This window comes from Schistocerca americana, chromosome 3, assembly GCF_021461395.2.
Source record: "Schistocerca americana isolate TAMUIC-IGC-003095 chromosome 3, iqSchAmer2.1, whole genome shotgun sequence".
In the NCBI taxonomy this organism is placed as follows: Eukaryota; Metazoa; Arthropoda; class Insecta; order Orthoptera; family Acrididae; genus Schistocerca; species Schistocerca americana.
The window spans coordinates 144,734,327-144,878,505 of NC_060121.1; positions in this window are offsets into that span (position 1 = coordinate 144,734,327).

Genomic DNA, 144,179 nt, shown 5'->3' on the forward strand with positions numbered 1-144,179 from the left:
TTTACCACTGCCCCACCTCCACTGGTGGGAATACACTGTCGGAGGGACCACGAGAGATTCACCTTAGCGCCAGAGAAAACCGCCAGAGTTCATGTAATTGGGTGCTGAGATCAAGACGTGTGGTGTGGTCCAGAGAGCAGGATGCCAAAGAAAGGTTGGCACTTCGCAACGAAACTACAGAAAACTACAATTGCTGCATGCCGCATCAAGATGACATCATCAGTTTATGTAGGCCACGACTCTATTAAATGTTTAGGCAGAACTTGATGCGAAAATTATGTCAGTTATTCTTCAAGTGAAAACTCTTGTAAAATTGTCTGCATCAAATGGTACTTAAATATTTCGAGACAGTTGTAAATATTCAGGACATTCCTGTAGGAATAGATTGTACGAAGTTAAATAAATCTTCATGTGTATATTGTTATAAAGTGAACCAATATTTTACGTGTTACCGTTCCGCTCAGTCTCCTCCCGGAGCAAAACAAAGAACCCACCAGTGTGTCAGCGAGTGTCTTTTCAAACGACAAACAAGCTCCTTTGTTAGATTTCGGTTCTTTTCAAACCCCGACCAACTGGAAGCACAGCAACGGGAGTTCCCAACCAGGATTTCTTTTAGTGGCAATAGCGGTTCCGGCGCGTACCTTAAAACCAATGGAAACCTCTCGAAAACCTCGCTTTATAGTACCGTTCGACTCGCGTCACCCATTTCATCGTAACACGTATTGTTCTTCGGCGCTCCCGTGCCGTTATTCGGCGAAACGTACGGTGTCTTTTGACTATTAAGCCCACCATTGCTGCATGTCGACTATTTTAGACATGTTTAGTCTACTATTCAGCTATATACAATCGATACAATAACAGCCACGACGAGATGCCAAAACGAGTAGTTCTGCACCATTGGGCTCTCGCCACTGGTTTTCGGTGTTACTAAATTTTGAGCGCATTCTAGCGCGGCAGTCGAGTGCTGTGGTCAAACGGAACGACAGCGAAATTGAACACTTGTCTTTACAATCGCATTTACTGCGGAATGATTTTGTCGAGTGCCATTAATAATGCCTAATAGTATTTCGGAAACAGAGAGTATCGTCTGTGGAACATTCATGAAAGTTATATTTAAGTTTCAGTTCATCAGAGGAGCTCAGCTGATGAAGGGTTTGGCATTTGACCTCGAACGTAAGTAAACGTAGCGTATTACTGGGGAAGAGGTCGAACACTGCTCGATTACGCTGTTGATAGAAAAAATGGTTCAAATGGCCCTAAGCATTATGGGACTTAACATCTGAGGTCATCAGTCCCGTAAACTTAAAACTACTTAAACCTGACTAACCTAAGGACATGACACCCATCCATGTCCGAGGCAGGATCGAACCTGCGACCGTAGCAGCAGCGCGGTTCCGGACTGAAGCGCCTAAAACAGCTCGGCCACAGCAGCCGGTTGTTGATAGAAAACCACTGCAAATATTAACAACCGTAAACGGCTTGGGACAAACCATCCGGAATAACGCACGGTGGAATGACCACATAAAGTAACTCCATGAAAAAGCTCGTCGCTGTGCGGAGAATATGTCTCGAATTGTCGATTTATTGCTTTTTATGATGTGTAACCTTGAAACTTTCGTTGCCCCAAAATTACCCAGTCTTCGATTATCTGAATAGGTTGAAAGTCAGATTTTATCTGACTTACATTTATCTCCATGTATGAATACCTACGTTACTGTAAATTAGCTTTTTTATTGTTCTTGAGCTTCTTGGGCATTTCTTCCGCCTGTAACAACCACCCACGCTATTTTCTACCTGTATTTAGTGCTAATTACGTTCAGTTATTTATGTTGATGAGAAGATGAATTGGCAGTCGCATGCTATTGGTGTTCTACTTCTTCTGCAACTTTTGGGTTACGGGTAACAGCAGACTTATAAATGACATTTTTAAAAAGTTGTTTTAATTTTCCTGTTTTCATTCCTTAATCTTCTATGGCATCATGTCCTAGGGTAACACTTAACACTGTAAGAAAGTGTTGCATACAAGGATGTGAAATGATAATATTTGTTGTCCATTCTAGAACGTTTCCAGGCAGTTCTTTAAGCAGCTGAGAATATGAACAAGTGCCTGACAATTTATTTAGTCCCACAGCAAATTTGTTGTCAATAATCAGTCGTAGTTCCAGAACAATAGTAACAATAAGTACTGTACAATACTAGATGGGAAGCGACTTATACTATTTACCACTGACCGTTATCGTGGCGCAGATAGGAGCGAGGTATTTCAGCCAAATGAATTTTTACCTAGTGATGTAAATTTTATTATTAACATTGCGTGTGTGTGTGTGTGTGTGTGTGTGTGTGTGTGTGTGTGTGTGTGTGTGTGGTGAGAGAGAGAGAGAGACATACAGACAGACAGAGATTGCACATAGAGTTAACTATAAACTAGCATACGTGAGAAATTGTAGCTTAAGATAAACGTGAAATTCAAACACACAAATGCTCAGTGTGTTACGTTATTTTTCACTGAGAAATAGGTTACATTTGGAAACTGACTCGTTCGACATCATCGCTAGAAACTGGAATTATGACCCATGGAACACACAAACAACTTAGTAACTGGCGAATATGCCTTTAGTGTAGCCCCAAGCATTAGTTCCCCTAAGGATGAAAAATCGTGTGCGCTAATTCTCTGTGAGTAATGTAAACGTCCGTCCCCCCGTATCTGTTTACACAGAGTGAATCACCTAAGACTTGCACCCCAGATATTTCAATAACGGAAGGCGCCATTTACACGCGCATTTCACAGACTGGATGGCTAGGCAGGGGCCCGCCTTTGCAGCCCAAACACTGAGTGTTACGAGTTTCAATTGTGTATTTATTTACAAAAGGTACAAATATTTAAATGGAAAAATGCCTACTGACAGTATCACAATCAAAGTAGACGAAACCGGAACGTCGATGGTGATCGTTGCAGGAGTCTAGCACAAATAGTTCACGATATATCGCAGTTTAAACATCGTTAACACCGACTGTTGCTGGCTACATGTTGTCGCCCGTGGAAGCCCTACACAGATGTTAATACGTCTCCACAGAGGTTGTGTTGCTAATCGGGACATTGCCTAGGAGAAATTAAAGACAAACAAAGGTGAATACATTACCTCTGTGGTGTCTGACACGTATAGAATCAATGCATCCTGAAAGCCTGTGCACAAAATGACAATCACCAGCGTCAACACAAGCTTGCAGTCTGCCACGCAACGATTGCTGCGCATGTTCTAGCATTTCAGTGGAAATTGCAGCGTAGCGCCGTTTCATATCAACTTTGATTGTTTGAACAGGTTGATGTCTATTGGGATATCTTTCGGGGTGCACGATAAACAATGAGCATGTTCGACTTTTTCGCACTGGGAAGTACCATTTTCGAAGCACGTCCTACAACGTCCGCTATCACACAGTAAGTGACAGGTCCCCACGATGCATTCGCAGTGTACACACAACGCAATGTAAACAAACATAACGTCGTTGCCTAGCGTCTAAGCACTAGAATGGAACAAACAGCTGTCGGCATTTACAATGTTGACAATACGATAACTCGTAAACTACTTATACTAGCTTCCTGCAACAAACACCACTGACATTCTCATTTACGCTATTTTCAGGAGTTTGCTGTCAATAGGAATTGTCCGAATTAAAAATTTGTAACTGTTGTAAAAACACTACACTTCCTTCAACGCCAGATAATCTGTGTATTGGCTTCTAATACGCGCCCTTGTCTAAAAATCAGTCTTTTGAAAACCGCATATCAACAGTGCATTCCATGTCCGAAACATCTGCAGTGCACGTGTGTGTGATGCGCAAACATCTGAAGTGTCTTCTCAAGCCCAGGGTGTTAAACAGACATTCTAGATAAATATGGAGCTAGCCCTGTAATAGAGAAAATGTTAGGCGCGATTAGAAATGCTGCTGTCACGTAACTAGAATGCATAAATTAAAAAAAAGTGAAAGGTTGTGATCTGTCCTAGAAAGATAAAACAGCTATTCCCCTTTTTGTTCTACATATTATCACTGTGCTTTCAGGAGTCAAGTGATACACAACAACCATGGTCAGTTACTTCCAACACTCAATCACAAAATATTTAGCTATTGGACTTATTGAATTGGCAATTATTAAGTTCTTTATCGCTATACATGACAATTTTTTTCACAGGCAAGATTGATTAAAAATCTTCATCAGCTAACTTACATCTACGAAGGTGTAGCTGGTCAATGCACTGAATTGGTGGAGAATAATTTTACTTTTTAAATCAATGAAAACCTATCATGTACTCAGTGTGAGGGTAGCTATTGATATTCAATGGTCAAAGCATACACAAACTGGACTGAGCAAAATCTTGACTGAACATTTACTGTGGCCTAATGCGTGATAGTACTTTACCAAACTGGATCTGCGACGGCGTTATCTCTGTTAAGGATCTGAAACGCTAATTTCCTACTCTGGCCTTGACTGAATTCACTCAGTCTCAACTTTCCTACATTCCGTAGATCTTTAATTTTTCTCTAGTCGAAATAATGGCTATTGCACACTTGCTAAGGGTTGGAGTGACGTGCACAATTTCTTTGCCCGCAAAAATTCCCGCAGGAATAATTATCTGCCTCTTTGCTATCTCTTACCATGATACGTGAAGCATATCGTCCACACTTCTCAATGCCCTCGCTATTTTCCACCCACTTGTGCGGTCCGCCGCGAGATGAGAGAGATTCTAGAAATTTTAGTTCTCAAAATGCTTTTATATAATGGGGATCTCCCCACCGTGTCGCCCAGTATAGCTTCAGCCAATCGCCGTCTCGTTAGAGGTGAATTTTATTTTTCTTGCTGGGTAGCCGCCTTGCCCTGTTAAATCCATCCAGCCACTTACCCTCGGTCCCGGCCGTATTTACGTTGAAAGGAATAACGTATTGTTCTGTCCTTATCCCTTTCTGTGCTGAAGCTCGCTGTTAACATGTTAAGTGGGGTTTTCCAAAGCCACTAACCACCTGCTCGGTTCATCTCCAAAATGCGTTTCACTTTAATTTGTTTATGGATGCCCCTGTCCATATATTTTTAGATATTCTTTTGTTAGTTTTCAGTACATGAGATTACTGCAGTTGCTTTTTGTTGATATAATATACTTATTATTTTCTGAGGATGTAATACTCTATTGTACTGTCATTCTGGATCAGGCTCATGTAAGATACGTAAAATCAGGATGCCTTACAAGTGTTCGGTGATTCACCTTGTATATGAAACTATGTACTTCGTTTCCGAGGCAGAAATGGGTATCTCACCCCCATGTTCAGGCAGACGAGTGTGGAAAACCGCCTAAAACCCCACTGGTGTGTGTACAAGACCTACTGCTCGGCCCGCCTCACCTGTAGCGTAGACAGATTCCAACAAGCTGCGGCGTAGACAGGTTCCACTGCCATATTTGATACCATATTTGGTATCGATGCCAACACCAAAACTTGTATCGGTGCCTCCATCATATCTAACAATAGTATCGAAACCGACAATATCACAAGACCCTCATTGCTTACGTATTTTTAAGCTTTTCTAGAAATATGTAAATTACGTTGTGTTTTCATGAACCAACTTGAGTATAAAATGGCGTATAGGGAGTGTAGAAGAGGACACGCAGATTTATATGCTATGTAAACGGAAATAAAATGTACTGCATACGGTCAATGTTCACTAGCCAGCCTACTGCTTGTGTGCTAATAAGGCAGCCCTCCGCCAAATGTGAGACAAACTTTATAAACATTTAACAAATAACACACTTATTTATTATAACCCGCCAGGTTAGCCGAGAGCGCTAATGCGCTGCTTCTTGGACTCGGGTAGGCGCGCCGGCCCCGGATCGAATCCGCCCGCCGGATTAACGACGAGGGCCAGCCGGGATGTGGTTTTTAGGCGGTTTTCCACATACCTCGAGGTGAATACGGGACTGGTCCCCACGTCCCGCATCAGTTACACGACTCAACAGACATTTGAAACACATCCGCACTTTTCCATGATTTACACTGGACGCAGACAGATGGGGTACTCTGATTCTGTCCCGAGGGGTACGGGGTGGCGGCAGGAAGAGCATCCTGTCACCCTTTCACATTAACATGCCAAATCCGATTTAACCACGCCAAACCCGCGCACAATGCGAGACAACGGCGCAAGCGATAGAATGGACACTTGTTTATTATAAGAACAAAGCATAACCAATACACACACACACAGGTCAGGACTGCACAGTATTACAGTGCAATGTGTCTTGAGAAGCAGGATTGCGGATCCTTGACACAGAACACAGGGATTTTCCAAAATTACCCTCTCTGGCAACCAATGGCATTAAGCAATGCTCACAATTGTTTCCCCGTTGTTGTTGGATGAGATTAAAACCGCAACAGGCCCCCTGTCCACCAGGCAAGGCAGCGTGCTTAGGGAGTCGGTTTCCAAGCCGCAACTCCCCACTGCCCGAGCAGCAAGCAAACAGCCGCTTCCAACAACGTGGCCACTCCTTAATGGTCAACACGACTGCCTCGATACTCCATGTGGACCCAGGTGCCGAAGCCAATCCCTCGGTCGTTTTACGGAGTCATCAACAGAATGTCGCCCACACATTTCAGTATTGTTGTGGAAGCACAACCAAGAACCTCACTGGTGTAGCTCAAGCTCGAGCATTTATCATCGCGAAGCAATTACACTACTGGCCATTAAAATTGCTACACCAAGAAGAAATACAGATGATAAACGGGTATTCATTCGACAAATATATTATACTAGAACTGACATGTGATTACATTTTCACGCAATTTGGGTGCATAGATCCTGAGAAATCAGTACCCAGAACAACCACCTCTGGCCGAAATAACGGCCTTGATACGCCTGGGAATTGAGTCAAACAGAGCTGCCCATGCAGTTTCCACGCGATACCACAGTTCATCAAGAGTAGTGACTGGCGTATTGTGACCATTGACCAGACGTTTTCAGTTGGTGAGAGATCTGGAGCACGTGCTGGCCAGGGCAGCAGTCGAACATTTTCTGTATCCAGAAATGCCCGTACATGACCTGGAACATGCGGTCGTGCATTATCCTGGTGAAATGTAGGGCTCCGCAGGGATTGAATGAAGGGTACAGCCACGGGTCGTAACACATGTGAAATATAACGTCCGCTGTTCAAAGTGCCGTCAGTCCGAACAAGAGGTGACCGAGACGTGTAATCAGTGGCACCCCATACCATCACGGCGGGCGATACGCCAGTATGGCGATGACGAATACACGCTTCCAATGTGCGTTGACTGCGATGTCGCCAAACACGGATGCGACCACCATGATGCTGTAAACAGAACCTGGTTTCACCCGAAAAAAATGATGTTTTGCCATTCGTGTACCCAGGTTCGTCGTTGAGTACACCATCGCAGGCGCTCCTGTCTGCGATGCAGCGTCAAGGGTAACCGCAGTCACGGTCTCCGAGCTGATATTCCATGCTGCTGCAAATCTGTTCGTGCAGATGGTTGTTGTCTCGCAAACGTTCCCGTCTGTTGACTCAGGATCGAGACGTGGCTGCATGAACCGTTACAGCCATGTGGATAAGATGCCTGTCATCTCGACTGCTAGTGATACGGGGCCTTTGGGATCCAGTACGACGTTCCGTATTACCCTCCTGAACCCATCAATTCCATATTCTGCTAACAGTCATTGGATCTCGACTAACGCGAGCAGCAATGTCGCAATACGATAAACCGCAATCGCGATAGGCTACAATCCGATCTTTATCAAAGTCGGAAACGTGATGTTACGCATTTCTCCTCCTTACACGAGGCATCACAACAACGTTTCACCAGGCATCGCTGGTCAACTGCTGTTTGTGTATGAGAAATCGGCTGGAAACTTTCCTCATGTCAGCACGTTGTAGGTGTCGCCACTGGCGCCAACCTTGTATGAATGCTGTGAAAAGCTAATCATTTGCATATCACAGCATCTTCTTCCTGTCGGTTAAATTTCGCGTCTGTAGCACGTCATCTTCGTGGTGTAGCAATTTTAATGGCCAGTAGTGTATGTCACTGACCTCTGTCAGGATGCCCGAGCTGCAGTTACCGGCAACGGACCAAAGATGTTGCGCTGGAGAGGCAGGTACCGATAAAGCCTCTCACACGGCTCAGTGTCCGGACATCTCTATGTAACGTGGGATTCACTACTAGATCACGAATGGTGGTACGCCAGTATGAAAGGAAGTGGGGAGTACTGTGTTGTCAGGAGAGAAGCAGTGACTTCAGAATGGGTCCATCAGGAGAACCCACTGACCACTCATTGCCGGCCGAAGTGGCCGTGCGGTTCTAGGCGCTACAGTCTGGAACCGCGTGACCGCTACGGTCGCAGGTTCGAATCCTGTCTTGGGCATGGAAGCGTGTGATGTCCGTAGGTTAGTTAGGTTTAAGTAGTTCTAAGTTCTAGGGGACTAATGACCGCAGCAGTTAAGTCCCATAGTGCTCAGAGCCATTTGAACCTTTTTTTTTTTTTTTTTTTTTTTTGACCACTCATTGCATGTCAGATCCATCAGGAACATTCTATCCCGTCTAAAGCCGCTTAAGTCTACTGTTGGTGGGGTGATAGTGAAGTGGAAACGAGACGGATCGATCACAAACCCAGACTGGTCTCACGTACTGAAGGACAGTGACCACTGAGAATCTTGGAGGATGGTTGCAAAAATTGTTGAGGAGTCAGTGGAAGGGATCGCTCGTGAGTTCGAAACCCCTGTCAGCAGTACAATTGGCACTATGAGTGTGCGTAGGAAGTCGAAAAGAATGGTCTACAATGGTTAAGCAGCTTTTTATAAGCCACACATTCCCGTAACCAGCTTTGAGCAACGTTTGAGGCGGCGCGCTGGACAGCAAAGGACCGGAAGCGATTTATTTGGAGCAATGAATCACGCCGTACCCTGCGGCATTTCGATGGGACGCTTTGGGTTTGACGAATGTCTGGAGAAGGTACCTGCCATCATGTATTCGCAATGTATGAAAACACAACACTTGGCACAACACGCTCTGAGAGAACTGACACGGGACACGCAACAGAATGCACACACACTCACAAGAATCACTCCCTCATCATACAAAGAGACATGAATAAGAAGTCCTCAGAACTCCCGATACAATTTTCACAGCCTTTGTGAGTAGGCTGTTTAGGTTTTTATGTTGGTAATGCCACGTAGTGCTCTGTGTGAAAATCGCTGACTGGGCTGTGTGCAGTCTGTGGCTGGTTGGACTCACTGTTGGACTATTCGCTAGTGTAGCATTGAGCTGTTGGATGTGAGCCGCCAGCAGTGGTGGATGTGGGGAGAGAGATGCCACAGAGTTTTGAGAGATTAGCCGCGGGGGTTTAGCCGAGCGGTCTCAGGCGCTGCAGTCATGGACTGTGCGGCTGATCCCGGCCGAGGTTCGAGTCCTCCATCGGGCATGGGTGTGTGTGTTTATCCTTAGGATACTTTAGGTTAAGTAGTGTGTAGGGACTCATGACCTTAGCAGTTAAGTCCCGTAAGATTTTACACGCACTTGTTTTTCTTGAGAGGTTGCTATGAGCGGACAATCTGGAAGTGTGTCCGTCAGAAAAAGGTAATTTTTAAAACTGGATGTCACGAACTGATATCTCTATATAATGGATTTTAAACACTATTAAGCTGGCAAAATTGGCGCTCGTTGTATTGCAGTAGTTCGAGTGACGAAGATTTTTGTGAAGTAAGTGATTCATGAAACGTATAAGTTATTGTCAGTCAGGGCTATTCTTTTGTAGGGATTATTGAAAGTCAGATTGCGTTGCGCCAAAATATTGTGCGTCAGTTAAGCAGAATAAGTAAAGATGAAACAGTCGCAGTACGTGCAGTTTTGCTCAGCTGTTTGAAAATCAAATAACGTAAGAGTTTTCCAGCACTGTCATTATTTACATACAAAAGGGAAGTTTCACCTTCTCGCAACGTGCGATACATTTCTCGCGACACGTACGAACAGCAACATGGTGTAATGTTTTGGATTATGAACGAAGTGCGAAAGTTATGTTTTTCTCAGTATAAAAGTAGTTGCAAGCCGCCCAACGAACGTGAGTACACAGCAATCTAATAGCCTAGTACACTCGAAAACTATATCTACAACATTACCGCAATCCAAATTCTATGACGCTGACATATTTAAATTCACTTTTTTGTATGTTTTTACTAAGAGCCGTTCACACAGTTGCAGATGACATGATGTATGCCGAGAAAAACGGCAATAGAAACGCACAGAAAATATGCCGCATACAGCGACAACAGTCTTAAAACCATGCTGTAACGTATAACAAATGAGATATTATGAAAGCATTCACAGAAAGCAATACTTAAAAAACAGTACAAATGTAATAATGTTTTACGGCGTTTTATAACTATGCTATTCCTCTTTTAGATTTAAACAACCCTCTGATGATGGCGATATTTGTTGTTGAAACTAGTTTGGGGAATAAATAAATAACAAAAGTGTTTTACATCACGGCAGCCTCACAATTCCCATATTGTTGTTTTTGCACCAAACACGGACCAAATGGAAGAGATCCAAGATAAAATGATTATGTATAGTGCCAATAGTGAAGTACGGAGCAGGTGCTGTTTTCCGTGGTTACGGTGTGCTCCCCTTACTGCTCTTTAGTAAACACTACATGCGGCAGGATACGAACACATTTTATAACTTTATGTACTGCACATAGTCGAGCAAAGCTTCTGGTACGATGATTGTATGTCCATGACAGTACACCTTGCCACTTGTGAGGCCATGGTTTATTGACAATGACATTCCTGACATAGACTGGCCTCTCCACAATACCGACCTGCATCCAATAGAAAAACATCTGGATGAGAAGAACGTCTTCTTCGCTCCAGGCTCTTCTCTGGTTTGGGCTCTCCGGCAGAGATCAAGCCGTGGTAAAGGCGGCGTGTGGAGACACTGCATATTAACGTCTACTAACAGGTGTCCACATACTCTTGATCAATGTATTAACTGTACACTGTGCGTGATACACTCTCTTACTATCGCCCTTGCATTTCCTTTACACTAATTAAGCATACAAATGGTTCAAATGGCTCTGAGCACTATGGGACTTAACTTCTGAGGTCATCAGTCCCCTAGAACTTAGAATTACTTAAACCTAACTAACCTAAGGACATCACGCACATCCATGCCCGAGGCAGGATTCGAACCTGCGACCGTAGCGGTCGCTCGGTTCCAGACTGTAGCGCCTAGAACCGCTCGGTCAATTAAGCATACATTTTAATCCTCATTAAACTAGCAGCGAGATATTTGAGGTTGAATTGCCAACAAATATGAAATTGTTCTAACAACATGTGTCGGAAGAATCCATTAACATGACTAACAGTGAAAGGTGGTTGCATCTTCAAAGTCACTCGATATCACCGATAACAATACTGTCATATATCTTACGATAGTATTAAATTATTCAGTACTTGCTATCGATGCCGATATCTTAGGTAACGAAACAACACTACCAATATTTACTTGTATCAGTTATACCGCAGGCCGGCCAGAGTGGCCGAGCGGTTAAAGGCGCTACAGTCTGGAACCGCACGACCGCTACGGTCGCAGGTTCGAATCCTGCCTCGGGCATGGATGTGTGTAATGTCCTTAGGTTAGTTAGGTTAAAGTAGTTCTAAGTTCTAGGGGACTTATGACCACAGCAGTTGAGTCCCATAGTGCTCAGAGCCATTTGAGTTATACCGCAACGTCCTTAGTTGGGCATTAAGTTACACGAGCAATATCGAAAGGAACTGCCTTTTCATAATAAAACCAAACACAAATGGTCCGTGTCAGTGTCGTTCTCCGCAACATAACTTTTTAAGTTATTCTGACAACTATCTGTAAGTAACATAATTGTGAACCAGTAGCTGAAGAGCCCTGTACTAGTATGAACCCAGCAGACGATGGGGGTGAAAATCAGTAGGATTATAAGAATATTAAATCTACCGCCACTGGTGACATTCTTCAAGGAGAACGAGCGCCGGATGCAACACAAATCGGGTTTTTTCCTCGCATTCGCTCAAAGCTGTGCAGCTATCGCGAAAGAATCGCTAAACAATGGAAAAATAACACCCATTGCCGGTTCGAGTTGTTGTCTTAGCGCTTTTCTTCCAAAGTTCAATATTTGTTTTAATTAATTCGCTGGCTTTCATTTGCATTCAGATAGAAGACGAAAGAGAAATGTGTCTGTCCTTCAATACACGCAGCTATACTGAAATTAATTTCACTTCCCTCTTTGTGTAAAGACACCCATTTAAGTCTTGTAAGAATAAATTTATGTATGATTTTATTTCATTTAACGTTCCGTGATGCAGTGAATCAGACAAAGACTACTCACGGTTTTCGGTATTTTTAGTGTAAAAGCTCAATTTGACATTATATAAATATCGAAAATGCGATAAGAATTAAAAAGGATTAATCGTATGCTGTTTATGAAGCTATTTTGTATGGTGCAAGAATTAGAAGCAAAGAAAGCAGCAATTTGACGTTATTACATCTTACACGGGGCCGTCGTAACAGTGTCATCTCGAAGCAAAGTTCGCCATGTTTTCTAGATTTTATAGTCAGCGGATTGTGAAGTCGCTGCGAAAAATAGCAATCAATTTGAAGCTACACTCACGACGTGTGGCAGTCTGTGAACGAATTACTGAGTTCTTTGTGACACAAATGGAAGACACGATAATATTGTAGTGCATTAACATCTGAATATCTTATTTACAGCACTGAATTTCAGAGAACGAAAAAAATTAAATATTCATTCTATAAGTTAAACACCTTTTTCGTGCTGCAGTCTTCATTTATTTATGTTCCATGAACGTTTCGCCTCTTACTTTGTCATCTTCAGTGGATCTGATATGAGACAATACAGTCTTGTTTCTATATGCGAAACTTATTGATCAGAAAAGAGTTCAAGCCCTTCTTTTTTACGCTAGTAAAATATTACTGACGGTTATTCGTTACTCTGGCCGGAATCTGCGTTTCATCTGTTCACAGGTCAGAGGTTGCACTGTCATTCACTTATACAACACCGACTTATTTTCGAATCACTATCTTTTTGTTTTGTAGTCTTCATATTTCGTTCGCTAACAGGTGTGGAACAGTACTACTGATCTGGCAAAAGTTGCAGAACTGTGTGCGATTCCTGTTGTAACACTACCCATTTGGTGCCTCTTCTTATTATGTCTTTACGTAAATGTTGCCTCTCTTACCACTGTTCATTTCTGTTCTCTCTATGGTCTTCCTCGCGTCTGTGACTAATAGGTCCATGTACAGAAACACCTTTAATACAAAAATAATGAGCGTTAAATGGCTAACTGTCAAGAAACGGTCGCACAATAAAGAACTGTGTGCGTTGCCTATCTTAAGAATAATAATGAAATTATAAAATGTAAGACGGGCCGAACTTATAGAGTTGTTAGTGTACTTTCTTAATATACCCACACAATAAGTAGTGTAATTCAGACTGTGTGTATTTGCCGTGTCTTTCGAGTAATTACATATTCTATAAATCACTTACCAGTGGTGTTTCTACAGACTGAATCAACTGAGAACGTCGACAGCTCGTTGCGGTAGTAATAAAAGAAACGACGCCACGCGGCACAGTGTTTCCGAAACGTACGGTTTGGGCATAAGCTAGGGCTTCCGTTGAGTTCATCATCTGATCACGGCCATCGCGATTCGTAAACTCATTTCGGAAGTTTCACGTAATGAGCCACGTTTAAGTGAAGACGCATTATATTTAGGAGTCTTAGCAGTGTCAGAAAGCAGGGATATCTGTTGTCCCACGCAAGGCTCGCTCCGTACGGGTCGTGACGACATTAAAAACTCAAACATCCGCCGAAAATTGGGAGGTCGGGCAACGTGTTCTCCTCGGTTACGCCCTCTCTTTCATATCCTCCGACTCTTATTACTGCAGCCTGGTTCCAGTAAGAGTGCCAGGTATTCTCTCGTTCCCTACATTTTGTCCGTTGTAACTTGGCTGTGTGGTAAAGTGCTAGATTACCTACGAAGGTCTCGTGTTCGACTCTCCGAAATTCACTGAGTTTTACCTGTCACGGTTGCATTCACCTCTGTCAATGTTTGGTAACGTGAAAAGTGAGTTGCGCCGTGGTTCGAAGTCTTCGTCACACTGTAGGCCCCCTATAACTGGCTGAGTAATAGGGATGGCGGTTATTGATGAAACAACCTGTTTTCGCTTACATCGGTTTTTCCACACCAGTTTAAATCGACTGGTAAAACCGCTCAAAATACTGGTTTCTGTTATAATCGGTTCTATTTCGTTCTGTAAACTTGAAAATCGAACAAAGATTGAAAAATTTTGACCCACTCAATTTCAAGATAGATAGAATCAAAATATTAAATTAAATGGGCAAATAAAAGAAAACTTAGTCTATCAACCGTTCGCTGCTTTTTCCGAAAAGTGATAAATGGTTGAGTACTGCAAACATTCACCAGTATTCTCCTACTGATTTTCAATTTTTTGGAACTCTCCTCAAAAATTGTTTTGTAATCGAGAATCATGGCGTATTTCGGCATTACGAATAGTCGGTGCTAAATGGGGAAAACTGTGATTGAAAAACTTTTTCGTTTTAGTTTGTCCGTTTTCAAGGGCTGCAGGCAGATAAAGGCGTGTTATATAAACAAAGACAGCAGATAAGATACTTTCTGTTGTTATTATATACTATGAACGAAATGTTAAATTTTCAATATGTTACTCTTACCATAATTTCCTTCCCCTTTCATTATCTCATAGAAATGACAGAAAAGTTTTTAATCTTTTAAAACAGATACACTATTTATTGCATTGCTTTGTCACTTTGCAAAAATATTTGGTGCCATTCTGCAATATAACGGATGTCCGGAGGCGACAGAGAGAAACCACAGTGCAGACAAGCTGCTGGCTAGTCTTGCATACTGCAGTACATTAAACTATGACACACAGCGACATGAGCATTATTCCCTCAGGAACGCTGAATCAGTTCTTATCCCATGTGTTGGTTGCCTGTTTCTGTCAGCACTGTTATTAAAACAGCATTGATAACTTTTCCCATTTACTGTAGAAAAGCAATATTTCAGTCTACATCTACATCTACATTTATACTCCCCAAGCCACCCAACGGTGTGTGGTGGAGGGCACTTTGCGTCCCACTGTCATTACCTCCCTTTCCTGTTCCAGTCGCGTATGGTTCGCGGGAAGAACGACTGCCGGAAAGCCTCCGTACGCGCTCGAATCTCTCTAATTTTACATTCGTGATCTCCTCGGGAGGTGTAAGTAGGTAGAAGCAATATATTCGATACCTCATCCAGAAAGGCACCCTCTCGAAACCTGGGCAGCAAGCTACACCGCGATGCAGAGCGCCTCTCTTGCAGACTCTGCCACCTGAGTTTGCTAAACATCTCCGTAACGCTATCACGCTTACCAAATAACCCTGTGACGAAACGCGCCGCTCTTCTTTGGATCTTCTCTATCTCCTCTGTCAACCCGCCCTGGTACGGATCCCACACTGATGAACAATACTCACGAACAGGTCGAACGAGTGTTTTGTAAGCCACCTCCTTTGTTGATGGACTACATCTTCTAAGAACTCTCCCACTGAATCTGAACCTGGCACCCACCTTACCAACAATTACTTTTATATGATCATTCTACTTCAAATCGTTCCGTATGCATACTCCCAGATATTCTGCAGAAGTAACTGCTAGCAGTGTTTGTTCCGCTATCATATAATCATACAATAAAGGATCCTTCTTTCTATGTATTCGCAATACATTTGTCTGTGTTAAGGGTCAGTTGCCACTCCCTGCACCAAGTGCCTATCCGCTGCAGATCTTCCTGCATTTCACTGCAATTTTCTAATGCTGCAACTTCCCTGTGTACTACAGCTTCATCCGCGAAAAGCCGCATGGAACTTTCGACACTATCTACTAGGTCATATACAGGGTGAGTCACCTAACATTACCGCTGGTTATATTTCGTAAACCACATCAAATACTGACGAACCGATTCCACAGACCGAACGTGTGGGCTAGTGTAATTGTTTAATGCAAACCATACAAACATGAACGGAAGTATGTTTTTTAACACAAACCTACGTTTTTTTTAAATGGAACCACGTTAGTTTTATTAGCACATCTGAACATATAAACAAATACGTAATCAGTGCCGTTTGTTGCATTGTCAAATGTTAATTACATCCGGAGATATTGTAACCTAAAGTTGACGCTTGAAACCTCCGACGCTCAGTTGCGTGTTGTAACAAACACGGGCCACGGTCGGCGAGCAGCATCTGCAGGGACATGTTTACGATGAAGACCGTGGTTACGAGTGTGGCTGTAGTGCACTGTTGTGGTTTGGTCTAGCTGTCGCAGTGTCCGCATGTAGCGCTTGCTGCTATTGTTATTCTGCATTCGTCTCCGCACGCAGACCAACTGTAGTACACCGTGTTACCAGACGTCTGTGATAGTGTAGTGTTGTAGGAAGTGTGACCATGGTGTATTCGAACTCTGAAAAGGCGGAGATGATACTCATCTATGGCGAGTGTCGACGAAATGCAGCTGAAGCCTGCAGGGTGTATGCAGAACGGTACCCGGACAGAGAGCATCCAACGTGCCGCACATTGCGAAACATCTACCGCCAACTGTATGCAACAGGTATGGTCGTAGCACGCAAACGGGTCCGTAACAGGCCCGTCACAGGAGAAGCGGGTGCAGTTGGTGTGTTAGCTGCTGTTGCCATGAACCCACACATGAGTACACGGGACATTACGAGAGCCGGTGGACTGAGTCAAAGTAGTGTCATGCGCATACTGCATCGTCACCGCTTTCACCCGTTTCATGTGTCGCTACATCAGCAATTACATGGTGATGACTTTAATCATCGAGTGCAATTCTGTCAATGGGCATTAACAGAGAATGCGTTGCAGTTCTACCTGTTTACCGATGAAGCGGGTTTCACAAACCACGGGGCAGTGAATCTACGGAACATGCATTACTGGTCCGTGGACAATCCTCGCTGGCTCAGACAGGTAGAGCGACAGCGACCGTGGACTGTAAATGTATGGTGCGGAATCATTGGCGACCACCTCATTGGTCCTCACTTCATTGCAGGGGCCCAAACAGCTGCAACATACATCGCGTTTCTACAGATTGATCTGCCAACGTTGCTCGAAAATGTCCCACTGGAAACGCGTCGACGTATGTGGTATCAGCATGATGGTGCACCTGCTCATTCCGCAATTAACACTTGGCTGACCCTTGACAGTATGTTCGACGGTCGTTTCATAGGACGTGGAGGACGCATAAATTGGCCAGCCCGTCCTCCTGATCTTACACCTCTGGACTTCTTTCTGTAGGGTACGTTAAAGGAGAATGTGTACCGTGATGTGCCTACAACCCCAGAGGATATGAAACAACGTATTGTGGCAGCCTGCGGCGACATTACACCAGATGTACTGCGGCGTGTACGACATTCATTACGCCAGAGATTGCAATTGTGTGCAGCAAATGATGGCCACCACATTGAACATCTATTGGCCTGACATGTCGTGACATACTCTATTCCACTCCGTAATTGAAAACGGAAACCACGCGTGTACGTGTACCTCACCCCTCATGGTAATGTACATGTGCCTCAGTGAAAAAGACCAATAAAAAGGTGTTAGCATGTGGACGTAATGTGCTGTTCCAGTCTCTTCTGTACCTAAGGTCCATCACCGTTCCCTTCGGATCCCTACGTAATTCGGTGCTCTCCGATACACACGATCGAACAGCGGAGGAGTGGTACTCAAGCGTCAACTTAAGGTTACAATATCTCCGGATGTAATTAACATTTTACAATGCAACAAACGGCACTGATTACGTATTTGTTTATATGTTCAGATGTGCTAACAAAAATAACGGGGTTCCATTTAAAAAAACGTAGTTTTGTGTTAAAACACATACTTCCGTGCATTTTTTTACGGTTTGTACTAACCAATTACACTAGCCCCTCTCCTCACGTTCGGTCTGTGGAATCGATTCGTCGGTATTTGATGTGGTTTACGAAATACATCCAGCGGTAATGTTAGGTGACTCACCCTGTATATATTGTGAAAAGCATAGGTCCCATAACACTTCCCTGTGGCACGCCAGAGGTTACTTTAACGTCTGTAGACGTCTGTCCGTTGAGAACAGCATGCTGTGTTCTGTTTGCTAAAAACTCTTCAATCCAGCCATACAGCTGGTCTGATATTCCGTAGGCTCTTACTTTGTTTATCAGGTGACAGTGCGGAACTGTATCGAACGCAAATTTTACGAATAAAAGAGACTCCTTTTTTAAAAAAAGGTTAACTTAAAAGCGAAAAAATTTAGCACTGCTGCTATCGTTAACTGACCTATCGGTTTTTGTACTGGTTACTAGTAAAAAGTTAAAAACACTTTTTACCACCGAAACCAGAAAAAAAACGAAAAAATAGTTGTCATTCCGAACTAAAATAACGGTTTCGGTTTTAACAGGTCGGTTTTCCCCATCGCTGCTGAGTAACTCAGCTCGAAGCTCGGGCAGAGGCAACGGCATACAATCTTCAATAGCACCACGCCTAGAAAAGTACTGTGGTGCTCAAATCGGCCTCCGCGTTGATGACAGCTTTACGCTTTTAACTTGAGGATTTCAAAGAATGCTTTTCAGTCAGCATACAAAGCTCGAAACCTTAAAGCGTCGAGAACGCCGGCAGATGGGAAAGCTAGTAGTGGCGCCTGCACGTGGAAGCGTCCCCGCGCGCGCGTGGCCGGGCTTATTGCGCTGTTCCGCGGCGCCCTTGAGGCGACGCGCCCTTCGCCCTTCGCCCTTCGCGGTGCGCCCTGAGTGGCCGCCCTGCCACTCACTTGTCGCGCCGACGCCACGTGGAGGGCGACAAACAAGACCGCCGGCCCTTCCCCAGCCCGAATACCGCACCGCCACCACTTCTCTGTCAAGCCCCGTGTTACCCTCTAGGGCTCATTCTCGCCGCTCTTGCCTTCCTTTCCTTCACGTGTTAATCAGCTTCCGTCTGTTACTCTTATTATTTTCATTAATTCTTTCACTCTTTCACATATTTTTCTTTCATTTTCATCATGTGCAGAAGCTGGAAAGCAGACATGCGGTTACTAAGTCGACAGGGTTAGCTCCAATTATTGTCACTATTAATCTATTATTTAGATTAAATTTCCTTTATGTCTATGGTCACAATTTTGTTTTTTGTCATCTGACTACAGGTTTCGGTCTTTAATGACCATCTTCATATCTGTTTTATAAAAACATGTCCTAATATACTAGAGCATAGTGTTATCTTCAAATGGTACACATAAAATCAGCACCAGCAATGTGTTTAACATTTGACAATACCACTATGGCTCCAGTATATTAGGACATGTTTTTATAAAACAAATCTGAAGACGGTCATTATAGACCAAAACCGGTAGTCTGATGACAAAAAAAAAATTGTGACCGTAGACGTAAAGTAAAGGAAATTTATTCAATAATCAGGTCACTGTTTTAATCGCGACCTTGACTCAGCTTCTGGTATTATTTACACTACTGGCCATTAAAATTGCTACAGAAGTGGAAATGCGGATGATAAACGGGCATTCATTGGACAAATATATTATACTAGAACTGGCATGTGATAACATTTGCACGCAATTTGAGTGCATAGATCCTGACAAATGTGCCCAGAACAACCACCTTTGGCTGTAATAACGGCCTTGATACGCCTGGACATTCAGTCAAACAGAGCTTGCATGGCGTGTACTGATACAGCTGCCGCTGCACCTTCAACACGATACCACATTTCATCAAGAGTAGTGACTGGCGTATTGTGACGAGCCAGTTGCTCGGCCACCATAGACCAGACGTTTTCAGTTGGTGAGAGATCTGGAGAATGTGCTGGCCAGGGCAGCAGTCGAACATTTTCTGTATCCAGAAAGGCCCATAAAGGTCCTGCAACATGCGGTCGTGCATTATCTTGCTGAAATGTAGGGTTTCGCAGGGATCTAATGAAGGGTAGAGCCACGGGTCGTAACACATCTGAAATGTAACGTCCGCTGCTCAAAGTGTCGCCAGTGCGAACAAGAGGTGACCGAGATGCGTAACCAATGGCACAGTACACCATCACGCCGGGTGATACGCCAGTCGGGCGATGACGAATACACGCTTCCAATGTGCGTTCACCGCGATGTCGCCAAAGACGGATGCGACCATCATGACGCTGATAACAGAACCTGGATGCATCCGAAGAAATGACGTTTTGACATTCGTGTACCCAGGTTCGTCGTTGAGTACACCATCGCAGGCGCTCCTCTCTGTGATGTAGCGTCAAAAGTAACCGCAGCCATGGTCTCCGAACTGATAGTCCATGCTGCTGCAGACGTCGTCGAACTTTTCGTGCAGATGGTTGTTGTCTTGCAGACGTCCCCATCTGTTGACTCAGGGATCGAGACGTGGCTGCACGATCCGTTACAGCCATGCGGATAAGATGCGTGTTATCTCGACTGCTAGTGATACGAGGCCGTTGGGATCCAGCACGGCGTTCCCCATTACCCTCCTGAACCCATCGATTCCATATTCTGCTAACAGTCATTGGATCTCGACCAACGTGAGCAGCGATGTCGCGATACGATAAACCGCAATCGCAACAGGCTACAATCCGACGTTTATCAAAGTCGGAAACATGATGTAGGCATTTCTCCTCCTTACACGAGGCATCACAACAACGTTTCATCAGGCAACGCCGTTCAACTGCTGTTTGTGTATAAGAAATCGGTTGGACACTTTCCTCATGTCAGCACGTTGTAGGTGTCGCCACCGGCCCGGCGCCAACCTTGTCTAAATGTACTGAAAAGCTAATCATTTGCATATCACAGCATCTTCTTCCCGTCGGTTAAATTTCGCCTCTCTAGGACGTCATCTTCTTGGTGTAGCAATTTTAACGGCTAGTAATGTAGATAATGGATGTTCATAACATCATTCGCACGTTTCTTTGCTTAACGCTGTAGATGCCCTATTTCCGCTCTGCTTTTCTACGCCTACATTTACATTCCGAATTCCATCTTATGATGTGCGATGGAGGATAATTCTGGGAGTAGTATCTACTCCTCCGTTCTCCGTCCTATTCACGGATAGTTCAAATGGTTGAAATGGCTCTGAGCACTATGGGACTTAACTTCTATGGTCATCAGTCCCCTAGAAGTTAGAACTACTTAAACCTAACTAACCTAAAGACATCACACACATCCATGCCCGAGGCAGGATTCGAACCTGCGACCGTAGCAGTCCCGCGGTTCCGGACTGAAGCGCCTAGAACCACTAGACCACCGCGGCCGGCTCACGGATAGTGCACGGGAAGAATGAATGACGGTAAATCTCTGGTTTAGCTCTAATTTCTCGAATTCCCTCGTTCTGATATTTCGCAGGACATATGTGGGAGGAAGTAGTACGTCCCGGAACGAAGTCCCTTGGAATTTGCATGGTAAACCTTACAGCGATACGCAACGCCTCTCTTGTACCGTCTGCCACTGGAGTTTGTTAAGCATCTACATTATCTTGTCTATGTCTTCTATCAGCCCAACTTGGTAGGGGTCCCTCACTGATGAGAAATACTAAAGAATCGGTCGAACAAGTGCTTTGTAAAGCACTTGTTTCGCAAATTAATTGCATTTCCTTAAGGTTGTTCTTATTAATCTCAGCCTGACACCTGATTTTCCTACATTTTGTTTTATGTGCTCTTTCCACTTAAGGGTGCTCCGTATGGCTACTCCTAGGTCTTTTATGGTAGTTACTGTTTCCAGTGATCTGTCACCAGTCGTACAGTAGTCGATTTCGTAACTTATTTTTCTTTCGCTATCTACTGTCATTAAATCACTGTTGAAATCTGCTTTTCTTTGCCATCTGGTATCACGCACTTTCAGAATGTCTATTTCGTTCTTGTTAATAATAATTTTGAGGTCGCTCGTAGTTTTTTTCTCAGTGGATATGTTCAGTTTATGACTCTCGGCTTTGCCACCCGATCACTGTTTGTGTGTCCCACAATATTTCGTCTAGGCAGCATTGTCAATTGGTGGCTGCTGGTGGCAAGTAGCAACTCTCAGAAGTTGCCTCGAGGACATATTACGGGATACACAAAAGATGACCCAGCAGGGCAGTCTAGAGCCAAATATTAAATAATTCTGAACTTTTGTGTCGTCTCGTTGTCAATGTAGGCTTTGTATCACGAGAAGCAAGGAGAGGATGTTGCTTGGTGACCGGTATCCTCTTTGTGTAACATAACTGCACGCATGTATTAACTGGGTTCTTTATTAACATAAACAAGGAGCTACTTAACTCGAGCTTCCATGTGCTGTCGCACAAGCTCTTCCTTAATAGTCGGCCGGCCGAAGTGGCCGTGCGGTTAAAGGCGCTGCAGTGTGGAACCGCAAGACCGCTACGGTCGCAGGTTCGAGTCCTGCCTCGGGCATGGATGTGTGTGATGTCCTTAGGTTAGTTAGGTTTAACTAGTTCTAAGTTCTAGGGGACTAATGACCTCAGCAGTTGTCCCATAGTGCTCAGAGCCATTTGAACCATTTGAACCTTAATAGTCCACATGAGCCTCACAGCTGGTGAAGTAAAAGTCCCGCTATGTACACTACTCTGGTCACTACGCACTGACTGACTCTGAGCTAGAAGCTGAGAGCTAACTGCGACTGCGATTCCCACTGGGCTGGGACTCATGGGTCCTCCGGTCTGCGGCGGCGATCTAAATACTGGAGGTCGGGAGGGCGTTGGCGGTGCGTTTCTTGCGAGTTTGTTCAATTCAAATCTATTGGCTCTGAGCACTATCGGACTTAACATCTATGGTCAGCAGTCCCCTAGAACTTAGAACTACTTAAACCTAACTAAGGACTTATTGATTGGCGACTCCATGCAGTGTTCTGTGCACCACGACCAGATAATGGATATAATTGGAAGGAGAAACAGCATTGGTCGCCACTAAGTGACCTAAAATCGATTTTGCGGAAAATAAAACAAAAAAATACGACCAATGCTGTTTCTCCTTCCAATTATAACCTAAGGACATCACACAACACCCAGTCATCACGAGGCAGAGAAAATCCCTGACCCCGCCGGGAATCGAATGCGAGTTTGTCTTTGGCCTCTCTCCTGACAGGCTCGCTCGCTCCGATGCGTATTATCGATCTTCTTGCAGACTCTTCGCTGACTGGTGTGCTGGCGACAGCTCATGCCAGCACATGATCTCTTACAATTTACCTGCTTTTTATTCTATCCTTCTTAGTTTCTTCGATTTCTTCACAGAGTGAAGCTTTCACTGGATATCGACCAGTTACACTACTGGTCATTAAAATTGCAACACCAAGAAGAAATGCAGATGATAAACGGGTGTTCATTGGACAAATATATTATACTAGAACTGACATGTGATTACATTTTCACGCAGTTTGGGTGCATAGATCCTGAGGAATCAGTACCCAGAACAACCACCTCTGGCCGTAATACCGGCCTTGATGCGCCTGGGCATTCAGTCAAACAGAGCTTGGATGGCGTGTACAGGTACAGCTGGCCATGCAGCTGCAACACGATACCACAGTTCATCAAGAGTAGTGACTGGCGTATTGTGACGAGCCAGTTGCTCACCCGCCATTGACAATACGTTTTCAATTGGTGAGACATCTGGAGAATGTGCTGGCCAGGGTAGCAGTCGAACATTTTCTGTATCCAGAAAGGCCCGTACAGGACCTGCAACATGTGGCCGTGCATTATCCTGCTGAAATGTAGGGTTTCACAGGGATCGAATGAAGGGTAGAGCCACGAGTCCAAACACATCTGAAATGTAACGCCCACTGTTCAAAGTGCGGTCACAAGACGTGACCGAGACGTGTAACCAATGGGGATGGCACACCATACCATCACGCCGGGTGATACGCAAGTATGGCGATGACGAATGTGCGTCCACCGCGATGATGCCAAAGACGGATGCGACCATCATGATGCTGTAAACAGAACCTGGATTCATCCGAAAAAATGACGTTTTGCCATTCGTGCACCCAGGTTGGTCGCTGAGTACACTATCGCAGGCGCTCCTGTCTGTGATGCAGCGTCAAGGGTAACCGCAGCCGTGGTCTCCGAGGTGATAGTCCATGCTGCTGCAAACGTCGTCGAACTGTTCGTGCAGGTGGTTGTTGGGATCCAGCACGGCGTTCCGTATTACCCTCCTGAACCCACCGATTCCATATTCTGCTAACAGTCATTGGATCTCGACCAACGCGAGCAGCAATGTCGCGATACGATAAACCGAAATCGCAATAGGCTACAATCTGACCTTATCAAAGTCGGAAACGTGATGGTTCGCAATTTTCCTCCTTACACGAGGCATCACAGCAACGTTTCACCAGGCAACGCCGGTCAACTGCTGTTTGTTTATGAGAAATCGGTTGGAAACTTTCCTCATGTCAGCACGTTGTAGGTGTCGCCACCGGCGCCAACCTTGTGTGAATGCTCTGAAAAGCTAATCATTTGCATATCACATAGTCTTCTTCCTGTAGGTTAAATTTCACGTCTGTAGCACGTAATCTTCGTGGTGTAGCAATTTTAATGGCCAGTAGTGTATGTACCAGTTCCGGATCTTAGCTTACGACTCCCACGATCATTAAAGTGAAAATTAATTACTGTAGTTTTCATGGTTGCTTTACTTAGGAGGTACTGCGGTGGTGTCCTGTTACCTTTAAAATTGTAGAGTTACTTCCATCCACACTGCCCTGACCACACCAGTAAATACTGCCACAATCTACATTAACAGTCTGTGTCTTTTGCATTTTGCTTACTGACAACGATTTCTCATCATCAAGACAAAAGACCCCTCCTCCTTGTATGCCGTTGGAATTATCCACCATTGAAGTCTTTCTCTTATAATCCATCAAGGAAAGTGGGACAGCAACCGGATATGAAGTACTTGAATCATGATGACAAAATTAACAGTCTTATTGGAATAAACGAGGTTAGATCCCAACGCAGCTGTTGGCGTTGTTGCCATTATTCAATTCTTCATCTGCAGGCCTCGACAGGTCCCTTTACGAGCTACCATCATGTGGAGGCAGATGATCCCTGATTTTGTATCAGTGTGTTACTCCTCCTTTTCCAGCCTGACATATAGCTGTGGTATATGCAGGGCAGTGCCCCTGCGTATACAGCCATCACACTCACAGATACGGCCCTTTCCTCGCCTCGGAGATTGTTTCTCAACGGAAAAGTCACTGAGTGGTTTACCACCAATTCCTCCTGCAGCGGCCACAGACCGAGCGAGTTGGCGCAGTGATTAGACACTGGACTCGCATTCGGAAGGACGACGGTTCAATCCCGCGTCCGGCCATCCTGATTTAGGTTTTCCGTGATTTCCCTAAATCACTCCAGGCAAATGCCGGGATGGTTCCTCTGAAAGGGCACGGCCGACTTCCTTCCCCATCCTTCCCTATTCCGATGAGACCGATGACCACGCTGTCTGGTCTCCTTCCCCAAACCAACCAACCAGCGGCCACAGGGACTGTCGGCGCAAGCCGCGTCTATATGCGGAGTGCAGGTCTCGGTAAACAGCGCTGCAGTCCCAGGCACCTGTTTGCATCCTATCGATCACGTGTCGATGTAAAGCCGCGCCTATAGTTTTCCACGGACGAATACTTAGGTTGCCGCTCAGAACCTCGAGAGCCAATTGCGCTCTGGGGTCCAAACCGACTGTGGCATCCTCGACTCTCCGCTATGGACCCAACGCCTGCCTTAGTTGCTGTCCGTCAGGCAGCGCCACCTATCACTTTCCATGAGACACTCCCGAGGCCTCCATTTCGCTGGACCTGCATCTGGACTGTCCACGAGCATCAGTCTCAACCGACCATGTCGCTATGGCAGTTGGCTGCTCGTCAGTTGACTGTCCACAAGCTCATAGCCTCGTGGAACTGTGTCGCTACTCTTTGAGCCATGCGTGGCTCATGTTCCCGCCATCATGTATTAAACACCCTGTTTTTAACGTACCTACACCTCACTACGTTAATTTAAATTACTACTGTCACTGAGTTGCCGCTTCCCCTGACCGTGAGTGGCGTTAGCAGCGCGTATCGGTGTAACCCATCTTGTAGTGTCTTTGCTCGACTGCTATTGCTTCCCGGTCGTTGTCTGTCGTAAGCCGAGTTCGGGTTGCGAGTTCGGGCTGCCAGTGAGTTGGAACGCGTCTGGAACACAGTCCGGACCTGCCTGTCGGGGAGTTGCCATGCGGCACTAGTGCAGTCGGGTTGGAGCAGCAGTGAGGTCTGCGTCGACATGGCTCGCCCGACCGTTGCCGCCACGCTTCACTTGAGCCGGGCCACGGTCTTCGTGGATCGGCGGTCGGTCGTCCTACCAGACGACGCATTTTGGCTCGCCTATCGTTCAAGAGTCGGCTGTGTGTGCGTGCATCGACTCCCGGTTCGTCTTTGTGCGTGCTTAGTTACTGTTGGGTATCGTTCAGGTCTTCGTGCAAGCGGCGGAGGTTCGAGTCCTCCCTCGGGCATGTGTGTGTGTGTGTGTGTGTGTGTGTGTGTGTGTGTGTGTGTGTGTGTGTGACCTTAGGATAATTTAGGTTGAGTAGTGTGTAAGCTTAGGGACTGATGACCTTAGCAGTTAAGTCCCATAAGATTTCACACACATTTGAAAATTTGATTTTCTTTGTGCAAGTGTTTGTCAGGTTGTGTGTGTAGTTGGCGTTATTTCCACTGACGACTATTTTAGATGTTGTCGGCATTCTGAGAGGAGTCGGTCGGTTGCTGCGGACCAGATAAGTTATCTCCTCGTGGTGCAGTCGGCTTGGTCCGCTGGCGGTCCCTGCGCATTGTCGGAGCGTGTGTGGAGCTGTCCGATCGTTAAGAGCTTCGTGGTTCAGCGACCCAGGACGTCAAAGTGGAGTAGTGGTTTCAAGTACCCAAGCCACGTCCATCCATGTTGTGTAGTTCGTTTCGGTGGTTCGCTGTTGGGGAGGTTTTCCTGTAAGCAACACCGAGTGTTTATATTGCTGAAATTTAGCCGACATGCGGTGGAATTAACTATATTGGTTGATTACAATTCAAGTGCACCAGCGGAATTTTCTGCCTTCTGGCCGTTAGTGTTTTGGATACCTGCCCTAGCCACTAACGTAATTTTAGGCAGTGTCCTTTCCTCACCTGTAGTCACTGTCCAACACGGTTTGTAGTTTTGACAGCTTAATACATATAATTATATGATTGTTGATAATCACGCCCGTAACATTTTGTGTTTGAATTCTCATGTACCAATTGGTGGCAAGCAAGTCGTTTATCGGTCGGTCCGTGGCTGTCCCTTGGTTGGATTCCGACGGATCAAGTGTAGTTGGGCTCACCACCTGTCTCACCTAAGTGAACGAGGGCAGACCGACCTCCCTGGAGGCTTCTGAGTGCCGTTGTCTTTATTGTCTTTCCCACCGGTGTTAATTGTCTGTTTATAATCTATCATAGCCAATGGTAAAAGAAAAATTCTTGGTTTTACTGTGTTTTATGTAAGTAAGTTTGAATTCCGGCAAGTGGATATTTGCTGAAAGGTTATTGCCATTGTGTTGTCTTTTTTTTAAAGTCCAGTTTCAGCTACTTAAAACTTGAGGCTTATTGTTATATATTTTTTTAAATTTTGGAAAATTAATTGTGGGCCTTGCGGCTTGGAACCTTATTCTTAAAATTACCTTTCAAGCTTAAACATCGCGGCCTTCTGCCTTTGAAAGGTTATGGTAATTTATTTTAAAATCTTGAAAATTTTATTGTGGGCCTTCAGCCGTTTGTATTGCATCTTTTTTGTGTTTGTCCATCCACCCTTGCCTTGAGGCTTATTAGTAATTGTAACTACCTGTTTTCAGTCACATGAAATTTACCGTTTTAAGATTTCTTGTTTCTTGGCCTTCAGCTGTGAAAGATTTGGAGTTTGAAACTCGTAGCTGTAAAAGTTCGGATATGTGCCGCTTTGGTTGTAAATGTGTTATTAAATTACAATAAATTACAATTTTAGGGTGAAACTGACCCCAGTCTTATTTGCCCATTTCCACAATCCTAATCATCTGTTCTGCCCAGCGGGTTTAGCGGGCGTTCCACTCTTGCATGGCACCCGCTGCTCCTCGGCACTCCAGGTTCACGTACTTCGTCACAGTGAGCACCTGTTAGGCGTCTTTAAGGGTCGACATTTCGGTTGTAATCAAGTTGTGTGGACACCCGTCCTCAGAAGCTGTACTGAGTTTAGCGCTTGGTTAATAAATGAACTGTTGTTAATGTGCACGTTTACTTCAGTTCTGTCTGTTGAAAATCATGCAGCAAACAATAGAACATCACTGTGGCAGTGTGACGAGGTAGAGCCTCCAGACGTTGATGCAGAAGACGCAAAGGTAAAATAAACAGGATATAAACTAGAGTTTTAGAAAATGACGTTATGTGTCATGAATCTGGGAAAATATTTCCAGCTTAGTGGTTGTCACTTCCAGAAAATAAGCGCACATGAGAATATAAAAGGCGATAATAACTTTTATTATTGCGAAAGAGATGATTCATTGGTAATTGTACCAGAGGCGTCGTATACATTGCTGTATATATGTTATAATCACTCTGTTCTAATCGCTTTTGACATTTATACACAGAATGTGCACTGTCTACATAATATCTATCTACTGCAATCGCATTTTTGGAAAACGAAAGTTAAGTTATTGAATATTAAAAATACCATACTGTTCACGATTATGCTGAAGCATATGACACGCTGTATAATGTCTTGTGAGAAAGAAGAGGGGTAGAGGAAACGAAGCGCCGGCCGCGGTAGCCGTGCGGTTCTGGCGCTGCAGTCCGGAACCGCGGGACTGCTACGGTCGCAGGTTCGAATCCTGCCTCGGGCATGGGTGTGTGTGATGTCCTTAGGTTGGTTAAGTTTAAGCAGTTCTAAGTTCTAGGGGACTTATGACCTAAGATGTTGCCGGCCGAAGTGGCCGTGCGGTTAAAGGCGCTGCAGTCTGGAACCGCAAGACCGCAAGACCGCTACGGTCGCAGGTTCGAATCCTGCCTCGGGCATGGATGTTTGTGATTAGTTAGGTTTAACTAGTTCTAAGTTCTAGGGGACTAATGACCTCAGCAGTTGAGTCCCATAGTGCTCAGAGCCATTTGAACCATTTTGAACCTAAGATGTTGAGTCCCATAGTGCTCAGAGCCATTTGGACCAGTTTTTTGAAGAAACTCAGTTTGTAACAAATCAAAACTGAAAACTGTTGAAAGATTGTGATTGTTGGTCATCAAACATACCATTGTTAACTACCTTATAATAGATACCTACTATCTACAATGTGCTTCACTCAGACAGTAGAGTTTGCATGAGATTTGTACAAAATATTTTCTGCGAAGCCGATAACTTTCAGGCAAATGTGAATACCGTATTTTCCAGTCACATTTTAGTACTCTTCGAGACTGTTTGGTAACACAAGAAAACACATTGCGTACAGAAGTTACAGCACTGCTTAAAACCTCTAGAATGCAGAGCCGCCTGGCATTTTCGGTTGCAGGGAAGGGACTGAGAAAGATTGGAGTTTAAATTCTCGTTGACAGTGAGGTTATTGGAGACGGATCACAAGCTCGGAATACGAAACGGTGTGGATGGAAATCGGTAGTAGCCTTACAAAGGAACCATCCCACCATTTCCTGCACCGATGTAGGAACATCACGTAAAACCTAACACTGGATGACCGGACGGGAATTTGAACCGTCGTCCTCCCGAATGCGAATGCAGTTGCAACGGAAACAGCGGCGAAGGGAGAAATAGTTTTGAGGTTTCACGACGAAAGGCACTGGGTACACTTACTTCTTGTGGGTTTCGTCAATTTTCCATACCCCACTGGATGAATAACGGACTAGTACACGAGTCCCGCCCCAGTTACATGACACCCAAGTATGAAGCAAACTTTCGCTCATTTTCGCTGACTAACATTATATGCAGACAATTCGGGTACTCACAGCGCGTCCCGACGAGTAACGACTGGATACACCAAAGGCGTCCGGCCGCCCCTTCAATTAATCCTGCCACATCCGTTGACAACCACGCCGATCCTGCGCCGATTCGGGACGAAGGCACGAGAAAAGGGAGCAGAAGAAGAAGATAAAGAATAAGTGTTGGGTTTCGTCAGTGATACGTCTGTCTGCATGGCGAGGCAGCATGCGAGATGAATTTTCGAAAATTGTAATTTTTTTCGTCTTGGGAGAGGAGGCTAGGTTATCTTGCCTCCTGTTGGGTACAGTCTTGACACTGCATGCATTAGTAAAAAGCTTTTGTACGTGTAGCAAGCGAATGGGCAGGTGAGCTATTGTTGTTGGTCTGCGCGATTGCCTGACCTCGGCAGCAACTGACAATTGCGAGAGGGCCCGTGGTGCGCCTGCGTGATGCGCGGTCGTAGTCGGGTAAATAGAATACAATCAGCGAGCTTAACAACCAGGATCGTTACGGCAACACTGGTGGAGAAGTACCGAGTTTAGATTCTGCTGCAATAAATTTGGGCGAAGATACCCCCGGATACGAAACGCCGCGGTGGCATACGCACTGGGAACTGCGGCCGTTAACTGTTCGTTGTCCCTGTAATGTCTGCACCGCTCCATTTAACGTTCTTAAACGAATTTCAGTACACTCCATTTGAAACTCAAAGGGCTTTTAGGGAAGTTTCAAAGTCACTGTCCTCCCCATGTTTACTGGTCTGCTTACGTAAAAGAAGCATAACAAATTCAGGCACTCACTGAGTATCGTAGTCTTTTACGCAAAATTATATTTTACTGCGATGTAAAGAGGTTGCCTTGTGTTTGCGTGCGGATATGATACACGCTAACACGAGGTTATTACCACGCGGTCCGACCCACCCACTTGATTTGACCCACCACTGCAGACAACTAAATATGAACTTCAACTACCAATACAAACCGCAAAAGCTCAAAAATACTGCTCCAGCATCAACTTTGATACCCACACAAAGAAAATTACGAACGCAAATAAGCACACTACACTTCTTCCAATAAAGCTAAAAAATACATAAAAACGAACGTGGCACCCAAAGTTAGCTAAAAAATAGATCTGGACTGACACAACACACACACACACACACATGCATACAAAATTAACGGTACTGTAACCCACTGAAAACGCCACTACAAAAAGTCTTCTCTGGTTTCAGAAGCAGAGACTTTGCTTAACCTCATAAATTTAAAGCACTGCTGACACTTCACGCACACTGCCACGTGGCCAGATACCTGGTGAAAGACAACTCTAGACGCCACATCGTCGCCCGTACCAGCAAACGACGAACGACTAGTAAATTGCGTTGCAAGATCTATCATAGCACTATACGAAATATCCAAAAAAAACTTTCAAACCATGAACAACACGGCGAACTAACAATTTCAAAACCGAAAATAAATCAGTACCCAATAACTAACGATATTAAAATAATTCACCAACAAGACAACTAAAATGAACTACCGAAACACCGACTAACACATGAAGGGCTTATTTCAATAGTGATACAAGTCCATTACCTCCACTTTTCTGCCTATAATGGTTCTGAAATTAATGATCCAAACAAACAGAAAGAAAAGTTCATCTCTAGCAAGAAGCCATATGCTTGAATATTTCTGGTATCTCAACAGCAGATTTTTCAGCGCTCATTTAACTAGGTCTCTGTATCTCAATATGAAAAAAAATGGACTTGTACCACTTTGAAATAAGCCCTTCACATAGCATTAACTCTAATGACGCGCTAACATCACTCACAACTAATTTAGAAACATAAACATCCCACACTAGAATGCGCCACCGCTTACTACAACACGCCCTCTACAAACAATTCATTCCAAACGCTCCGCGCCTCTATGACGTCACAAACGCAACACAATTACGTCACGGGTCAAAAACGACGAATGTGGGCCAGAGTGAACGGTAAAACCTGGATTAGTTTCCTTCCATGTTCTGATTTCTCCTGCTACGAGACGGAACCGACGTTGTTGTGAATCTGCGTTCCCGATTAATCTTTCCCACATTTACATGATGTTGGCGATGCTATTTTCACTTGTATGAAATGCTAATAAAATCAGTGCGTGTTTATGTGTATTACTTTGTGAGAATTCTATTTTCTTACTTACGTCAGGGCATACCGTCATACTGTTTATACCCTATACTGCCAATAGCAACCTCAATGGTGAAGGCAGAGGGGGGCGGTCTCTTGCAACCCTCCCTGCCCTGAAATCTGAAGTACAGAGTCCTTATTCATATACTGAGTGGCCAACTATCAGTTCTCTGGGACAGAATAAGTTTTTAGGGTCATATATAAAATTTGGTCGGTGTGGCCGAGCAGTACTAGGCGCTTCAGTCTGGAACCGCGCGACCGCCACGGTCGCAGGTTCGAATCCTGCCTTGGGCATGGCTGTGTGTGATGTCCTTAGGTTAGTTAGGTTTAAGTACTTCTAAGTTCTAGGGGACTAAGATCTCAGATGTTTGTCCCATAGTGCTCAGAGCCATTTGAACCATTTTTTTTAATTTGGTTCTTGTGGCACGCCATGTTTCGAAACTCGCCAATTCATTTATGAACTTTCAGCACGCTAGAGTAATTGCAGGGCATTAACTTGTGTTAACAGTGCAATAGAAAAATAGCCAAAATTGCAAATTTCACTTTTGTTTATTCGATCTCTAGTTTCGTGTCGGGGCCCATTTTCAAATAGTCCCAACAGGCAAAAATGGTATTTCCCAAAGCATAAGAACCACGCCAACACAACTGTATGCTCTGTCACTGTCCATTTGCACTTTCTTATACAAACACGTTTGTTATCTTGGCATGGTTCTTAGATATTCTTCTTGTATATTTTAGAAAATACCATTTTGAGTATCTGGATTATTTGAAAGTGGGTCCTGACCCAAAGCTAGTCATCAACAGCCAGCGTGTGTATGTATATATATTTTCCTCTGGCAAATAATTTCTAAATTCAGTCATTAAAGCGTATATCTGCAAAGCAGTGTAAAGACATGCAGACACATTAGTGAGGAGAATGGTCCTCGATAGGCCGACCTTATTAAGAGGGGCGTTAGTAAATCGGTACACGTTATCATTATAGTTATTTTAAACCTTTCATTCTCGTCTTGTGTATCGGACTTTGGAAATAATTTTTATCTGTCAAATTACAGTCGTTCCGTTTTTATCGGTCAAATTACAGTCGTTCCGTTACACGCGGACATGGCTGGTCTGGTATCTACAGAATCACGTGACACTGTGACATTACGTGTACAGGACACACACAAGGTACATGCAACTGCAAATCGCTACCGCGAATACCAAGGGCGGATCTGGATATTACAGGCAAGCAAACCTGCTGTGATACAGAAGTGACACGCAGAGCTGTAAACAATGGACTACAGCACGATCGACATCCTTCCCCATCCTTCCCTAATCCGATGGGACCGATGACCTCTTTGTTTGGTCCTTTCCGCCCCAACCGACCAACCGATCGACTACAGCTAAACGAAGCTTCTGGTACAAAGTGTTCACTATTTGTAGTGCCGTGTAACAGAAGCAACTGACATTACATTTGTACACAGTCAAACGTGTGAAGTATCAAGAACAGAATAACCTCCCCCATGCCTCTAGAAGTCTTTATTGTCTTTCTAAAGCATTTAAATCAGAACCACGTCAACGCCTGTTAACAAAAGTTTGACTATGTGGGACGTAAGACATTTTGCGACTGGACTGAGAATTTCTTGACAGGCAAGACACAGAATGTTATCTTAGATGGGGAATCACCGACAGAAGTAGAAGTAATCTCAGTCGTGCTCCAGGAAAGCGTGTTACAAAGCATGCTCTTAGCGTTGTATATTTATGTCGTGGCAGAGAGTTTTGAAGACAATCTCAGTATTTTTCTTTGTGATACATTTATCTACAACGATGCGCTATGTGGGAAAACAGCCGAATAAATATCCCGTCAGATCTTCGTAAGGTTTCAAAGTGGTTCAAAATCGGCAACTTGTTTTAACTATCAGAAAAGTAAAACTGAGCTGTGCACAAAATGCTCCAATGTACTATTCTATGACTACAACTTCAAAGACCTATATTTGTAAAGAGTCAGTTCATTCAGATAACTGGATGTAACAATTAGTGACGATAAAAATGGAAATGGTAAAAAAAACATCGCATCCCAGTTGTTGATGATGTAGTATTCTTAGCAGATTCTGAAAAGATCGGGAACTGAATGTCAAAAATTTTATATGACGCCTTGGGCAAACACAAACTGAAAACAAAATACAAGACTAAAATAACGGCGATAGATAAATCCGATACACAAGTAAGGGCAAACATTAAGATAGAAAATATAATTCTAATGCAAGTAAATTAAATTTGCTACTTGAGGAGTGCAATAACAGATGACAACAGAAGTATAGTGGATGTTAAAAGAAAAACTGAAATGAATAAACAAACACCAGAAATAAGAGTAACTTATTAGCAAACAACCACCTTCATTGAGAAAGAGGAATGAAATTGATCAAAATATTTATTTGGAGCATTTTGAACTATGATTATGAATGGTGGTTTCTGAGGAATCGAAAAATGAAAAAAATTAGATCAGTAGAGATGTGAATATGGAGAGGTCCCACAAAAACATTCTCGATCGGAGGGAAATCTAACGAACAATTATTGAAAGAAATGAGAGAGAAGAAGACATTGATTAACATGATGTAGGGCAGAATACTAAATTAATTGGGCACATAATTTGGCATAAGAGGTTCATGAGAAACATCTTGGAAGGAAAAATATCGGGAAAAAATCAACAGTTAGACCAAGGACATCCACACTGGTATTCCAAAGCGTCGTCAATGGAATGAAATGCAGTAACTGCAACCAGATGGTACGGACGGTAAGGGAAAGAGGCGGATTGCTACATCAACAAGGCGCTGCTTTTAGCGTCTCGCGATGATAAAATGAAAAGGTAACCTATGGTGAGCCATAGGTAAAACATCCGACAGACTTCCGTTCATTGGTACGATACTGGGAAAATGTGGTCAGTCTATAAGGGAAGTTACTTACATATCCATCCTAGGATAACCATTAATGCGTGGAACCAATACCATATAGTTCTAAGAGGGGATATTGAACGTGGACAAAGAAGGACAGCAAGAATGGGCATTGGATTTCTGTTTAGTTACGGTAGAATGCCATAGAAATGCTGAAAATCCTGAAGTGGCAGATTCTTGAAGAGTCACGGCAATTACCCCGCAAAAGCCTACTCACAAAGTTCCAGTAACTACTGTATTACGAAAAAACTAGAAATATAATCCTGCCTCGTATGTATAGCTCTTGTAGGAACCAGGAAGACACGACTAGTTGAATTACCGCGCTCCTTGGGTGAATGGGAGAGAAAGATATTCTAGTACATTATACAATGGGAAGTATCCTTTGCCACGCACTTGGCAGTGGTTTGGGAAGTATGGATGTAGGTGTAGAGACGCCGCTACTTCGAATTCTAGTTTAACAAAACCAGGAAACCCGATTTTACAACAATTAAAAGTCGCAACGGATACCCATTAACATCATTTTCACTGCTGCGTTCACCTGATACCTTTGGGGTCAAATATAAAAGCTTCAGGGAGAGAATCACCTAGCACACAAAGTAGCTGCTGTTACTGCGGTGGCTTGCTCGCACCCAGTCTTGCCACAGTGCCTCATAAGATTAGGCAAACTACGGCATAAATGGTGCCGACACAGATCAGCAACAATTTACAGCAATTTATTAAATGAAAGTGTGCATTACGTAACTTGAGTGTGAAGAGGATAGGTGGCAATGTAACTAAATGTCCATTTGCACTGACCAATCTTTGAACACTGGTCTCGTCCTGAAGCCAGGTAATGAATATAACTTGTAGAATACCCGGTTGCGCTCATCTGGACGGCGACTATAGGTGCTGTCTGGACGGCGACTATAGGTGCTGTTTTGAGGTACAGTTGGCACTTATCTTTTTTTTTTTTTTTTTTTTTTTTTTTTTTTTTTTTTTTTTTTTTTTAAATAGTGTGACGAGGGCCTCCCGTCGGGTAGACCGCTCGCCTGGTGCAAGTCTTTCGATTTGACGCCACTTCGGCGACTTGCGCGTCGATGGGGATGAAATGATGATGATTATGACAACACAACACCCAGCCCCCGAGCGGAGAAAATCTCCGACCCAGCCGGGAATCGAACCCGGGCCATTAGGACTGACAGTCTGTCGCGCTGTCCACTCAGCTACCAGGAGCGGACACTGTGAAATGAACTCTCTGGAGGCTGCCCATGCCGTGTGGCGCACTTTCTGAGTATGGCTGTTTTTCGCATCTCTGGCAGGCACGGCTAACAAATTTCTGATACGAGCGAAGCACCAAGCAATCCGCTGTTCATCGAATACTCCCTTGTGCGTGAAAATCCGACGGACGCCAGGTACGCCTCAGAACCGTGGAACGAACTTCTGCTGAACCGACGCTGGAGGCAAGCGTGTCTGTGGGGCGCCTGAGGGTAGCAATATGTAGACCAATATAAGCGCCCCTTGCTCAGTCAGTTCGACAGTGGTCGTGATAAAAGCAACGTGGTCCTTTGCCCTCACTGGGCACCCCAATCAGATTCTGCACTTGTGAGCTCATCTGAATTATTGTCAGAGGGCAAAAGTAACTTGGGACCTAATACAGAATTTTTTAACTTAAGTTCAGTCTAGATCCCAACACTTATGTCTCAATAATGTAGGTGACCGGTTTCGGTTACATTTATGTAACTATCTTCAGACCTGTGAATTAATTTTAGAAAATACTAGAGACCAGTCTTAAAATAAAATGAAAAATGTCTAATGATGACAAAATTTTAACAAGATAAAATAAAACTTATTATACCCATGGCTTCCTTGGAGGATGGTAGGCGGAGCTCTCCTCAGCTGCTACGAAGTCAACTGATGGTTATGAGTGCTGAGCATGAGCTTAAATATGCAGAGGCTCCGCCTACTTCCTCTCACACTACTTCACAACTGCCAATCAGCGTTCATAATATGACGCTATCGTCAAAGTATAAAAGTTCAAAATACACTAATAACATAAACTTGATTCATTTAAAATGTCTGGTTAACAGATAGTTAGTATGTGTAAGACATTTATATTTTAGATAAAAACGGTAAACTACGATGTGTAATAGCTGTGCCCCCTATGGGCAACCTTAATACTACTACAGTGTCAGTTAAATCAAAGATGTAAAAGTCCTTGGAGTTGTGGTATATATCGATTATACCGAGTCGCCTACGTCACAATTGCATCTTCAATGGATGTTGCAGAATCGTCTTACTATAACTGTAGTTTTCATAGTGACATTCTTTACAACTGTAGGGTAGCAGCCAAGAGTACGTTTCGCATTATGTATGTCTGAATAACTGATGAGACCGCTGATTAAATATTTAGAACTCATCGATCTAATAGTTTTAATAATAATCAATCTCAATTTAATAAAAATTGTATATGTTGTATAGCATATTTTTCATACATAGCTTTTGTCATGGGTATAACTAATCTTATATTTTAAAACAAATAGTAGGTGCATCTTCTTTATAAAATTTCGTCAAAAAGGTCGTAAAAATATTTTTCGCGAAAATCTAATTGTTCATTGAGCAGCATTGATGATTTGGCTTTCGAATGAGCATATATCTCGATTTCTTCTAAGATATTCATAAGTAAGCCTTTATTTGCATAATGAAGAACTTGTAGATTCTACTCTACTGTCCCCTCAGCATGGTTATTAATTGTTATGTGATGGCCGAATACAGACTTTGTTAGTGAGGTACCCGACGTAGGCGACTCTGTATAATCGATGTATACCACAACTCCAAGGACATTTACATTTTTTATTTAACTGACACTGTATTAAGGTTGCCCATTGAGGGCACAGCTATTACACATCGTAGTTTACTGTTTTTATCTGAAATATAAATAAGTTTTACACATACTAACTATCTGTTAATCAGACATTTTAAATGAATCAATTTTATGTTATTAATGTATTTCGAACGTTTATACTTTGACGACAGCGTCATATTACGAACGCTGATTGGCAGTTGTGAAGTAGTGTGAGAGGAAGTAGGTGGAGCCTCTGCATATTTAAGCTCACGCTCAGCACTCATTACCATCAGCTGACTTCGTATCAGCTGAGGAGAGCGCCGCCTACCATCCTCCAAGAAAGCCATGGGTATAATTAGTTTTATTTTATCTTGTTAAAATTTGTCATCATTAGACATTTTTCATTTTATTTTAAGATTGGTCTCTAGTATTTTCTAAAATTAATTCGCACGTCTGAAGATGGTTATATAAATATAACCGAAACCGGTCACCTATGTTACCGAGACTTGTGATCAAGACTGACTCTATTGATCACTCTTTCCGAAGATGTTTACCAAAATTGTACCTAATGTAGAGCCTTGGGGTACATCATAGCTAATCATGACAAGGCGTGTCACGCTTGTGTCAGGTTGACAATGACGCCTTTGGTTTCGTCATTCAGAAAGGCCTCTGTGAGCCCAGCTGAGCCAGTGGCAGTGGCAGGCAGCAGCTTCGCCGGCATTCTGGTCACGGCGGCCGCGACAAACTGTGCCTCTCTGGCGGAAGGGCCCGGCAGGGGATCAATATCGGCGCGTCACACGCCGCCCGTCCGTCCTAACATTTCCGCTGGCCCTCGCCGTAGCCCCAGGCCTCCCTAAAACCCACCCCCGCCGCCTACCCCCCCCCCCCCCCCCTCTCTCTCTCTCTCTCCCCCACCTATAGCGGAGACATCGATCCGGATTTTAACCTTCGCGACCGCCGCCCCTTCTCTCACAGGGTGTCCTGGCAGCTGGACCACCGCAGCCTACCGGCTGGCTGCTATGGTCGGCCAGTAGACTGAACATCGAGCAAGAGAGGTCCACTTCTTTGCACCGAACTACGGCGCAAACTACAACTGCAAGCAGTTTCTCAAAAACATGTGCCGGCCGGAGTGGCCGAGCGGTTCCAGGCGCTACAGTCTGGAACCGCGCGACCGCTACGGCCGCAGGTTCGAATCCTCCCTCGGGCATGGATGTGTGTGATGTCCTTAGGTTAGTTAGGTTTAAGTAGTTCTAAGTTCTAGGGGACTGATGACCTCAGATGTTGAGTCCCATAGTACTCAGAGCCATTTGAACCATTTTTTTTCAAAAACATGTGAATCATCCCGCAGCGTGCCATTTAAATCATCCGCGTTCAGGGAATGTCTGTGTGTCTCTAAATGTGGTAACACTGCTTGGAGTACTGAATGGCATTTCCTTTCTTCAAATTATAGCATTATAAAGTTCGTACATACGGAGATCATAAGACTTAAAAATTTTATGTTAATACCTATGGCTCTGCTGCGTAAAAAGTGGCCCAAAGCTTAAATTCGAAGTGGTCTGTATTAACACCCTTACAAAGGCGATGCCGCTGAACTGGTGTACAGACTACCGCCCGCAACGTGTCTAGTTGGATATCTACAGAAAAATGCTAGATCCATTGTCGATGTTCATCCAGTGTCTACATCTACGTGATTACTCTGCTATTCACAATAAAGTGCCCGGCAAAGGATTCAATGAACCACCTTCAATCTGTCTCTCTACCGTTCCACTCTCGAACGGCACGCGGGAAAAACGAGCACTTAATTTTTTCTGTGCGAGCCCTGATTTCTCTCATTTTATCGTGATGACAATTTCTCCTTATGTAGGTAGGTGCCAACAGGATGTTTTCAAAATCGGAGGAGAAAACTAGTGATTGAAATTTCATGAGAAGATCCCGTCGCAACGAAAAACGCCTTTGTTTTAATGATTGTCACTCTAATTCATGTGTTATGTCTGTGACACTACCTCCCCTATTTCGCGATAATACAAAACGAGCTGCCCTTTGCACTTTTTCGATGTCATCCGTCGGTCCCACCTGATTCAGATCCCACACCGCACAGCAGTACTCCAGAATAGGGCTGACAATCGCGGTGTAAGCAGTCTCTTTAGTAGACCTGTTGCACCTTAAGTGTTCTGGCAATGAATCGCAGTCTTTGGTTTGCTCTACCCGCAATATTATCTATATGAACGTTTCAATTTAGATTATTTGCAATTGTAATCCCTATGTATTTGGTTGAATTTACAGCCTTCAGATTTGTGTGACTTATCGCCTAATCGAAATTTAGCTGATTTCTTTTAGTACTCATGTGAATAACTTCACGTTTTTCCTTATTCAGGGTCAATTGCCACTTTTCGCACCATACAAATATCTTATCTAAATCGTTTTGCAATTCGTTTTGATCATCCGATGACTTTACAAGACGGTAAATGACAGCATCATCTGCAAACAATCTAAGACGGCTACTCAGATTGTCTCCTGTGTCGTTAATATAGATCAGGAACAATAGAGGGCCTGCAACACTTCCTTGGGGAACGCTGGATATTACTTCTGTTTTGTTCGATGTCTTTCCGCCTATTACTACGAACTGTGACCTTTCTGACAGGAAATCACGAATCCAGTCGCACAACTGAGGCGATACTCCGTAGGCACGCAGTTTGGTTAGAAGACGCTTGTGAGGAACTGTCTCGAAAGCCTTCTGGAAATCTAAAAATATGGAACCAATTGACATCCCCTGTCGATAGCACTTATTACTTCATGTGTTTCACTAGAACGATATTTTCTAAAACTGTGCTATGTGTCAATAAATCGTTTTCATAATGTTCGAATACAGTATATGTTCCAAAACCCTACTGCAAATCGACGTCAGTGATATGTGCCCGTAATTTAACGGATTACTCCTACTTCTCTTTTTGGGTATTGGTGTGACTTGAGCAATTTTCCAATCTTTAGGTACGTATCATTCTGTGAGCGAGCGGTTGTATATAATTGCTAAATATGGAGCTATTGTATCAACATACTCAGACAGGAACCTGACTGGTAGACGATGTGATTTAAACTGCTTCGTTACTCCGAGGATATCTACTTCTGTGTTTCTCATCTGGGCAGTTCTTGATTGGAATTCAGGAATATTTACTTCGTCCTCTTTGGTGAAAGAGTTTCGGAAAACCGTGTTTAATAACTCTGCTTTAGTGGTAGTGTCATCAGTGACTTCACCGTTGTTATCGCGCAGTGAAGGTATTGATTGCGTCTTGCCACTGGTGTGCTTTATGTATGACCAGAATCTCTCTGGGTTTTGTGCCAGATTTCGAGTCAGAGTTTCGCTGTGGAAATTATTAAAAGCATCTCGCGTTGAAGTAAAGGCCATATTTCGAACTTTTGTAAAACTTTGCCAATCTTGGGAATTTTGCGTTATTTTAAATTTGGCATGCTTTTTTCGTTGCTTCTGCAACAACGATCTGACCCGTTTTGTGTACCATGGGGGTATCAGTACGATCACTTATTAATTTATGTGGTATATATCTCCCAATTGCTGTTGATACTCTCTCTTTGAAAAAATTCCACAACTTCTCAACGCTTACATGATCAGATCGGAAGGAGTGAAGAGTGTCTCTTAAAAAGGCGTTAAGAGCATTTTTATCGTCTTTTTTAAATAGATATACTTTGCGTTTCATTTGATGGTTGTAAGTGTTATGGTATTCAGCCCAGCACCAACTGCCATGTGGTCGCTAATCCCTGTATTCGTCACAGTACTATTTGTCCAGGATTATTTGTTGCTAAAAGGTCAAGTATGCTTTCGCAACAGTTTACGCTTCGAGTGGGCTCATGAACTAATTGTTCAAAAAAATGTGCGTAGTCTTTGTCGATAAAGCGTGTCCGCTAGTGTTCCCCGTAGGCAAAAGTCCAGAGCGTTAAGTCTGGTGCATCCTCCACAGCACCTACTCTGTCTGTCCAGTGTGCGGGTAGATTTTCGTTGACATACTCCCCGACACTATTGTGGTAATGGGGTGGGACACCATCTTGTTGAAAGCAAAACCTTTCTTCCTCGTACAACTCACGGATGGCAGGTAAAATGGATGTCTCAAACTTCCTAGCTACACCTCACCGGCAACTATGCCATCAAACCCAATCAAACCCCGATAACAAAACTAGCACCATACATTCATTAGCGGTAAATTCACGGGTTTGTCCACACTGACGTGCAGACTTGCGGCGGGGCAGCAGAACCAATGGTCGCAGTTTTCTGTACCGCTGTGTCTAAATTGTTCCTCTTCAGACGACACAAGTGTCTCTGGAAACGTTCATTGATGTGAACGCGAGGTGCCTCTTCTTTCATACATAGCCGAAAGAACTGACACTGTGAATTCATATCACTGGTACGCCTCGATGAGCGATGAATCCACACCTTCAGTGCGGATGCACATTTACTCGTACGTTCGACCTCCAGCGGGAACCAGAAATAAGCGAGTACGGAGGACAAGGACGGCGACTGGAGATAGGCCGTGCTAGGTGGGAGTGGCAGTCGGTCGGGGAGCGTGCCAGGGTAGTCCGCGCGTTTGTGATAGACACCGTGTCCGGGTGCTACAGTGGTTAACGCAACTGCTTAGTTCGCAGGAGATCCCGTGTTCGAGTCTCGGTCTGGCACGGATTTTCACTCGTCCCCGCTTATTCCGCATTCGGTCCTGATGCAGCTGATATCGTTAGTTCCTTTCCCCTCTCCTGCCCCCTCCCCTTCCACCTTCTGTTTACATAGAACCTTCATTATTGCGCACCATGCCATTAAACTAACCGCAGTACTCCGTTCTACGATCTGGGTCGTCCTTGTTCAATGAAGATAACAGTCTTGTGATGCAACACTATTTAGCAGTCTTTAATATGCGCTTAACATTTGAACGACTCACTCTGGTTTCACAGGCACGCTGTCTCAAAGACTGCTATAACACAGCGCGGGGGTTCAGTGGACTTGTTGCTGTTACAGGTTGTTCAGGTTTTTGTTTGTGTACATCAGTAACACAGCTCAAAAAATGGTTCAAATGGCTCTGAGCACTATGGGACTTAACATCTGAGGTCATCAGTCCCCTAGAACTTAGAACTACTTAAACCTAACTAACCTAAGGACATCACACACATCCATGCCCGAGGCAGGATTCGAAACTGCGACCGTAGCAGCAGCGGGGTTCCGGACTGAAGCGCCTAGAACCGCTTTTTTTTTTTCTTCGTTTTGTTCGCTTTCGTTCGCTACATCTGCTCGGGGCGGATGTCGTAAGACACCCGTTTAAATTCGTTGTTGATCGATCAACTCAGTTTTTTTTATTACAGAGGGCAGCTAACCCTCTGACCGAACACCCTGAGCTACCATGCCGGCATTCGGCCACAACGTCCGGCAGTAACACAGCCTTAATATGTCTCTCAGATGCGTTAGTGTTACATACTGTATGTCGGTGTGTCTGTTTTGAAACACATTCCGCCATTGAGGTTGTACATCATTAATGTTTTCCTATTTAATGAAGCACTTAAAAATTGCATTCCTTTCATCGAATGTCAGAATTGCATCAGCATGTCTACTCACGTATCTGAAAGCAAAACAAAACACTATGATAACGAAACAAAATAACCCTTATGTGGCGGCTATTACATATCAAAACGGAACAACGCCTGTGTAGCGAAGCTAGTACAATTCTGTCAATTAATTTGTAATGTACAACTCAACTGTATGTGCATTTTTGTTGTCCTCTCCGTACATGGAACTCAGTACTCATCCATATGAATACTTGAATTTTCTGTAAGTCCTACCACACGGATAGACGGATTTCGCGAAGATTATCCTGAAAATTTGACATCGTCTATTATTTAACAAAGTATGGTTTATCACTGAGACTGCATTGAAAAATAACAGTTCAAGTACGAATGAAATTTTTTAGCGTATAACTGTACGAATTTCGATGGCGCATTCACTAGTATACAGATTAGCTGATGCGAAAGTATTTTATGTCAGTAGCTTTTCACGTTTCTGACTGCTAAGTTGTGTCCATGTACTTCCTCTGTTATGATCTCGTTTGTTCGAACACTTCTCAACCCAGCTAAGGAGGAGGCGTTACTTCCTGACTTTTGCACAGCCGTTTTCTGCGGTGGTACAGCTTTGCTAGTGCCTCTTGTATCTCACATGGTCCATTGTGACAGATACACAATACTACATACTCGGCGTATTTATCAAATGAGCCGTATAGCTAATATTCATCAGCAAATGATGAACTATGAAAAAAAGATCGAACTGCAGTAAATCAGTCATAGCAACACCTACGTTTAAGAAAGGAGATAGGAAATGAGTGCAAATTCTACGATCGTTTCTTTACCCAACACTGGATATAAAATATTTAGGAAAATAATATCACGAAGACTTGCAATAATTTTAGAAAATAGTCTTGCTGGAGAGGCAAACTAGCTACAGGGAGGGTATCGTCCTGTTGAGACAACACAATTGTCATCAGACACATAATCGAAATGTAATAGAGAAAAACATCTGTTGTTTGTTGACCACGTAGAAGCCTTTGAAAACGTATATACGAGAATGTTCTGGAAAATACTAGACAGGAGAGGTATAACACAGAAGTTAATAAGAGTTATTTAGTAAGAGTAATCCAACAAATGTACCAAGACTCAAGTATTGCTCGAATACAGTGTTAAAACAACGGCAAATTTAGGTTTCGACAAGGACGCTAGTATGTTGAGACAATGGCTAAAAGAAAATTTGAAAATGTAATGTGGCATGTACTTCACTCATTCGTCATACATCACAAAGGGTTGAGCTTAACTCAGTACTCGTTTCGTACTATAGTTACTGTCATAATTTGTGCTAGGCTGTCTGAACGTTTTCATTACCGTTCATAGAGCAATTCAGGCAACCGTATATAATTTCTTGGCATTCTCTTTTCTTCGTTGTTGGTACGAGACTCCATAATTCATATTCTTGTATAACGGCACAATATGCAGGGTGAGGCAAAAGTGTGGGTACACCCCTATAAAAGTCGAACGGTGTGAGGAATCATAATGGCAACTGGTATGGGGTGTCTGCACTCAGGAGAGGAAGTTACCTTACTTTGCCGACACCGGTGGCCGTCTTGAAATCCGCCATCTTGAATTTGGGATACGTGTTTCAAATGGGAAGGGGGTAATGTAACACAATCATTTTCAACTGCCTGTTTCTCAGGAAAACACAACTGAAATCTGTTTTAACCCCTTAGCTTACAATGTCGTGTGAGAGATGTAGCATGCCGACCTGGCCAAACATCAACTAGACGTATCAGAGACGTGGTACGTTTATCGCGCCGAAAAAGCGAATGTCGTGTGAGAGACGTCGTCCGCCATACGCGCCAAATGTAAACAGAACGTCTCTGACCCGTTGCGGAGCTGATGGAGTACACGCGGCATACACGAAGTGTTCTTCGTCGCATTCGGACCTGCCGACATTACAAAAATACTTTCACAATGTTCCCGACGTGTAGAAAACCTGTTCACGAGGAAAGGGGGACATGTGGTGGCACAGCCAACAATGAATTGCAGGATGTTTTGACAGCGGCGGTGACAGTGGTAGCGGCGTAAACCTCCCATACGAAAACGGTGTAAGCGGCTGGTGATTGAAGATGATATTGACGAAGAAAGGCAAACCTACCAGCAACAATCAGAGTCGTGGCTGTGGCTAAAGGAAGACAATGAACCAACAATCTGGACGTATACAGAAATTCCCGGAATAAAGGAAGCGGCTTTACAGCGCGTAAGTACAAGCATAAGGAAATTAGACGTTTTCTATGTAATATTAATAGTACATTTTGGGAAAACATCATAACAGAGACGAATAGATATGCACAAGACGTACTCAACAATGAACAGAAGAGACGAAAAATAGACCAAAAGTAGTCTCCTATCGGCTGTAATGAAATAAAAATATACATTGCGCTATGTATAATCATGGCTGAAGTAAGGAAACCGTTGAATCAGATGAATTGGTCTAGGAGGGCCGTTATAGAAACGCCAATATTTAGGAAGGCGATACCATTCAGGAGATTTCTGCACATAAGTAGATTTCCGCATCTAGCGAATAACAGTTTTGCCAACAACACAGGTAAGCTGTACAAACTAAGGCCAGTCATAGATATGTTCAAGCAAAAATTTAAATAAGTGTACCCAATGCAAGGGAATATTGCCATTGATGAAGCATTAATGAAATTTAAGGGGCGCTTATCCTACAAACAATTTAACCCATCAAAAAGATCGAGGTTTGGTATTAAAATTTATAAATTGTGTGAGTCAAGTTCAGGATACTGCTATGATTTTAAGATATGCATGGGTAGTGACAAACGTGATGCTAGTGGTAGTGCCTCTGAAAGTGTTGTTCCAGAACTATCACAGTCGGTGTTACACAAAGGGCATACCCTATAATTAGATATCTTGTTTTCTTCACCTAAACTTTTCAAAATTCTCCTCACAAATAAAGCTAATGTGATTGGAACAGTGCGCTCAAATAGAAAAAATATGCCCGACGACTTCCTGAAGGCAAAATTAAATAAGGGAGAATATATAGTGAGGAGTTGTAATGGAATATTGGCACTAAAATGGAAAGATAAATGAGACGTTACATGCTTTCCACAAAACATTCAGCAGCAGAAATGATTGCCACAGACACATCTCTCCGCAATGGGTCGTGGAAACCAAAATGTGTCGTCGAATACAATACAGGCGTGATTGGAATTGATCTCCAAGATCAGACGCTCGAATGCTTCCCTGTGATGAGAAAATGTATGAAAGGATACCGCAAGATATTCTTTTACTTATTTGATGATACTTTATTCAACACGTACATTTTGTATTACAAAATACACTGCGGCAAACAACATCATTGTTGAAAACTACACCTTTACCGGAATATAATCAGAAGGGGCGATTAGCATCCGGCGATATACCACAAAGACTGCAAGCGCAACGTCGGGCACATTTTCCCAAACATATTGATCCAACACCACCACAAGTAAATGCTGCGAGAGCTTGTGTAGTGTGCAGAAAGCATAAACGACGCAACGAAACAACGTGGAAATGCAAGAAGTGCAGGACTGCATTACATGTGCCACATTGTTTTGAACGATATCATTCGTGTACAATTCGTGTACATGTCATTGTGAAGACGTTGCGTTTGAGAATATGTTTGCCAACGTACTAACATAACACGTTTTGAACAAAATATTATACAGTCTTAAATCATTGCATTGTCGTGAACATTATTATTAAGATGTATTTCATCAATGTATGCTTACAAAGGGAAATAAAACGTTTGTGAATACATCGTTGCGTTTGAGACAATGAATGTTTAGTTTCCAATGGGCAACTAGTGGTCATTATTTATGATACCTGTAGAAATGTCACGTTACTGGTATCTCACGCACTGAAACGTCCCCTTAGAAAAATTATACAAGACTGTGCTTAAACTGACACAGAATATTTTTAGCGCAACGCAATCTGACTTTCAAAAATCCCTACAAAAGAATGGCCCTGACTAACATTAACCTATACGTTTCACAAATCACTTACCTCACAAAAATCTTGGTTACTTGAACTACTGCAATACAACGAGCCCCACTACTGCCAGCGAAATAAAAGATTCAAACTACGGAAGGCACTAACTACTGATAGGCATAGTTAACAAATGAAAGATTTTAATAGAGAACAAACAATGTACAGGGTGATTCAAAAAGAATACCACAACTTTAAAAATGTGTATTTAATGAAAGAAACATAAAATAACCTTCTGTTATACATCATTACAAAGAGTATTTAAAAAGGTTTTTTTTTTCACTCAAAAACAAGTTCAGAGATGTTCAATATGGCCCCCTCCAGACACTCGAGCAATATCAACCCGATACTCCAACTCGTTCCACACTCTCTGTAGCATACCAGGCGTAACAGTTTGGATAGCTGCTGTTATTTCTCGTTTCAAATCATCAATGGTGGCTGGGAGAGGTGGCCGAAACACCATATCCTTAACATACCCCCATAAGAAAAAATCGCAGGGGGTAAGATCAGGGCTTCTTGGAGGCCAGTGATGAAGTGCTCTGTCACGGGCTGCCTGGCGGCCGATCCATCGCCTCGGGTAGTTGACGTTTAGGTAGTTACGGACAGATAAGTGCCAATGTGGTGGCGCTCCATCCTGCTGAAATATGAATTGTTGTGCTTCTTGTTCGAGCTGAGGGAACAGCCAATTCTCTAACATCTCCAGATACTGTAGTCCAGTTACAGTAGCACCTTCGAAGAAAAAGGGACCAAAAACTTTATTGGCTGAAATGGCACAGAAAACGTTCACCTTAGGCGAGTCACGTTCATACTGAGTTGTTTCCCGCGGATTCTCAGTGCCCCATACAGACATTGTGACGGTTGACTTTCCCGTTAGTGTGGAAAGTTGCTTCATCACTAAACACAATCTTTGAAACGAAAGATTCATCTGTTTCCATTTGAGCAAGGATAAAATCACAGAAATCGATTCTTTTAATCTTATCAGCTGCAGACAGTGCTTGAACCAATTTCAGACGATAAGGTTTCATAACTAACCTTTTTCGTAGGACTCTCCATACAGTTGATTGTGGAATTTGCAGCTCTCTGCTAGCTCTGCGAGTCGATTTTCCTGGGCTGCAAACAAATGCTTGCTGGACACGTGCTACATTTTCATCACTCGTTCTCGGCCGTCCAGAACTTTTCCCTTTGCACAAACACCCATTCTCCGTAAACTGTTTATACCAACGTTTAATACACCACCTATCAGGAGGTTTAACACCATACTTCGTTCGAAATGCACGCTGAATAACTGTCGTCGATTCACTTCTGCCGCACTCAATAACACAAAAAGCTTTCTGTTGAGCGGTCGCCATCTTAGCATCAACTGACGCTGACGCCTAGCCAACAGCGCCTCAAGCGAACAAATGTACAACTAAACGAAACTTTATAGCTCCCTTAATTCGCCGACAGATAATGCTTAGCTCTGCCATTTGTCGTTGCAGAGTTTTAAATTCCTAAAGTTGTAGTATTCTTTTTGAATCACCCTGTATTTACCTTAATAGTGTTGAAAAATCATAATATACATAGCAGTTAATGGCATCCAGTCTTACAAATTTCAAAACTCCGCCATTTCTCTCCCCACCTCCACCACTGCTGGCGGCTCACCTCCAACTGCGCAACGCTACGCGCTGTTCACATCCAGCTGCCGCTGCCCAACACTACAATGGCAGACAACAATGCAAACTAGCCACAGACTGCACACAGCACAGCCAGTGATTTTCATACAGAGCGCTACGTAACGTTGCCAATAAGAAAACATAAACAGCCTACTTACAACACGTACTTACAAATCCCGAGGGCGTTGCACGACTCCGGACGCCACCAAGCGTAGTGCACCGCAGCCTTAGCATGTGTAAGAGCTGGGAATCGTAAGGTGCATCCGTACCTTGCAGCCACTTACGGCTCACGCTAACGGAACTTACATCATAAGGCAAAGGGTTAAGACGTCTTTATTTCTGTAGGAGTCATGATCTGTTAACATTTGAAACTGCGAGGAAGTGGGCAATTCCGTCTATTGTTTCAGGTGATCAACAATGGCGGTTACACAGCAGGAACGCATTGAAATTGTGTTAATGAGTGGTGGACGAAATAACAGTGTGACTGCTGCTGACTTTAGTGCCCAACACCCTGAGAGAAATGGCATTACACCTATACTGATAGGCGAAAACCGGAACGTTGGATGCCGCCTGGTGGCGTTCAGGGCAATTGACACTTAACAAAAGTACACAAAGGGAACAGACACGGACGGGGGATCACGCTAGCGAAGACATGGGCTGCAAATGGGTGAATCCACTGAGATGAGCGACACTGGAAAAGGGCAGATTATTTTTCTGCAGAGCCTGTGAACGATTATCTCGAAAACGGTGAAACTGGTCAAATGTTCACGTGCTACTGTCGTGAGCATCTGCAGTGAAACCACCACTAGGCGATAGACATCCGCAACTCTCCACAGAACGTGGGGTTCGGAGGCCTGTCTGCTCGGTACAGTAGAATAGATGGCGATTTGTGGCATCTCTGCCGAAAGGGCACAATCCTAGCGCACGCACAAGTATTTCGGAGAGCATCGTTCATCGTACATTATTGAACATGGAGCTGTGCACCAGACAGCCCCTACGTGTTCACTTGTTGACCCGACGACATCGTCGGTGACGATTGTAGTGGGCACGGGACCATCGGGATCTGATCGCCGATCAATGGAAACGAGTCTGCTCTTCGGGTGAATCACATTTCTGCTACACTAGGTCGCTCGTCATCTCCACAAACGCCGTCATCGAGGTGAACGGCGGCTCGAAACGTGGAGCGCGCCACAGACACACGCTGGTGGGAGCAGTATTGTGCTGTGGGAGGCTGCACTTGCATGTGATCTGTGGTAGTAATCGAAGACATTCTGAAAGCAGCGAACCACCTTCTAAACATTCTGCGTGGTGTCTGTTTGTTCTATATCGTGTCTCCCTACCACTTTCGCGCAACGACACTCTGAGTGTGTTTTTTAGGGAATTGACTAGTTTGAACCTGGGACCTGTTGCTGGTAAGGAGACGCCAGACCACACATGACATGTAGAATTCAGAAGAGTTCAGTGAGACTGGCGATGATATAACCAAATACTTAATGATTTCAGCGTCAGCTCCACTGCACTCCCTGTAAAAGAATCTTAATACTAACTAAATTTAGTGGAAGGGGTTCAAGGCTTTCCTATTTTTAGTTAGCTGGTAAAATAACGTCGAAAAAGCAGTTAAGTTTACCATTGGAAATTTTATTCTACTCAAAAAACATTGTTTATAAATTGCACTATTGATAAAAGGAAATGTTTTAATACAGGATGGTAAAAACCAACTGCGTTCAACAAAAATGTGAACGAATATTCCCTGAATGGGTTTCCAAGTTCTACAATGGATCGAAGGATGACCTATGCCATATCATATCTATAATCTAGGTTTAAATTAAGTTTCACACAAGAGAAAACTATCCAAATGGTCTACAGTGACCCTCAATTATCTTTAATTACTTATCTAACTTGTCGTAAATTACAGTGGCTGATGTGGCTTCTCAAAAACTATGTAACAGAAAAATCATCGCGTTTCAGAATTTTACTTCAAGTGGCAAATGTGAACACCATGAGCTTTAATTGACGATCGACACTAGTATTACGCAAAAAGGGGGTGTAACAGATGAGACTTCTGCAGTTCTGAGTGAAGATTTATGCGCTGTTATGCGGCATCGTGTGCGTTCATTACCTTGTCGGTGTTCGTCAGGGGGCAGCGGGCAGCACAGCTTCGCTCACCTCCCCGTCTCGGAAGCAACTCCCTCCTAACTTCCCCTTACTACAATTTACCGAAGTTGGTTTAAAAAAACTATCTGGCTGTGTTTTCATCTGACCAATCAGGGTCTCAGTGTTAACCTTAAGCTCTGCCTACAGACATACTGTCTATGCAATGAGAAACGTTATGCTTTTCGTGGTGGGGCAATGTTTTTAAAGTTTGCAACGTAACAGAGACGCGAAAAAGTCTCACGCTAAAACTTGCTGTTGGGGTGGCCCTTTTTGTGTTATCGTAAGATCTATACTGTACTTCTGGAGGGCTCTAGCTTTTAACATGGGCTGGGGGGTGGTCCTGACGTAACAGAGACGCGAAAAAGTCTCACGCTAAAGCTTGCGGCTGGGGGGTGGCCTTTTTTGTGCTATCGTAAGATCTATACTGTTCTTCTGGAGGGCTCTAGCTTTTAAAATGGGCTGGGGGTGGTCCTAACGGTTAGCTGGCGACGTGGGTGTTCGTCCCTTATCGTAGGGCCTTCTAACTTAACACGGTTCTGCTCTCGACTTCTGTTCTCGTTTCTCCCCTCGGAATTGCGTCTGTCTCACGGTGGGAAGGTATGACATGCATTTAGGCATTCTTGTGTTAGTCTGTGGTATTCCATTTGCTCACTCGTTACTCGTATTACTTTGGTTAATTTAATGTCACGACTTATTCGGAGCTATGTGACATACTACTGGATTTGCTTATCATATCAGGGTTTTCATGGAAGGTGTTGGATTTGCCTGACACCTTACAACCTTCTTTTCTTCATGCTTGATGTCCTCGCTCCGACGGCGATGTCATCTTTCGGCTGTATAAGTGTCCGAGGCTTTGGGCCAGAACCGTGCTACAGCGATTTTTGGAACATTACAGTGAACTCACATGGATGATGTGGTGACCAAATTCGTCTGATGTAAATTCCATGGAACCCATTGGGGCGCTATCAGGCGTCATCACTGCGTACGCAAATCAGCGACCCGTTAATTACGCGAATTACATGACGTGTGCGTAGATATCTAATGTCACATAACTCCAAAAACCTACCAACGAACTGTCCGAACCCTGGCACGCAGAATCAGTGATGAACTTCGTTCCAAAGACCGACAAACAAGCTATTACGCAGCTGATTATAATGTTGTGGCTCATCAGTGTATGACAGTATCCAAGTTATTGGACAAATTTCATGCAACGGGTTCTGTGCCAAACAAGCCATGCAGTGGACGTCCAAGAACAGCCACCGACGAGGAAACTGCGACGCAATTGCGGCATCGTTTGTGAAAAGTCCACATCGCAGGACGCACCGGTTATCAGCAGCAGCCGGTGTCAATCAGCGTTCCATCCTGCGTGTGTTCTACAGTCACCAATGGCACCCATACAAGTTAATTTGCAACATCATCTCTCAGAGGATGGCCCTGATGGCCGGATGCAATTTGCAGAATGTACTCTGGAGCAGTGTAACAGAAATCCAAACTTCATACGATAGGTGTCTTTCAGTGACGAATCTAATTTTTGTATACAAGGAGAAGTAAGCAAACAGAACCATCGTTACTGGTTAGCTGCAAGTCCCTGATGGGTCGATCTCTATAAAAGTGCTTGTGGTGAAAAAGTGATAGTTTGCTGTAGGGTTTGGGACACAAGAATAGTGAATCCACTGTTTTCTGATGGAACCTTGAATGGGGAGAGGTATGTTAACATGCTCCGTGATTATGTGCTTCCAACATCTTCCCAACAAGGTGCTGCACTTCCCCGGTATGCTACTGGTCACACAGTTTTTGGGTGGAAAGTTTGGAGGTTGCTGAATTGGTAGGACCGGCCCTATGGAATGGCCACCGCGGTCCCCTGGTGTTACACCTCTTAATTTTTATCAATGGCGACTTTAGAAACTAATCGCGTATGAGGTAAAAATCCACAGTACAGCCAGCTTTCCTGGCGTATTGAGGAGGCGTGTGCCTCTGTTAGTTCACAGATCATACGACGTGTGCAGCAGGACTGGCAAAAAAGACTCCTTTTGTGTGTCCACCTCAATGCCGGTCGTAGTGAGCATATAGTGTAATGCCGACTCTGAAAAATGCCCTAAACTTTAACAAATTACAACTTATACACAAATAAAGGTGTCTTACAACAAATTCCACATGAGTATTCCTGAGAAACAGCCGGTTCAAAATGATGTGCCACATGACCCGCTTCCCATATGAAACACGTAACCCAAATCCAAGATGGCGGGTTTCAAGATGACCACCGCTGTCGCCATTGCTCATATACGAGGGTTGGAACTATTTATTCACAACCGATACAAAAGAGTTACATGTTTGCAGCTGTTACTGTCCTTCAAAGTAGTCACCAGCGTTGTGTAGAACACGTTTCCAGCGATGTGGAAGGCGTAGTATACCGTTAGGAAGCCCGCCCGGTTGGTTTTCTTGCGAAAGGAACAACGACAAAAATAATAATAATAATCATTGCAGTATACTCGAGGCCTTGTATAATCAAGATATATAGTAATGAATGGCGAGGAAAAGAAAATTTATGCATCGAAACACACTGACGGAAGAAAGTTGCAACACCAAAAAAATAATCAATGGAGAGTAACGAAATTTGGGGAGTACCTTTGTCTGTGTGACATTCGTAAGTGATAACATTGCAAATGTGGAATGTTGATACATTAATAGCAGACGTAACCCCCAGAACGTCTAATGGAAGCATGGAGACATGCAAACATTTCGTCGTACAAGTGTGTAATGTCAGTGTGGCGGATGCAGTTCGTGCCTGTTGCACTTGGTCGGACAACACAGGATGCTTGTGGATGACGTTGGAACTGTCCTCCGATGATGTCCCGTAAGTACTCGATTTCAGACAGATGTGGTAGTCTAGTACGCCAAGGCAAGATGTCGACACCCCGTAGAGCCTGTTGTGTTACAACAGCGGTATGTGGGCGAGCGATATTCTATTGGAAAACACCCCCCGGAATGCTGTTCATGAAAGAACACCCAATCGAATCACGAGATTGACGTACAGATTAGTAGTCAGGCTGAGCGTGATAACCACGATAGTACTCCCGTTGTCAAACGAAATCGCGCCACAGACCTTAACTCCAGGTATAGGTCTAGACAGGTTGGTTGCAGGCCTTCAACTGGCCCCCTCCTAAACAATACACGGCCGTGACTGGCATCGAAGCAGAACCAACGTTCATCAGAAAACACAACAGACCTCCACATTGCCCTCCGACGACCTCTCACTTGCTGTCAGATAAGGCACAAATGGCAATAGTTTGGGGTCAGTGGAATGCAAGTTACAGGGCGTCTGGCTCGGAGCTCTCCTTGAAGTAACCTACTTTTAACAGTTCGATGTGTCACTATGGTGCCAACTGCTGCTCATATTGCTGCTGCAGATGCAGTACGATGCGTCAGAACCATACGCCGAGCACGATGGTCTTCCCTCTAGGTGGTGGCAAACAGCCGTCCGGAGTCCGGTCTTTTTGTTACCTTACGTTCCCGTGACCACCGCTGTCAGCAATCATGTACAGTGGCTACATTCCTGCCAAGTCTTTCTGCACTATCACAGAAGGAGTATTACACGATCTCGTTCAAATCCAGTGCCGAGTTAATAATGGAGCTTTTGTCGCCTTAAAATCATTCTTGACTACAATTATCTCACTATGTATAATCTAAAAGGTAACCAACGCTAGCGACCGTTATAGCGATTTTGGATGACACCAGCAGCACTCTCGAGGCTATCCCACGCACCCTGACTGCAAATTTGTAGGCCAGTCTTGAGATTCGACCTGTTGTGCTGCCATTTCCAAGGGGTGTTTTCCAACACGATAACGTTTGCCCACATACCGTTGTTGTAACCCAAAGTGCCCTACAAAGTACTGACACATTGCCTTGGCCTTCTGTATCACCATATCTGTCACGTATGGGATATCATCAGCGACAACTCCAGCGTCATTCACAAAACCGTCCCTGTATTGCCAGCAACGGGTATGGAACTCCATCCCACAAACTGACATCCGGCACCTTTGCACGTTTGCATTCAACATTCAGACGGTTACACCTGTTATTCACGTACCAGCATTTTCGTGTGCTTATCTGGCGCTTACACTAACCTTGCGACGCTAATCACTTAAATACACTCCTGGAAATTGAAATAAGAACACCGTGAATTCATTGTCCCAGGAAGGGGAAACTTTATTGACACATTCCTGGGGTCAGATACATCACATGATCACACTGACAGAACCACAGGCACATAGACACAGGCAACAGAGCATGCACAATGTCGGCACTAGTACAGTGTATATCCACCTTTCGCAGCAATGCAGGCTGCTATTCTCCCATGGAGACGATCGTAGAGATGCTGGATGTAGTCCTGTGGAACGGCTTGCCATGCCATTTCCACCTGGCGCCTCAGTTGGACCAGCGTTCGTGCTGGACGTGCAGACCGCGTGAGACGACGCTTCATCCAGTCCCAAACATGCTCAATGGGGGACAGATCCGGAGATCTTGCTGGCCAGGGTAGTTGACTTACACCTTCTAGAGCACGTTGGGTGGCACGGGATACATGCGGACGTGCATTGTCCTGTTGGAACAGCAAGTTCCCTTGCCGGTCTAGGAATGGTAGAACGATGGGTTCGATGACGGTTTGGATGTACCGTGCACTATTCAGTGTCCCCTCGACGATCACCAGTGGTGTACGGCCAGTGTAGGAGATCGCTCCCCACACCATGATGCCGGGTGTTGGCCCTGTGTGCCTCGGTCGTATGCAGTCCTGATTGTGGCGCTCACCTGCACGGCGCCAAACACGCATACGACCATCATTGGCACCAAGGCAGAAGCGACTCTCATCGCTGAAGACGAGACGTCTCCATTCGTCCCTCCATTCACGCCTGTCGCGACACCACTGGAGGCGGGCTGCACGATGTTGGGGCGTGAGCGGAAGACGGCCTAACGGTGTGCGGGACCGTAGCCCAGCTCCATGGAGACGGTTGCGAATGGTCCTCGCCGATACCCCAGGAGCAACAGTGTCCCTAATTTGCTGGGAAGTGGCGGTGCGGTCCCCTACGGCACTGCGTAGGATCCTACGGTCTTGGCGTGCATCCGTGCGTCGCTGCGGTCCGGTCCCAGGTCGACGGGCACGTGCACCTTCCGCCGACCACTGGCGACAACATCGATGTACTGTGGAGACCTCACGCCCCACGTGTTGAGCAATTCGGCGGTACGTCCACCCGGCCTCCCGCATGCCCACTATACGCCCTCGCTCAAAGTCCGTCAACTGCACATACGGTTCACGTCCACGCTGTCGCGGCATGCTACCAGTGTTAAAGACTGCGATGGAGCTCCGTATGCCACGGCAAACTGGCTGACACTGACGGCGGCGGTGCACAAATGCTGCGCTGCTAGCGCCATTCGACGGCCAACACCGCGGTTCCTGGTGTGTCCGCTGTGCCGTGCGTGTGATCATTGCTTGTACACCCCTCTCGCAGTGTCCGGAGCAAGTATGGTGGGTCTGACACACCGGTGTCAATGTGTTCTTTTTTCCATTTCCAGGAGTGTATGTTACCTAGATTAAGTTATTTCTGATATTTCATTCCTCTCCATTAATTACTTTCTGGTGCTGCGATTTTTTTTTTCTGTCAGTCTTTAAACAGTTCGGCTTGCTAAGCTTGTTTGAGTTTGTAATAGCTTTTTGACTCATTAAAGCCTCTGATGGAGTCTCCAGCAGTGAAAGATGTTAGGGAGAGAATTACGCCTTGGACGACGGCTTAACGCCCGTAAATCAAATACCAGCGATATCATCTACTAAGTCACAACGAGGAGGAAAATGTATGCCGAATGATCGTGACAGGCGGTAACTGAAGACGATTGTGAAGAAAAGTGAGAGGACGACAACTGAAAAATGTCGTACCAGTGAACCGTGTCGGCACCGAAACAATTGCAGGGCGAGTTGGAATTCCAAAAGCACTCATCAGTGATGAAACATCTACATAGATACTCTGCAAACCACCGTACGGTGCGCGGCGGAGGGTGCGCTGTACCACAGAGCAAGGGAAAAAACGACTGTCTGTGTGCTTCCGTATAGAGTCCTGAATTCTCGTATCTTATTTTCGTGGTCCTTACGCGCAATGTATGTTGGCGGCAATGGAATCGTTCGGCAGTCAGCTTCAGTTACCGGTTTTCTAAATTTTCCCAGTAGTGTTTCTCGAAAAGAACGTCGCATTCCCTCCAGGGATTTCCATTTGAGTTACCGAAGCATCTCCGTAACACTTACGTATTGTTCGAAGCTACCGGTAACAGATCTAACAGCCCGACTCTGAATTGCTTCGATGTCTTCCTTCAGTCCGACTTGGTTCGGATTCCAAGTGTAGTGACTTGGCAAGACAGCCAAGCCACTCGGAGGTAGCCGAAAGGCACGCGTTTAAGCTCACGCAGACTGGCGTGAGGTCTGGAACAGGACAATATCTTGAGAATTGCAAATAAAGTACGAAGATCTTGGAATACTTAACTTTAATCCATAATTGGTGTACATCGCTCCTGACGGTACATTAATTACAATCTCAATATAAACTGGTAATGGCGCCTTGCTAGATCGTAGCAAATGACGTAGCTGAAGGCTATGCTAACTATCGTCTCGGCAAATGAGAGCGTATTTGTCAGTGTAGCATCGCTACAAAGTCGGCTGTACAACTGGGAAGAGTGCTAGGACTTCTCTCTAGACCTGCCGTGTGGCGGCGCTCGGTCTGCAATCACTGACAGTGGTGACACGCGGGTCCGACGTATACTACCGGACCGCGGCTGATTTAAAGGCTACCACCTAGCAAGTGTGGTGTCTGGCGGTGACACCACACCAAGCATTCGAGCAGAACTCAAGAATAGGTCGCACAATCGTTCTATGTGCGGTCTCCTTTGCAGTGAACCACTCTTTCCTCAAATTCTCTTAATGAACCGAAGTCGACCATTTGCCTTCCCTATCACAGTTCTCACATGCTCGTTTGATCTCATATCACTTTAAAACGTTACAATTTTGGTAAACATTTTTGGAAAGCAGTGATCAATAAATTGTTATATTTTGACTAAAGTTCAGTCTTGATCACGTCATGTATGTTTTAATGATACAGGTGACCGGTTTCGGTTCTTTCTACAAAACCATCATCAGACCCTGGCTCCTTTAGGATGGTAGGCGGAGCTCTCCTCGCTGCTATGCAGTCAACTGAGGAGCGAGGAGAGCTCCGCCTACCATCCTAAAGGAGGCAGGGTCTGATGATGGTTTTGTAGAAAGAACCGGAACCGGTCACCTGTATCATTAAAACATACATGACGTGATCAAGACTGAACTTTAGTCAAAATATTAAAACGTTACGCCCAGACATTTAAACGACTTGGCTGTGTCAAGCAAGACACTAGTAATACTATATCTGAACATTACAGGTTTGATCTTCCTACTCATCGGCATTAACTTACGTTTTTTCCACATTTAGGGCTAGCTGCCATTCATCACACCAACTGGAAATTTTGCCTAAGTCTTCTTGTATCTTCCTACAGTTACTAAACTTCGATACCTTACCGTGCACCACGGCCTCATCACCAGACAACCACAGATTGCTGTCCACCTTGTCCGCCAAATCATTTATGTATATACAGAACAACAGCGGTCCTATCACACTTCCCTGGGGCAGTCCTGACGATACCCTTGTCTCTGCTGAACACTGGGTTCTATTATTTAAAAAGTCTTCGAGCCACTCACATATCTGTGAACTTATTCCACACGCTCCTACATTCGTTAGCAGCCTCCAGTGGGGCACCGTGTCAAATGCTTTCCGGAAATCTAGAAATATGAAATCTGCTTTGCCGTAGTTCGCAGTATATCACGTGAGAAAAGGGCGAGATAAGTTTCGCACGAGCCTTGGTTTCGAGAAACATGCTGATTCGTGGTCATACGCTTCTCAGCCTCAAGAAAGTTTGTTACACTCGAACGGAGAGTTTGTTCAAGGATTCTGCAGCAAATTGAAGTTAGGGATATTGGTCTGCAACTTTACCGGTCCGTTCTTTTACCTTTCTTGTAAACTGGAGTCATTGTAACAGTATTGCCCGTTTAGTGACACAGGCAGCCTGTCCAACAACTTCTTAATCTGAAGGCAACCCACCTGGCAGACAGCCGACCGACCGATCAACAGGATCAGTTCCCCTCCACGCAACCAGCAAAGCGACAACAAGGTTTCAATACAACGACACACAGAATACTGGCGCCCACAACGACCAACAACACCTCAGCTGTCGAACTACAAGCCGCGCTGGACAGCAACAACACGACGAGGAAAATACACTGCCGAAAATTACGTCAACGGCCAGGGCAGGTAACCCGGAACGTCAGTGGCCACAAGGCAGAAGATACCGCTCGTCAACTTCAATAACAGGTAATAAATTAAGTTAAACTCCACAGGAAGACGACTGGAATCTTAGCCGACTTGAATACACACACGTTGTTGCTCGCGGGAATGTCCCAAAAGCGACAACCAGGATCAAACGAAGAAATGAAAACAGTTGAGGCTCGATAGTAGGTTAAGTGAAGACTCAATTTTCATGTCCAAGATCGGCGGGCGACGAGCGTCGTAGCACTCGCAAGCAGCACCTCATACTCCAACCGCGCGAGTACGCCGCCAGCGGCCCCAGCCAGAGTACCGCGACGGAGACTTCCTCCACGCCAACCGACCGACCGGTCACACACCGGCCAGCCGGATACTATATCCGCCACACCAAAGATAGTACAGCAGTACTAGTATCGATACACGATGCTGCTGCCACTCACAGAGAGAACAGCAACATTATCGCGATAACCGCAGGAGAAAAAAAAAAAAAAAAAAAAAAAAAAAAAACACAGGATTGCAACCGAGGTTTAACCCTAGACAAGAACGACTCGAGCCAGCCAAGGCTCAGTCACCTGTCCTATTTTCTCTTTATGCTGGGTGAGAGATTCACGATAAATGCAAGCTAGATAAGAGGCCAATGCGGTAGAGTACTCTTTGTAAAATCGAAGTGGGATTCCACCCAGACCTCGTGATCTATTTGGTTACACATCTTTCAGTTGTTTCAGTGTTTCAGTGTTACCAATGACTAACCGATCAGCATGGACGCTCGCTCCTTCATCTATGCAGACGATACAGTCGTTGCCACCCAGGGAAAAACCTTTGAAGAGGTAGAAAGTAAATTAACTTAAGCGATTGAAAAGCTGGGTGACTATTACGATAATAACCACCTCAAGCCAAACCCAGCAAAAACCCAGGTCTGTGCTTTTCACCTACGTAATAAGGAAGCAAGGAGGAAACTCAATATAAGCTGGAAGGGACAACATCTATCTCACTGCGACACACCAAAATATCTTGGGATTAAACTTGACCGTTCTTTAACCTACAAGGAACACTGTTTGGCCACAAAAATGAAAGTGAGTGCCAGGAACAACATCATCCGCAAGCTAACAAATAGCAGATGGGGAGCGCAACCTACAGTTCTCCGCACGTCAGCTTTAGCTTTATGTTTCTCCACTGCGGAGTACTCGGCACCCGTTTGGCAAAATTCCACCCACGCTGAACAAGTAAATATAGCATTGAATGAGACTGGACGCATCGTGACAGGATGCCTCCGCCCAACTCCCACAAAGCAGCTGTACCACCTCATGGGCATAGCCCCGCCAGACATCAGAAGAAGGACTGCCGCAGAAATCGAGAAACATAAACAGGAGACAGATCCCAGGCATGCAATGTTCGGATACAATCTTCAACCTCGCCGACTTAAATCAAGGAAGAGTTTCCTACGAACAACTGAAGCAACTCTTTTATCGCCTAGAGCACGACGAGAAGAGCTGTGGTACAATGTGGACCCAGGAAGACCAGGGAATAGCCCCAGGGAAGAACCCACAGCTGGCTCTGAACTCCCATATACGACCTGGAAAGCCCTGAATATACTACGAACAGGCGTATCAAGCTGCAGAGCAAACTTGGAAAAATGGGGCTACATCAGTGCAGACGAGCCCTGCGAGTGTGGAGAACAGCAAGACCCACAACACCTACTGGTCTGCAGGAAACTAAACAACCCGTGTTCGACTCAAGACCTATTTGAAGCAAATGACAAGGCTATTCAAGCTGCAGTGTATTGGGCTTCACGTGGGATATGAAAATCGCTCTGTTTCGCATCCTTAGCGCTTATCATTATATGTTACATACTTTTCTATATTATTGTAGTCAATTTACCTTATAACCATGTATTATTGCATTATAACTGCTTCTCTTGGATTGTAATATAATTTTTTTTTTTTTTTTTGTAAAATGGTGACGTCTTGGAAACGATAAATAAAATAAGTTGTTTCTCTACGCCAGATATGCTTATTACTGTATCGTCCACACGGGAGTCTGTCCGATGTTCAAATGACGGTATGTTTGTACGATTCTCCTGCGTGAACAATTTCGTGAATGTACTAAGGACAGATGGTACCAAATCCGTGAAACCTGACCGATGGGGCGAAGGAAGAAAGTCATTTATCGGGTGACTCTTTTATCGAACTATTCCCAACTGCCGGCCGACTTAACATCCCAAGTTTGATACATGACGGAGGTTCGGTGATTATGAGGATAGCCACACCGTGGTACTTCGTGAGCCCCATGGGTAATCTGCTTGATGGCATTACTGCCAAGGATTATGTGACCATTTTGGCCGATCACGTCCTTCTAATATACTTTGTTTGTTCACCAATGGTGATGCTGTGTTCCAAGACGAAAATGCCCTGCGCACACAGCTCGCATTGTCCAGTACTGGTTTCTGAGCGCGCCGATGAATTGTCACGTCTTCGGATGAATTGTCACGTCTGGCCACCTCAGTGACCAGATCTCCATATTATTGATCGTTCGTGGCTTACTTTAAAGCGAAAGTTGCATGATCGCTATCCCCCTCCATTGACGTTATCTTCCTGTTTCGCAGGAAGAATGGTATAAGAATCTCTTCAAAACCAAACAGGATTTGTGGTTAACCATTTCGAGATGGTAGTAAGTTGTTTTGAATGCCAATCGCTTTCCTACACCATATTACACATATTAACTTGTTTTTTGTACTTTAATATTTTTGTCTCCCCTCCGTATATTTCGTCACAAATATAACACATTGATTATTGTAACGAGAGTGAGTCAAATGAAAACCTTAAATATTTTTAAATATTATTTATTGTGCAAAAGTGGTACAAAACTGTATCACTTTTCAACATAATCTCCCCCACGCTCTATGCAAGTCCTCCAGCTCTTACAAAGTGCATGAATTCCTCTAAAAAAAAATTATTTTGGTAGTCCGCGCGATCACTCATACACCATGTGGCATACCTCTTCATCAGAACGGAACTTCTTTCCTCCCATTGCGTCCTTGAGTGGTCCAAACATATGGAAATCACTTGGGACAAGGTCTGGTGAGTATGAAGGATGAGGAAGACACTCAAAATCTGTGATTGTTGCAACTGTTGTACGGGCTGTGTGGGGCCTTGCATTATCATGTTGAAAAAGGACACCTGCTGACAGCAATCCACGTCGCTTTGATTTGATTTCAGGCCGCAGATGTTTTTTCAGGAGATTTGTATACGATGCACTGGTGACAGTGTTCCCTCTAGGCATGTAATACTCCAAAATGACGGGTTTTTCGTCCCAAAAGAGAGTCAGCATAACCTTCCCTGCTGATGGTTCTGTTCGAAACTTCTTTGGTTTTGGTGATGAGGAATGGCGCCATTCCTTGCTCCCTCTCTTCGTTTCCGGTTGGTGGAAGTGAACCCAGGTTTCTTCCCCAGTAACGATTCTTGCAAGGAAGCCATCACCTTCTCGTTTAAATTGACGAAGAAATTCTTCACAAGCATCAACACGTCGTTCTCTCATTTCAGGAGTCAGCTGCCGTGGCAACCATCTTGCAGACACTTTGTGAAACTGGAGCACATCATGTACAGTGAGGTGTCTTGACCCGTGACTAATCTGTAAACATGCTGCAATGTCATTCAGGTTCACTCGGCGTTTTTCCTTCACTATGGCTTCAACTGCTGCAATGTTCTGTGGAGTCACAACTCGTTGTGCCTGACGTGGACGAGGAGCATCTTTCACTGAAGTCACACCATTTGCGAGCTTCCTACTCCGTTTGTAGACTTGCTGCTTTGACAAACATGCATCACCGTACTGAACTTTCATTCGTAGATGAATTTCAATAGGTTTCCCACCTTCATTACGCAAAAACCAAATAACAGAACGCTGTTCTCCCCTGGTGCAAGACGCATGTGGGGCGGCCATCTTTATACTGATACTGCGACGGTATGTGTGCATCTGCACTATGCTGCCACCTACAGGCCATTCTGCACGCTGTTTGTAGCACGCTTACCAACTTACAAGATAACAGCACGAAATTTCAATTTGTTATTACAAATTTAAGGTTTTCATTTGACTCACCGTCGTATTATCATGATTATTATTGTTTAAGATTAGGAATACAATTGCCTCTTAATACAAAAATTATGTTTAGTTTCTTTTTATTGTGTCAGGATCGATTTTAGGTATACAAGTCCCATTCTTATAAATACGTGGTATACACACTGTAAGTTGCAATATTTGTGATTTACTTATTCTGGGATTGAAGACAACTGTGTAAGATGAAATGACATGTTTAATGTCGCAATATTAGCACAAAAATACATGCTTTTAAACAGTTTTCAATGTGACAAAAATAAGTTGTCAGGATAACGCATCTCATCAACATCAAAAAGTGAAATAATCCTAAACACAACAATATCGAATATTAACCATCAGAAGGTTAAATTTTCCTAAACACGACAATATTAAAGTTTAACTGGAAGTTTCTTTACAAAATTGTTCCTACACTTACGTTATGATGTTGGTCAGTACTACGAAAATCGTCCGATTCCGGTTCAAAGTTCGGCACTATTTTTAGGATGACAATCAGGTCCATGGTGGGTGGCTAGTTATGTGACAAATTGAGCAAAAGATTACCCAAGGTCGCTCGAGTTTACTGTGGACGCAAGCTGGTGAACCAACAAGTTTACGCCTCTGCTGGTGGTATGTACCTTAAGCTGCGACGACCTGTTGACTGCTAGGCCACTCTCTTCCGATGAAATTCCTATAAAACTAATTACACCTTTGCTGAATTCTCCAGCAGAAACTTTCCCTACGTTTCTAGTTATGCGAGAGAACATGTACTCATCCCTAGTCTTAGAATGTGGCGATATACACGGGCATGGTTGGAGCAGCGCGCATATCATAATGGCCTCTAAGTTCTCGCAAGAACAATTAACTAATTGGCTGGTTCGTTTCTCCGCAGTTCGAGCTGAACGATGCTACAGCTAATTTCTAGATGGATATCAGCCGCTGTGAACGCAGTCATATAGAACGTTATGCGCTCCGTTTTGCACTTGACACCAGTTCAGAGAAGAGTCCACGAAAATTTCCCGTCTTGTCTTACTCAGAGCCTAACTGTCTCCCCACCTGAGTTCTTTTGTTCTTCATGTCATGCCTTTATTTGACCAATAGGAGCGTTCCTCTTATTTTGTGGGAACTCTCTCTACCAATCGCAAGGTCCCTACCATTAAATTGCATCGAAACTTCGGCTCTTTTCTCCTTCCTAGGACGTTTCTGCCAATCGGACGTTTTGTGCCCATTCCAGATGCCTAAATGCGTACATTGACTCTCTCACGTGTGTACCACTCGCTGGACATGTGATCGAAAATGCGTCACTGGTCTTGTTTCATCTCCATTTAGTCGAAAATGCGTCACTGGTCTTGTTTCATCTCCATTTAGAATTCTGAAACGCAGTTTTCTAAAAGCTTTCTTTCCGGTCCTCCCTCTGATGGGCCGTTAGCTCCCGCTCTCCCCGTCTGAGTCACCTTGTCAGTCATTGATTTTTTTTTCCTCCTTGGACACCCCTTTAAGTGGATTCTGTGGTACCCCCTGTAGTGAGGCCTTGGCCCTGCGTCATCCCTCTGAATTCCAAACTAAAACTGAATTCCAAACTAAAACTAAAGCTTTCTTTCCTGTCCTCCCTCTGATGGGCCGTTAGCTCCCGCTCTCCCCGTCTGAGTCACCTTGTCAGTCATTGATTTTTTTTTCCTCCTTGGACACCCCTTTAAGTGGATTCTGTGGTACCCCCTGTAGTGAGGCCTTGGCCCTGCGTCATCCCTCTGAATTCCAAACTAAAACTGAATTCCAAACTAAAACTAAAGCTTTCTTTCCTGTCCTCCCTCTGATGGGCCGTTAGCTCCCGCTCTCCCCGTCTGAGTCACCTTGTCAGTCATTGATTTTTTTTTCCTCCTTGGACACCCCTTTAAGTGGTTTCTGTGGTACCCCCTGTAGTGAGGCCTTGGCCCTGCGTCATCCCTCTGAATTCCAAACTAAAACTGAATTCCAAACTAAAACTAAAGCTTTCTTTCCTGTCCTCCCTCTGATGGGCCGTTAACTCCCGCTCTCCCCGTCTGAGTCACCTGGTCAGTCATTGATTTTTTTTTCCTCCTTGGACACCCCTTTAAGTGGATTCTGTGGTACCCCCTGTAGTGAGGCCTTGGCCCTGCGTCATCCCTCTGAATTCCAAACTAAAACTGAATTCCAAACTAAAACTAAAGCTTTCTTTCCTGTCCTCCCTCTGATGGGCCGTTAGCTCCCGCTGTCCCCGTCTGAGTCACCTGGTCGTCATTGATTTTTTTTTCCTCCTTGGACACCCCTTTAAGTGGTTTCTGTGGTACCCCCTGTAGTGAGGCCTTGGCCCTGCGTCATCCCTCTGAATTCCAAACTAAAACTGAATTCCAAACTAAAACTAAAGCTTTCTTTCCTGTCCTCCCTCTGATGGGCCGTTAACTCCCGCTCTCCCCGTCTGAGTCACCTGGTCAGTCATTGATTTTTTTTTCCTCCTTGGACACCCCTTTAAGTGGTTTCTGTGGTACCCCCTGTAGTGAGGCCTTGGCCCTGCGTCATCCCTCTGAATTCCAAACTAAAACTGAATTCCAAACTAAAACTAAAGCTTTCTTTCCTGTCCTCCCTCTGATGGGCCGTTAACTCCCGCTCTCCCCGTCTGAGTCACCTGGTCAGTCATTGATTTTTTTTTCCTCCTTGGACACCCCTTTAAGTGGTTTCTGTGGTACCCCCTGTAGTGAGGCCTTGGCCCTGCGTCATCCCTCTGAATTCCAAACTAAAACTGAATTCCAAACTAAAACTAAAGCTTTCTTTCCTGTCCTCCCTCTGATGGGCCGTTAACTCCCGCTCTCCCCGTCTGAGTCACCTGGTCAGTCATTGATTTTTTTTTCCTCCTTGGACACCCCTTTAAGTGGTTTCTGTGGTACCCCCTGTAGTGAGGCCTTGGCCCTGCGTCATCCCTCTGAATTCCAAACTAAAACTGAATTCCAAACTAAAACTAAAGCTTTCTTTCCTGTCCTCCCTCTGATGGGCCGTTAACTCCCGCTCTCCCCGTCTGAGTCACCTGGTCAGTCATTGATTTTTTTTTCCTCCTTGGACACCCCTTTAAGTGGTTTCTGTGGTACCCCCTGTAGTGAGGCCTTGGCCCTGCGTCATCCCTCTGAATTCCAAACTAAAACTGAATTCCAAACTAAAACTAAAGCTTTCTTTCCTGTCCTCCCTCTGATGGGCCGTTAACTCCCGCTCTCCCCGTCTGAGTCACCTGGTCAGTCATTGATTTTTTTTTCCTCCTTGGACACCCCTTTAAGTGGTTTCTGTGGTACCCCCTGTAGTGAGGCCTTGGCCCTGCGTCATCCCTCTGAATTCCAAACTAAAACTGAATTCCAAACTAAAACTAAAGCTTTCTTTCCTGTCCTCCCTCTGATGGGCCGTTAACTCCCGCTCTCCCCGTCTGAGTCACCTGGTCAGTCATTGATTTTTTTTTCCTCCTTGGACACCCCTTTAAGTGGTTTCTGTGGTACCCCCTGTAGTGAGGCCTTGGCCCTGCGTCATCCCTCTGAATTCCAAACTAAAACTGAATTCCAAACTAAAACTAAAGCTTTCTTTCCTGTCCTCCCTCTGATGGGCCGTTAACTCCCGCTCTCCCCGTCTGAGTCACCTGGTCAGTCATTGATTTTTTTTTCCTCCTTGGACACCCCTTTAAGTGGTTTCTGTGGTACCCCCTGTAGTGAGGCCTTGGCCCTGCGTCATCCCTCTGAATTCCAAACTAAAACTGAATTCCAAACTAAAACTAAAGCTTTCTTTCCTGTCCTCCCTCTGATGGGCCGTTAACTCCCGCTCTCCCCGTCTGAGTCACCTGGTCAGTCATTGATTTTTTTTTCCTCCTTGGACACCCCTTTAAGTGGTTTCTGTGGTACCCCCTGTAGTGAGGCCTTGGCCCTGCGTCATCCCTCTGAATTCCAAACTAAAACTGAATTCCAAACTAAAACTAAAGCTTTCTTTCCTGTCCTCCCTCTGATGGGCCGTTAACTCCCGCTCTCCCCGTCTGAGTCACCTGGTCAGTCATTGATTTTTTTTTCCTCCTTGGACACCCCTTTAAGTGGTTTCTGTGGTACCCCCTGTAGTGAGGCCTTGGCCCTGCGTCATCCCTCTGAATTCCAAACTAAAACTGAATTCCAAACTAAAACTAAAGCTTTCTTTCCTGTCCTCCCTCTGATGGGCCGTTAACTCCCGCTCTCCCCGTCTGAGTCACCTGGTCAGTCATTGATTTTTTTTTCCTCCTTGGACACCCCTTTAAGTGGTTTCTGTGGTACCCCCTGTAGTGAGGCCTTGCCCCTGCGTCATCCCTCTGAATTCCAAACTAAAACTGAATTCCAAACTAAAACTAAAGCTTTCTTTCCTGTCCTCCCTCTGATGGGCCGTTAACTCCCGCTCTCCCCGTCTGAGTCACCTGGTCAGTCATTGATTTTTTTTTCCTCCTTGGACACCCCTTTAAGTGGTTTCTGTGGTACCCCCTGTAGTGAGGCCTTGGCCCTGCGTCATCCCTCTGAATTCCAAACTAAAACTGAATTCCAAACTAAAACTAAAGCTTTCTTTCCTGTCCTCCCTCTGATGGGCCGTTAACTCCCGCTCTCCCCGTCTGAGTCACCTGGTCAGTCATTGATTTTTTTTTCCTCCTTGGACACCCCTTTAAGTGGTTTCTGTGGTACCCCCTGTAGTGAGGCCTTGGCCCTGCGTCATCCCTCTGAATTCCAAACTAAAACTGAATTCCAAACTAAAACTAAAGCTTTCTTTCCTGTCCTCCCTCTGATGGGCCGTTAACTCCCGCTCTCCCCGTCTGAGTCACCTGGTCAGTCATTGATTTTTTTTTCCTCCTTGGACACCCCTTTAAGTGGTTTCTGTGGTACCCCCTGTAGTGAGGCCTTGCCCCTGCGTCATCCCTCTGAATTCCAAACTAAAACTGAATTCCAAACTAAAACTAAAGCTTTCTTTCCTGTCCTCCCTCTGATGGGCCGTTAACTCCCGCTCTCCCCGTCTGAGTCACCTGGTCAGTCATTGATTTTTTTTTCCTCCTTGGACACCCCTTTAAGTGGTTTCTGTGGTACCCCCTGTAGTGAGGCCTTGGCCCTGCGTCATCCCTCTGAATTCCAAACTAAAACTGAATTCCAAACTAAAACTAAAGCTTTCTTTCCTGTCCTCCCTCTGATGGGCCGTTAACTCCCGCTCTCCCCGTCTGAGTCACCTGGTCAGTCATTGATTTTTTTTTCCTCCTTGGACACCCCTTTAAGTGGTTTCTGTGGTACCCCCTGTAGTGAGGCCTTGCCCCTGCGTCATCCCTCTGAATTCCAAACTAAAACTGAATTCCAAACTAAAACTAAAGCTTTCTTTCCTGTCCTCCCTCTGATGGGCCGTTAACTCCCGCTCTCCCCGTCTGAGTCACCTGGTCAGTCATTGATTTTTTTTTCCTCCTTGGACACCCCTTTAAGTGGTTTCTGTGGTACCCCCTGTAGTGAGGCCTTGGCCCTGCGTCATCCCTCTGAATTCCAAACTAAAACTGAATTCCAAACTAAAACTAAAGCTTTCTTTCCTGTCCTCCCTCTGATGGGCCGTTAACTCCCGCTCTCCCCGTCTGAGTCACCTGGTCAGTCATTGATTTTTTTTTCCTCCTTGGACACCCCTTTAAGTGGTTTCTGTGGTACCCCCTGTAGTGAGGCCTTGGCCCTGCGTCATCCCTCTGAATTCCAAACTAAAACTGAATTCCAAACTAAAACTAAAGCTTTCTTTCCTGTCCTCCCTCTGATGGGCCGTTAACTCCCGCTCTCCCCGTCTGAGTCACCTGGTCAGTCATTGATTTTTTTTTCCTCCTTGGACACCCCTTTAAGTGGTTTCTGTGGTACCCCCTGTAGTGAGGCCTTGCCCCTGCGTCATCCCTCTGAATTCCAAACTAAAACTGAATTCCAAACTAAAACTAAAGCTTTCTTTCCTGTCCTCCCTCTGATGGGCCGTTAACTCCCGCTCTCCCCGTCTGAGTCACCTGGTCAGTCATTGATTTTTTTTTCCTCCTTGGACACCCCTTTAAGTGGTTTCTGTGGTACCCCCTGTAGTGAGGCCTTGGCCCTGCGTCATCCCTCTGAATTCCAAACTAAAACTGAATTCCAAACTAAAACTAAAGCTTTCTTTCCTGTCCTCCCTCTGATGGGCCGTTAGCTCCCGCTGTCCCCGTCTGAGTCACCTGGTCGTCATTGATTTTTTTTTCCTCCTTGGACACCCCTTTAAGTGGTTTCTGTGGTACCCCCTGTAGTGAGGCCTTGGCCCTGCGTCATCCCTCTGAATTCCAAACTAAAACTGAATTCCAAACTAAAACTAAAGCTTTCTTTCCTGTCCTCCCTCTGATGGGCCGTTAACTCCCGCTCTCCCCGTCTGAGTCACCTGGTCAGTCATTGATTTTTTTTTCCTCCTTGGACACCCCTTTAAGTGGTTTCTGTGGTACCCCCTGTAGTGAGGCCTTGGCCCTGCGTCATCCCTCTGAATTCCAAACTAAAACGCCTCTTGATGCTTCATCTTCCGCTCAAACATGCATTATAGGAATGGTGTGTTAATTACCGTTGATTCAAGGGGTCTTCCATTTTTGCATTACATACTGCTAGGCAAATTTGCCCATTACCTCTGAATTAAGTTAGGTGCCATATTATCCTTCCCGCTGCGATGTATAAAGCTCTCATGTAAGGTGTGAATCTGACATTCATTTATTCTGCCACCTTACAACACATGTGATCGATATGAGGCATATTTTCCCTAGGATCACAGTTTGCTGTCTTCACGGTCCAGCAGTAGCTATGCATTTGCATTGAAAGGTCGCATCGTGAGTGGTGTTGCAGCCACAACTTTTGAGATTCTAGGAGAAATGACCTCATATTGTGTGGCTGAAATGAATGTACGAGGGCGGTTCAGAAAGTAACCTCCGATTGGTCACAGTGCGGGTTGTGGGGGGAGTAGCGACGCCATCTGTGCGTTCACGCACTCAACAGGTCAGTTGGCATCAAGCTGTGGTCGAGTGAACGTCGTACCTGCGCTAGTTTAGTTTTTGTGGCAGTTTGAAATGTGTGCTGCAATAGAAAACCCCACCAAATGTGAAGTGCGTGCTGTCATAAGGTTTTTTACAGCCAAAGGATATTCTGCAGCAGCTATTCATCGTGAGCTTTGTGCCGTGTATGGACCAAGAGTTATGAGTGAAGGAGTTGTCCGTGAATGGGTACGTTTATTTAAAAGTGGACGAGAAAACGTTCATGATGAAGAGAGGAGTGGTAGACCATCATTGGTGACTGACGAACTCGTTCAGACAGTTGATGCAAAAGTTCGTGAAAATCGACGTTTCTCAATGTCGGAGTTGTCTACTGGTTTTCCACAGATTTCTAAGACTCTCTTGTACGAGATAGTGACAGCAAGATTGGGTTACCGTAAGTTCTGTGCACGATGGGTGCCCAAAATTCTTACCGACCACCACAAAACTCAAAGAATGGCCTCTGCATTAGACTTTCTGTCACATTATGAGGCCGAAGGAGAACCATTGTTAAACAGAATCGTGACCGGTGACGAAACCTGGATTAAGTACGTGAACCCTGAGACAAAAGAACAATCAAAGATGTGGGCACATTCAAATTCGCCTACCAAACCAAGAAAAGCCTCGCAAGATTTTTCTGCCAGAAAACTGATGGCAACGGTGTTTTGGGATGCCAAAGGGGTGTTGTTGGTTGAATTCATGGAATGTGGTACGACCATTAATCAAGACGTGTACTGTGAAACAATAAAAAAGTTACGACGGGCTATACAGAACAAACGCCGTGGTATGCTGACTTCCGGAATCGTTTTTTTGCACGATAACGCCCGTCCTCACTCTGCTCGCAGAACAACGGCCCTTCTTGAGTCCTTCAAGTGGGACGTTATCAACCATCCACCTTACAGCCCAGACCTGGCGCCAAGTGATTATCACCTCTTCATGCGTTTGAAGAAATGGCTCGGGTCACAGCGGTTTGATGACGACGAAGAGCTCAAAGATGCGGTCACAGGTTGGCTCCAGGCACAAGCGGGTGATTTTTATGCAGAAGGAATTTCAAAGCTTGTGAAGAGATACGCTAAGTGCCTCAATCGCTATGGAGACTATGTAGAAAAATAGTGCAAAGATGTAGTTGTAAGATGTATATATTAAAATATTTTTATTTAACTTGGTGTATTTTTTTAAATCAACCGGAGGTTACTTTCTGAACGGCCCTCGTAGAAAATGAGAGGGCTGGTAGACTGGGTCACAACAATCATATTGCATGTAGCAACCCACATCCGCGTCGCTTAGCATACAGCACTACACTTCATTGAACAGCGTCTTGTGCCATCAAGTGGGTAGGCGCACAACATGGTAGCAGGTCTGCAGGGTAACGATTTCAATGTAAAGGTAAAAGACGTGTCGGGCTGAAGTTTTATGCCCTTTACTTGCACACGCTGTAGTCGACATAGATGCAGATATTGCAGGTGGGACAACAACACACGTTTTCCTCCTCTTAATCGGACGTGAACGCGTTGTTTTTGGCTGTGCAAATACACTCCTGGAAATTGAAATAACAACACCGTGAATTCATTGTCCCAGGAAGGGGAAATTTTATTGACACATTCCTGGGGTCAGATACATCACATGATCACACTGACAGAACCACAGACACATAGACACAGGCAACAGAGCATGCACAATGTCGGCACTAGTACAGTGTATATCCACCTTTCGCAGCAATGCAGGCTGCTATTCTCCCATGGGGACGATCGTAGAGATGCTGGATGCAATCCTGTGGAACGGCTTGCCATGCCATTTCCACCTGGCGCCTCAGTTGGACCAGCGTTCGTGCTGGACGTGCAGACCGCGTGAGACGACGCTTCATCCAGTCCCAAACATGCTCAATGGGGGACAGATCCGGAGATCTTGCTGGCCAGGGTAGTTGACTTACACCTTCTAGAGCACGTTGGGTGGTACGGGATACATGCGGACGTGCATTGTCCTGTTGGAACAGCAAGTTCCCTTGCCGGTCTAGGAATGGTAGAACGATGGGTTCGATGACGGTTTGGATGTACCGTGCACTAATCAGTGTCCCCTAGACGATCACCAGTGGTGTACGGCCAGTGTAGGAGATCGCTCCCCACACCATGATGCCGGGTGTTGGCCCTGTGTACCTCGGTCGTATGCAGTCCTGATTGTGGTGCTCACCTGCACGGCGCCAAACACGCATACGACCATCATTGGCACCAAGGCAGAAGCGACTCTCATCGCTGAAGACGACACGTCTCCATTCGTCCCTCCATTCACGCCTGTCGCGACACCACTGGAGGCGGGCTGCACGATGTTGGGGCGTGAGCGGAAGACGGCCTAACGGTGTGCGGGACCGTAGCCCAGCTTCATGGAGACGGTTGCGAATGGTCCTCGCCGATACCCCAGGAGCAACAGTGTCCCTAATTTGCTGGGAAGTGGCGGTGCGGTCCCCTACGGCACTGCGTAGGATCCTACGGTCTTGGCGTGCATCCGTGCGTCGCTGCGGTCCGGTCCCAGGTCGACGGGCACGTGCACCTTCCGCCGACCACTGGCGACAACATCGATGTACTGTGGAGACCTCACGCCCCACGTGTTGAGCAATTCGGCGGTACGTCCACCCGGCCTCCCGCATGCCCACTATACGCCCTCGCTCAAAGTCCGTCAACTGCACATACGGTTCACGTCCACGCTGTCGCGGCATGCTACCAGTGTTAAAGACTGCGATGGAGCTCCGTATGCCACGGCAAACTGGCTGACACTGACGGCGGCGGTGCACAAATGCTGCGCAGCTAGCGCCATTCGACGGCCAACACCGCGGTTCCTGGTGTGTCCGCTGTGCCGTGCGTGTGATCATTGCTTGTACAGCCCTCTCGCAGTGTCCGGAGCAAGTATGGTGGGTCTGACACACCGGTGTCAATGTGTTCTTTTTTCCATTTCCAGGAGTGTAGCTGTTTGATAATTTTTGTGTAGAGGGCAGAACCTGTGCAGAATGTGGAATTTGGTTCTCGCTGCATTAATTTGTCATGAAATGGGGACGCTTACGTTTGTTACTGTGTGGAGCAGACAGGAAATGGAGTCCTATTCTTGGGAGGAAAGTGCAGACATGCACTGTGCTTACAGAGCGGTGGATGGAAATGCTCACCCTGCCCAACATTTGTAACTTTGGCTGCTTCCGAATCGTCGAGTGCCAGATCCATGCACATTTGCTGCCATCCACAGTTCCCAACGAGAGACAGGTTCACCTGAGGTGCGTTCTCCACTGGCACCTTCTCGTAACGCCGTACGTGGATTTAAGGGCTGCTGCGAAGCCCGGTGTACTCATTTTGTGTTCCAGGTGCGAAGGCCTGATGGAACCGGTCGTCAATGCAGAGTGCGTACAACAGGGCTTGAAAAGGGGGCGTTAGCACTGCTGGAAAACACACGCTCAACAAACTCGCGGCGCGTTGCGCGGGAAATGGGCGTAAGCCATTCCACAATTTGGCGTGTGTGGCATGATGATGATATGCACCCCTAATGCCTTCAGAAGGTTCACGCCCTTAACCCAGACGATTTTTCATGTCGTACTGATTTCTACCAGCGGTTGCTGATGTGTTGGCAGAAGAGCTAACACTGTTTTGCTAGAGGAGGCCGAAATGCACGCGTTTAATTACACGCTGACTGGCGTGAGGTCTGGAACAGGACAATATCTTGGGAATTGCAAATAAAGTACGTAGTTGATATAATACTTAACTTTAATCCACAATTGTAGAACATCTCTCTTGATGATACATGCTTCACATAATAAATATCAATTGAATACGGCGCCTTGCTAGGTCGTAGCAAATGACGTAGCTGAAGGCTATGCTAACTATCGTCTCGGCAAATGAGAGCATATTTGTCAGTGATCCATCTCTGGCTAAGTCGGCTGTACAACTGGGGCGAGTGCTAGTAAGTCTCTCTAGACCTGCCGTGTGGTGGCGCTCGGTCTGCAATCACTGATAGTGGCGACACGCGGGTCCGACGTATACTAACGGATCGCGGCCGATTTAAAGGCTACCACCTAGCAAGTGTGGTGTCTGGCGGTGACACCACATTTGTAGCCGGCCGCGGTGGTCTCGCGGTTCTAGGCGCGCAGTCCGGAACCGTGCGACTGCTACGGTCGCAGGTTCGAATCCTGCCTCGGGCATGGATGTGTGTGATGTCCTTAGGTTAGTTAGGTTTAAGTAGTTCTAAGTTCTAGGGGACTGATGACCACGGCAGTTGAGTCCCATAGTGCTCAGAGCCATTTGAACCATTTTTTTGAACCACATTTGTAGCAAAGATGTGCCATTCAACTGGACTTTCCAAACCATGTACTTTTGGAAAAAACGACGTTTTGTCTATGGAGTGCGTTCTTTTGCAAAAATTTTTTGTTTATTTACAGACACAATCACATGTTTATGACACATTCATAACCGGTTTCGGCCATACAATGACCATCTTCAGATGCTAAAACAATACTAGAGAATATTTATACTAAAACCTAAAAATAAGTGCACTATTTAACCACGCTTATCAGTGATCTAACGGAATTTGTGCGAAATACATATAGTTCACACCTAAAGGCGGCATACACTGAACCCAAGTTCATGCATTGTGTACCTAGCTATAAAATGTAAAACACCGGTCTTGTATAGATATAAAAATTTGTTAGATTTTCTTCACGCTCTATGCGCTAGATGCGCGCGTCCTGTCTTGATTTTTCAAAAGCCTAAAAAATAAAAATTTTCTGTTAATATTTAGGTCAAATGTACATAAAATTTAAGATTGCAGACAGATCGTTAAATCAGCAAAACAACATTTCAGAACAAGGAGGTTGTTGGCATCTGCTGCCGCCCGCACTAGACAGTGCAATACTCGACCTCAGCTGAAGCACGCATGTAGTAAAAACGATTCGATCAGGTTGGCTGTTTCAAATGGCTCTGAGCACTATGGGACTTAACATCTACGGTCATCAGTCCTTCGATCAGGTGAACCGATCGTCGTACATGTTGAAGTATGCGTCTGTTGTAAATTCATTCTATTCATTGAGGAGTTTGTCAGCTTCTCTGCGTCTCATAACATAAATCTCCAGTTGTTCTAAAATGTCTAATCGTTTACTTTTTGGAACTTCATGTAGAATTTGAAGCTGTTCCTCGATGTTACCAATATTATGACCCTCTTCTTGCATATGTAAACCTCTAAGGCGGAGGAGGGTGCCAGCCACCTGCAGCAGAGCACTGCACTCGTCGTCCTGCCCGTGTCGTCCCTGTCGTACCAATGGACAACGGCGCAAACAGGCAATAGCTGGAAATACAGCGCCATCGGGCGTCAGAAATACACTCTACAAGTGCTACTACTATTTTCATCTATAGCAATATTTTCTCCTTGTTCTGAAATATTATTTTGCTGATTTAACGATCTGTCTGCAATCTTAAATTTTATGTACATTTGACCTACATATTAATAGTAAATTTGTATATATTAGGCTTTTGAAAAATTAAGACTATCTTATAGAGGACGCACGCATCTAGCGCAAAGAGCGTGAACAAAATCCAACAAATTTTTATATCTATATAAGACCGGTGTTTTATATTTATAGCTAGTTTGACAACGCATGAACCTATTTATGCCGCCTTTAGGTATGAATTATATGTATGTCGCGGAAATTCCGTTAGATCACTAATAAGCGTGGTTAAATAGTGCACTTACTTTTAGGTTTTAATATAAATTTTCTTTAGTATTGTTTTGGCATCTGAAGATGGTCATTGTATGGCCGAAACTGGTTATGAATGTGTCATAAGCATGTGATTGTGTCTATAAATAAACAAAAAATTTTTACCATGTACTTTTTCCAGAAGGGCATCCTTTACGTGAAAGGGTATGTTCAACAGCCACAGTCAACTCGTGTGGACACGGGAAAATCCGCAAGCCGACTTCGATCGTGGTCACCAAAATGGCTCCGCTATGAACATTTGAGCTGGCTTGGCAGGCGATAATCCGCTCGTTTCATACATGTTGCACCAGTAACTGAATGCAAATAGATTATTAATCTTTTTCGAGAAACTCTGCCAGAGTTGTTGGAACATGTTCCACTCAACGTGCGACAGGAAATGTGGTACCGACATGATGGCGCAGCTGCGCACTTCGCAACGTGCAGTGCGAATACATTTCGACGAAGCCTTTGGACAGAACTGGATACGGTTTGGGGAGCCGGTGGCATGGCCTGCACGTTCCCCCGACGACATCCGTTGATTTTTTTTCTTCTGGGGCCACCTGAAATCTGTTCTCTATGACCCGTTGAGACTAATGATGAAGAGCTGATAGCGAGCATTGTGGCAGCCTCCAACGCAGGAGTGTTTGAAAGCGCGTAACAGTCGCTCCAGCGTCGTTACGCGGAGTGACATCGAGCACTTTTTGTAAATGTTTCCAAGTAAAGGCCATAAAATTTCACTTTGACTTCTCATTTACCTTGAAGCCACAACTACATTGAAAACGTTGCCCTGCAGACCCTGCTACCTTGACGGCTCGGATGGCGTGTTGTGGGCCTACCCACTTGGTGGCGCATGACGCCGTTCAGCGACGTCTAGCGCTTTACGCTCAGGGATGTGGACGTGGGTTGCTATGCTTGTTATGACCAACGCTACCAGCCCTATCATTTTCTACAGTCATTTCAGACACATCCTGTATACACCAGATCCATCTGAGAATGGGGCTGGTATTGTTTCATGTGACTTTACAATCCTACATCTACATCTACGTATTACCACTGCTACTCAAGTCCATTCCTGTTCTACTTGCAAAGAGGGCGGTGGAGAAACGACTGTGTTTCTCGTACAAGTCCTAATTTCTCGTATCTTATGTTCGTGCTCGTCACGCGAAACGTACGTTGGCGCCACTAGCATGTTTCTGCGGTCAGTTTGTAATATCTCCTTAGAAAAATTATGAATTACTGTGCTGGTAAACCTCTTACGTTATTTGATTTACAAACAACTGAGCAAAACTCAACGTACTAAGACAGTTTTCTCTTTACTTATTCTGATCATTACTAAATTGACACACAATATTTTAGCGCAACGCAATATGCCTTTCAATAATCCCTACAAAAGAATGGCCCTGACTAATAATAACTTTTACCTTTCAATAATCACTTACCTCACAAATATCTTCGTTACTCGAACTACTGCAATGCAGCGAGCACCAATACTGCCAGCTAAATACACTACTGGCCATTAAAATTGCTACACCACGAAGATGACGTGCTGCAGACGCGAAATTTAACTGACAGGAAGAAGATGCTGTGATACGCAAATGACTAGCTTTCCAGAGCATTCACACAACGTTGGCGCCGGTGGCGACACCTACAACGTGCTGACATGAGGAAAGTTTCCAACCGATTTCTCATACACAAACAGCAATTTACCGGCGTTGCCTGGTGAAACGTTGTCGTAATGCCTCGTGTAAGGGGGAGAAATGCGTACAATCACGTTTCCGACTTTGATAAAGGTCGGATTGTAGCCTATCGCGATTGCGGTTTATCGTATCACGACATTGCTGCTCCCATTGGTCGAGATCCAATGACCGTTAGCAGAATACGGAATCGGTGGGTTCAGGAGGGTAATACGAACGCCGTGCAGGATCCCAACGGCCCCGTATCACTAGCAGTCGAGATGACAGGCATCTTATCCGCATGGCTGTAACGGATCGTGCAGCCACGTTTCGATCCCTGAGTCAACAGATGGGGAAGTTTGCAAGACAACAACCACCTGCACGAACAGTTCGACGACGTTTGCAGCAGCATGGACTATCAGCTCGGAGACCATGGCAGCATGGACTATCAGCTCGGAGACCATGGCTGCGGTTACCCTTGACGCCGCATCACAGACAGGAGCGCCTCCGATGGTGTACTCAACGACGATCCTGGGTGCACGAATGGCAAAACATCATTTTTTCGGATGAATTCAGCTTCTTTTTACAGCATCGTGATGGTCGCATCCGTGTTTGGCGACATCGCGGTGAACGCACGTTGGAAGCGTGTATTCGTCATCGCCACACTGGAGTATCACCCGGCGTGATGGTATGGGGTGCCATTGGTTACACGTCTCGGTCACCTCTTGTTGGCATTGACGGCAGTTTGAACAGTGGACGTTACATTTCAGATACGTTACGACCCGTGGCTCTACACTTCATTCGATCCCTGCGAAACCCTACATTTCTGCAGGATAATGCACGACCTCATGTTGCAGGTCCTGTACGGGCCTTTCTGGATACAGAAAATGTTCGACTGCTGCCCTGGCCAGCACATTCTCCAGATCCCTCACCAATTGAAAACGTCTGGTCAATGGTGGCCGAGCAACTGGCTTGTCACAATACGCCAGTCACTACTCTTGATGAACTGTGGTATCAGGTTGAAGCTGCGTTGGCAGGTGTACCTGTACACGCCATCCAAGCTCTGTTTGACTCAATGCCCAGGCGCATCAAGGCCATTGTTACGGCCAGAGGTGGTTGTTCTGGGTACTGATTTCTCGGGATCTATGCACCCAAATTGCGTGAAAATGTAATCACATGTCAGTACTAGTATAATATATTTGTCAAATGAATGCCCGTTTATCAAGTGCATTTATTCTTGGTGTAACAATTTTAATGGTCAGTAGCGTAAAAGATTAGAAACTGAAGGCATTAACTAGTGATAGATATAGTTAGCAAATGAAAGATTTTGATAGAGAACAAACAATGTATTTACCTTAATAATGTTCAAAAGGCATCATACTGTACACAGCACAATCAGTGATTTTCATGCGGAGTGCTATGTGGCGTTATCAACATAAAAACCTAAACAGCCTACTTACATGTCTCAGATGACTGGTTTCTAAGTTTTGTCAATTGCATTCCTCATAAAGAATGTCGGCTACCTACTTCAGTTCCCCGAGCATCTCCATAAAACAGGTACTGGACAACGACACTTCCTGTACACCAAGGACCATCAGCAGACAGCCGCAGATTGCTGCTCACCCTGTCCGTCAGATTATACAGAGAACAATATGGTCCTATCACGCTGCCCTGGGACATCTCGAACGATACGCTTCTCTCCAACGAACACTCGTCGTCGAAGACAACGTACTGAGCACTATCACTAAAAACTAAACTCCTCCCGAACAGGTCATGAAGGCCCCACGGTACCAATCGACCGCCGTGTCATCCTCAGCCTACAGGCGTCACTTGATGCGGATATGGAGGGGCATGTGGTCAACACACCGACCCGCCAGGGTAGCCAAGAGCGCTAACGTGCTGTTTCCTGGACTCGGGTAGGCGCGCCGGCCCCAGATCGAATCCGCCCGGCGGATTGACGACGACAGCCACTGTGCCGGCCAGCCTGAATGTGGTTTTTAGGCTGTTTTCCACATCCCGCTAGGTGAATACCGGGATGGTCCCCACGTTCCGCCTCAGTTACAGAGCTCGCAGACATCTGAACACATTCACACTATTTCATGGATTCCACCAGTTGGTGTATTCTAATTTCTAATTCCTTCCTGGGGAAACTGGGGAAAGGGGGGGGGGGTGGGTACGGGGTGGCGGCAGGAAAGGCATCCGGGCACCTCCTATACTTAACATGCCAAATCCGACTAACCTTGGCTGACCCTGCGTAGCCGTGGGACAAGGCGCAAGCGATAGAATATGGTCAGCACACCACTCTCCCGGCCGTATGTCAGTTCACGAGACCGGAGCTGCTACTTCTCAATCAAGTAGCGCCTCAGTTTGCCTCACAAGGGCTGAGTGCACCCCGCTTGCGAACAGCAGACCGTTCGGCAGACCCGCAGCGAACGTTCGGCAGACCGGATGGTAAGCCACTCTTCCAAGTGCTGCCCCAGCCCGACGGCGCTTAACTTTGCTGGTCTGAAAGGAACCGATGTTACAATTGCGGTATGGCCGTTGGCTCGGCTACTGTCACTTCCGGGGAGGTTTACTATCTTTGGCCCGAAAAAAGCATGTTCTTTGAGAATTTTTTTCTCGGGATGTGTTACAGATATGAATGTCGAATTTGGTCAAAATGTTTACTGGTATTTCCTCTACAAACCGACCGGAAATGTCGAAGAGCAAAGGCGGAAGTGCCGTCGGAACGAAACTAAATTTCGATGTAAACCTCCACGCGCGGTACGTCACAGGTCAGCCGGCTCGTCTGAAATCAAAATTGAGTCGACGTTAGCCGAAGTATACAAAATTATTTAGCAGTTGTACCTCGCTTAAGTTATTTGGACCATAGTAAAAAAAAAATGGCGGCCATTTGAAGAAAAATAGGGGTTCTTCATCGATTTTTCGACTTCGTCGGCCAAGTAAAAATATTTGTAGTTGATGGATTGGAATAAAAGTGGTACAACTCCTAGACAGTTTAGTTAGCTTCGTCGCAAACAAAGTATCATTCCAATCTGTTCAGTAGATTTGAAGTCACCATGCCGCGCGATAAAAAAAAAGTCTTTTCGAGAAAAACGCGTTTGAAGCTTTGACTACACATAAATACAATATTACGCAACTTACATTCAATCTGCTATTCCGGGTCCATAAACTAGTCCTCCCTCTTTCTCATAGAGGGCGTTTTGCTCGATCTGGGCCATCCTGCGCTGCTCCCGAGCCGCTCGTACGGCCGGACACAAGCGGTTTTCGGCCGCTTGAATCCGGTGGTCGTCCGAATGCTTGGCGAACTGCGTCGAATAGAGTCCCAGGGTGACGTCCATGGTTGTCATGGTCTTCAGAATTGCTGAATACCCTTCGTTGAAGCTGCTCACTGCCAGGAAAGTCGCAACCTCCACAGTCTTCGCACCAGAGTGCAAATGCTTGGGGGCAAACTTCCAAACACACGCGTTCAAACTTTATTTGAATTTTGTGTGTTTCCTCCCAAGCACCGGTACAATAGTTGGAGCTTGAAAAAGACCGATTTGAGGCAGGTGCAGTTTCTTGTTCAACCGCGAATAACACACATTTCCGTTCCGTATTCGGAAAAACCGCTTCAGGGGTGGATTCTAAATACTTTTATGGATCCAAAAATGCAACTTCCGATTTTTTGAACCAAAAGATAGTAAACCTCCCCTAAGAAGTTTTCACGCCATTCACACATTTTGTAATGTATTGTGTATGCCAGTACCCCAGCCAACAGCGTGCAGTGGGACACCGTGGTAGCCCCGAAATCAGTCACGGCACAATAAAAGGAAAAACATCTAAACCTATCACACAACTTCGTTCCTGGGTTCCATCACATTGGAAAGATCCTTTCAAAGAAACATGACTCCTTGTAGCGATACATTTGCAATAACATTAGGAAAAAAAAAGTGATTCAATCGCAGTATGTGTAGATGTTTATTCTGCTGTGTCTGTCGATTGCGCTAACTTCACTGCTAGACCGTATGGTATTCGACTTTGACCGTTTTTTTTTCTCGAAAACCCCTGACAAGCACATTAAATGCTTTTTTCAGTATTCCAATGTCTACTGTTTTCCTCCTATCTGTTCACCGTACCAAAAGCAGCAAATAAGTGGGTGACAGTGATGCAATACGCAAGATATGTGGCGAACCAATCGCGATTTGCTCTCTTCAGTGGACCAGATGAATAAAATCATCATGAAAGGCACTCCGCTATAAATGTTATTCAAGTATTTGCACTGACGATAGAAATGAATATCGGCTGCCTGTTTCACGCGTTGAAATTCATAAACTGGAAAAAGGGAGTTTTATACGGCATTATTTCTCTCTCCTCAAAGAAATAATAAATTTCCTCGGCTGTTCCTCCTTTTTTTCCCGGTGGCAGTAGAAGCATTTTTCGTGTTTACGGAATAGTAGGCTGGTTGAACGCTTTAGCATAAAGGAAAATGTTATTAGCGGGCGTAAAAAGATAAAAAGAAGTTGCGCGGAGGAAAAGTATCGAAGTAAAGAGCGTATATTCACCGACAAACATTGCCGAGAAAGTTATTGTGATCGATAAAGCCTCTAAAAGAATCGGAAGGCCGCTGACGAGCTGAGGCTGGCAAAGCTGGCGAGAGGGCCGCTTTATTTCGACACTAAACGAGGCCGCCGGCGATTAGAAGTCGACAAGTGACACATCAAACAACAATGCGAGCAGTTTCCTCGCCTGCCGGCTAAAGTAACCTGCTCCCTCCCTCCCGCCGCCTCGCCTTTCCACTCCCGAGATAAATGGCGGCCCTCTTTCTGCTCCCTGTCACCGAGCTGTCTCGCTTTCCCCCCTCAGGTCGGAACAGCCCGCCTGCCCTTAATGTAAACGCGACGTCGAGGACTGTTCGTAAAGGCGATGTCGCTAAACCGCGCCCTCGGGACGCAATACCAGAGGTTCAGTGTTTGCACAACTATCAAATACTGTCGACACTAGCGTAACGCATTATTACTTTTCTTGCTTCAAGCACTTCGCAACGGTAATTATCAATGTATAGCTTACAGACTCCAGTTTGTAACGGGACATCCTCCTCCAGCATTACTTTTCCTCAATAGTAGTTGTCGATACCAGTAATATTTTTCGAAATTTGGGAAGGTCAGTATTATCTCAGCTATTTTTCTGAAAAATTTCATATAATTTTATAAACAACATATTTCAAGCTGAAATTTATGAATAGGAATTATTATTTTGGATGTTACAATCCATAAATACCAGTTCTGAATGTGCAGTTAAAATTATATTTTTTAGAAACATTTGAAATTACGAATCATGTGGCACACTTAAAATTTCTACTATTAATTACGCAATCTAGTACTGTTTATTATGTTTATTTCTGGATTCGTTTACGAAATAATAATCGAAACTAATAGAAATTCTTTTTTCAAGAAAAACTGTAAACCCTTTGGAATACCTTATTAGCGCAAAGTGAAGGTGTAGTAAGCATGCCTCTGATGTCATCGGACGTATTTTTATATTCTAGGCGAACAATGTACACTCCTGGAAATTGAAATAAGAACACCGTGAATTCATTGTCCCAGGAAGGGGAAACTTTATTGACGCATTCCTGGGGTCAGATACATCACATGATCACACTGACAGAACCACAGGCACATAGACACAGGCAACAGAGCATGCACAATGTCGGCACTAGTACAGTGTATATCCACCTTTCGCAGTAATTCAGGCTGCTATTCTCCCATGGAGACGATCGTAGAGATGCTGGATGTAGTCCTGTGGAACGGCTTGCCATGCCATTTCCACCTGGCGCCTCAGTTGGACCAGCGTTCGTGCTGGACGTGCAGACCGCGTGAGACGACGCTTCATCCAGTCCCAAACATGCTCAATGGGGGACAGATCCGGAGATCTTGCTGGCCAGGGTAGTTGACGTACACCTTCTAGAGCACGTTGGGTGGCACGGGATACATGCGGACGTGCATTGTCCTGTTGGAACAGCAAGTTCCCTTGCCGGTCTAGGAATGGTAGAACGATGGGTTCGATGACGGTTTGGATGTACCGTACACTATTCAGTGTCCCCTCGACGATCACCAGTGGTGTACGGCCAGTGTAGGAGATCGCTCCCCACACCATGATGCCGGGTGTTGGCCCTGTGTGCCTCGGTCGTATGCAGTCCTGATTGTGGCGCTCACCTGCACGGCGCCAAACACGCATACGACCATCATTGGCACCAAGGCAGAAACGACTCTCATCGCTGAAGACGACACGTCTCCATTCGTCCCTCCATTCACGCCTGTCGCGACACCACTGGAGGCGGGCTGCACGATGTTGGGGCGTGAGCGGAAGACGGCCTAACGGTGTGCGGGACCGTAGCCCAGCTTCATGGAGACGGTTGCGAATGGTCCTCGCCGATACCCCAGGAGCAACAGTGTCCCTAATTTGCTGGGAAGTGGCGGTGCGGTCCCCTACGGCACTGCGTAGGATCCTACGGTCTTGGCGTGCATCCGTGCGTCGCTGCGGTCCGGTCCCAGGTCGACGGGCACGTGCACCTTCTGCCGACCACTGGCGACAACATCGATGTACTGTGGAGACCTCACGCCCCACGTGTTGAGCAATTCGGCGGTACGTCCACCCGGCCTCCCGCATGCCCACTATACGCCCTCGCTCAAAGTCCGTCAACTGCACATACGGTTCACGTCCACGCTGTCGCGGCATGCTACCAATGTTAAAGACTGCGATGGAGCTCCGTATGCCACGGCAAACTGGCTGACACTGACGGCGGCGGTGCACAAATGCTGCGCAGCTAGCGCCGTTCGACGGCCAACACCGCGGTTCCTGGTGTGTCCGCTGTGCCGTGCGTGTGATCATTGCTTGTACAGCCCTCTCGGAGTGTCCGGAGCAAGTATGGTGGGTATGACACACCGGTGTCAATGTGTTCTTTTTTCCATTTCCAGGAGTGTAATTTCGGCTTTGTTACTGTGAAAATTCAAAAGACTGTGTGCTACTCTAAACTGCGACAAAAAATCACGTGAGAACAAAAAACTCTGCAACGACAGTCTTCAAAATTATATATATCAATTGAACCATTGTGAGAATTTCAGCTTGAAGAATCAGACCCCTAGACATGAAGAACTGGAGCCAACCCTACAAGAAAAGATAAGTAAACTAAAAAGATTGCTATAATCTTACTCCTCTCTAATCTCCAGAAAAGATTTTGCTTTGTGGACAGCAGCGCCAAGCAGAAAGGAGGGAGTAGATGACAAGTTTCAGTATAGTTTTTGTAGTACAAGATGTTTAAGTTAGTCAGTGGGTTTAGCGATATATGTTCATACCTTTAGTGTCTGAAACATTCAGTACATTATACATAATGTTTTGTACCCATATTAAACTGAAGCATTGCAATTTGTGTTTTTTGTATAGGTGCATAATCTTCAAATCGTCGTTTATCCTTAGAAATAACTCTTTGTATAGCCAGAAGCTCTCGCTGATATTAATTATAAGTTACGTGATGTCGCCTAGAAAGACGAAAATTGATTCACAACGAAACGTAAAATACTGTTGCAGAACGGTAACGCTGTGAGTCTCAGTATTTAAGAAAATTTTAATCGTAAACGTAATATTAGGGAAGTACCCCAGGGTCTTACGTGCATGTATGTAAATGAAATACATTGTAATATCTGATTGTTCTTTTGGAAATAAATACCCCATATTCTTCATTCGTGCAGAAGACATAGTCTTGAGTAAACAAATGTATCTCCTTGAAACACCATTCAGTTTCAGTTTCCTGATGTAAATGAAACTTCATTTATAGCCTTCTGTAGGGTACTCGAATACAGTACTGCGTTGTCATCTTACTGCAATTTAACCCCGCTACAACCAAGTATAGCTGTGAGAGGAATTAGGTCAGTACAGCAATCCACTGTTGCGTGACTGTGACTCGCAAATACTGTTTCCATCCCTTGTTATTGACCCTGGACATGCAGTCCAATTGCATGTCTTTGTTTCACGAATCGCACTTCAATATGACAGATGGTTATTGCCTTCCAGATTATTCCCAAGGAAATTACCCACACCAAGCAAATAGAATATTGTGGAAACTGCGGTGTTACTTGCGACCATGACAGTAATGCTACATTCATTTTGGCCTCTTATCAGAGGGGATCGTGTTTCGACAATTATTTTCGAAAATCGACGAAGAAGATGGAATAAGGGCTTAACTCAAACGTAACTATGAGATACAGACTTACAAAAAAATAGTGCCCTCAAAAATACTCCTAAAAATAGCTCTCTGTTACAGTATACTATATTACACACATCAAAAAAAGAGTTTTGCATCACCTCGGTTCCGAGAGTTCCGGAATAGAGATCAACATAAACATCATTTCCGCCATTTTTATTGCTCATGAAAACTACACATTGCATATTCCACCACCATACAGCGAGACCTTCAGAGGTGGTGGTCCAGATTGCCGGTACCTGTAATACGCAGTAGCACGTCCTCTTGCATTGATGCATGCCTGCATTCATCGTGCCATACTATCCCCCAAAATATGCAGTCAGGCTGGCGATCTGTTAGATGAATCGCAATTACTCTCTGATGAAGCCCTGAAACCTCAGTAGATGCCAGTGTGTGTGAGACTCCTGTTCGCCGATCATATAACGTACCAATTTGACTCACTTATACGCCAGTACGCACAAGGAGATCAAACGTCAGGGCAGCAGACCTAATATGAATAAGATTTTCCTGGGCACTGCGAGTTATCCAAGGTCACTGAGGTCTAAACTGTCGGTACTGCTCTCCAGTCAAGACCAGCGCCAGTGCGAAGTCACCCTCAGGGCGACTGTCCCAAGTGCAACCCACTCACAACAAGAGTCAAGATCGTAATCTCCTCTCCAGACTGGTGTCTGAGTCAGAAGCCCTGTTTCTCCACACCTCCCTTTCCATCAAACCTCATTAAACTTACAAAGAATGCCCACGCAAATGCCTCCACAAAGGTTTTGTTCCAATCACATGACTCCATGAGCGCCATGTCTTCCATCCCGCTTGTCTGCTCCACTTGCCAGCCAATCCTAACCAAAGCTAATAATATTCTTTCTCTGCTGAATACGCAGCCAATCCCTGACTCATAAATTACAGCACACGGAGGAGAAGACATTACGCTCCCAAATTGTTTATACCTCGCCCACTTTTGGCAGAGTGTTTTGAATTTTTGTTATGATCTAAAGTTAACAGCATATTTATCACAGACATCATTATCTGGACGGACCAAATGTTACAGCATGGCGGACGAGGGACCTTGGCTAAACTAAGAGAAGTGCTTTTGTGTTCCAACATAGACCTTTTCAGAGCTGTCATAAATGTTGTATATTATCGTAAAATACTTCCAAAGGCCTGAGACTTCCCAAAAACAACTCGACAGGCAGAGGGACGACACCATCTTATGGCTCCCTCAATAACATCCGATCGAAGGTGAACGTGGAAACTCGCGGATTTTTGTGGACACTATCTCTACATCTGCATTTACATCCACACTGCGCAAGCCACCTGACGGTGCGTGGCGGAGGTTACCTTGAGTACCTCTATCGATTCTCCCTTCTATTCCAGTCTCGTATTGTTCGTGGAAAGAAGGATTGTCGGTATGCTTCTATGTGGTCCCTAATCTCTGATTTTATCCTCATGGTCTCTTCGCGAGATATAGGTAGGAGCTAGCAGTATACTGCTTGACTCTTCGGTGAAGGTATGTTCTCGAAATTTCAACAAAAGCCTGTACCGAGCTACTGAGCGTCTCGCCTGCAGAGTCTTCCACTGGAGTTTATCCATCATCTCCGTAACGCTTTCGCGATTACTAAATGATCCTGTAACGAAGCGCGCTGCTCTCCGTTGGATCTTCTCTATCTCTTCTATCAACCCTATCTAGTATGGATCCCACACCGGTGAGCAGTATTCAAGCAGTGGGCGAACAAACGTACTGTAACCTACTTCCTTTGTTTTCGGATTGCATTTCCTTAGGATTCTTCCAATGAATCTTAGTCTGGCATCTGCTTTACCAACGATCAACTTTATATGATCATTCCATTTTAAATCACTCCTAATGCGTACTGCCAGATAATTTATGGAATTAACTGCTTCCAGTTGCTTACCTGCTATATTGTAGCTAAATGTTAAGGGATCTATCTTTCTATGTATTCGCAGCACATTACACTTGTCTACATTGAGATTCAGTTGCCATCCCCTGCACCATGCGTCAATTCGCTGCAGATCCTCCTGCATTTCAGTACAATTTTCCAATGTTACTACCTCTCGATATCCCACAGCATCATCAGTGAACTTCCGATGTCATCCACAAGGTCATTTATGTATATTGTGATTAGCAACGGTCCTACGACACTCCCCTGCGGCACACCTGAAATTACTCTTACTTCGGAAGACTTCTCTCCATTGAGAACGACATGCTCCGTTCTGTTATCTGGGAACTCTTCAATCCAATCACACAATTGGTCTGATAGTCCATATACTCTTACTTTGTTCATTAAACGACTGTGGGGAACTGTATCGAACGCCTTCCGGAAGTCAAGAAACACGGCATCTACCTGTAAACCCGTGTCTATGGCCCTCTGAGTCTCGTGGACGAATAGCGCGAGCAGGATTTCACACGACCGTCTTTTTCGAAACCCATGCTGATTCCTACAGAGTAGATTTCTAGTCTCCAGAAAAGTGATTATACTCGAACATAATACGTGTTCCAAAATTCTACAACTGATCGACGTTAGAGATATAGGTCTATAGTTCTGCACATCTGTTCGACGTCCCTTCTTGAAAACGGGGATGACCTCTGCCCTTTTCCAATCCTTTGGAACGCTACGCTCTTCTAGAGACCCGCGGTACACCGCTGCAAGAAGGGGGGCAAGTTCCTTCGCGTACTTTGTGTAAAATCGAACTGGTATCCCATCACATCCAGCGGCCTTTCCTCTTTTGAGCGATTTTAATTGTTTCTCTATCCCTCTGTCGTCTATTTCGATATCTACCGTTTTGTCTTCTGTGCGACAATCTAGAGAAGGAACTACAGTGCAGTCTTCCTCTGTGAAACAGCTTTGGAAAAAGACATTTAGTATTTCGGCCTTTAGTCTGTAATCCTCTGTTTCAGTACCATTTTTGTCACAGAGTGTCAGGACATCTTGTTTTGATCTATCTACCGCTTTGACATAAGACCAAAATTTCTTAGGATTTTCTGCCTAGTCAGTACATAGGACTTTACTTTCGAATTTATTGAACGCCGCTCGCATAGCCCTCCTCACACTACATTTCGCTTCGAGTAATTTTTGTTTGTCTGCAAGGTTTTGGCTATGTTTATGTTTGCTGTGAAGTTCCCTTTGCTTACGCAGCAGTTTTCTAACTCGGTTGTTGTACCACGGTGGCTCTTTTCCATCTCTTACGATCTTGCTTGGCACATACTCATCTAACGCATAATGTACGATGGTTTTGTACTTTGTCCACTGGTCCTCAACAGTATCTGTACTTGAGACAAAACTTTTGTGTTGAGCCGTCAGGTACTCTGTAATCTGCTTTTTGTCACTTTTGCTAAACAGAAAAATCTTCCTACCTTTTTTTAATATTTCTATTTACGGCTGAAATCAACGATGCAGTAACCGCTTTATGATCGCTGATTCCCTGTTCTGCGTTAACTGGTTCAAATAGTTCGGGTCTGTTTGTTATCACCACGAGTCGTTTCTCTGTTTAACTGCTCAAGGTAGTTTTCAGATAAAGCACTTAATAATTTCACTGGATTTTTTGTCCCTGCCACCCGTTATGGACGTTTGAGTCTCCCAGTCTATATCCGGCAAATTAAAATCTCCACCCAGATCTATAACATGGTGGGGAAATCTACTCGAAAATGATATCTCTTCACACTATGGGCATTTACGATACAGTCGAAGCGTATTGGCTGGGGGACCCGCTTCTCTCCTGCACTCCTTTCCCTGCTGTGGTGAGAAACGCCTGGCAGGTACATCCAGGTAGGCAGGTTTTCCGCCTCTTTGGACAAAAGTTTGTCTGCACCCCAGTGTGAGAAATTCTTGAGACCATTGTTCTATCCCCAGTAAGTGCTTCTAGATGTTCCTCTCCATAATAGCAGCACGTGGCTTCCAAGCCCCAAATGTCCTCTGCAAGAGCTACTATTAAATAACCAAACTGCCTGCTTGTTCTCAACTCCAGAAAAGACTTTTCGAAGGAGAGCTACCATAAAGGTCCCGGTCCCGCATGCATTAACAATGTACATACTCCCATCAGTGCCTGCTCATTTTGATAACTTCCTGTAGCCTCACATAAATAATATCTAGGTTGGAATAACAACATTAAACTGTAGCCTTGAACATGAAAATAACTGACCTACCCTCTCTCTAAACAAAAACACAGAAATGGTGGAGGTACAAGCAAAAGCTTTTCAACAAGTGACATTTAAAATAATTTAAATGTATATGGATCAGCGCCGTCTGTATTCACCTTTAAAATTTCTTGTAACCAAACGACCACCTTAAAGTGGACAATAATTGTAATTAATAGCTGCACGTACAGTAATGTGGGGATGTAAAAAATGTTGCGATGCTGTCCAGTGCAGCTATACAGACCTGCAGAGACACACAGAGAACGTTGGTTACCCGCTAGTGAAGATGCAGCAAGCAGTGCCGCTACGAACAGAACACCGCACACACTCGATTAGATCTGCGGTCTTTCTCACACTATTTTACAGGCACTATACAGTAAAAAAATGAATTTTGCATTACTTATACGTATATGGGTGTAAAGTATGTATGTAGAACTGTAAAAGGAGCCTAGCCAAGGCTTGACATACGTTACGTACCAATAATAATGGATATGTAACCCTTGTGCGCAATTTCTGGTTAACCACCTCACAAGGACAATTGTAAATTTAAAGATTATGGGGTCGCCACCAGCCCAAGCCCTTCCTGACAATTAAGAAAAGACCGAACTGGAAATTATCAGTTTAATTAAATTAAGAATTTAATTATAAGAATGCAAATTTTTCAAAGGAACTAACAAGATGAAGAGCATCGTATATCGTACATCAACGAGCTTGTTTAATTAAATGTGAATTCCCTAATTTTGGGACAGTTCACCTGTTCACTTTGATTTTTCCTCCCATTTTTGTTCATCACAAGCAAGCAGATTAATTTTTTTAAAAAATCAGGGAATAGAATATTCATTTGAAAAGTGGTATCAGGGAGAAATATAAAGGACGCAGAATTTATCTTTTACGTAGCACGTGATAAGCTTCATTACGAGTTAACTGTTCAGAAATTAGACATTAATCAACGCAAAAATGTAAGATATTTTAATGGTGCAATACCAGAGTGATTTTGCCACCACGAAATAAAATTAACTCGTCAACTTACACGTGGTCCTTTCAGATACAAACCGTTACAAACATTTCCTCTATGCGCACGAAAAACTGATATTTTACTGAAATTATAGCACACGAAACAATTAAACTGGTAATATGAAAACCTATTGCAATGCAGTAGTAGACCAGAAGGATCATCGGTTACCAAACACGAGGTACAAGACGAACACAAAGAGATAATAGCATCTTACACGAAAACATAGAAAATAAGGACAATAAAAAATCACACTTGCTCGAAAACACTATTATTCTCACGTTCACCCGAAGTTATACCGACTAGCTTTTCCTAAACATATTCACTGCTAGAAATTCCGCACCATGATGTCCGAAAAGAACAAAGCAACTTCCGCACTTTTAATTTCAACCACCATCATCGCCGATTTTAATGCCACATTTCGAAAATACGTAACTACACACACGCTTCAGAATAGGATGCACAGAATCCAGTGAGACAAGCGTCTTATGAATCGACTTCACAGACACGTTTCATGGGGTGAACATTAATAAAACCGACAAACTGCACGAACGAATTTCTGACTGGAAATGGCGGAAAAAGGTATCCGCTAATGGACGGTGTGCGTGCTACGACAACGAATCGTCCAGGAACAAAGTAGTACTGGTACAGTTAAAAAGCCGCGCGGGATTAGCCGAGCGGTCTCAGGCGCTACAGTCATGGACTGTGCGGCTGGTCCCGGCAGAGGTTCGAGTCCTCCCTCTGGCATGGCTGTGTGTGTTTGTCCTTAGGATAATTTAGATTAAGTAGGGTGTAAGCCTAGGGACTGATGACCTTAGCAGTTAAGTCCCATAAGATTTCACACACATTTGAGTATTTTGAACAGGAACAAAGGTACAGATCTGCATCGCATCCACGTCACAACAAATGGTTCAAATGGCTCTGAGCACTATGGGACTTAACATCTGTGGTCATCAGTCCCCTAGAACTTAGAACTTTTTTTTTTTTTTGGTCGTCAGTCTACTGACTGGTTTGATGCTGCCCGCCACGAATTCCTTTCCTGTGCTAACCTCTTCATCTCAGAGTAGAACTTGCAACCTACGTCCTCAATTATTTGCTTGACGTATTCCAATCTCTGTCTTCCTCTACAGTTTTTGCCCTCTACAGCTCCCTCTAGTACCATGGAAGTCATTCCCTCATGTCTTAGCAGATGTCCTATCATCCTGTCCCTTCTCCTTATCAGTGTTTTCCACATATTCCTTTCCTCTCCGATTCTGCGTAGAACCTCCTCATTCCTTACCTTATCAGTCCACCTAATTTTCAACATTCGTCTATAGCACCACATCTCAAATGCTTCGATTCTCTTCTGTTCCGGTTTTCCCACAGTCCATGTTTCACTACCATACAATGCTGTACTCCAGACGTACACCCTCAGAAATTTCTTCCTCAAATTAAGGCCGGTATTTGATATTAGTAGACTTCTCTTGGCCAGAAATGCCTTTTTTGCCATAGCGAGTCTGCTTTTGATGTCCTCCTTGCTCCATCCGTCATTGGTTGTTTTACTGCCTAGGTAGCAGAATTCCTTAACTTCATTGACTTCGTGACCATCAATCCTGATGTTAAGTTTCTCGCTGTTCTCATTTCTACTGCTTCTCATTACCTTCGTCTTTCTCCGATTTACTCTCAAACCATACTGTGTACCCATTAGACTGTTCATTCCGTTCAGCAGATCATTTAATTCTTCTTCACTTTCACTCAGGATAGCAATGTCATCAGCGAATCGTATCATTGATATCCTTTCACCTTGTATTTTAATTCCACTCGTGAACCTTTCTTTTATTTCCATCATTGCTTCCTCGATGTACAGATTGAAGAGTAGGGGCGAAAGGCTACAGCCTTGTCTTACACCCTTCTTAATACAAGCACTTCGTTCTTGATCGTCCACTCTTATTATTCCCTCTTGGTTGTTGTACATATTGTAGATGACCCGTCTCTCCCTATAGCTTACCTCTACTTTTTCAGAATCTCGAACAGCTTGCACCATTTTATATTGTCGAACGCTTTTTCCAGGTCGACAAATCCTATGAAAGTGTCTTGATTTTTCTTTAGCCTTGCTTCCATTATTAGCCGTAACGTCAGAATTGCCTCTCTCGTCCCTTTACTTTTCCTAAAGCTAAACTGATCGTCACCTAGCGCATTCTCAATTTTCTTTTCCATTCTTCTGTATATTATTCTTGTAAGCAGCTTCGATGCATGAGCTGTTAAGCTGATTGTGCGATAATTCTCGCACTTGTCAGCTCTTTCTATCTTCGGAATTGTGTGGATGATGCTTTTCCGAAAGTCAGATGGTATATCGCCAGACTCATATATTTTACACACCAACGTGAATAGTCGTTTTGTTGCCACTTCCCCCAATGATTATAGAAATTCTGATGGAATGTTATCTATCCCTTCTGCCTTATTTGACCGTACGTCCTCTAAAGCTCTTTTAAATTCCGATTCTAATACTAGATCCCTTATCTCTTCTAAATCGACTCCTGTTTCTTCTTCTATCACATCAGACAAATCTTCACCCTCATAGAGGCTTTCAATGTATTCTTTCCACCTATCTGCTCTCTCCTCTGCATTTAACAGTGGAATTCCCGTTGCACTCTTAATGTTACCACCGTTGCTTTTAATGTCACTAAAGGTTGTTTTGACTTTCCTGTATGTTGAGTCTGTCCTTCCGACAATCATATCTTTTTCGATGTCTTCACATTTTTCCTGCAGCCATTTCGTATTAGCTTCCCTGCACTTCCTATTTATTTCATTCCTCAGCGACTTGTATTTCTGTATTCCTGATTTTCCCGGAACATGTTTGTACTTCCTCCTTTCATCAATCAACTGAAGTATTTCTTCTGTTACCCATGGTTTCTTCGCAGCTACCTTCTTTGTACCTATGTTTTCCTTCCCAACTTCTGTGATGGCCCTTTTTAGAGATGTCCATTCCTCTTCAACTGTACTGCCTACTGCGCTATTCCTTATTGCTGTATCTATAGCGTTAGAGAACTTCAAACGTATCTCGTCATTCCTTAGTACTTCCGTATCCCACTTCTTTGCCTATTGATTCTTCCTGACTAATGTCTTGAACTTCAGCCTACTCTTCATCACTACTATATTGTGATCTGAGTCTACTTGTTACAGAACTCAATTAGTCTTTTTCCTTAGAACTATTTAAACCTAACTAACCTAAGGACATCACACACATCCATGCCCGAGGAAGGATTCGATCCTGTGACGCTAGCAGTCGCGCGGTTCCTGACTGAGCGCCTAGAACCGCTCGGCTACCGCGACCGGCACTTTTTTTTTCTCTTTATTGAATTTCGATTATTCCCCCCCGAAGGGGGCGAGCTGGCAGCAGCTTAGTATGCCGCCCTTCAGCCTACAGACGTAGTTAAAAAGATGAAGAGAATAAATAATAAAAACAGGCGATAAAATCGGAGACTTAAAGAGTAACATGGCGAAAAAAAAATCGTGGAACTTAAAACATAGAACAGAGAGATGATGATGCTAAGGAAATACATACGAATCAGACAGGTAAAACAATAGACAGACAATTAAAAAACACGGCGACAGTCTGGTTTCTGTTCGCAAAAGACATAAAATTCACACCTAATGACAGCATGGTTTCTGTTCGCAACACGAGAAAGACGAACAACACTGAACAGGCACTGGAACACTGCACTAAAAAGTTGGCAAATGTGACATACCACAGCCGAGAGCAGGTGGGGGGAAACTGGACAGATGATGGGAACATATTAAAGGGGGGAAGGAGAGGAAAAGCATAGGGGGGGAGGCAGGAAAGGAGCCGATGTAGGACGAGGACTCATAAGAGGGGTGGGGGGTGCTGGGCAGACGTGACAGGGAGTGGGGAAGGCAGAGGAGGGGAATTCAAAAGGACTTGGGGGGGGGGGGAGAAGGCAGGTAGGGAGAGGTTTGGTGGGGAGAAAACAGGATGGAATGGGGGGAAGAGGGAGCCCAGGGAAAGGACGGAGGAAAAGAGGGGGCATGGGGATCAGAGTTGATAGGAGGGATAGATGGAGTGAGAGAGGGCATCATCTGGGAGTGGGAGTTGGTGGAAGCCACCTTTGGAAAGGAGATGAAGGGTGTAGAGATGGAGGGTAGGGCGGACACAACAGTGAAGGCATGGCAGGGGGTGGGGATGGGAGAGGAGAGGAGCAACCAGGTGGTGAGGGGGATCAAGGCGGTGGGAGGTGTAGAGTATGTGGATATGTTTGAGGAACAGGAGCAGACGTGGGAAAGGAATGAGGTCATAAAGGATCCACGTGGGGGACGGGAGGCGTATACTGAAGGCGAGGCAGAGTGCATGACGCTCAAGGATCTGGAGGGACTTATAGAATTTGGGTGGGGGGGGGGGGTGGCAGACATCCAGGCAGGACTGGCATAACAGAGGATGGGACGCATTAAGGATTTGTAGGTGTGGAGGATGGTAGAGGGGTGTAACCCCCATGTCTGGCCAGAGAGGAGTTTGAGGAGTCGGAGGCAGTTGTGGGCTTTGGATTGGATCAAGCGGAGATGAGGGATCCAGGTGAGGTGATGGTCAATGGTGAGGCCAAGGAAGGTGAGGGTGGGGGTGAGGCCAGGACAGGCGCAGACAGTAAGGGAGAAATCCAGGAGCCGGAAGGAGCAAGTGGTACGACCTACGATGATTGCCTGGGTCTTGGAAGGATTGATTTTCAGGAGCCACTGGTTACACCATGCGGCGAAAAGGTCAAGGTGATTCTGGAAAAGGCGTTGGGACCATTGGAGGGTAGGAGAGAGGGCGAGGAATGCGGTGTCATCGGCATATTGCAAGAAGTGTACTGGAGGGGGGAGGGGTTGGGGCATATCTGCCGTGTACAGGAGGTAGAGGAGAGGGGAGAGGACAGAGTCCTGGGGCACACCTGCAGAGGGTTAGAAAGTGTGGGAATTGGCGCGGCCAGCACTTCACATTTTAAAGTAGCCTCCGTGGGTTTGTGCATGTGAGGCTGTGCTGCCTTTCGACCGTTTCCATCTGCTTTGCCATACGCAGACACCATCTTGGCTTGTTTCTGAGATGAAAACTGCACCTTTCTTACAACACACTGCGCCAATCACGCAACCAGCAACACACAAGGAACACGTGGCATGTGGTCAGAGGAACTACCATTCGTCAGCGCCACCTACTGTGCAGCTCGTGCCCCAGGTAGCGCTAGTGGTCGTGCAGTGTCACGGAGGTTGCCCATCCCACGGTCAACACTACGGAAAGTTTTGCGGTCTATTTTACACTGGTACCCGTACATGATCCAGACGGCGCAGCAGCTGAAACCTCGTGATCCGCAGCAACATTCTGAGATTCCTCTTCAATATCTGGCACGGATTAAGGTTGATGACACATGACCGGGAAATATTTTATGGAGTGGCAAGGTATATTTTACACTACAGGGTGCAGTGAACACACGGAACTGCCGGATTTCACGTGTTGTGCACGAAGAGACCCTACACTCGCCTTGTCTGACTATATGGTGTGGATTCACAAGCTTTATTCACAGTCCATTCTTCTTTACAGAGAGTACACGAAGAGTGGTTCTAGGCGCTTCAGTCTGGAACCGTGCGACCGCTACGGTCGCAGGTTCAAATCCTACCTCGGGCATGGATGTGTGTGACGTCCTTAGTTAGATTTAAGTAAGTCTAAGTTCTAGGGGACTGATGACCTCAGATGTTAAGTCCCTTAGTGTTCAGAGCCATTTGAACCATTTTTGAAGAGGTCCTGTCAGGTGTACTGTGACGTCTGCACGTTATCGAGAGCTCGTACAGCATGTGATTCCTGCTCTGGAAGGGCGCACCTGATTGGAAGCTATTTATGCAAGGTGTGGCAACACCTCACCTCGCTCACCCAGTGAAAGATCTCCTTAATGTAACCTTTCACGAACGTGTATTGTTCAGAGGTTTTCCAGATGCATGACCTGTAATTCATCTGATCTGAATCATGTGACTTTTGGCTCTGGGGATAGCCAAAAGAACGTTCGGTCTCTACCTGACATGAACACCATTATAAAGGAACATGTTGCTCAGATTCCAATGGAATTGCGGCGAGCAACTGTCGATCACATCGTTTTACGGATGCAGCACCTCATCGACGTTTCCGGTGGTCATACTGAACAAACTGTGTAAGGGGTGGCTATTAATAAAATCAACATTATCCCTTTCTCAGTAGTTTGACGTTTTCTGCCCATGCCCTGTTCGTAAATCGTAGTGAACCGCGGCGCCACTGAGTTAGTAGACTGTTCTTTCTGGCGCCATTGGCTCACGGGTGGTAGCGACTATCCCTCTTGCGGCCCCATTGCCAATATCTATGAGGAAGATTTGGTATCTGTGGGCTGTGTGCTTAGAAGGTCTTTGCTTGCCGATGTACACACATCAAGAAAAGTTTAGCATCACCCCTGTCCCCATAACCTGAAGACAGAAGTTGACTGTGGATATTGTATTACAGGCACAGTACCTTTGACTGTTCAGAGATGTCACTAAACCCGCCCAAAGATGAAAACAACCGTGCATCACTTCCAGTCATTCCACCAGGAAGGAGGTGTACCGCTCCTGTTGTCTTTAGTTCAACCATGCCTAGACGGTCAATACCGCGGTTCGATCGCTTCAGCATTGTTACTTTGTGCCTGGAAGGGCTCTCAACAAGGGAAGCGTCCAGGCGTCTAGGAGTGAACAAAAGTGATGTGTTCGGACACGGAGGAGATAACAGAGAGATAGGAACTGTCGATGACATGCCTCGCTCAGGTCGCCCAAGGGTACTACTGCAGTGGATGACCGCTACCTGCGGATTATGGCTCGAAAGAACTCTGACAGCAGCGCCACCATATTGAATAATGCTTTCCTTGCAGCCATAGGACGTCGTGTTATGATTCAAACTGTGCGCAATAGGTTGCATGATGAGCAACTTCACTCCCGACGTCCATGGCGAGGTACATCTTTGCAACCACGACACCAAGCAGCGCGGTACAGATGGGCCCAAACAATATGCCGAATGGACCGCCCAGGACTGGCATCACGTTCTCTTCACCGATGAGTGTCGCATATGCCTTCAAAAATGGTTCAAATGGCTCTGAGCACTATGGGACTCAACTGCTGAGGTCATTAGTCCCCTAGAACTTAGAACTAGTTAAATCTAAGGACATCACAAACATCCATGCCCGAGGCAGGATTCGAACCTGCGACCGTAGCGGTCTTGCGGTTCCAGACTGCAGCGCCTTTAACCGCACGGCCACTTCGGCCGGCGCATATGCCTTCAACCAGACAATCGCTGGAGACGTGTTTGGAGGCAACCCGGTCATCCTGAGCGCCTTAGACACACTGTCCAGCGAGTGCAGCACGGTGGAGGTTCCCTGTTGTTCTGCGGTGGCATTATATGGGGCCGATGTACGCCGCTGGTGGTCATGGAAGATGCTGTAACCGCTGTATTATACGTGAATGCCATCCTTTGACCAGGATCGCTCGACTAGAGTGGCCAGCATGTTCTCCAGACATGAACCCTATCGAACATGCCTGGGATAGATTAAAAAGGGCTGTTTATGGACGACGTGTCCCACCAACCAGTCTGAGGGATCTACGCCGAATCGCCGTTGAGGACAATCTGGACCAACAACGCCGTGATGTGGATAGTATGCTACGACGAATACAAGCATGCATCAATCATCAATGCTAGAAGACGTGCTACTGGGTATTGGAGGTACCGGTGTGTACAGCAATCTGAAGGTCTCGCTGTATGGTGGTACAACATGTAATGTGTGGTTTTCATGAGCAATAAAAGGGCGAAAATGATGTTTATGTTAATCTCTATCCCAGTTTTCTGTACAGGTTCCGTAACCCTCGGAACCGAGGTGATGGTAAACTTTTTTTGATGTGTGTATATACGGGGCTCGCTGACACGAGAGGATAGCACGAAGTTTGGGGATTGGCGGTAGCGTCGCGACAAGAGGTGGTCACGAGGCCCGAGCGACCGAAACCACGAGCTGCGCAAGGAGGGCTTGGGCAGTGCGGAGATACCGGAGTACTTCACCGGGGTAAGCGTCGACTACAAGCAGCACTCCGACATCCCGTCGGTTGGCTGGCAACATTCGTGTCGGACGACCGCTGCCCTCTTCATCGGCACCACTCAATAACTGCTGCGACGCACCGTGGATCCATGGAATTGCTTGCCGATAAAGGGGAGTAACATTCTGTAATCCTCGTGGTGATTTGTTTCATTGTCTACTTGCCTTGCTTATTATTTTCTGGTTTGTACCCGACCCTCAGAGTTTTACTCGTTCGGCTCTTTGGTCGTAAATATAGGCGGTAGTCTTCTACTAAGACCCTAGTTGTCTTTTGAACATTTGTCCCGCTATTATATTGCCTTTCCTTTTTGATTTGTACCCGAACATTACTGCTGTAATTAATCAGCCGGAACAGTTGTACTAAGGCACAGGTTGCCGTTAACCAAAAGAGGGACCTTGTGGTTAGATTTAACAGTTTCAATTCTTTGATTGTAATTGCATTTCTCAGTCACTAGTTATAATCTGAACCACCTTTTATACTAAGCTGTGCGTCGCTGTGTTTGAAAGACGGGGTCATAATTGGTGTATTTTAGCTGGATCTTGTGGTTCCGCCGAGTAAGTTCTCCTGTTATAAGTGTTCACAAGTAATGTTTTAAGACGTTCCTTCAGAGCGGTCTTAATAACTGACAATCAGTTTAACTCTGAAAATATTAACAGCCAACTGCCACCAGGGCTTTAGTCAAAATAAAATTGGACTCCAGTAGTACCTTGGTTGCCGATTGAAATTAAGAGGTTGGTTGCTTTGAAGTAAGCCTTATCATTGTCACATTATTAATCTGTTTAACCTTTAAACACAGGTGCGCATCTTAACCCGCAACCTTTCTATATACAGCTTTCAAATTGAATGTTAAGTCTTCTGTATTGAGTTACTGAATCACTCTTGTCATCAATGGTGCTTATATACGAGGGTTGGAAATTAAATAGTGGCAACTATTTATTCAAACCAATACAAAAGAGTTACATGTTTACACCTGCTACTGCCCTTCAAAGTAGTCACCAGCGTTGCCAGCGATGTGGAAGTCGTAGTATACCGTTAGCAGAGCCTGTTGATGGTGCGAATGGAGCGGTCTACTGCCTGTCGAATCTCTGGAACAGTTCTGAAGCGAATGCCACGAGCCGGCCGCTGTGGTCGAGCTGTTCTAGGCGCTTCAGTCCGGAACCGGCTGCTGCTACGGTCGCAGGTTCGAATCCTGCCTCGGGCATGAATTTGTGTGATGTCCTTAGGTTAGTTAGGTTTAAGTAGGGGACTGATGATCCAGATCCATTTGAACCATCTGAATCTGCTTGGTGGCCTCGTCATGCCAAATAGATGTACAAACGAGACAAACACGTTTCGCTTAACCTGCGGAATCATTGCCTGTTGGTTGGAAGCAAGATAACAGGCTTAGCTTGGCGCTATTCATTAAAGACTTGCCCACACGATTCTATAACTTAGGGTGGATACGATTACTGCAATGTTACTAGTGAGTGAAAAACGCACAAAATATACGGTAGTTTTCCATAATTCTCTGAACTGGAGGATATATGCAGTCTCCCCCTCCCCTTCCCACACCCCATCTACATCTACATACATGTTCCTCGTGCCACTACTTGTCATTTCCATCCCTGTTCCACTCACACACAGAGCGAGGGAAAAATGACCGTCTATACGCCTCAGTATGAGCCCCAATTTCTCGTATGGTCCTTAGGCGAAACTTATTTTAGCGACAGTAGAATCGTTCTGCAATGAGCCTCAAATGCCCGTTATCTAAATTTTCTCAATAGTGTTCCCCGAAAAGAACGTCGTGTTCCCTCCAAGGATTCCCATTTGAGTTCCCAAAGCATCTCCGTAATACTTGTTTGTTGTTTGATGATGATGATGATGAGTCCCATACTTCTTTACAGAGCGTAGGGAAGCGACGCGGGAGACCCGCACCGCCTTACTAGGCAAGTTCCTAGTGCAGGTGGTTTGCCACTGCCTTCCTCCGACCGTAATGGGGATGAATGATGATGATGAAGACGACACAACAACACCCAGTCATCCCGAGGCAGGAAAAATCCCTGACCCCGCCGGGAATCGAACCCGGGACCCCGTGCTCGGGAAGCGAGAACGCTACCGCGAGACCACGAGCGGCGGACGTTTGTTGTTTGAACCTACCGGTAAAAAATCTAGCAGCCTGCCTCTGAACTGCTTCGATATTTTCCTTCAATCCGACCTGGTGCCGATCCCAGACATTCGAGCAGTACTCAAGGATAGGTCGCACAAGCGTCCTATAAGCGGTCTTCTTTGCAGATGAACCACTCTTTCCTAAAATTCTCCCAATAAACCAAAGTCTACCATTCGCCTTCCCTACCACAGTCCTTACAACCTAGCTCCACTTCATATCGCTTTGCAACGTTACGCCCATATATTTAAACTACGTGACTGTGTCAGGCAGGATAGTACTAATATGGTATCCGAACATTTTTGGATTATTCTCCTCCTCATCCGAATTTCTCTGCCATTCATCAGATCAACTAGAAATTTTGTCTAAGTCATCTTGTATCCTCCTGCAGTCACTGAACGACTATACTTCTCCGCAAGCTAGAGCGTCATCAGCAAATAGTCGCAGATTGCTGCTCACCTTATCCGCCAGTTTATTTATGTATACAGAAAATAATAACGGTCCTATCACACTTCCCTTGTCTCTCATGAACCCTCGCCCCGTATGTTCATACTTTCGTTAACAGTCTGCTCTGGAACACCGTGACAAAAGATTTTCGGCAATCTTCGAATATGGAATCTGCCTGTCACCCGCCATCCATAGTTTGCAGTACATCATGTGAGAAAAGAGCAAGCTGAGTTTCTAACACCGTGCCGGATCGTGACAGAAACTTTTCGGTATCAAGAAAATTTCTTATATTCGAACTGAGAATATGTTCAAGAATTCTGCAGAAAACCGAGGTTAGAGATGGTCTATAATTTCGCGGATCAGTTCTTTTACCTTTCTTACATACAGGAGTCACCTGCCCCTTTTTTAGCGTCAACAAAATAGTTCAAATGACTCTGAGCACTATGGGACTTAACTTCTGAGGTCATCAGTCCCCTAGAACTTAGAACTACTTAAACCTAACTAACATAAGGACATCACACACACCCATGCCCGAGGTAGGATTCGAACCTGCGATCGTAGCGGTCGTGCGGTTCCAGACTGTAGCGCCTAGAACCGCTCGGCCACCCCGGCCGGCTAGCGTCAACAGTAGTGGCGACTTATCTACGTCAGGATACTAGCTGTTCCGTGGTTAAGACCCACCGGACGTGGTTCACCGCTCGACCCTATATACGTTTGATTAAAAGCTTAACGTTATCTCCTCATATCGGTGAATCTATTACATCAGTTTGCGTTCAACGTCACAGCTTTTGACTGCGCTGGAAGAGCCAGCTGTCACGCTTACGGCCGATAACCGGGATCGGGTGTAAACAGTGATTAGCGTCTGCCTTTGGTGCGGCCCTTCTTTGTCACGGCGCAGCGCTGCAAAGCCATCTGTCACAGGAGAGGCGCGATCCACCTCGCCGGAAAAAGAGTCGCTCGCCCTGATCCGCTTTGGCCGCCCTTGTAGTTTATAGACATATATATTTCCCAATTTGTAGCCATCGAGCTGTGTGATAGCGGTACGGTGCGATTCCAATACAGTTGCCCCGCGGCGAGCTTTCAAGCTGCGGCGCAATTTACGGAGTAGGACGGCCATTTTGTAACTGCCGGTCCGTTTCACTCAGATAGCCCCGAAAGGGCGATCTGTATCCGCCCCAGGCCAGCGACCCGCCCCGTATCGCCGCTTCCGATGAACACACCGATCCGTGAGTACTGCACATAATGAACATCGCGTACCGGCTCCTACTAGAGAACTCAGCAGGTAATCTCGCAGCTTCCTGGAGGACTGAAACTGTATACCTAACGAGACATTAGACAAGGAACCTGGAACAGGTGACGAGGTCGTGTACCTAGTTCGAGGACACAAACAGCCAGGTCCTGAAGGATGCGGCGTCAAGGGTAACCGCAGCCATGGTCTCCGAGCTGATAGTCCGTGCTACTGCAAACGTCGTCGAACTGTTCGTGCAGATGGTTGTTGTCTTGCATGTCCCCATCTGTTGACTCAGGGATCGAGAAGTGGCTACACGATCCGTTTCAGCCATGCGGATAAGATGCCTGTCATCTCGACTGCTAGTGATACGAGGCCGTTGGGATCCAGCACGGCGTTCCGTATTACCCTGCTGAAGCCACTGATTCCATATTCTGCTAACAGTCATTGGATCTCGACCAACGCGAGATAAATCGCAATCGCGATAGGCTACAATCCGACCTTTATTAAAGTACGCATTTCTCTTCCTTACACGAGCCATCACAACAACGTTTCACCAGGCAACGGCAGTCAACTGCTGTTTGTGCGTGAGAAATCGGTTGGAAACTTTCCTCATGTCAGCACGGTGTAGGTGTCGCCACCGGCGCCAACCTTGTGTGAATGCTCTGAAAAGCTAATCATTTGCATGTCACAGCATCTTCATCCTGTCGGTCAAATTTCGCGTCTGTAGAACGTCATCTTCGTGGTGTAGCAATTTTAGTGGCCAGCAGTGTAGTTCTTCTCGATACCTCTTTTTGCTTGGAAGTATTCTACACAGTCTGTATACCATACGTCTGATGGCTGCCATTTTTTGATAGTCTGGGTGGTTTCATATCTTTTGTATTACCATATCTGTAGCTGCTTCCTTTCAAAAAAAGTTGAAGCTGTGCATTTTGTTAGATTTTATGAGTTTGATATTACGGTAGGGCATTGTTACTTCTATTTCTTTTTCCACATTGAATTAAATGTTGTGATGTTCATCATTAATTTTTTGTGTAAACTGTTTGGAAATTGCTTGCACTATCGACTGACATGAATTCTATTGAGTACGCTTGGTACCAACTGAAACGTCCAGGGAGGCGTCGCACGAAATCTCCTCGCGTAATGCCTGACCTCAGGAGAGCTAGAGAACCAATGTTTTGATGAATTTCTGGACGGCATCCAACGCGGACAATAGCGTGTTACAATGCACAAGCCAAGCAACCCGGCTGTGAGTATTACACAGCAATACATTTTGAGTCCAGCTTTCTGGTTATTTTCTGTAAGTTCGTAGACTTACACGACCAGTGCCAATTTCAATAAAGTGTTTTTCGTATAAGGCTGAGTCATCAAAAAACCCTGAAAACAACTAGAATACCGACGTTTCGACCAGCTTTCCTGTGGCCTTCTTCACCACGATGTACTTTTGGATTCTGGAGGTGGTTTTCTCCTATATACTGTCCTAGTTAGGTGGCTATCGATGTCACATTCTGGGATGCCATTGGACAACTCGAAAATAGCTATAAAGGCGTCGCTGTACCGAAGGCTGTTGCCCGCGCCACTCTGACAAGTGATTGGTAGTCAACAGCGAATCGGCAGGTTGTAGTTAGGGGTAGTGTTTTCCTACCGCACGGCAGTTCTCTTGCGGCTGCTTGTTCACAGCGCTGAACCCACGTCACGGGGAGCTGCTGGTGGAGATCACACCCGGCCCGCTGGAAGGGGACCAGAGGCATTGTAGCCATCCTCTGTGTTCATACTGTTACGGAGTTATTTTACGCTGCTGCATCCACCGCTATCGAACAAGCACACGAGTGTCTTGAAAACTGATAGATTGGCCACAATCCTGGTGGTATTCATGATGAATGTCTGAAGGAACAGACACTGTTCTGACGATTAGAGCTATGGTAAATATTACAAAACTGATTATTTAAACCACCAGTTATACAGATTACATTTAGAGCTAGGTAAACAACTTACTTCCACACAATTCAACCATGCATTAGATTTTGTAAGTATAATAGCTATGAAAGAACAGCATAAAGTCAGATGTAGGCGTTACAATAAGTTGAAAGAGCTTATGTCACAAATTCCAAAGGTGAATGACAATGTACCTTCCACTAAGCATAAATTCTCCAAACGTCTAGTAAATTCAACTAACATCATCTTCAGTGATAAAGAAGTAAGTTTGCTGAATAAAGGGCTTCAACACAATATCACCCCATCTCTGACTGAAAATAATATTAAAGAATTAATAGTAGACACCAAAATAGCCTGTGATACTGCAAAACTTGTGCCATAGGCCACAAAGTTGACAATTTTATCACCAAACAAATAGAGAAAGCAAATAATAATAATAATAGTATAAAGCACCATGACAGTACAATACTTAAAACTGTTAATAAGAAACTAAGTGACAATAAAGCTTTAGTAGTAAACGCAGATAAAAGCAATGCTATTGTTGTAATGTATGAAAGTGAATATGTAAGCAAAACCATTGAATTTTTCAGTAACAATAATATAGTAGAAATTCAGTCTGATCTCACTCTTAAGTTACAGAATAAACTTAAAAATATGATGAAAAAAAGTGATTTCCTCTTAAATGCAAAAGATATACATGAATGCACTGTTCTGAACCCTTATGCACCACGTCTACGAGCACAACCTAAGACCCATAAAGTTAACTGTCCCATACGTCCAATTGTTAATTATCAGAGCAGCCCAACTTATAAAATCAGCAAGAAACTGAATGAGATCCTTAGCAACACATTCAAATTTGAAGAGACATACTCAGTAAAGAACAGTTATGAACTTATTAATTGTCTAAAGGAAATTCAGATTCCTGATACTGCTAGGTTTGCATCACTTAACATCACAAACCTCTACACAAACATACTGGTCAAAGAAACAATAGAAATAATTAAAAACAATTTACTTAAACATAAAAATTTGGCATTACCAGAAATATATGAATTCATTGATCTATTAACACTAGTACTATCACACAACTATTTTTCTTTTAATAACAAAATGTACCAGCAGAAAGAGGGCCTGGCTATGGGTAGATGCCTTACCAGTTTGCTTGCAGATATTTTCATCAATAACTTAGAATGTAAATTTTTTAAAGAAAACCCCCAGATAGTAAACAAGATAATTTATTACAAAAGGTATGTTGATGATATAATAATCTTATTTGATGGCACAGCAGAAGAAATTGATAACCTTGCAAAAGAAATGAATAAAATGCATCAGAACATCATCTTCACTGTAGAACACCAAACAGAAGTAGGTTTAAATTTTCTGGATCTCTGCATAAGTAGCTCCAACAACAAACACAAATTTCAAGTATACAGGAAACCAACATACACAGATAACAGAATTAATAAATCATCCTGCCACCTGGATAAACATAAGATAGTTTCATACAGAGGAATGCTAAACAGAATGCACAAAATACCACTAGAACCAGCTGACCAAACAGAAGAACTAAACACCATCAAAGCAATTGCTTACAATAATGGTTACAATCCAAAATTAATAGATGAACTAAACTCTAAGATAAATCCCCACATAACCAAATACGATGACAAAACAGCATTAAAGAATACCACAACACAGCCAAAAGAAAAATATGTAAGCTTGCCATTTGTAGGAAAGCTGTCATATAAAATAGCAAACCTGTTCCGAGGAACAGATATCAAAATCAGCTACTATACAAATAACAAAATAAAGGACAAAGCTATCCATAACATTAAAAATAATACCAAACTGTACAATCAATTAGGAATATACAAACTTAACTGCAACTTATGTCCAAAAACATACATAGGCCAAATAGGGAGAAACTTCAACATACAGTTTCGAGAACACATGGATGCTCTTCGTTTAAAAAACTTAAGTAAATCCACATTCGCCCAACATGTAGCAGAAGAAGAACATCAAGTAACAGACATATCCCATAACCTACAAGTTCTCCACCTAGCCAACAAAGGAAAAATAATGAACCTCCTAGAAGAAATCGAAATTTATTCACATAAACATTCATCCCCTTCTGACATACTTAACGACCAAACAGAGCTACCAAACCGAATATTTCTGAAAAACTTCCACACTCTACTTATCAAACCACTTCCTAAGCACAATCAAGGAATAACATAATCTAATATAAACCCAACAAATGCATGTAATAATATAAAACATAAAAATCTTAATTCTAAAATCTTAATTCTATCTTTGTTATATTGTAAATGTATGAATTACTGCTTTGTATAAATGTGTTATGTTAGTTTATTATCTTCAATACTGCAAAAAAAAATTTAAACATCGTACTTAGAATACTTCTATCATCCAAGTCAATGTTTAGAAAACAGTAGCTTATCTTAGAACCTCAAAACTTTCGTAAAATATAACTCTGTCCATAGATAAACCGTTTGCATGTGAACAAAAACTGTCAGTCGACAACATGGCGGATAACGCAGTGCGCCTGTGTAAAATACGGGGCAAAAAGTGTTTGTGTTGTTGCAAAAAAGAAGAAAAGCCAAGAAAAAACAAGGAGAGGAGATTGTAAGTAAAATGAACAACTGATAGTGCGTAACTTTAAACTCGCGAAATTGAAGTAAATGATTGGAATCGTTGCTTTTGCACAGGCCTGCAGCAGCATCCAAACTGCTGTCGAGATTGTACTACTGTAGAAACTCAAGATCCATGTAATTTGCCAGCTGAAGATGGGTGCAAACCCGAAATGCATATTGGCGTAAATAAAACGCATTAAAAAGTGGCTGGTTGCTGTATTTTTACAGTGAAATATCATTATCCACGATCACGGAGCTCAACAGTCCAAATAAAATGGACAAATAGTTAAAACTGATTAGTATTTTGTGAATCCGGATTGACGTCAGCTGTTTGTGACAGATGATAATCTATGACGGAATGGGACTCGTAACCAGGTTTCCTGCTTATTGCGAGCGGTCGCGCTAACCACTTTGACTATTTGAGCACACCTCCAGGACCGACCTCGAATTATTAGGCCTCTAGGACCGACCTGAACATAGTACGCCTCCAGGACCGACCTAGACATAGTACGCCTCCAGGACCGACCTAGACATAGCACGCCTCCAGGACCGACCTAGACTTAGTAGGCCTCTAGGACTGACCTAGACGTAGTATGCCTCCAGGACCAACCTAGACATAGTACGCCTCCAGGACCGACCTAGACATAGTACACCTCCAGGACCGACCGAGACATAGTACGCCTCCAGGACTGACCTAGATATAGTACGCATCCAGGACTGACCTAGACATAATACATCTCCAGGACCAATCTAGACATAGTACGCCTCCAGGACTGACCTAGACATAGTACACCTCCAGGACCGACCGAGACATAGTATGCCTCCAGGACTGACCTAGACATAGTACGCCTCCAGGACCGACCTAGACATAGCACGCCTCCAGGACCGACCTAGACATAGTACACCTCCAGGACCGGCCTAGACATAGTACACCTCCAGGACTGACCTAGACATAGTACGCCTCCAGGACCGACCTAGACATAGCACGCCTCCAGAACCGACCTAGACTTAGTAGGCCTCTAGGACTGACCTAGACATAGTATGCCTCCAGGACCAACCTAGATGTAGTACGCCTCCAGCACCGACCTAGACATAGTACACCTCCAGGACCGACCGAGACATAGTACGCCTCCAGGACTGACCTAGATATAGTACGCATCCAGGGCCAATCTAGACATAGTACACCTCCAGGACCGACCTAGACCTAGTATGCCTCCAGGACCGACCTAGACATAGTACGCCTCCAGGACTGACCTAGACACAATACATCTCCAGGACCGATCTAGACATAGAGCGCCTCCAGGACCGACCTAGACATAGTACGCCTCCAGGACCGACCTAGACGTAGTATGCCTCCAGGACCGACCCAACGTTCCATATGTCATGGGCTCCGCAACATTTACACTGGCACATTACGTGATTCGCGCACAAGGAGAGATAAATCTTTTATGGTCATTTTAGCCCGTCAAGATGTGGATACGTCAATCATGGTTACAATGTCTGTGCTTACAGTGTCTGTATCTATACATTACAGCGTCAATCAGACATGCATGCATGTATACACGCATATATGAAGGAAGAGGCACTGTTCTGACGATTATAGCTGTTGTAAATACTACGAATTTGATTGTCATTTTGCGAATCTGGGTGCAAGCACGCCTGAAGGACTGTAATGTGAAGATACAAATACCACTCGGAAGTACTTATTTAATTCCTCCATGCGCGGCACCTTGCCCACATGGTCACTGACGCCCCTCACATTACATAAGCGAGCAAGAGGAAATCGTTCTTGTCTTTTGTATGTTTTTTCTTGTTGTCCTTCATAGATGTATGTTCTCGTTGCTACATCCACTCACACGGCATTGTCCAGAACTGACCCATTTCTTCTTGGAGGTTGTGTCACTAATCTGGTGAGCTAGGACTGTGAGCGTACGTAGCACGGCGTTCTGGATAGTGGTGGACTCCATTTACAAATATCTCTTGGCATGTATCGGTTTGCTGTAAACTTCGTCGAATGTCGGCGCTCGAACGTGTCGTACTTTAGCCAATAACCTGGGTGCAGCAGGCCGCAGCTGTTCGAATGCTTCCATGAATACTAGCTGCAGCAGGTGAAAAGGGAGAGCCCATTGCCAACACTCCCGTCTGCTCATATTCTTGGTTTTGTTTTCATTTCACAGTAAAGATATACACTGAGGTGTAAAAAGTGATGGGATACCTCCTAACATCGTCTCGGAATTCCGTCGGCCGGCGTAGTGCAGCATCTTCACGTGGAATGAACTCAACAAGTGGTTGAAAGTCCCCTGCAGAAATATTGCTGTCTCTGAAGCCGTCCGTAATCGTACAAGCGTTGCCAGTGTAGGATTTTGTGCACAAAGTGACCTCTCGATTACGTCCAGTAAATGTTCGATGGGATTCAGGTCTGACGATCTGGGTGACCAAATCATTTGCTCAAATTGTCCAGAATGTTCCTCAAACCAATGACGGACAAATATGGACCGGCGACATGTTTGGGAAATGAAGTCTAGTAATGGCTGTAAATGGTATCCAAGCAGGCGAACATAACCATTATCAGTCAATGATCGGTTCAGTTGGACCAGGAAGTCCAGTTATGGAGCCACCACCAACTTGCACTGTGTCTTGTTGACAATTTGGGCCCATGGCTTCGTGGGGTGTGCACCACGCTCAAACCCTAGCACTAGCTATTGTCAGCCGAAATCAGGACTAATCTGACAAGGGCACGGTTTTCCAGCCGTCTATGGTCCATGAGGTCTATGGTCCATGACCCCAGGAGAGGCACTGCAGACGGTGTTGTGCTGTTAGCAAAGGCACTCGCGTCGGTCGTCTGCTCCCAAAATCCATTAACGGCAAATTTCGCCACACTCTCCTAATGGATACGTTCGTCGTACATCCCTCATTGATCTCTGCGATTATTTCACACAGTGTTGCTTGTCTGTTAGCACTGACAACTCTGTGAAGATGGTATAAAATGGAAAACCTACATCCGTCCTTACAATGTTATTTATTGTCTGGCTACCAGTTTCGGTTCTTCAGCGCACCATCTTCAGGCCTTAATTGACGCTGAAGGGGTTAACTCCCGTCGTATACACTATTCATCAGTGACCAACATCTATGAACTGGTTTACGCAGACTACCAGTAACAACAGTACTGTATCGCTAACCATTGTAACCTCCCCACCGAAAATTAAGTATAGCAAACTTAAATAAAAATGGAGCCACGAAGCAATATCGTCCCCACAGAAATATTTAAATAAAAAATAATAAATGGGAGCCAAGTGTAACCTCCCCACAATGAATTCTACTGACAATGACAATTAAATGTGAGAATCGCAATCTGACCCAAATGCGAGCTCCCCACAAAAATAATGAAAGACATTCAAAATGTTGCAAAGTCAGTTCCCCACAAAATGTAAGATAATTCAATGATAATGAAATCTCAGTGACAATGAAAACGCAAATTGACCGAAATGTCGATCTTTTGGCCCTGTGCAATAATCCGAATTCTTACCCCACTAAAACTGCATGTCTAAATTCTGCTCTTATTCTTCGCCATAGCTTGGAGGAAATGCATCGCACATATTCTTTGAATTTAACTGAAACTTTTGTTTAAGGAAATGCAACGGAAATATTTTTTCAATTAAGTAGCTCTTTGTTAAAAATGCTTTGAAAACAAAATTATTATTGTGGCACTTCTTGAAAATTAATTACAATAAATATACATTACATTATCTGATGTGCGCAATGCAGCTTCGTTACCTTATTTAACAATATACCTCGTTCAGCATCTTGACCAGAGACCCATGTCGACGCCCGCGGACTGCGTCCCACTCGCGACTCTACCCGCAACTGTACAAGACTACTACTGCCGACAGACAACATGCAACTGCTCTCTCGCAACTCGCACGCGCTACTACTCTCTGGTCAGAGATTGTCATGGCTCGCCATCGCTGCATACGTGTTTCATAACCCTCCATTGGGGGGCAAAAATTTGGCAGCGATGGTGAGTCATTTGGACTTGCCATGAGCAACAAATTTTTTCTTAACTAATTAATTTCTACAATTCATAGAATATTCAGATGTAAAACATGAATTAAATGTGATGTACATGCACTGAACATATTAGACAATGACAATATGTGAGTACAAAACATATTAGTAAATCAGAAAAATGTATATACAAATTATTTGATAGATATCAAAAGTGCACACGCACTGAAAAACTCTCTAATATTTTTACGACAAATAAACCTAATGAGTACAAATCATATTGACAAATGACAAAAGTGCACACGCACTGTAGTACTCTCTAGTATTTTTCTACAACAAACAAACAAATCAAGGAGTGTAATAAAGTGCACATGCACTATAGAAGTCTTTAATAATTTCAGGATAACTGATCTTATTAACAAATGAAAGGAAGTGCACACGTACTGTATATGACTTTTTCATTTTACAAGAATTAGGGAAGGAATAGGAAGGATTGCGTCATGGTTGTAGCACTTAGGTTGCACGCAGCTGCACTGAAAGTCCATATCTTTCCACAGAAGTACAACACCAAGTGAGACAATTTGCAGTTCTTTTCCCAGAAGTGTTTATCAGCGTAGCCAAGACACTGAAATGTCGTAGTAATCTTCCATGTTATCATTTTGGCAGTACATCAGGTACACCAAACAGTGGGACCATAATAACGTCTCCATCACTCACGGTGGTGGACAGCATGTCGTGTCAACACCACGCTCTTACAAGGCACATCAACGTAGAATTAGTGCAAAACCAAATATAGTGCTCCATGATCATGAGGATATACAGGACAAATGGACATTGCAGTAATTCAGGGTAGTCAGGTCAGTAGTTGAAGGACATTAAGTCACATACTAGTCTTCATTAGGAATTACAGTAGTAGTTTGCGGCATTCATAGCACAGGTATTGAACATTTCTGTACCATGTATGTAGCATTACAGAAAAATGTTCATTAATTGTTTGACATAGAATATTTGCAATCATTCTCTAATTGCAAAGCATTATTAAATATTTGCATTCTTTTCCCAGTTACAAAGCATAATGAATAGCATTCAGTTTCTAATTACAAAGCATAAGTAGTAGCATTCTTTTCCTAGTTACAAAGCATTATGAGTTAATAGTATTCATTTTCCAGTTACAAAGCATAATTAATTAATCATTTCTCATTTCAATATAGTAATAATCAGTAGTCATGTTTTCCTAATTACAAAGCATTATTAAATAATCGCATGCTTTTCCCAGTTACAAAGCATAATGAATAGCATTCAGTTTCTAGTTACAAAGCATAAGTAGTAGCATTCTTTTCCTAGTTACAAAGCATTATGAGTTAATAGTATTCATTTTCTAGTTACAAAGCATAATTAATTAATCATTTGTCATTTCAATATAGTAATAATCAGTAGTCATGTTTTCCTAATTACAAAGCATTATTAAATAATCGCATGCTTTTCCCAGTTACAAAGCATAATGAATAGCATTCAGTTTCTAGTTACAAAGCATAAGTAGTAGCATTCTTTTCCTAGTTACAAAGCATTATGAGTTAATAGTATTCATTTTCCAGTTACAAAGCATAATTAATTAATCATTTGTCATTTCAATATAGTAATAATCAGTAGTCATGTTTTCCTAATTACAAAGCATTATTAAATAATCGCATGCTTTTCCCAGTTACAAAGCATAATGAATAGCATTCAGTTTCTAGTTACAAAGCATAAGTAGTAGCATTCTTTTCCTAGTTACAAAGCATTATGAGTTAATAGTATTCATTTTCTAGTTACAAAGCATAATTAATTAATCATTTGTCATTTCAATATAGTAATAATCAGTAGTCATGTTTTCCTAATTACAAAGCATTATTAAATAATCGCATGCTTTTCCCAGTTACAAAGCATAATGAATAGCATTCAGTTTCTAGTTACAAAGCATAAGTAGTAGCATTCTTTTCCTAGTTACAAAGCATTATGAGTTAATAGTATTCATTTTCTAGTTACAAAGCATAATTAATTAATCATTTGTCATTTCAATATAGTAATAATCAGTAGTCATGTTTTCCTAATTACAAAGCATTATTAAATAATCGCATGCTTTTCCCAGTTACAAAGCATAATGAATAGCATTCAGTTTCTAGTTACAAAGCATAAGTAGCAGCATTCTTTTCCTAGTTACAAAGCATTATGAGTTAATAGTATTCATTTTCTAGTTACAAAGCATAATTAATTAATCATTTGTCATTTCAATATAGTAATAATCAGTAGTCATGTTTCAGGTGACATATTATTCATAGCTGATCAGCATTACTCAGAACTCTCTTAAACTGGTATCATTATTTGGGACTGGTAATACATTTTTTTGTTGTTATCAATGCATTGCTTTGGGTAATTATAAGGAAAAGCAAGAAGAGAAAAAGAAAAAAAATTGCTTTTAGGTTGTTCCTGTAAATGAAAAATGTGTAACGTCATTCGTCATGAGTCAGCTGTAGCAAGGTTGTGACACAACTGGGTAAAAAAAAAAATGCAAGTACTAGTATAGGTTTAATAAGTAACAAGTTTAGTAAGTATCATGAAAGGCTTCTCCTGGAAAAAATACAAAATGGATTATTAAGCTGAAATAAGAAACGCATACTATGCTGAAAAGTAGTGAACTTCGAATTAACAGGTAGTGAAATGTGTATAAAAAATGTGTTCCATAGCTGTCCTTTCCAAAACCTTCAGTCATCATACCATACGATATAAAACATACTGTCAAAACAAACTGCAACAAATACTTAAATAACTACATAGCATAAATACATAAACTTCAACATCATCCTCATCTGTAAAGAAAAAACTTCATTATCCATCACTTCATTACTTATATTATCATAACTCCATTATTATCATCACCTGTAAAGAAAAACTTCATTATTCATAGTAGCATATTCTTCATCATTATTCATCAGCATTCATTATCATCTGCAAAAAATCACTTCATTACTCATTACACAACTATTCCTTATCTCTAGCATATTTCATCACTAAAACTAAAATGTGTAGTTCTGTCTGACAGCTTGCATTAATCGCCTTGTATTCTGAAAGAAAAAATTAGTTAAGACTGCTATTTTACGATGTGAATAGTATATTCTTGTTAATGCTTGTTAATCCTGATCCATTTACTCTTCCTCATAATGTTTTTGTATCTTCTTTCGTCTATTCCGTAGTTGAAATTCCCATTTCCGTTTAATTTATTTCCTTTATGCATCATTTCTTTCTGAAATTGATGAACAAAGATTAATGTCTTGCATTTAAATCATATACCCACTAAATAATGACTGGTTTATGGTGACATAATTAAGCATACAGCATAACATGACAGAAAACGTAATATGTCAAAAGCATAGACAGTGTTCAAAGGCAAAAACGTACAGAGAATATTACAATGCAGCAGCAAAAAAAGAAAAATGTAAAACAGTCACGATGTTGAGATATCATAGGGCAAAAAAATTCAAAGTCAACTGGTGTGTGTTATATCTTAACTATTTCACAGTCCATACAAACAAAACATGAAAACAATCGTACATACATTTTAAAAAATGGAAAATGTGCACGGTCTGATGTGTAACGACAAGAAAAGCGACCTGCTAACCTTACCTTGCTGGGCACTTGCCAAGAAAAAATACGATAATCATTAATAATTAGTCATGTGAATATAATTACATAAGTGGTCATAAAAATTAGTAAATGGCATCATAGCATGTTACATCATAAAGTGTCTTCATTCAATAAAGGGTTTAATATTGGATATGTGTTGGTTTCCTTTCGATTTTCTGGTTCTCAGAGTTTCGACGTGTACAACATTGGGGTGAGGAATGCTGCGAATCCAGTATGGACCTGCGTATAGAAGTTCAAATTTACTGCACTTACCTTTTATTCTGCTGGATAAATAGTGTGTACGTACTAATATCTTCTGTCCCACGTGAAAGTCTCGGCGTGTACAAACCTGTTTTTGCTGTCTTCTCCGGCGCTCTGCGGCACGTTTGATGTTGTTCAGCGCAATGTCAATTATTTCGTGGTGTCGTAATTACTTTCATCACATGCCCTACATGAAATAGAAAATGTTTTACAAATGCTTTCGAAACAGTTTTAGCAGTAGCTTTGCGTAACGGAGTGAAAGTAACAAATTTTGAAGTGAGTTCAACAGCGACAAAGATGTAGCAAAAACCTCTGTTAGTTCTCGGAAACGGACCAAAAATGTCTACAGCGGCCATGTGTCTTAATTTAACAGGTACAATGGGATATAATGGAGGAATATGTGAAGTGGTGTCTGACTTAGCTTTCTGGCAAATTTTACATGACGCTAAAACTCGTCGTATACGTTTCTCCATGTTGGTAAAATAACAGTTCTGTCTCAGTATAAGAAAACATTTTCTGGCTCCGTAATGTGCATAACTTAAATGAGTATACCATATTAATTTGTTAACCAGTTCGTCAGGAATGCATAGTAACCAGTTATTGCTGTCAGGGTGAGAGCGGCGAAACAGAATGTCATTGCGTACAGTGTAATGGTTTCTAATCGTAACATTATTCTTATCTTGCTAAAGGTGTTTAATTTCTTTCCACACATTGTCTTTACTTTGCTCTTGTGCTATGCCAGTAATGACGATGAAATAAAATTTTCAAATGCAACTTGTTGAATGTACATAACGCTGAAATTTGCTTTGCAGAAGTTGGTTGCGATGTCTTGCTGATTGTTGCTGAGAGAACGCGATAGTGCGTCTGCTATAACATTTTGTGTGCCGGGAATGTGAACAATCGTAAAATTAAATTCCTGTAAATAAAGTTTCCATCTGCTTAATCTGTCGTGAGTGAATTTAGCGGAAAGTAAAAATTGTATCGCTCTGTGATCTGTGTAAACGGTGGTATGTCTGCCATAAAGAAAGTGCCGAAATCTCGTAAAAGCCCAAACAACACATAATGTTTCTAATTCTGTAACGGAATAATTTCGTTCAGCAGGTGACAGAATGCGACTTGCAAATGCGATGTTTTTAATTACTGTAGAGCCATCTTCTTCAATTTCCTGAAAAATGTGTACGCCTAAAGCGGTGTTGGAACTGTCGGTGGCAATGGAAAAATTTCTGGTAAGATCTGGGTGCGATAAAAGTGGAGCATTCAACAGAGCATGTTTCAGGTTCACAAATTCAGAATGTGCTTGCTTATCCCAAGACCAAATAGCATTTTTACCTGTTAATTGGCATAATCTAGGTGTGTCTAAACAGAGTGATGAATAAATTTACGAAAAAAGTTAATTAAGCCCAAAAAACTGCGTAATTGTTTCTTCGTCGTAGGAACAGTAATGTCACGTAGAGCTTGAAGTTTTTCCGGATCAGGCGCAATGCCTTCTGCTGAAATTACATGTCCAAGAAATTTTATGGAATTTTTGCCAAAGTGCGATTTACTAAGATTAACTGTAAGTCCTTGAGCATGAAAAGTTCTAAAATCAGATTGTGTTCAGACCAGTTAGCTTCTGCGATAAGAATGTCGTCTACGTACGTTGTGACAATATTTTTCATGCAAACGTGTGTCGGATGGCGTCAAAATTAATAACATTTTTCGTGAACAAGATTCTGCGTGTCAAAATTATTGCTTATGTTACTGGAATATGCAACCTGTACTGTATCTGGTCAAATTCTATCGTACGAGCTGTTAGTTATTTTACGGGAGGATGCTGTGGCATATCCACTATTTGAACTGTTCTATTAACTCTTCCTGACGTATTACGCTATGGATGACACCTATTGTCTGGATCATTCATGATAATGTGTTGTTGCTGATGTTCTAGCTGCTGAAAAGATCGACTGTTATTAAATGTACGCTGAAAATTGTCCTCATTTTTTGTACGTCTGTCGTGATAGTCATTCCTATACGGTGCATTGCGATAGGAATTGAAATACCGTGTTTTCTATACGTAGTTATTTCCTTACTGCTGTGCGCTACTATCTGTTGGAGGTGAGACTATACGTGCACGCGGCGAAACATTAAAGTTTGGTTGACCTTGTAGACTGCATTCTTGGTTAGGTATGCTAATCGGCTGACTTTCATGCTGTTGCGGTGGAAAACATCTATTGTTACCAAAATGTGGTTCCTGTTGCTGATAATTCTACACATACTGATGATTAAAATTCTAATATTAAAATTACGGCGGTAGTTCTGCAGTGCCTAATGAAAATTGTCACTTTTGGTAAAAATTTGTCATATCCGGTTTTCATTACATATTCTTAATCCTAGATCGAGCAATAGTTAAAGAGCTGTTTTGGTAGATATAAAGGATAGTAGAAGAGAAAGCAGCAGTGCAGAAAACTAAAGATGAAACACCACTACTACAGCTCGGGGCCCTATGCACGCTACGGCACATATTCATTAAAGCATAATGAATCCCCTGAGGTTTATTACGCGCTGCAAATAAATTTTAGCTTTTGCGTTACAGGCAATGGTGGTAAAATTTGAAAAGCAAATTGTTGTATCCATGCTAATTCCAGTTTCTGCATTATAGGCAATAACGGTGAAAATACAAAACTAAATTGTCGTATACGGTACAAATCGTGTATCTGTGCTCTGTCATTAGTAAGCTCTTTCGATTTTTTTACACATACAAATTGCTTATACTCAACGTTCTTATCACTGAATTTATGAACACGTTCAGGTTTCTGTGAGAATCTGTTTGTCTGTGTCATTTCGGATTTCAAGTTGCGTAGCTTTTCAGATTTTAAGTCGCGTACCTTTTCGGATTTTAAGTCGCGTAGTCTCTGTAAATTGCTCAAATTATACGCGCTGCGTGACTCTGATAAATGCTCGCAACGTGGCGGATTCTGTGACGTATTGGTGACTGAAATAGTTTTCAATTCTGTTACTTTAATACTTTCGTCAATTTGGTTGTTGTGTCGTTCACTTTTATTACCGATTTCCGTATTCAGAGTGTGTGAAACTTCCAGTGACTCTAAATTAAACTCGTCGCGTATCTGTACTGCGTTTTTAAAGCATTGTTGAGTGACTTCATTAATTATGTGTATCTGTGTTGCGTTTGCTGAACATTGTTCAGTGACTGCATTGATTACGTCTTTATGTGACTCTGTTGTGCCTACACGTGTGCTACTTAATTCTTGTGCAACAGTGCCAACTTCTTCATTACTGTTATTAGCACAAGCCTCAGTATCCACACGTCATTGTCTTGTATTGTCATAATATTGCGCGGCAATGGCTTCAAGCTGTTCATTCCATTCACTAAGTTGTTTGATTTTTTTATTAATGTTGTCTTGTTCTTCATTCGATTGTTTATAACTTTCATTAGTTAGTTTAAATTGTTTGAGATTGTTTTCCTGTATTTCAGTCATTAGTCGTAATACTGCCATAATTTGACCCAATTTAAAATTAACAACACTATTCTCTGTGCTGTTTAATGCTGTATCTGCAATTGTCGCGTTTTGTGTATCCATTTCGTCATTCTGTAATTTACAAAAAGGTTTGTCAGTCAAACGTACACTGCCAGTCCCTATTTCGGAATTAAATGAATCCGTCGCACTTTCAGTACACCGTCCATCCTCATTAGAAGAATTTGTCTGTACGTTACTTGAATTTTCCAAACCGGGTGTGTTAAGGTGGGCAGCGCTCATTACAATAGAGCGTCCCGCGTCTTCAATTGTCGTCAAATTAACAGAGGAGACAATTGAGTCCGTTTGTTCATCATTAAGATAAAAGTCATCATTAGTAGTTGGAACGCACTGATTGTTAGTGAACGCTGGATTGTCATCATTACACCGCGTGTCACAAGTACTATCGGTGAAGTTGTTTAAGTCGGTTATTTCATTCAAAATACCTCGCGATACACTATTCACAGTCTTTCGCGGCATTTTTGCAATAGTCAATATTATTCACAAATGAAATAATCACAATGCAAAAACAACACACAAATACAACAGAGAGCAACTAATTGCCGTTGATCTGTGGAAAGAAAGTCATAAAATTAGTAAAAGCGTTGCGCCAAATCCTAATTATATTTAAACAAATAAGAGCAGATATCTGACTGTTTCTTAGAAGATTCCTAAAGAAATACGATCCTGGCCGGATGTCCCCAAGTGTAACCTCCCCACCGAAAATTAAGTATAGCAAAGTTAAATAAAAATGAAGCCACGAAGCAATATCGTCCCCACAGAAATATTTAAATAAAAAATAATAAATGGGAGCCAAGTGTAACCTCCCCACAATGAATTCTACTGACAATGACAATTAAATGTGAGAATCGCAATCTGACCCAAATGCGAGCTCCCCACAAAAATAATGAAAGACATTCAAAATGTTGCAAAGTCAGTTCCCCACAAAATGTAAGATAATTCAATGATAATGAAATCTCAGTGACAATGAAAACGCAAATTGACCGAAATGTCGATCTTTTGGCCCTGTGCAATAATCCGAATTCTTACCCCACTAAAACTGCATGTCTAAATTCTGCTCTTATTCTTCGCCATAGCTTGGAGGAAATGCATCGCACATATTCTTTGAATTTAACTGAAACTTTTGTTTAAGGAAATGCAACGGAAATATTTTTTCAATTAAGTAGCTCTTTGTTAAAAATGCTTTGAAAACAAAATTATTATTGGGGCACTTCTTGAAAATTAATTACAATAAATATACATTACATTATCTGATGTGCGCAATGCAGCTTCGTTACCTTATTTAACAATATGCCTCGTTCAGCATCTTGACCAGAGACCCATGTCGACGCCCGCGGACTGCGTCCCACTCGCGACTCTACCCGCAACTGTACAAGACTACTACTGCCGACAGACAACATGCAACTGCTCTCTCGCAACTCGCACGCGCTACTACTCTCTGGTCAGAGATTGTCATGGCTCGCCATCGCTGCATACGTGTTTCACCATGGCACCGAAACTGGTAGCCATATAATAAATCACAAGGAAGATGGCTTTAGGTGTTCCATTTTATTACATAGGTGACGGCCAAAGTCCCTCAAACCTCCACTCAGAAGAATGGACATACAAAAATTACGCAAACGACGCTGCTCTCGGTCGTTACGTGAAGGTCGTCGGCCACTGCGTTGTCCGTCGTGAGAGGTAATACCTGAAATTTGGTATTCTCGGAACTCTCTTCACACTGTGTCTCTAGGAATACTCAAATTACCTAGCGATTTCCGGAATGAAACGTCCCATGCGTCCAACACCAACTACCATTCCGCGTCCAAAAACTGTTAATTCTGTTCGTGTGGTCATATTTAATAACATCGGAAAATTTTTCACATGAAATAATCGTACGGCATTGTTGGCCGGGAGACCTCATGCTGGGTGTTCGACGACTTGCGAGTCAATGATGACGAATTGATGATGAAGGCACACAACACCCAGTCATCTCGAGGCAGAGAAAATCCCTGACCCCGCCGGGAACCGAACCCGGGACCCCGCGCGCGGGAAGCGAGAACGCTACCGCAAGACCACGGGCTGCTGACACTTTCTCGCATGAAAAACCTGATTACAAATGACAGCTCCGCCAATGCTTGCCTTTTGGTACGCTGTGTACGCGATTCCACCGCCATCATCTGTATATGTGCATCTCGCTATCCCGTGATTTTTGTCGCCCCCCTTTTTGTTTTTCATTGTTTGCTTCATAAGGCTCGTTCTTGCATTCGCCACTCTCCTTGACTCTGAGCGCATACACGTTCGCAGCTGTGTAAGCGGTGCAGGATCTTTTTTTTTTTGAGATGTTTATGGAACGGTGGCGACGAAAAACCGCGTCAACATGCAAAGCAAGTGAAACTGGCGTGGGGGGGGGGGGGGGGGCAGAGGGGAGGGAAGGAGTCGTGCGTGCGAATCTCCAAAAACTACGGCTGTACCTGATTTCCAGTAACTCAGTTCTTTTGGTTGCAGAGTTTTGGCTGCAAGTTTCCCGCCGGCAAAGAATCGCCCCGCGGTGAACTGGCGGTAGATGGAAACTCGGCATCCTCGTACTGGCGCGGTTTGGCTGCCAATTCTGCAGGGTTAGCCCGCGGGTTAGGGAGCATAAAAGCTGGCTGGCGCGCGCCGCGGCAGCTGCCCGGGGCCACCGTAAAACGGCGATTCTTCTCTCTCTCCGGCCGTTCTTTTATTTCGGGAGACGTCGGCGATGAGGGATTTTTAAGAGTCGTCGACGCGGCAGAGCAACGCAGGCAGCCCCGCCGTCACGGATCGTATTCTTCTCGCGTTCCGGCTGACGCAGCCTGTGCGGCTACACCTTGTATTAACGGGCTCACACGTCACACCCCGGCAACCGATGGGGAACCACTTGGTTCTGCTTCACGTCTTCAGTTGGGAGACTGGTTCGATGCAGCTCTCCACGTTCCCCCGTCTTGGCCAAATCACTTCCTCTTGAACTAACATCCACCTGAACCTGTTTACTCTATTCGAGCCTAAGATCCTCCTGCAATTTTCGCCTCTAAAATTACTCCTCGACACGTCAGGATGTTTGCTGTCAACCTGTCCTTACTTTTAGTCGCGTTGTACCTGTAACTTATTTTCTCCACCATTCGATATTTTGACTTCCGCAAGGCGTTCGATGCAGTTCCCCACAGTCGTTTAATGAACAAAGTAATAGCATATGAACTATCAGACCAATTGTGTGATTCAATTGAAGAGTTCCTAGATAACAGAACGCTGCATGTCATTCTCAATAGAGAGAATTCTTCCGAAATAAGAGTGATTCAAGGTGTGCCGCAGGGGAGTGTCGTAGGACCATTGCTATTCACAATATGCATAAATGACCTTGTGGATAACATCGGAAGTTCACTGAGGCTTTATGCGGATGATGCTGTAGTATATCGAGAGGTTGTAACAATGGAAAATTGTACTGAAATGCAGGAGGATCTGCAACGAATTGACGCATGGTGCAGGGAATGGCAATTGAATCTCAATGTAGACAAGTGTAATGTGCTGCGAATACATAGAAAGAAAGATCCTTTATCATTTAGTTACAATATAGCAGGTCAGCAACTGGGAGCTGTTAATTCCATAAATTATCTGAGAGTAGGCATTAGGAGTGATTTAAAATGGAATGATCATATAAAGTTGATCGTCGGTAAAGCAGATGCCAGACTGAGATTCATTGCAAGAATCCTAAGGAAATGCAGTCCGAAAACAACGGAAGTAGATTACAGTACACTTGTTCACCCACTGCTTGAATATTGCTCGCCAGTGTGGGATCCGTACCAGATAGGGTTGATAGAAGAGATACAGAAGATCCAACGGAGAGCACCGCGATTCGTTACAGGATCCTTTAGTAATCGCGAAAGCGTTACGGAGATCATAGGCAAACTCTAGTGGAAGACTGCAGGAGTGTCGCTCAGTAGCTCGGCAAGGGCTTTTGTTGAAGTTTCGAGAACATACCTTCACCGAAGAGTCAAGCAGTATATTGCTCCTTCCTAAGTATATCTCGCGAAGAGAGCATGAGGATAAAATCAGAGAGATTGGAGCCCACACAGAGGCATACCGACAATCTTTCTTTCCACGAACAATACGAGACTGGAATAGAATGGAGAACCCATAGGGGTACTCAAAATACCCTCCGCCACACACCGTCAGGTGGCTTGCGGAGTATGGATGTAGATGTACATGTATCGGTCTGACCCATTCAGTCCTTCAGTATTATTCCGTAGCACCATATTTCAAAAGCTATTCTTTTATTGTGCAACCTGTCTATCTTCCTCGTACACTTCTACATAAGGCTACAGCCCGAACAAATACATTCAGGAATGGCTCCCTCACACTTAAATTTATATTCAGTGTTAACAAATTCCGTATTCCAGAAAAGCTTTTCCTTGTTATTGTCACTCTGCTATTTACATCTTCATTTTTTTCATAATCAGTTACTCTGCTGACCAAATAGCAAAAATTACTTAATAGTTTAAGTACCTCTTTTCCTAATTCAGTTCTCCCATCAACGCCTCATTTAACTTCACTACATTCCATGACGTTTGTTTTAGTTTTTAACGTACATCTTAAAACCTCTTTCCAAGAGACAATACACTCCGTTCAACTAATCTTCCAAGTGCTTTGCGTTCTCGGCCAGAATTACAATGTCATCTGCAAACTAAATTACTTTTTCATCAGTAAACCATAAAGTTTTACATTTCTTTTCCCTGTAGTTTAGCTCCTTCTTCAGTTTTTCTCGCCTATAAATTACATAAGTTAGGGAAAAGATAATATAACCTTAGAATATCGACAATGAAAACTAAAATCATGCTTCATTATGGAAAACAGAGAATACGCCATTGGAGCAGGTCTTCAATTTTGATTTATTAGGATGCAACGTAAGCTATGACATGTACAAGGACATATAAATCAAGATTAACAAACATCAGTCAGTATACAGAATGATAGACAAAACAATTCAGAGCAGGATACAGAAGGAAACAAAATTAAAATTTTATAAAACCATGGCATTGGGTTGTTTGAGGGAAGAGACCAAACAGCGAGGTCACCGGTTTCATCGGATTAGGGAAGGATGTGGGAGGAAGTCGGTCGTGCCCTTTCAGAGGACCAATCCCGGTATTTGCCTGGAGCAATTTAGGGAATTCACGGAAAATCTAAATCAATATGGCCGGACGCGGGATTGAACCTCCCGAATGCGAGTGCAGTGTGCTAACCACTGCGCCACCTAGCTCGGTTATAAAGCCATGGCTACATCTGTATTGCTATGGAAGCTAGTCATCAATCCCTAAAGAACTCGACGAAAGCAAACTACAAACAGCACAAATGAAATTTCTTAAGAAAGTGAGAGGTGTTACAGTCGAATATGGTATGAGAAATCAACATATGAATGAACCAGATATTTATAATATTAATGAAAAAGTTAAACAAGACAAAAAAATTGTGGGAACCTCACCTACAAAGAATGAATGCACAGAGCATCCCATGTGTGGCCATGCTGTACCGGCCACGAAGAAGAAGTGACGTAGAAACACTCATAATGAGGTGACAGTGAAATGTGGAGACAGAACAGGCGCAAGTGCCGAAGCCTTGAAGTGCAGAGGAAGGAAAAGTTCTATTTGTTGAGTTCCTTTACTGCTTGCTCTCTATAAACACTGATTAACAATGGAGTAAGCTGCAGCCCAGTCTCTCTCACTGCTTAACAGCTGCCTCAGTTTCATTTCTTACAACTCTTAACACCGCAGTTTAGTTTCAGCACAAGGTCTATAAAATCACAGCTCCCTCTATTCTGTTCCTCGTAGCCACAGAATCACTAACAGAGCATTCCAACCAACACTACCATCTAATGCTTAAAACAGGAAATTCATCTTTTTCTTCACAACCACCAAAACCTATTAGTCCCTCACTCACTTCTCTTTCTGCTATGACATAGTTTTCGCGACCTCCATATTTTCTTCTTTATTGCCTGTGAAGAATTATGATAGAGATATTATTCCTTTGCAAGGAATGTTTTTACGTCACACACTTCAGAAAACAATTGAATTTTTGCTATTTAAAGTGAAAGAAAAAGAAGTTAAAATTCCATCGTGTTGCAGACATCGAGATCCACGAAGTTGGAGAGGACATTTCTGTTGTCCTTTTTTAAGGAAACATTCCGCTACATTAGACTGAAGCTATTTTCATCTCTCCCTCCCTCACACACACACACACACACACACACATACACACAAGCGGGCGTGCGGCTATTGGTTCGCGCGCTAGTGCACGCCCACTTGTTCCCACGCAAAATGTAAGTATTCAGTAATTCAAGACGATCTTACGTTATTTTGATTACTGTAAAAAAACGTGTAGAAACCAAGCAGTCAACAGCATGGAAATATGATATGTATATTGATCTCTTTTTCAAATTCATCGAAGCACCATTTGAACATAGCACTCCAACTCATCGCAGTACAGTCGCTACGAATGTGAAATATTCTGTGTAAGTAATTGAAGTTCGGAGACGCGCCTGCAACTGATTTCGCAAACTAAGGTCAACGTTAGCCAGCGACTGGCTATTGTCCTATTCCACAGGTACCAAGTTGAGCCGATACCTTCCGGATAAAACAGTGTCGTCGTAACTGCCGTCTGCGTCACATCTGCTGTGCAGCGAGCTACGTTAATTTAAGTAGTAACTGTATTTTTCTTACTTGTCACTTCTTCTTCCGTGTGTTTTTGCTTTTAGGAAGCTTTAATTGTCGAATGCTAGTAAGAGTGTTCCATAGATTTCGTGTTTGTTTTCGATACAGTCAGAGAGAGTCCCTTTAGTCAACCATAGTGCCAGTAGTGCTAGTGTTTGTTTTCAATACAGTCCAGAGACAGGTAGTGCTATTTTCATTGTTTTCTACAAGAAGTGTCTAGTAACCACAGTTTAGTCAACTATCAGCCGCCTTTAGTCAATTAGCAGTCTAGTTAAAAGTTGATTAACTCTCTACAGTAAATTGATTTCTTAGGATGGATAGGATGTGTGACTGCTGTGTACGGACGCAGGAGGAGCTGGCCACTGTTCGCGAACAGCTGAACGTGTTGATGGCCGCGGTCAGCCGTCTACAGGCTGCTGCCTCGGAGTGTAGCGGCAGTGGGGAGTCACACCCCAGGTGTTACATGCTTCACCCACTGTCCCTGCTGTCGAGACATCTTCGCCGGTACCGGGCGCGGTTGGGCCACCCTCTCCCCAAGGGGAGTGGCCGGTTCAGCGGCGTTCGCGGCGCACGAGGCGGAGGGTCAATGTGGAAGCTGGCCGTGTGGCATCGCCCGCTCTGCCTGTGAGTGGACATGTGGCCGCTCCTTCAGCAAAGTCCGAGCAGGCACACGGGGGGAGGGGTTTATTAGTGATTGGGAGCTCTAACGTTAGGCGTGATGGAGCCCCTTAGGGAAATAGCGGAAAGGTCGGGGAAGAATGTCAGTGTTCACTCTGTCTGCTTGTCGGGGGGTCTCATCCGAGACGTGGAGGAGGCCCTGCCGGCGGCGATAGAGAGCACTGGGTGCAGCCGACTGCAAATTTTTGCTCATGTCGGCGCCAATGACTCCTGCAGTTTGGGTTCAGAGGTCATCCTCAGTTCGTACAGGTGGTTGGCGGAATTGGTGAAGGCGGAAAGCCTCGCTCGCGGGGTGGAATCTGAGCTAACTATTTGTAGTATCGTTCCCAGAACCGATCGCGGTCCTCTGGTTTGGAGCCGAGTAGAAGGCTTAAACCAGAGGCTCAGACGATTCTGCGGAGATCTGGGGTGCAAATTTCTCGACCTCCGCTATCGGGTGGAGGAATGTAGGGTCCCCCTGAATAGGTCAGGCGTGCACTACACGCCGGAAGCGGCTGCAAGGGTAGCGGAATACGTGTGGAGTGCGCATGTGGGTTTTTTAGGTCAGAGAATTCCCTCCATAGGCCCGAAAAGACGCCTCCTGAGACGCGGCAAGGTGGGAGTAGGCAAAATGCAACAGGGAATAACAATATTAATGTGCTAATAGTAAACTGCAGAAGCGTCTACAGAAAGGTCCCAGAACTGCTCTCATTAATAAACGGTTACAATGCCCACATAGTACTAGGGACAGTAAGTTGGCTGAAACCAGACGTAAACAGTAATGAAATCCTAAACCCAGATTGGAATGTATACCGCAGAGACAGGCTGGACAGTGAAGGGGGAGGCGTGTTTATAGCGATAAGAAGTGCAATAGTATCGAAGGAAATTGACGGAGATTCGAAATGTGAAATAATTTGGGTGAAGGTCACGGTTAAAGCAGGCTCCGACATGGTTATTGGATGTCTCTGTAGGCCCCCTGGCTCAGCAGCTGTTGTGGCTGAGCACCTGAAGGGTAATTTGGAAAATATTTCGAGTAGATTTCCCCACCATGTTATAGTTCTGGGTGGAGATTTTAATTTGCCGGATATTGACTGGGAGACTCAAACGTTCATAACGGGTGGCAGGGACAAAGAATCCGGTGAAATTTTTTTAAATGCTTTATGTAAAAACTACTTTAAGCAGTTAAACAGAGAACCGACTCGTGGCGATTACATATTAGACCTTCTGGTGACAAACAGACCCGAACTATTTGAAACAGTTAACGCAGAACAGGAAATCAGCGATCATAAAGGGGTTACTGCAGCGACGATTTCAGCCGTAAATAGAAATATTAAAAAAGGTAGGAAGATTTTTCTGTTTAGCAAAAGTGACAAAAAGCAGATTTCAGTGTACCTGACGGCTCAACACAAAAGTTTTGTCTCAAGTACAGATACTGTTGAGGATCAGTGGACAAAGTTCAAAACTATCGTACAATATGAGTTAGATGAGTATGTGCCAAGCAAGATTGTAAGAGATGGAAAAGAGCCACCGTGGTACAACAACCGAGTTAGAAAACTGCTGCGGAAGCAAAGGGAACTTCACAGCAAACATAAACACAGCCAAAGCCTTGCAGACAAACAAAAATTACGCAAAGCGGAATGTAGTATGAGGAGGGCTATGCTAGAGGCGTTCAATGAATTCGAAAGTAAAGTTCTATGTACTGACTTGGCAGAAAATCCTAAGAAATTTTGGTCTTATGTCAAAGCGGTAGGTGGATCAAAACAAAATGTCCAGACAGTCTGTGACCAAAATGGTACTGAAACAGAGGATGACAGACTAAAGGCCGAAATACTAAATCTCTTTGTCCAAAGCTGTTTCACAGAGGAAGACTGCACTCTAGTTCCTTCTCTAGATTGTCGCACAGATGACAAACTGGTAGATATCGAAATAGACGACAGAGGGATAGAGAAACAATTAAAATCGGTCAAAAGGGGAAAGGCCGCTGGACCTGATGGGATACCAGTTCGATTTTACACAGAGTACGCGAAGGAACTTGCCCCCCTTCTTGCAGCGGTGCACCGTAGGGCTCTAGAAGAGCGTAGCGTTCCAAAGGATTGGAAAACGACACAGGTCATCCCCGTTTTCAAGAAGGGACGTCGAACAGATGTGCAGAACTATAGACCTATATCTCTAACATCGATCAGTTGTAGAATTTTGGAACACGTATTATGTTCGAGTATAATGACTTTTCTGGAGACTAGAAATCTACTCTGTAGGAATCAGCATGAGTTTCGAAAAAGACGGTCGTGTGAAACCCAGTTCGCGCTATTCGTCCACGAGACTTAGAGGGTCATAGACACGGGTTCACAGGTAGATGCCGTGTTTCTTGACTTCCGCAAGGCATTCGATACAGTTCCCCACAGTCGTTTAATGAACAAAGTAAGAGCATATGGACTATCAGACAAATTGTGTGATTGGATTGAAGAGTTCCTAGATAACAGAACGCAGCATGTCATTCTCAATGGAGAGAAGTCTTCCGAAGTGTTTCAGGTGTGCCGCAGGGGAGTGTCGTAGGACCGTTGGTATTCACAATATACTTAAATGACCTTGTGGATGACATCGGAAGTTCACTGAGGCTTTTTGCGGATGATGCTGTGGTATATCGAGAGGTTGTATCAATGGAAAATTGTACCGAAATGCAGGAGGATTTGCAGCGAATTGACACATGGTGCAGGGAATGGCAATTGAATCTCAATGTAGACAAGAGTCAAGCAGTATATTGCTCCCTCCTACGTATATCTCGCGAAGAGACCGTGAGGATAAAATCATAGAGATTAGAGCCCACACAGAGGCACACTGACAATCCTTCATTGCACGAACAATACGAGACTGGAATTGAAGGGAGAACCGATAGAGGTACTCAAGGTACCCTCCGCCACACACCGTCAGGTGGCTTGCGGAATATGGATGTAGATGTAGATGTAGATTCCTATAGTTACAAATATCATTTATAATTATTTTAATATGAAGGGTCGTAAAAAATCAGATTGCTTCACAAATGATCAGTAAACGTTTTCTGACGAGAGCATAACTTTTTCATAGTAGACATTCTTTATGCCTACGTGGATTTTATGAAGATACTTAGGCTTATTTCTCTGTTTTGGAGTCCTAAGAAGGAATTCTTAAATGTCTTGTTTAGTTCTGTGGTACCTCAGAATGTCCACTGTCTTATTTAGCGTGATAAACACACTTACTTACTTACTCACTGGTCATACTGGACTCGAGAGTCCATTACCGCAGCAACGTATTTTCGCCATCTGTCCCTGTCTTGGGCTATTTCCTTCCCTTCACCTTCAGTACCTAGGCTCCTCAACTCAGCCTTCACATTATCCCCCCATCTACGCCTCGGTCTCCCCACACGACGTTTTCCTTCTAGGTGCCCTACCAGTGCTCTGCGCGCTGCCCTGCCCTCATCCATTCGAGCTGCGTGATCAGCCCATCGCAGCCTACGTGTTTTAATAATACTGATTATGTCAGGGCTTGAACAGAGTTCGTGAACCTCTTCGTTATGCGGTTTTCGCCACTCTCCGCTAATGTCATCCCTTTTTGCTCCGAAAATGCTCCTCAAAATTTTGTTTTCATGTGCTCGAAACGGCTTTTCATTTTCCACAGTGAGAGACCAAGTCTCACACCCATACAGCATAACTGGTAGAATTATAGTTTTGTATATTCTAATGTTTAAATTCCTAGACAATATCCGTGATGAAAGTAATCTATTCAGTGAGAAGTAGCACGCATTTCCCGCCCGTAATCTCTTCTTCAGTTCGGATTCAATCTCATTTCTCGAAGTGATGTCCACGCCTAGATACTTAAATGTGTTCACTTTTTCAAACTGCACAAAACATTATTCAAGCAAAGCAGACGTCAAACTAACACCTCTAACACCGCCTCCCTCCTCTATTATAATGGCCTGAACTCGTCGAGGTGGGAAGTTGACAATTTTCTTCAGGTGTACCAGATTCGTCTGAAGCTACGAAACTGCAGGGATGTAGATTCCAACGCTTCACCCAAATAGTTCTAGACATTTTTATAAGATTATGATGGTGTGAATTAATGGGCCAGGCGAAGCATGATAAGGTGCCTGTGCTGCATGACAGGTGAAACTAATGCTATTATTTCACTACATGATGTATACACATTAGTTATTGGTTGCATATACTGCCTTGTATATAGAGCCATTCAGCCTCCCCTACCAATTCGTTTCATGCAACCTTCAGTACAACTATATCAGGAACGGTATTCAGACAGGAGCCAGCCATGTCGTCGATACGATTTTCCTCTGGATCATTCGGCGACTTCAGCAAAAGAAACCATACTTTGGAAAAATATAATGGGGATTGGCCGTGTGTTACGTAGTATTTTTGAACTAAGGTGTACCTTTCTCCTGCCATACTTATCCAAGTGTCACCAATCGTTCTTTGTGTAAGTAGCGGTGTACTCGAACAGATTTTATAGGACTCTGCAAGTTTTTTTCCGTTTATAGTACTTAATTTTTCGTAAATGGTTCAGAAACGTTGCCATATGAAGTGTGTTTCACCATTGGGAAAAATGAAATCAACAGGAGGTATCTAAATGGGAAGCATGGAAGAAATAGCTTTCCCAGTATATAACGTCTGAACCATTTACGAAAGATTAAGTACTGTAAACGGAATAAACTTACAGAGATATCCAAAACATGTGTGACTACACCGCTAATTACGCAAAGTAATATTGAAGACCTTTGGATAAGTGCAGCAGAAGTAAGGTATATTTTTGGTCCAAAAATACCGTGTAAGTCGTGGCCAATTCTCACTTGTATTTTTGCAATATGATTCCATTTGCTAACAGTCGTCCAGAAGCTCTGAGAGCAAACTAGCATAGATTACGTCTAGGTTCCATTCCTGGTACGTAGTGCAGGTTCCACAAACGTATCTGTAGGGGCAGCTGAGGTACCCTTTGGAATCGACAGATATAATTAACGTGAATTAATTTCTGAAGCCCTATACAGTAATAAACCCATCACTACATAAATGAGCTTATGAAAGCACTTTCTTGCCAAAATGACAGCTTTCGAATTTTTTGCAAAAGCTAATGTTCCTTCATATGACATCGTTACAAAACAACGGGTAACTTTTCCGGCGTATTTCTCTGAATTAACTTCTATCTGGGTGATTAATTTTTATTTATTCACTTATTGCCATTTTGTTAAGACGTGCCCATTCACCTTCACTCTCCACGTCTTTTGACATACAAGGGGCACTACGTTATATCTATTAGTGCTCAAATTACTATGGTAAAAAAAAAAATATTTTGAAGGAAAACAGTCAAATGATTTGTGAAATGACTTGTCAAACAGGTATAAATAAAACAGATTAGGTAAACACATAATGCGCCTTTGAATGTTGCTGGAAAACATGTGCAAGCAAATTAGGCATGTCGCACGTTTCTCTAATCTATTCTGTTTCTTTATTTAGACACATCATTCGCAAAATATTTGAACTTCTTCGTTTTTTTAATTTCAGATTTTCTTCAGAAAACATAAAATATAATATACATATCAAAAAAAGGTTTCCATCACCTTGGTTCCCAGAACTCCTGAAGATAGATGTTGACTGTGGATATTCTATCACAGACACAGTCCGTTTCACTGTTCAGAGATGTCACTAAACCCGCTCGAAAATGAAACAACCAAGCATGAGCAGCGCCCATTAGACGGAGGGGGGTCCGACAAGGGATCAGTTTCAGTCATTCCACCAGGAAGGAGGTATACGGCTCGTGTTGTCTGTAGTTCAACTGTGCCTAGACGGTCAATACCACGGTTCAATCGCATCCGCATTGTTACTTTGTGCCAGAAAGAGCTCTCAGTAAGGGAAATGTCCAGGCGTCTCGGAATGAACAAAAGCGATGTTCTTCGGACATGGAGGAGATACAGAGAGATAGGAACTGTCGATGAAATGCCTCGCTCAGGTCGCCCAAGGGCTACTACTGCAGTGGATGACTGCTACCTATGGATTATGGCTCGGAGAAACCCAGATAGCAACGCCACCATGTTGAACAATACTTCTCGTGCAGCCATAGGACGTCGTGTTACGACTCAAACTGTGCGCAATAGACTGCATGATGAGCAACTTCACTCACCACATCAATGGCGAGGTCCAATTTTGCAATCACGACACCAGATACAGATGGGTACAGATGCCGAATGGGCCGCTCAGGATTAGCATCGTGTTCTTTTCACAGAAGTGTGTCGCATATGCCTTCAACCAGGCAATCGTTGGAGATATGTTTGGTAGCAACCAGGTCAGGCTGAACGCCTTAAACACACTGTTTAGCGAGTGCAGCAAGGTGTAGGTTACGTGCTGTTTTTGGGTGGCATTATATGGGGCCGACGTATGCCGCTGGAGGTCATGGATGGCGCCATAACGGCTGTACGATACGTGAATGCCATCCTCTGACCAATAGTGCAACCGTATCGGGAGCATATTAGGGAGGCATTCGTCTTCATGGACAAGAATTCGCGCCTCCATCGTGCACATCTTTCAGGATAACGACATCGCTCGACAAGAGTAGCCAGCATGTTCTCCAGACATGAACCCTATCGAACATGCCTGGGATAGACTGAAAAGGTCTGTTTATGGACGACGTGGCCCACCAGCCACTCTGAGGGATCTACGCCGAATCACAGTTGAGGAGCGGGACAATCGGGACCGTCAGCGCCTTGATGAACTTGTGGATAGTATTCCACGACGAACGCAGGCATGCATCATTACTAAAGGACGTGCTACTGGGTATTAGAGGTACTGGTGTGTACCGGAATCTGGACCACCACCTCTGAAGTATGGGTGGTTTTCATGAGCAATAAAAAGGGCGGAAATGATGTTTATGTTGGTCTCTGTTCCAATTTTCTGTACAAGTTCCGGAGCTCTCGGAGCCGAGGTGATGCAAAACTTTTTTTGATGTGTGTATTTAAATCTTGTTGGGTGCTGTATAATTATTAAGAATATATAGATGAAGAGAAATCAGAGGTCCCAGTTATGCTGTAATTTGATATTTATATCATATTTTAAAACTTAAACTTCTTATATGCACAAAAGCTAGTCCTTGAGGAGATGAACTTTTTGGCTTTTCATTTACATAGGTTGCAGCAGTTACTCACGAAATATTTCCATTTTTGTCAAACCACTAATTAAGTTTGATTAATTATGCTGATTGCTGTCAAGTAATGAAATCTTTTTTTTTTTTTTCAAAACTAGAGAACTCCCGCCAGAGGTTCGAGTCCTCCCTCTGACATGGGTGTGTGTGTTATTTTAAGTATAAGTTAGTTTAAGTAGTGTGTAAGTCTATGGACCGATGACCAAAGCAGTTTGGTCCATTAGGAATTCACACACATTTGCACATTTTGAAAACTAGAGATTTGGCTGGTGAATTTGATACCCCATTTGTCCATTTCCCACCCTTCTTTTCGCTATGAAAATTCGAACAAAAATCCGTTGTGTAATTTTCCCTCAAGCCGCTAAGTTTTTCTTGACTACCCTGGTTACTTTCGAGCAGTTAAGTACTATTTTGCAGAACTAAACATCAAGGTGGTGAATTTGATACCCTGTTTGTCCATTTCCGACTCTTCGTTTGGCTATAAAATTCGGATAAACATCCCTTATGCAATTTCTAGTGCGTATTGTTTTCGCTCCTTTGAGACAATCGACCTATACAATTATTTGTAGGAAAACAGAGAATTTAAGATAACAGGGGATTAATACTACTGTTCCGTAGATGAATCTAACTTTTATGCAAATTTGTGTGTAAAAGCACCGAAAGAAAATGCATCGAACGTACGTCACCGTCACACACACACTGGTTTCACAGATACGCGGACCGTAATGTTATTGGTCGGGACAGAGGAGTATCTGTGGAGCGGTTCGCGAACGCTGCTGTCGGATCGAACGCAGGTAGAGCCTTGTTACAGACAGGTCACTCAGGCGTGAAATGAGGATAAATGAAACGGGAGCGACGAACTCAGAACGACAAGCGTGTTCAGATTAAAACTGGAAACGTCGAGAGCAGCTGCGCGCAAATGAAGCGGCGCGCGTTTGAGGCTATGAACTGTAATTGTGCGTAATCCCGCGTGCCGCGCCACGCCGCCGTCTCGCTAATTGATGGCCGGCCGGGCGCACGCATCTCCCACGTGTGCGCGTCCCCACAGCGGGGCCACGTGGCGCGCGCTGCGCTTTGCATAATAGCGACTGCAGCCGGTGGCGGCGCCACTGCTGCAGTAATTTTGTGTTTGACAGCGGAGGCCGGCTGTTCTCGTGCGTGTAAACGTCCAAATAACGTGTTGCCTGCTGTTTCAAAGTGGTGTCGCCCATGCTTCTACACAGCACTGCCCGAGTTTCAGGACTGGAAAAATCGTTCCCGTAACTCACAGTGTTTGCAACTACAGAATGCAAGCAGGGTTACAGAGCAACGTCGCGTCAACGACGACGTGACGTAACGCTAACCAGTCTCATACGGAGTAAGGTCAACACCGACTCAAAGGAAGGCCTCGGCGCTTGTTCGTGACGTCACTTCAGCTAGGCACGGCGAACGCCAGGTCTGTTGCAGGCATACTCATAATGGTGGTGTCTCCCTCTCTGACGCAGGAAAATGTGAACTATTGGCGGTAGTTGACCAACACACATTGTTCTGAGAGATTTCTGCAACCAATTAATTGTGCAATTCATTACACTTCGTAACAAATAGTGTACTTCTGAACTTAAATTTCCACCTGTTTTATGGATTGACATACAAAAACAACTTCATGTTCCAGCAGCAACAGAATTCGTGCTTCTGTGCCTTATTTGTAAATATGAGGAAGTTACGTTTGTACTGGGTTGCTTTTACAAGAAATTGTTAACATATTGGTGCTCTTGTTTAGGTATCTTGGTTGACTATGGGGTGAGGAACACTGAATGTTAATGAAATATCTTGCGATTGTACACGTTGGGGGAGGGGATGGGGGACAGAAGAGGAGGTAAAAGAGAGATACTTGTTTTATCAAATACATTTTTTTTATCTTATAAAGTTTCTCCTTTCAGTTGCAAGAGGAGGATATTTATCTCTTCTAATGCGCATGTTTAAAAAAGTTTAAGCTCAGCAGTATTTTCGATGTATGAAGCTATTTCGTTTCCTGTTTAGAATTCCTTTCGTTCAAAACTACTGTAATCTAATGACTGGCAACAGTTGGACATTTACACATGTAAATTAGATCACATTTCCAGTGACGATGTCAAACGAAAATAAATAAATAAATAAAAGAAACGAGTTAATTGTAAGGGGATTGGGGTAAGTTTCGATAACAAAATGGATCAAGTAAATACAGTTACTTGAATGTAAAATTAACGAAGCTTGCAATGGGGCAAAGCATCTTCTCATATTGATCTACGTTTGTTTCAACAGGATTCAGTAATACAGAACTATGATCTTCATTTGTAGCTTTACGATAGTAAGAAAATCTTTCATCTAAATAAAACCGCAGAATCCAAAACAATACCAAACATTTTGTCCAAAAATAAGAGATTTATAGTGATAAGCACGCCCAGGCGTTTCTGCCTGCAACAGACCTGGCGTTCGCTGTACCTAGCTGACGTGACGTCACCAACAAGTGCCGAGGCCTTCCTTTGAGTCGGTGTTGGTAAGGTTCGCCAAAGTTCGATAGCTGGTGCGCTTGACTGTTCGGTATCAGAGAGTGTGGACGGTTAGTTCGCATGCTGAAGTTGTAACACTGTGTAATACAGGGTTATTCAAAAAGGATACCACAACTTTAAAAATGTGTATTTAATGAAAGAAACATAATATAACCTTCTGTTATACATCATTACAAAGAGTATTTAAAAAGGTATTTTTTCACTCAAAAACAAGTTCAGAGATGTTCAATATGGCCCCCTCCAGACACACGAGCAATATCAATCCGATACTCCAACTCGTTCCACACTCTCTGTAGCATATCAGGCGTAACAGTTTGGATAGCTGCTGTTATTTCTCGTTTCAAATCATCAATGGTGGCTGGGAGAGGTGGCCGAAACACCATATCCTTAACATACCCCCATAAGAAAAAATCGCAGGGGGTAAGATCAGGGCTTCTTGGAGGCCAGTGATGAAGTGCTCTGTCACGGGCTGCCTGGCGGCCGATCCATCGCCTCGGGTAGTTGACGTTCAGGTAGTTACGGACAGATAAGTGCCAATGTGGTGGCGCTCCATCCTGCTGAAATATGAATTGTTGTGCTTCTTGTTCGAGCTGAGGGAACAGCCAATTCTCTAACATCTCCAGATACTGTAGTCCAGTTACAGTAAGACCTTCGAAGAAAAAGGGACCAAAAACTTTATTGGCTGAAATGGCACAGAAAACGTTCATCTTAGGCGAGTCACGTTCATACTGAGTTGTTTCCCGCGGATTCTCAGTGCCCCATATACAGACATTGTGACGGTTGACTTTCCCATTAGTGTGGAAAGTTGCTTCATCACTAAACACAATCTTTGAAACGAAAGATTCATCTGTTTCCATTTGAGCAAGGATAAAATCACAGAAATCGATTCTTTTAATCTTATCAGCTGCAGACAATGCTTGAACCAATTTCAGACTAACCTTTTTCGTAGGACTCTCCATACAGTTGATTGTGGAATTTGAAGCTCTCTGCTAGCTCTGCGAGTCGATTTTCCTGGGCTGCGAACAAATGCTTGCTGGATGCGTGCTACATTTTCATCACTCGTTCTCGGCCGTCCAGAACTTTTCCCTTTGCACAAACACCCATTCTCTGTAAACTGTTTATACCAACATTTAATACACCACCTATCAGGTGGTTTAACACCATACTTCGTTCGAAATGCACGCTGAACAACTGTCGTCGATTCACTTCTGCCGTACTCAATAACACAAAAAGCTTTCTGTTGAGCGGTCGCCATCTTAGCATCAACTGACGCTGACGCCTAGTCAACAGCGCCTCAAGCGAACAAATGTACAACTAAATGAAACTTTATAGCTCCCTTAATTCGCCGACAGATAGTGCTTAGCTCTGCCTTTTGTCGTTGCAGAGTTTTAAATTCCTAAAGTTGTGGTATTCTTTATGAATCACCCTGTACACTGAAGAGCTAAAGAAACTGGTACACCTTCCTAGTATTGTGTAGGGCCACCGCTGCTGCCGAATCGTTCTGGAGTCAGATTCAAATGTCGATTGTCTAAATTATCTCAACAGCTTATGTGGATATCCGAAAGAACAGACAAGACGCATTCATACAATTTGATTTTTCTACCTGGGCAATGGATCGTCTGCCTTCAGTGCGAATGCACAAAAACGTCCACCCTCCAGTGGGAATCCCAGAGAGCGAGCATGGAGCAGCCGTCCGCGGTGGTCTAGCGGTTCTAGGCGCTCAGTCCGGAACCGCGCGACTGCTACAGTCGCAGGTTCGAATCCTGCCTCGGGCATGGATGTGTGTGATGTCCTTAGGTTACTTAGGTTTAAAGTAGTTCTAAGTTCTAGGGGACTGATGACCACAGATGTTGGTTACTTAGGTTTAAAGTAGTTCTAAGTTCTAGGGGACTGATGACCACAGATGTTAAGTCCCATAGTGATCAGAGCCATTTGAACTTTTTTTTTTTTTTTTTTTTTTTTTTTTTTTTTTTTTTTTTTTTTTTTTTTGAGCATGGAGAAAATGGACAGAAACCGTGTGGATATGAGGCTTTCGATGGGAGGCGTGCCGACGTTGACCGCGCAGTTGGGATAATGCTGTGTTGCGGATGGCGCAGTGGTCACTGCACCTGCTTAGTAAGCAGGAGGTCCCGGGTTCGAATGCCGGTCCAATACACAGTTTTCACTCCTCGCCTCTGATTCATCTACATCTACATCTACATTGATACTCCGCAAGCCACCTAACGGTGTGTGGCGGAGGGCACTTTACGTGCCACTGTCATTACCTCCCTTTCCTGTTCCAGTCGCGTATGGTTCGCGGGAAGAAAGACTGTCTGAAAGCCTCCGTGCGCGCTCTAATCTCTCTAATTTTACATTCGTGATCTCCTCGGGAGGTATAAGTAGGGGGAAGCAATATATTCGATACCTCATCCAGAAACGCACCCTCTCGAAACCTGGCGAGCAAGCTACATCGCGATGCAGAGCGCTTCTCTTGCAGTGTCTGCCACTTGAGTTTATTAAACATCTCCGTAACGCTATCACGGTTACCAAATAACCCTGTGACGAAACGCGCCGCTCTTCTTTGGATCTTCTCTATCTCCTCCGTCAGACCGATCTGGTACGGATCCCACACTGATGAGCAATACTCAAGTATAGGTCGAACGAGTGTTTTGTAAGCCACCTCCTTTGTTGATGGACTACATTTTCTAAGCACTCTCCCAATGAATCTCAACCTGGTACCCGCCTTACCAACAATTAATTTTATATGATCATTCCACTTCAAATCGTTCCGCACGCATACTCCCAGATATTTTACAGAAGGAACTGCTACCAGTGTTTGTTCCGCTATCATATAATCATACAATAAAGAATCCTTCTTTCTATGTATTCGCAATACATTACATTTGTCTATGTTAAGGGTCAGTTGCCACTCCCTGCACCAAGTGCCTATCCGCTGCAGATCTTCCTGCATTTCGCTAAAATTTTCTAATGCTGCAACTTCTCTGTATATTACAGCATCATCCGCGAAAAGCCGCATGGAACTTCCGACACTATCTACTAGGTCATTTATATATATTGTGAAAAGCAATGGTCCCATAACACTCCCCTGTGGCACGCCAGAGGTTACTTTAACGTCTGTAGACGTCTCTCCATTGATAACAACATGCTGTGTTCTGTTTGCTAAAAACTCTTCAATCCAGCCACACAGCTGGTCTGATATTCCGTAGGCTCTTACTTTGTTTATCAGGCGACAGTGCGGAACTGTATCGAACGCCTTCCGGAAGTCAAGAAAAATAGCATCTACCTGGGAGCCTGTATCTATTATTTTCCGGGTCTCATGAACAAATAAAGCGAGTTGGGTCTCACACGATCGCTGTTTCCGGAATCCATGTTGATTCCTACAGAGTAGATTCTGGGTATCCGGAAATGACATGATACGCGAGCAAAAAACGTTCTAAAATTCTACAAGAGATCGACGTCAGAGATATAGGTCTATAGTTTTGCGCATCTGCTCGACGACCCTTCTTGAAGACTGGGACTACCTGTGCTCTTTTCCAATCATTTGGAACCCTCCGTTCCTCTAGAGACTTGCGGTACACGGCTGTTAGAAGGGGGGCAAGTTCTTTCGCGTACTCTGTGTAGAATCGAATTGGTATCCCATCAGGTCCAGTGGACTTTCCTCTATTGAGTGATTCCAGTTGCTTTTCTATTCCTTGGACACTTATTTCGATGTCAGCCATTTTTTCGTTTGTGCGAGGATTTAGAGAAGGAACTGCAGTGCGGTCTTCCTCTGTGAAACAGCTTTGGAAAAAGGTGTTTAGTATTTCAGCTTTACGCGTGTCATCCTCTGTTTCAATGCCATCATCATCCCGTAGTGTCTGGATATGCTGTTTCGAGCCACTTACTGATTTAACGTAAGACCAGAACTTTCTGTCAAGTCGGTACATAGAATTTTACTTTCGAATTCAATGAACTCTTCACGCATAGCCCTCCTTACGCTAACTTTGACATCGTTTAGCTTCTGTTTGTCTGAGAGGTTTTGGCTGCGTTTAAACTTGGAGTGGAGCTCTCTTTGCTTTCGCAGTAGTTTCCTAACTTTGTTGTTGTACCACGGTGGGTTTTTCCCGTCCCTCACAGTTTTACTCGGCACGTACCTGTCTAAAACGCATTTTACGATTGCCTTGAACTTTTTCCATAAACACTCAACATTGTCAGTGTCGGAACAGAAATTTTCGTTTTGATCTGTTAGGTAGTCTGAAATCTGCCTTCTATTACTCTTGCTAAACAGATAAACCTTCCTCCCTTTTTTTATATTCCTATTAACTTCCATATTCAGGGATGTTGCAACGGCCTTATGATCACTGATTCCCTGTTCTGTACATACAGAGTCGAAAAGTTGGGGTCTGTTTGTTATCAGCAGGTCCAAGATGTTATCTCCACGAGTCGGTTCTCTGTTTAATTGCTCGAGGTAATTTTCGGATAGTGCACTCAGTATAATGTCACTCGATGCTCTGTCCCTACCACCCGTCCTAAACATCTGAGTGTCCCAGTCTATATCTGGTAAATTGAAATCTCCACCTAAGACTATAACATGCTGAGAAAATTTATGTGAAATGTATTCCAAATTTCCTCTCAGTTGTTCTGCCACTAATGCTGCTGAGTCGGGAGGTCGGTAAAAGGAGCCAACTATTAACCTAGCTCGGTTGTTGAGTGTAACCTCCACCCATAATAATTCACAGGAACTATCCACTTCTACTTCACTACAGGATAAACTACTACTAACAGCGACGAACACTCCACCACCGGTTGCATGCAATCTATCCTTTCTAAACACCGTCTGTACCTTAGTAAAAATTTCGGCAGAATTTATCTCTGGCTTAAGCCAGCTTTCTGTACCTATAACGATTTCAGTTTCGGTGCTTTCTATCAGCGCTTGAAGTTCCGGTACTTTACCAACGCAGCTTCGACAGTTTACAATTACAATACCGATTGCTGCTTGGTCCCCGCATGTCCTGACTTTGCCCCGCACCCGTTGAGGCTGTTGCCCTTTCTGTACTTGCCCAAGGCCATCTAACCTAAAAAACCGCCCAGCCCACGCCACAAAACCCCTGCTACCCGTGTAGCCGCTTGTTGCGTGTAGTGGACTCCTGACCTATCCAGCGGAACCCGAAACCCCACCACCCTATGGCGCAAGTCGAGGAATCTGCAGCCCACACGGTCGCAGAACCGTCTCAGCCTCTGATTCAGACCCTCCACTCGGCTCTGTACCAAAGGTCCGCAGTCAGTCCTGTCGACGATGCTGCAGATGGTGAGCTCTGCTTTCATCCCGCTAGCGAGACTGGCAGTCTTCACCAAATCAGATAGCCGCCGGAAGCCAGAGAGGATTTCCTCCGATCCATAGCGACACACATCATTGGTGCCGACATGAGCGACCACCTGCAGATGGGTGCACCCTGTACCCTTCATGGCATCCGGAAGGACCCTTTCCACATCTGGAATGTCTCCCCCCGGTATGCACACGGAGTGCACATTGGTTTTCTTCCCCTCTCTTGCTGCCATTTCCCTAAGGGGCCCCATTACGCGCCTGACGTTGGAGCTCCCAACTACCAGTAAGCCCACCCTCTGCAACTGCCCGGATCTTGCAGACTGAGGGGCAACCTCTGGAACAGGACAAGCAGCCATGTCAGGCCGAAGATCAGTATCAGCCTGAGACAGAGCCTGAAACCGGTTCGTCAGACAAACTGGAGAGGCTTTCCGTTCAGCCCTCCGGAATGTCTTTCGCCCCCTGCCACACCTTGAAACGACCTCCCACTCTACCACAGGTGAGGGATCAGCCTCAATGCGGGCAGTATCCCGGGCAACCACAGTCGTAGTCCGATCAGGGGATGCGTGGGACGAGCTGGCCGTCCCCGACAAACCCCCATCCCGACCCCCACAGTGATGCCCATTGGCAACAGCCTCAAGCTGTGTGACCGAAGCTAACACTGCCTGAAGCTGGGAGCGAAGGGATGCCAACTCAGCCTGCATCCGAACACAGCAGTTGCAGTCCCTATCCATGCTAAAAACTGTTTTGCAAAAAACGTCTGAACTAATCTACAGAGAGCGCAAACAAATCGACAAAATTTAAACGGTTATTAAAATACAAGATTGCCTAGTAAATGCAGTAATGCTGCTACTTGCGCACTGCTGACACTGCTCGGCGGCGGAAGGAGACTAAGCGAAATTACACTATTCAGGTACTAAAACGCGATGCTACAACTCTCAAATACTATAATACGCCCGAAATTTATGAATTAAACAATGCAAGTACCAAAAACACGCAAAGAAATTAAGAATTAAACTATGTAACAAACGAGTGAGCTAGGAGTATACGACTTGCTGCTCAGCTGCTTATCCAACGGCGGCAGGGAGCACACTGATTCCGTGTAATGTCCCGATGCAGCTGACAGGAGTGATCCCCTTCCTTTCCTTTCTTCTCCATCTCCAATTTACATATCTTTACAGTGTTTCGGCAAAGAGAGAGTCGTTTTTCCTCTACGCATTCTCATTTGACTTAACGAAGCATCTCCGTAATACTTCCGTGTTGATCGAACCTACCGGTAACAAATCTAGCAGCCCGCCTCTGAATTGCTTCGATGTCTTCCGGTGTTTCTAATGTTCTGTACGTGGTCTCCGTCGTAGATAAGCTACACTTTCTTAAAATTCTCGCAGTAAACCGAAGCCGACCATTGGCCTTGCCAACTACAATTCTTACACGCTCGTACCATTTCATATTGCTCTGCAATCGTACGCATAGATATTTAATCGACGTGACTGCATCAAGCAGAGCACTACTAATGCTGTGTTCGAACATTACGGGACAGCTTTTCCTACTCATAAGCATTAAATTACCTTTTTCTACCTTTAAAACAAGCCGCCATTCACCACACCAACTACAAGTATTGTCTAAGTCATCTAGTATTCTCCAACGGTCACTCAGCGACGAGACCTAACCGTATACCACAGCATCATCAGCAAACTACCGCAGATTGCTCCTCTGCCTTTCCGTCAGATCATTTATGTATAACGGGCGATCAAACAGTTTCCGCTTGCCGGCGTTGCTGCAGCGTACAAGCAACCTAGCACGACTGCGTTGTGGTTGTATAAGCACCGACATGTAGGGGGGTTAGTGTGGCCTTCGAATGTAAGCTTCTGATCGTCCCTCATATACACGGTGGTCCATTGATCGTGACCGGGCCAAATATCTCACGAAATGAGCGTCAAACGAAATTACTACAGAGAACGAAACTTGTCCAGCTTGAAGGGGAAACCAGATGGCGCTATGGTTGGCCAGCTAGATGGCGCTGCCATAGGTCAAACCGATATCAACTGCATTTTGTAAGATAGGAACCCCCATTTTTATTACGTATTCGTGTAGTACGTAAAGAAATATGAATGCTTTAGTTGGACCATTTTTTTCGCTTTGTGATAGATGGCGCTCTAATAGTCACAAATCGTATAAGAACGTGG